This window comes from Glycine soja, chromosome 14 (assembly GCF_004193775.1).
Source record: "Glycine soja cultivar W05 chromosome 14, ASM419377v2, whole genome shotgun sequence".
Taxonomy (NCBI): Eukaryota; Viridiplantae; Streptophyta; class Magnoliopsida; order Fabales; family Fabaceae; genus Glycine; species Glycine soja.
This window is the reverse complement of record NC_041015.1, coordinates 50,349,783-50,461,021: the sequence shown is the minus strand read 5'-3', so window position 1 is coordinate 50,461,021 and position 111,239 is coordinate 50,349,783. Positions and strand designations below refer to the sequence as shown.

Sequence of the window (111,239 nt, the reverse complement as noted above, 5' to 3'; positions counted from 1 at the left end):
GTTGGTTTGTTGTTCTATTCGGTAGATGCTTTTTCTTTTTTCTTTTTTTTTTTTTTTGTATGATTGAGGTGGTTCTAATACAAGTTTCAGAGTGCTTATCTTTAAAAAAAGTTCCTAGCTTCATATAACTAAAAGTCATCTTTATTTTATTTTAAGGTTTTGTTAAGCAGCCTCCTTGGAACACTGATTTAGAAATGATAATAGAATTTTTTTATTAAAAAAATCATGTTAAGAATACATTAATATATAAATAGTACTGTATATCAAGAAGCATAAAAAGTAATGTATATAAATATTTTTACCAATAAAACTTTTTAGTTTTTTGGTGGAATAAGGAATACAAAAACAACTAAAATCCACACGGAAAATCAACAAAGGAATAGTCAACTAACAAGAAAACAAAGATAGAATTTAGGACAACATCAAAATCTATTTCTGTAATATGTATGGATAGAATGAACTTGGCGAAGGCATCTGCCACCTATTATTGCAATACTGCATAATTTGAGTGATGAAGTTATGGCAAGACATTCGAAGCTGACATCCATTTTGGAGGAGATTTAGAGTTACAATTGTGAATTATATTTGACAAGAATATTTCTAAAATCACAATTCTAAGTCAGGTTAATCCTTCAAAATCTAAATGGGTTAAATCCCTGAAGGTAGAGGAATAAACAATGATAAATTCATTCTTACTAGTTACTATTTAAAAAAAAAATCAAAAAAAGAAATTCGTAGTTAATTAGAAAAGGAACAGGACAGACAAATCAGTAATAGACAAAATCGTTCAAAGAAAATGATATGCAGATGTGTGAACCTAATTAAAAGACTTTGAATTTAAAATATTTTTATGAAGAAGTTCTTGTATAGAAACAATCTACGAAAGATATTTAGACTAAAATAATAAATGACATAATTATTATTATTATTAGAGAGTTTCTATTGTGATATTTCAATAATTTGAGGATTTTGATATTCTTAATTTTTTTTTCTAATCAAATTATATGTCATATTTTTTATTAATTATTTTTTTGTTTTTCCAATTACTTCATGACTATTATTTTTAATTTTTTTAGAAATTACAAACCTTTTTTAAATTAGAAAATATGATTAAAAATAATTTTAGAAGTGTGAATTCTAAAATCGTTTTAGATACTTTCAACACTTTTTATAAAACTTATGCTTAAGAAATGATAAGAAGAAATTTTTAAACCCTAAATCCCAAAAGTTTTTTTTATTATAAAAATGTTGAAAATAATTAGAATTCAGACTTCTAAATTATCTTTAATCATATTTTTTAATTTAAAAAATTTATAATTTTAAAATTTTTAAAAAATAATGATAGAAGACTAATTTGGAAAAACAAAAAAAAAATAATTAATGAGAAGATAAAATGTAATTTGATTGATTAAAAAACTAACGGTATCAAAATCCCTTAAATTATTGAAAGCACCCTAGAAACTTTCTTAATGATGCTATTAAGTAACTTTTATCAACATATTTATGCAACAATATAATTAACAGAAAATGGAAATAAATGTCATATATTTATTGACATATTAAGTACAAGTTTCATCACAGAAATCTTTAGCCAGTGTCTGAAAATGCAAACTGGGGTTTGTCTTCTTTTATTGACCTCTACTTTTTTAATGTGTTGCAAGTCTTTCAACTTTCAGCACGCTCTTGCATTCACACGCGCATTTTGTCGCCTTTTGCCTTTGGTCCAGTATGCAACATGGATAAATCATTTTATTTATTTATTTTGAGGAAATCGATTAATCAATTCAATTAAATATAATCTGGCAAATTGAAATCGAATAATTTAAAATTTATTAAATCAAAAAATTGATTTTTTTTAATTTTTTATCAGATTAAATTTGATTTTGGATTTAAATTTTAAATTTGTTTCAACCCAAACTGAACTCTTTTTTTTTTTTTCAAAATAAACTGAACTTCTACACACATAGTTTTATTTAAAAATCATCATATAACTCATGGTAAAAGTAGAAATTTATAAACCCATTATACCAACTTATCTTACTCATTATCTCATTTAGCTGTTAATCTGTTCTTATGATGTTTAAAATTGAGATTATTTTTTTATTAGATTTGATAATTGATGCTTTGAGTTAATCTTCAATAATAACTGGCCTCTCTAGTGTTTACGGAGTATCAAATTTTTTTTTTATAAAGAATATCATATAATCAATTAATGTACGGCATTATAAAAAAAATAATGTACAGACATAAAATCAAATATGATGTTTTAATTTCCATAATAGTTTAAGCTCTTGAAAGAATTGATGCACGTAAAGAGTAACTATAATAGAAAAAAAGTTACACACTGAAATTATAAAATAGTTTTATACTTCTTTTGGATTCATATATAAATAAAAATAATTTTTTTTACATTGATTAAGAAAGTTAATTAAACTTATTTAATTTTATTAATCTTGAGTAAAAAATAAGATTATTCTTAAAATGTTTTTTTTATTGAAACTTGATATCATAAATAAAATAAAATTCTTAAGAAAAAAGTTACGACTAAATGAATGATGTTTTAGAAATAATATTATAAAATAGGAATAAAATTAGTTAAATTTATTTATATTTAAATCCAAAATATAAGTAATTTTTCGATTATATATAAATTCAGAGGAAATATAATGTAAAATTACATTATCATCCGTACATACCCATTAAACTTTAACTATTTTTTAGTGCACACTTTGAAATAATTGAACAAATTAAAGTAAAACAAGTTTGAATGCTTGGTATTTTGTTTTTAAACAAAATGTTGTGGATATGTTTTAGACATTCTGATTGCTAATTACAAAATAATCTTGAATTGGTGTGATATAACCTTAATAAATGGTTTTTATATTTTGTTTTAAAATTCTAAGGAGATCTTATTAGACCTAAGGAATGAGAAAAGGAGATATAGCTAGGGAATCAAAATCCCATTATATAACCACATATATAATCAGAATATAAAAAACACAAATATAAAGAATTGGGGGATATTAATGGAGCTAGGTTTTATGTGGTGAATAATGATAAATGATTAATTATAGGAGACGGACTAATTAGTAGTATTGGTTGGTCAAAATTAATACGTTTATTTGTTGATTTTCTAATATAAAACTATGATAAAAGTAATTAACTTTTGTAAATTTTGGTGAATAAACTAATAAAGAAGATTTTCAAATTAATAAAATATTTTATAAATTTTGGTGAATAATTTTAAACATTCTAAATTTGCTTTAATTGACCGAAAACCAATAACAACTAACATAAATCTGCAACCTCTTTTTTTTTTTTTATAAAAAGAAAACATGATAATATTTTTGGAGGCTTCAACTGGCTATGTATTGGCATTTTCCCTTACCCAGTGCTACCAAAAATGGGGGTCAATATCATTACAAGGAACAGAGACATTTATTTAGTCATACAATTAGTGTGAGAAAAATAAGAAGAAAGAAAGAGTTTTAAAAATGTAAGAATAAGTCTGCTGAATTATACCTAATGTCGTGCGCATCATTCTCAATCCATATACCATGTACGCGTTCTTTGCTCATTGAATCTACATGCAGAAAAAATCAACATGCATAAGTACAAGCAGAATGATACTTCCTCAAAATAACTAATCATTTATGTCTTTTATACATAGTCACAATCGAAAACAAGATATAATATTATAATAATCAGTTAGATTCTTTTTTTTTTTTCAATTTTGAAAAATTCTTACTAGCTAGTCTCTCTCTCTCCCCCTCAAAATAACTAATATATATATATATATATATAATTTATACAGTGTCAGTTTACAAACAAAAATTATTTAATTTTTTTTTGTGCCACACATGCAACTATTTTATGTTTAAAATTATAAATTAATCTCACGATTTATGTAGCATACAATAACCCCTTTTCATGAGATTTCATGTAGCTATACCTCAACACTTGGAATCCAATTAGAAAAATTTATCTACAAATACTTTTTTTAAAGGAAAAATCAGATTATTATTAATAAAAACTTAATCAATAACACAAGAAGTGTCTATTACCAGGGAGAAATAACAACCAAGCAATCCAATTCTTTTCGGATGAAATATACAATTGAACACAGGCGGCACAAAAGTCCCTTGGTTACAGTTGTATAAACTTCTTCGTAAATACTTTTAAAAGAATTTTTTTTTTAAAAAAAAAACCATGAATTCCTAGTAGTGTAATTTGTATAATTAATTTTTAAAAAATGCATTACTTTAAAAGATTAATGTGAGATAGAAGAAGAAAATTCTTCTAATGATTAGGTATGCATAGGGATATTGCCCGCGCAAGTTCATTGGTTCTTAGTTCTTACCGTGTAAAATTTTGATTCTAATAGAAAATTGTTTTATATTTTGTGATTGGTGTGTGAAGCGTTTCTAACGGGGTCATAAATTATTAAGCAGTTGTTAGAAGGTCAATTCACAGATCCCTAGCATTTCCATTCATATTCATTGTAACCATGCATAAATTATTAATTCCTTGTTACAATTCATAATATCTCTTGGTAGATCCTAATCAATTTCATTCATACATTTAAAAAGCCAATTGGACATCGTCATTTTAATTTTTAAGTCCATCATATCTGTTAAGAAGCAGTCAAATTATTGACTAAATAAATATTGAATATATAATTTTGCCGATAATAATTATTAAAAAAAGTCTAGGCTTCATAATAAAACAAACACGGAACTCATTTTGTACGAGTATGGAGGGAATTATAATATTGTATAGTATATATATTTTCTCTTAATTAAATTGTGACTCATATGTAAAAAAAAATTAATTTATCTAAAAACAAATTTAATAATTATAAAATATTATTGCAAAAGAGTAGTTGACAAATGTTTATGTAATAGATTTTTTTAATAAAAAAATATTAATTAATTTAGTTTTTGGTATTTTCCTTTATTTTATTTTTTTTTTGTAAAAATGTAACATACTTTGTTTGCAGAAATAAATTAAATATAAATGTAACTAAAATTGATTATGAAAAAATTGCAAAAAGAATTTACACACTAACAAAAAAATATAGTCATTAGATTTAATCTACTCAATTAATATAGTTTTTTAATGATAAAAAGGAATATGTTAGTATATAAATGCTATAGTTCTATGTTAAGATATAATACAGTACTAATGATACTTATTAATATTAATTGATAACATATATCCATAACATTTTTTATGCAACATACATCCATAAGAATTATACTATAATATAAACGAATAACATTTTTTTTTATTAGTACATGTTCTTTTTAGGGAAATTAACTAATATAAGATGAAATGATGAACGCGCGGCAAAGCCTCGAACAGCTAAGCTACGAATATTCAGCACTTTTCCTTCTTTTGTTCTGATTGACTATCACTTTCACTTGATGGAATACATTTGAGCTTATTTGTCTTGTCGAATATTCTTTCAGGCTGGTCAATATTAAATCAAGTAAAAAATTTATTTTTAATCTTTACTTATGGCCAAACGTGCTTAAGGTCTTTAGATGAATTTGTTCCTCAAGTGAATTTAAAATTTTCTCTCTAAAAAATTATCATGTTTTTTTTTTTAGTTATAAGGTATTAAATTCATGTGTTTTGAAAAGTTTATTAAAGACCAAATTTATCAACATGAAAGTAGAAATATCTTGACAATGTTTAACCGAAAGTATAAACATAAGATAATAAGATTAATTCAGTTCTTGAAATTAAATTTATAAAAACTACTGCACTATATATTCTTAAATGATAAAATAAAAATTAAATAATTATGTTATATAATAGTAATTTTAAGTTTTACATTATATACTTATTTGATAATACTTTTAAATTAGTTTTCTAACTTTTTTTTTAAGAAAGTTAGTTTCTAACTTATTTTGCATAGTTTAAAAACTTATTTGATAAAACTAGATCATAGGATTGCAATTATTACAATTTAAAAATTAACGTTGAAATTGAGATAAAACATAAGTACACACATTTTTTTTTACAAAAATATAGGTACATGCATAGTTAATTGCAAAGTTGTTAAATTTCCAAATGTTAATTTTCTATTCAAAATCGCCCCCTCGAAAATTTAGTTTAACAAATTTTTATACTCTTTTAGATTTTTCAGATGTTAAGGTCATTTTTCTTATATTATTATTGAAATGTTATAATTACTTATTCTAATTTTGAAGATTGAAACATATATCTATCTTTTGCCAGAAAATAATTATGTGTATGATTGTTTGTAAATAAAATAGTCCTAAAAATTTAGACATAAATTCATAAAAGTTTGTCAACTTCTGATGGTATTCTTCATCCTTCATTCCTAATTTCATCTTTTCTATAATTTATTGATGTTTGAGTATTTATATGTTCGACAATGAAAAACAAGTAATAATATGCAAAATCTCAGACTGGATATAGTGCAAGAAAAAATTTAGGTGTGACTGTATCACATGATATATATGGATTCAATCACATCATTATAATTGTCTATAAAAATTTCTTGCCTTTAACTGTGCATTCTCTTTCAGTGTAATTGCAACGGAACCACTACTAATTTTGTTAACCATTTGATAAAGTCCCCCCATCCCTATTTTTTTTCCTACATCCCTGTGTGTGTTTTTTCTTTGATAGGATTTGTACTTTTTATTTTTTTGCACTTACCATATTCAAATTTCTTGAGGTTGAAATGTAAATGCATTTGCAATGTGATACTTCCAGACGAATCAAAAAAAATATTCAATGTGATTCATTTATTCCTTTCACCAACTTTTCTCTCCATAAAGCATGAGTTCTCGTCCCGTAAAAAAAAATGATTTCTCGTTTTCTTCTCAAAATTTTCACAATATATATAAACCATTCAAACCATCTTCCTCTTAAAAGTTTAACGATTAAAATATCATACTTTAGCTAAAATCAAACAATTTCATAATTTGTCTTTCTTGAAAAGCATAATTTTATATAAAATCTTTAAAGTTTCGTTGAATTTTCCAACATGTAATCCTTCCAAATAATTTATCATTCCAAAACCACAGTTAAAGAATTAAATTCGAGTAATTAAAAAGTTATTTGAAGACTGAATTTACACAATGATCATAACAGCGGGCATGCCTTCAGCTCAATATATATATAACAACACAATGATCATAATAGAAAGATAAAATCCATCAAGTCTACGTTGAAATTTATTGCTACAAGGTAGACAGAAAACGATACCAAATCTATAAAATGTATGGAATAAAAAACACATAAAATGAAGGTAAAAGAAAAGAAAATAAAAACGATGGCTGTTTTTTTGCTAAAGGGAATTTTTGTATAGTGAATACAAGCAAACAAACAAGGGGCTAGAAGAAACATCTTTTGTTATCATGCAATTTGCGAAATAATTAACTTCCCCATTGAACAATATGATGTTTAAGGGGTTAGCCAACCAACTCAAAGTGAAAATAAAGTTAGCAATTTCATGTAAAATACATCAGTATAAAAATCTATTTAAATTTGGATTCGCTTGTTTACTTTACTTTAATAATTTACATATTGAAAATCATTATTAAAGTTCAGTACAGATTATCATAATAAAGTAATCAAACAAATTTAAATTTAAATATTGATATTTATAACCCCATTTTCAATATGTATAACAAATGCGATGCATAAAGGCCACGAGCGAGAGTAATAGATGAAAAAGTACTAACAAATGCACAGGTGTAGTATAAAGTGTTGTATAAAACAATATACATGTGAAAAGGACGCACCGTAGGGTTCATGTCATCCACAGAAACACGAGCAGAGATTAGAACAAATAGAAAAATAAAGAGGCATGGGAATAAAAGCTCTTGATGACCTATGGATTGGGCAAAGAGGGAAGTAGATATGATTTTTTAAGAAGAAAAAGCGATTCAGAAGAAGTGAAGTTGGTAGGAAATGTTTTTATTTTAAAACTCCCAACAGAGAGGAGATAAGGAAATCAAAGATATATGATTGATGCTAGTATTTGGTGATTTGGTAGGTAACTCCTTTTTTGAACTTATTTTTTTTATGATATATAGGATGGTGGGATGTGAGATTAGAGAAATTATCATATAGTCAAAGAATTATTATAATTTCTCCTGATTTATATATGACACATATTTAATAATTATTAGTATGATTTTTAAATTAATTATTATAAAATTTATTATACAATAGATTATGATTGAATAATAATATAAAATTAATTTACATTATTAATATATAATCTAACATCTCAAAAGCTTAAATATGTATTATTTAAGTATATTAAAACTTATTTTTTATATAAAAAAATCATATATATCTAGTGAGATGGGACACATTGACACAAAAAGTGCATAACCAAATGAGAATAAGATGGGGCGGTGCAGTTTGGTCTCCAAAATAGGACGGTAGACCCAATCACGCATGGATTCCATTGGTGGAATTTTGGGGCCCATATGTGACTCTCCAAAACCCTAATGCTTCCAAAAGGTCTGATAAGACAAACTTTACAGCAAGATTTTCACCCCATATTTTGGTATATATATCTTCTTGAACATCTCCCACTACAAAGAAATGGAAAATTTTCCACAAAAACCGTAAAGATCTGAAGAATAATATTAAAAAAAAAATCATTTTTCTTAGATTAATAGATTTTGGAGGAGAAGGGTGATGCGGTGAAGTGCGGAGAAGAGGACAAGCATTTGGCATGCATCAATTTTTGTTGGGGTGATGAGAAGAAAAAGATAAAGTGAGAAAATGGAAAAGTCACAAGAAGAAAAAGGGACAAGTAAAGAACCATAATATAATTTCTCAAAGTGAAGAGCCTCATATTTTCTTTCCTATGATTGTACTCTCTGGAGCATGATAGTAAATTAAAAACAATTTTTATATTTCTTAATATTTATAAACTTTTTCCACGCATGTTTTATTAATTATATTTAATTACTTAATTAAATATATTTTATCCAATAAATATTTAAAAGAAAGATTCACATGAAACCTACTTAAAGTTATCCAAAATTTTAAAATGAAATCTACCAATAAAAATAAGAAAAATTTTAAAAAATCTCCATTCCTACGTAACAGTGTAATTCACTAAAAGATGATCTAAAATCTCAATTTAAGATCTCTCACTAAAGATGTTTTTAATATACAGTATCATCTTTCTCTCCCAACATGCTCTTCATCATTTTTCAAATGAATCAATCTTCCAATGAGTGCATCTTCACGAGTCGAATTTTTTGTCTTCAAGGTATTAAAATAAGATTTATATTCTTTCATTTCGTCCAAATATTTATGCCATTAACCTTGATTCAACTATTCCTTTCGCCTTTGGGATCTCCTTACATCTAATCAGCTATAATTATGGGATAATATGCCAAAACAAAGTCAGAATTAAGTAAAACTTTCCTTAGGGTGACAATTTCAATATCTAAACTCTTCATATTCCGAGTAAAAGTTTCATGGTATTATAAATGTATTTCTACCACGATATGGATCAATGTTTATTACATATTGTTGAGATAATTCTTTAATGAGATCAACTCAGCAACATGCATGACAGCATGAGTTCAATAGTTTCATAATAGTTCTCTTCTTTTTATCAGCAAACAAAAGGAACTCTATATTATTTCACCACAATAGTCTCTTATTCTAAAAAACACCACAATAATAAAAAGGACAAACAGTTACACGCGTGATCGTGTTAAAGCATCTCACAGTACTATAATTTACTTCACCCTACCTGTAAGGATAAAAATAACTAGGTACAACCTTGTAACTAACATTCCGATGTTTTCATCTATCATACATATTCTTATGTTGTGACTCACTAATTTGAGAGTTGAAGTACTTTTTATAATACTCACCCCTTCAGGCCGACACTCAAAGGAGTCTTGAAACTTGAGGAAAGAAGAGGATTATCAACCCTATTGGACTCTCTGTAAATTAATCACAGAATTTAGTTTATATATATTTGTATAAATTCATCTCATAAGTATCAATGTTAAGTTAACTAGTGAAATTAAATTATGGGTATAAAGTTTTGAATTCAACTTTTGTTAATATTTTCTATTAGACTGTCATCTGTTAGTTACTCATTATAAGCTCTAGTTATTGTTCGAGGCAATGCCCTAATTTTAGAATTCAATAACTTCTCGCCTTTACACTTAATTTAATTTATAGTAATTGAAAGATCAAGTTTAACAGAATAATATATATGATTTTCAATAAAACATACCAGACGTATCATGCTCTAAATTATTTTAGTCGAGCATTTTCGTCATTTATTATATTTTATTGACAAACAAGTATTTTTTTTTATAAAATATAAAAGCTCAAATTAGTACTAATGAAATTATATTCCTTAAATTAGTGTTTATAGAAATTTTTTAACTAGCAAATAATAATGCTTTACTCAAAAGGAAAATGAAATTCGCTAAAAATACAGGTATATATGTATGTGGTGCATTTCTTTTCTTCACTTTCATGCATGACACTTTTTTTTCTTCTATCAATCTCTATCTCTAGATTTGGTTAGTGGATGTTAATTAATTTGCACATGGCATGTGAATTCCCTAATTCTTTGGTCATTCACACACATGCTAGCTTGAAAACCTATTTGTTAGAATGACTTCTACAACCTAATAGTAATGACTTCAACAATGCACTAGCGTGACGCAATAATATACTAGCCCTATAATTAATTTAGAATTGACATCCTGGTACCTTCCTTTTTCTAACTAATCGTACGTGGAACATTATGATTAAGTGGTTTACTCACAATTGGCATGTTCTGAATGGTGAGATAACTGTGTTTCGAATGGAATTATTTTTTGAAAAAGGACATGTGAAAAAAGAAAGAAAGAAAGAATTTGTGTCACATTGCACTGAAATCCCTCGGTCCAGACCCCTCACCAAAAGGAGGAATAATTTCTGGTTCGGTCTTCGGATATGACTGCTTGCCAACGCAACAGAAACTAATTAAAGATACAACAATATAATTTTATGAAACCGACAAGAAGAAATGAAATTAAAAGAGAGAATATCATTATATTTCAACACTAACTTTTCATTTTATGTACTTAATTATATGTATGATACCATCCTATTTATCTATATTTATATATCTCTAACTTTATCCGATGATAATAATAGTAATTGTAATGATGGGTATTCAAACTATTAGGTATATTCTATTTTTTTATGGATGTGCCGCGTATCCTTTCTTAATTTTCATACAAAATAAATCTTATTTTTCATATGCACTATGCAGCTGTACTTGCTCTACATTGTTCTGAGATCTGCCAAGTTTTTTTTTTCTTTTCTAATAGGTATTTTTTCTTCAAAAGCAACATTATTCAAAAACGGTCAAACACTAAAATTAAATGTGAATATATCTTTCAACAAGAATTCAAATACTAATTTATCACACTGCGAACAATAATTTCTTGCATAGGATTCAACTCCCGTTAATAAGGTGTGTCATTTTGAGACAAGTGTAACAGTAGAATATGAGAACCCCGTATATTATGTTTAGGAGAATACCCATTCTTGACCTTCCCAAATTTATATAATAAAAAAAATCATGTGATGTAGATAGACACAAAAACACTTTGTCCCAGACATTTTTATTTGGCTTTGCTTTTTTGTCTTTGATATGATCGATTATTCGTGCTATTTAAGCTTGCTTTTAATAAATTTTCAAATATTCTAGCATTCTGAATTAGTTGGCAGAAGCAGTGTCTTTCCGAACCTATTGGTTGTTTTCTTGTCAAATAGGTACCAAAGGATATATTAAATGCTGATTTAAGCTACTTTATTTTACTACTAGTTTATGTTATGTTCCATTTCAAATCAAATTCTACCGGCGTCGTTGGAATAGTATTGAATACAAAAGTAGTCAAAGTGTAATTAAAATTACCAAACCCCAAACACTCTCCTGATCGTTCATATGATGGAAGAACTTGATCAAAGTTACCTCAGATATGTCACCTATAACGTCATCCAACTAGAGCTTTTTTCAGGGTTAATATATATATATATATATATAGGAGTATGAATTTTGTTTTGGTAAGAAAGTGATAGTGGATTCCAAGAATTCAACATTAAATTTGAGAAACCTCCACGCTTTGATGTATCGCCATTCAGTGGATCGACTAGTAATGATTGGTAGAAGGTTTGAAAACTATTATTACTATGTAATGAGTGGAAGACTGGAAAGTACTACACATATAGAAGGAAAATGACAGCATCAACATCAAGTTTATTCAACACCAAACGCTTGTTTTTAATTAAAAGGGTTATTAAATATTTTAGAATAAGTGATAGTAACATACTTTCTTCTTATTAATTAAAACTTATTAGAAATTATAAAGTTATGAATAAAACTTATTAAATAAGACATGAAACTTGTAAATTTTTGTGATATTAAATAAATTACAATTAAATGTAAAGAGTATTTTGAAAAGAGTATGTTACTAACATATTTTTCGTGTTTTAAACTATTATGAGATATTGATTAACACAATGTCCTTTTTTTTTCTATCACAATAAGGACTAACACAATGTCTTTTTTTTCTAATACTATTAGGAGATATTAGATAAATTCATCTTAAAAATAAGACCTTTTTTCTATCACAATAAGTACTTGTTTTCCTATCACGTACAATAAGGACTAACACTATTAGGAGATATTAGATAAATTCATCTGAATCAAAATTTCTATCACAATAAGGACTAACACGATGTCCTTTTTTTTTTTTTTTTTTGCCTCTTATAATTATTTAAATCAAGAGCTCAATGAAAATGTAAGGTTGACTCTAGGAGATAGTGAAGGGAGAAGGAAGAGGGAGATGTAGGGGTTTAAATCTCCAAACTAATTAACATTTGCTGTTAAAAAAATAATAATCATTGGATATGATTATGTAAAATTTAAAAGGTATTAAAATAAAAGAAAAAATGTTATACATAGATGATGTAAAAAATTTATAAAATTTTTACGCAGTCATCTAGTTATAATATATTATAATATATCATGTATAATAAATTTATTAACTTTTAAAATAATTATCTTAAAATAATTTAAATAATAATTTATAATTAAATAATAATATAAAATTAGTGTATAAATATTAAACTCTTCAAATAATTTACATATTCATCATAGTCAATAAAAACACTAATTGATGGTATAAAATTTAGGTGGGTTATCCTTTAAAGTCCATCTTTTCAATAGCTTGGTAAAATGAAGCAACTGAAAGTACCAACCTAAGTGGACCCAATAGTAATGATAAAAAGAGTACCAAACTAATGAAATAATGTAACGAACCTAGTACAAAGTTCCAGTTTCTTTTTTCATTTTTGTTCCCACAGAAATGCCTTTTTGTTGGATTTTGGGTCATAACTCAAAAGGGTAGGGACCTGAAAACCCAAATGAAAAAAAAAATTATATTATTAATATAAACTTTTCTACACTATCAACTAGTTAGAAATTATCTTAAATGAAACCTTTGAAATAATTATTACAAAAATTAATAATATTTCCATATTTGTAACAATCTATTATTAGATAAGGGTGTAAAAAATATTATTAGTGTATTTCAATTAAATTAAAAATCAAACATCCTATAACTGAGCATGATTTTTTATAATATTAATCTGTGAAAATTATTCTTACCTCTTAAGTGAGATTTTTTTATTAATATTAGACTGTAAAGTTATTAAGTCTTCTTATGATAATTTACTATAAATATATTATTTTTTAGAAAGTTAAATAAAAATTAATTTTTAACTTTGTGAAATGGGCATTTAGGTAAGAATATAAGAATTACCTCTAACTTAAAATGCCCTTCAAAATGAATTTTATTGATTGAGCAGAGTGGATAAGTTATTGTAGACCTCAAAATTTTCAAGATCGGTATTTCTTTTCTAATGCAGGGGATCAGGTGGGTTGTGCAGCAGGGTGGAGCCTCATCAATGCGATCAGTAATCTTCTTCGAAGGAATTGGAGGACTAGAATCATTCTATTGTTAATGTTAATTATTCTTGGACCTAGGCCCTGTTTCATTCCAAAAAGAAAAATTAAGCAATTGAGTAGGAAAATTTACGTCGACATTAGTAATTAAATCAAAATCCCATTGAAATATCAATTTTAAGACTCAAACAATTAAAATTGTAGATAAAATTCTTACGATCCTTGTTAGATTTTCTAAAAATATTTTTCCAAAAAATTTAATGAAAAATAACACTTAAAATGATGTCTCAATTGGTAAAAAGTGATAAAATGGGAGAAAAATGAAACTAAATATTGTGTTGTTTTGGGCCATCTCGACCCAAAGCACTACTAAACATCAATTCAATTTGTAAAAGTGTTGCCCAAGGTCAGCTTCCCATTTGGGTGCAAGATTTTTTTAAACACATTTATGAACAATGAATTGAATTCTGCATCGGTTCAAAGTAAAGTTACTAAATCGCTACATGTCAAAGAGCACAACCACCATCAAGACACCTCTAGTTACTTGAAGTACACTTCATAAATTCAATCCAAATTTCAAACAAAGTCCAGCATCCTGCCTTGAATACATCATTTATCAAATGGAATAAAATTGATGTCTCAGTTTTCATAAATCACTACATCCATCAATTCTAGTTAAAATTAAGAAAATGTAATAGGCCAACTAAACCGATTAAATCTAGAACCAATCAGTGTCAGTTTAACTTAGTATCTCAAATTGACAGTTAAAAGGGACCCTAACAAAGTAAAATCAAACACAATAATCCCAAATGCAACTTTGGTATTCAGATAATGAAAATCGAATCTAGAGAAAATATTAAACCATACTTGACTTCTGAGAAAAAAGAGATTAACATAGAGAAATGAAAACACAAGTTAATCACTTCGCTAATGCTATAACATGGTTATGTATCTACTTTGAAGGCAGAATTTGTCGTTTGCCTGAATATTAAAATCCGAACTTCTTTACAGTGGTAAAGCTAAAGCACGGTTTGAAGTAACTATTTGATGCTCCACCATACATTCCTGTAAAGGATGTATTGTAGCTCGGAACAAATGTTGAAAGTTTTCATGTTGAACTACTCTATAATTGCTAGGTCATGGTCTAAAAGACAGTTACCAATAAATATACAAGGTATACATATGGAAACACTTTCTGCACAAGCTAACCTCTAATCAGACATGGGACTACTACAGCTTATGTCACTGTCAGGGCTTTGAGAACACATGTATTCTGCAACTTTTTTTGGGACAGTAGGCATCACTATGGTTCCACCATTATAACCATCCATCAGCAATTTCCCTATTTTAGATCGCCATTCTGAAGAATTGTCCTCACTTTTCCTGTCATGCACAACTCTGCCACAGTAGTTAAGCATAGTTCCCAGGCCAGTATTAGGTGTCCAACCATATTCCATTAGCACCTTGGCTTCACCTTCACTCAAATCTTCTCCAACCTATGCCAGAGACAAAAAGAATTGACCACAGCGAATTTCTGTTTGAGGTGTGGGAGAAAGCAGTAATAAAAGCAACTTATTGCCTTGATTCTAAGAATTCACATAGAGGGAAAAAGTGTGAAAAATTGACAGAAAAAATTAGTAGCAAAGAAATACAGGTGAATTAAAAATAACAAATAAGTAAAAGGAAAGACTGCAAAGAAGTAACTGAACCGACTTTGGAAATTTCATAACACATACCATTTTCTTTTGAGTGGATATTTGGATATTAATTTTAAACTCATGACTGAAAATGCTAATTTAAACAAATCTGCATAAACCACTTTTGCACTTCCGCCGCAGCATATCAGTGGTCAATAATAAAACCAAGAAAACAAGAATGAATATTCAACATACTATATTTTATTCTAATCACTTCGTGAATATGAAAAAACTACAAAACTAAGCCAATACATAAAAAGAGAGAAGATAATGGAAGTTCAAACAAGTGTCTCATGAGTAGTAAAACCATAAACACCAAACAAATTAGTAAAACCATTACCACCAATTCTTTATTCTCAATAATGGAAATCCTGCTACAGGTAGTCAGTTTCATAGCAATCACCAACCGCTTGAGCTGCCATTCAACAGGTAAGGATTCTACCAGTTCAAAGAAGTAGGTTGCATAACCATATTCAGGGCGCTCCAGCACTATCCTGCATTGAAGCTCAGCTCAAAGCAAACATCATGTAATATAATGAGAAGAAAAGAAGGGACCAAAAAGATGAAATTTAAGGCAAATCAAGCACCTGTTATGTCTCTCAAAAACAAAAATAAATGATTGAAGGTCTCGGCACCAACCCCACTCAACAGGCCACTTTCGAAATTTTAAATATCGTGTCTGTAGCAGAAAAAGTACACACATAAAATAAGAATTCACTGCAGTATAAAAGCAACAATATATACACTGTAAGTTTGTAAGAAACCAATTACCTGCTCAACAAGTGAGATTAGACAAGCTAACCAATAACTCGCTCTTGAAGCCTTTGAGGCACGAGTATTAGGTAATTTTAAAAAAGAGTACCGTTGAGGGAAAATCTGTCTCCAAATAAAGGGGAAAAATAAATAAATCTAAAGCAATTGATTAAAACCATCAAATGACTTATCAGAAAAATACTTCAATAATTCGAAAGTAATAATATAAATACTGAGGCTTCAGCTTTAGCCAATTTTTATCAACAAATAGTTTTTGGAACTAGTATTAGCAAATATGATCTCATTTTATCCTTATATCCTGTCAAACAGAAGACCTGAAACCTGATCATATATCATCATAAAATCCAGGCAATTGGAAAAGAAAACACCAGGGTGCAAGTGTACTTGTTTCTTTTGAAGTGATTGACTTTGGATTATCTAAAATACCGATTTAGTTTCATTCCTTTTCTTTCTAATAGCAAAAGAAAACCAAAATAAGCCAGTTTTCCCCATTTTCCCCAATAAACAAATCAGCAGGAAGTAATGGTCATCTTTTCATTTAATTCCTGTTCTTCCAAACAAACCTATTTTTTTCACATCTAACTTGCAAACATATTGTAAAAGCTTAAGCTGATAGGTTCAACCAGGGGAAGCATGTGAAAAATGAGAAGAGTGATTCTTGACCATTCAGGGTATGTTTGAATTTCCGGTGGGATGTTCCAAAAGTATGTTTGAGACTAAAATCAATTTGGGGTCATGTTTGGTTACCTCCCAAAAGTATGTTTGTGAAAAAAAAAATTGTCTAAAAAGTGAAAACTCAGTTTTGCAGAATCAAGACTTACAATACTTTTGCAAACTTTAATCCAAACATGCACTGAATCATTCATAGATAACTAAAAAATCAATATTCAATAACATTTCTCTTATAAAATTAGCTTTTGCAGTAGATTTAACCCTTAAAAAGATTCCATCATAATACCTGATTAGTTGGGCAATAATTTCTGTATTATCTGTTGTTTGATACAGCAATTAGTGTGGGGGAAAAATTAATGAGAAGGACAATGACTCCCTTTTCTTGAAAAGGAAATACATTTAATACACCAAAAAAATTAATATAAAATGTTCCATTTTTTACAAGAGAATGATTTAACTGAAAATATCTTCCACAATCATGTCAGTTTTTTTACAAGAGCATACAACAACAACAACAACAACAACGCCTTATCCCACTAGGTGGGGTCGGCTACATGGATCAACTTCCGCCATAATGTTCTATCAAGTACCATACTTCTATCCAAACCATTAATTTCGAGATCCTTTTTTATAACCTCTCTTATAGTCTTTTTTTACAAGAGCATAATTGTCAATTATTGTCTACTTATGACATCTTAATCATACTTCGCATTGACAAAACAAAGGAACAAAGAGTTCAAAATAATAGCCATGTCTGGCATGTATCCATACAGAACACTTTCAAATACTCCTAACAGCATTTTACAATTTTTCATCTATTTCTTCAACGTTTATAACATTACAGAAGGGAATATCACAATAATTAGATAAATTTTAACATTTTATTATAGTTATAAATTACAAGAACTCTTGCTCGTTTTTAAAACCTTGATTCTCTCTTTAGATTTAAGATTTCTGTCTTTCATTAGTATACAAGTTATTTACTGTATTGTGTGTCTAAGTAGACCACATCTTATTTATAATAGAGAAATCGGAATCTGTATTGATTACAGATCAATCAATTACTGATTACTAGGAAATTAGAATCATAAGTTTCTATCTAATAATAAATGCAACATACACGTAATGTAACAATTAGTTTTATACTAATTTAATAAGTTGTATTATAGTCTTGTCATCCATGTCCATGTATGACAAAACAATCTATTTGTCAGTAATTAAGAAAAGAGATGAGAAGGAAAACAGTTAAGATATTATAAATAACTAATATTGTGAGTTAGTTTGTTCCTGAAATAAAATGAAAGGACAAACCATTAAAGGAAGACAACATAATTAGAGCATGTTCTTCACCTTGGTTATCAAAGCCTCAAGCTTCGAAAAGCTATCTTCACAAAATGATTCATCCAGAGCTTCATCATCTTCTTTCTCTCCATAAAGTTTAATTTCATCAACTAATACACCTTTGTCTAGCAATACCTGCCAAATGGCATTTCCAAGAAGCTTGATATAAATTCCAATTTCACAATGACAGTACACAAATTAAAATACAGTACCTGCAGGAGCCCAGGAGCATCCTCCTCAAGTGCTTCTTGAACTGAATCACTACAAAATAATTTAACATTTGGGATCATTGTTATAATTTATAGTGGGATTTATCGAAATAAAGTTGGCATAATTATTATAAAGGATAATTTAACACAACAGAATTAGATAGTACGTGGCTGTTTTTTTTCTTTTGCGCCTAGATTTGATGCTTGAAGGTTCAGCAGATTTTGAAAAAATAGGGCTTGACATAGAGGAAGAAGGCTGAGTCTTCAAAGAGTAACTTGTAGAAATATTTAAACTAGAATCCGCTCCAGCCATGAGAAAATTTAGTCGATCAATTAAGTTCATATGTTCTGCTTGGTCATCATGATATTCATTATGGACTTCCCTTTCACTTTTTACATTTGAGAGTTTGAAAGAAATGCTACCCATAGCATCCTTGGTAACATTGTAGTTTTCACCAATATCCCAAGGTTCATCCTTGACTTTGATAAAGGTTGGAGAAGTTGAACTAATTGGGCCATCATTATTTATAACATTATGTTCTTCATGTGAATCAAATTGCTCGACTATTCCTCTGGATTTTAATAAATGGTCGTCTTCTAGAAGGCCAGATGAAATTACTGATCCTGTTGATTTAGATGTGGCATAATCAGTTAATAAAGATGATCCACATGTAGCCCCGAGTGATAGTGAAATATTACTTCCTTCTGGGTTGTCATAAACCTGGTCTCTGGCCTCTGCTGCTTTCCCATCAGCAAAATTAATCTCTTCATTTACTTTTTTAACAGTTTGCTCCGTGATGGTTTCCAACAAGCCTGCATTACCACCCTGTAACAGAAATAATTTGCAATTTTAATAAAGAGGTCCAAGCATGATAAAATAGATTGACCTCACTTCTGAGAAATCAAAGAGAGACTATTCTAAAGAGTATTTTAACAAAATATTTAAATAGCATCTTACTGGTGGTAACATGGAAAGAAAAGTGCAGGCATGTCAATTTAAATTAGAAAAGAAAATGAGTATATGATTATGAACACAAGACATGATATTTTATTTAACATCTCGAGTTTTTTCTAAATCACAGACTAGTTTGAAACTAATACAAACCTAAGAAAAAAGTCACCATTACTACTAATAGCCCCCCAAAACTCTGATTTGAATAATTTGATCTCAGATTATTTCTGGTACTCCCCAAACCAACTCTAATTTCAACAAAATAAAAATGCGGAATTCCTTTAACATCCACCCTAATCATCTGTATCACAGAGCAGTGGTTCATCTTTCCTACAGAATCAATTGAATCAAGGCAGACCCATAAAAAATTAAAGCAAAAATTACAAGAAATGAGGTGCTGGTTAGTGAGTAATAAATTGTGCAAAAAAGTGACTACTCATTAATCAGAAACCATTCCTCGAGTATTGTAAATGTGGATAGTTTATCCTATATGAAAAATATTAATTTTTATACCAAGAATTCAGGCTTTGCAGCCAAAGAGAAGAGAGAAAAGATATGCATTATGAAAAATCAAGGACGGAAAGGAAATATCGAAAAGTTTCATTTCAGGAAGTCAAGAGGCATTGCAATCCTTATCAGCATCTTAGCAGTTGACGTATACACTAAAATGTTTATAATTATCAACAATTAATGCTCACCAGAAATGAGTTATAAGCTAACTCTTTTTCAATAAATATATTATTCTACTAATAGAAAACAAAGGCTAACAAAAAACCAAAAGTGAGTCATGACTAACTCTTTCAACCTTTAATATAAATACATTATTCAACTAATAGAAAAAATAATATTAAATTACCTCTAAAGATGCATTTGACAATCCTGGAAGCTTCCTGCAATAACAAATAGATGATTTTAACTATGTTAAAGAAGTTCTATCCTGGAAGCTTCAAACAAAATGTTTTCAATATGGTTCTTCACAATGGCAAAAATATTATATTCCAAATTTCCATTAATAAACTTGGTCGTTTAGTTATAAAATGTTTGAACCAAACAGGAAATTTTATTTGTTAAGAGGAACTGAAATGAAAATGCAAAAAACTGAATGGAGATAGAGGGGTCAGGCTCTTAAACTTTTCAAACATAAACTGCTATTCAAAATTATTGCATCTGCAGATTTTAAGCAAAAAAAAAAAAACTATATCATGTAAAAAGAGCAAAGCTAATTTGCATAAATTCATTTAAAAAAAAATCATTTTTTCATTTATTTTTTCTGAAGAGATTTCAAGTGCCATGTGGTTACAAGCTTATTAGTTATTACAAGTCCCTTCCATCCGTTGTGCATGATAATTTTTTGGGTTTGTTACCCACTACAAACAAAATATTGCAAAAGCACTCAGTTGAGACTTTTTATAGAATGAAAGATTAGTAGTTATTGTAGATTAGTGTTTCTATTTGTATAGATACACCTATGAATAAAACACAAGTTTTGCATCACAGAGCAATGCTCATGTCAGTAAAAAATATTTAGTATTCATCAATTTCAATCTCTAGTTGGTATCAGAGCTCTGATGCTCTAATCCAGTCCAGCACAAGTTTGATATCCTTTCAGATTTGGCTTAGCCACTGTTAAGGCTGATCTGTCTTGTGCACAGTCCTTGACTGTGAGTTTGATTGTTGGGTCTGATTAGAAGGCTGCTGCCACATGTTGCATCTTCTTCTATTGTTATCAGGCACATTAATTCACATGCCACCTTCAGGGTCAACTCACTCTTTGCCACTGGTAGTGGTACTATCATGGTTTCCAAAGTCTCCTCAACCTCTTCTTCCCCTGTATGATCAGTTTTGCTCAATTTGCTCTTGGGTATTTCTAGCCTAATTCACTTTTAAGCTGATGCTACTGTTTGGCTCTGTTTTTCTGGCCTACTGTTGTTGTGTGGTTCTCAGATCTGTGTGCTTTCTGTTTGGATTTAAGGCTGATTCCAAAAGTTAAGGAAATTATTTCCTTCTCCTACACCTTTTCAGGGTCACCCAGGACCCACCAGATCGCTGCCACCACCACTATAAAATTGAATGGCAAAAATTATTTGGCTGGTACACCACTATTGAGAGACAGATTCTCAATCAAAACCTCTCTAAGCATAAATGTAAAGAATATTGCCACCACTAAGGGAAGAATGGAAACGGGAAAATTATTAACTCTTTTCCTTATTATGTCAATCCATTAACACCTTTTTTTATCGGAAAATGTTAGTTGTTAACATGTTAGATTTTGTTAGTGGAGGGATTCAAACCCATGACCTCTCCCCCTTCCCCCTTCAACCACCAAGTCAACCTTATAACTCCCCTTATTCATACAAGACTTGTGACGTTTAGAAGAAAGTTTGGAATATCTATGCCAAATTGCCAATGATATACAACAGCTACATGAATCTGTTTAAAGAATGGCTATGCTCCAAATAATAGATCATGATATGTCTAACTTTCTAAACAACGTACAATCTATTATTGATGAGCTCAAGCTTACATTGATCAATGATGATCATGAAAAGATGTAGCAAAAGCTTGATAGTTTTTATGGTTTTTATCCTCATGCTCTCCACTAGGACTATGAATCTATTTGAATCAAATTCTATTAAGCAGGCCACAATGTTTTCCTTCTACAATACCTTGTTGTGGGGAACGAGGACAATTAGATTGATGAATCATACCATTTGATGAAAGAAGTGAACGGGATAGAACAATACTATTTTGCATTGTCACTGCACAAAATACAAATGTACCAAAAAAGTCTACCACATTTGATAACTTATTAGGTCCCTTAAGCATGCTAACCAGTTCAAGTCCTAGCCATGTATGGAATAGGCAGGCAAAGCCCACTTCAACAATCTTTAAACCTCAGAAAGAATCTGTCACCAATGACCAATTATTGGTCAATAAATACCCTTGGTGCATGAAAAAAATACAAATAATGCACTTAAATTGAGTATGAATTTCAAAACAATTTTTTTGTAAAATATCAAACAGTAAATAAAAATCTTCCATGTAAATGTCCAACCGCATCTTCATAAATCATCAATGAAAGTCACAAGATACTTGTCACCTTGAATAGATCTAACACAACTAGAACATCTAAATGAATAAATATCAAAGGGAGATTTTGAATAACTATTGTCCTTTCTTTGGAAAGTCGCCTGCACACATTTGCCAAGATGACAAAACTGACATTCAAAAGATTGTATAAGGTAGAAATGGGGACCACTTTTTAAATTTATTTACACTTGAATGGCCTAAACAATCAACAATAGAAATGATCAGGGAACTCAAAAATAGCAAATATGGGATGTTATGGAGATTGAAGATATTAGAGTCCATGAGATTCAAAGAATATGCCAACTGTTTGTCCCATACTCTGGCCCTGTATATGAAGAAACTCAAAAGGTAATGGGACAGGTAAAGAGTACAAATAAATTGACTAATGAACATCAAGTTAAAAGGAAATTGAGGAATAAAAGAACAGACGTAATTGTTAAAGATGGAAGGGTGAAAAAATGAGGAGATTTGGTGGGTGACAAATTTATGAAAAGAGAAGAATTACCAATAATGTGATTGAAAGCACCTGAATCCAAGATCCAATCAACATGGAATGAGAGAGACAAGCTATGGAATTACAAGTAGTACTTCCACAATAGAGTTGTTTGGTGAGACCATTTGTTGATACAACTAGTAATATTATTCTTATTGACAAAGGATTTCCAAGATTTTGTTGGATTAAAGAGCTGAACCTAGAGACCCAGAAAAAGCAAAATCACTCTGATAACTTGAAGAGATTGAAGAACTTAGAGATTTCATAAAAAAATTGATTGAGTGAACTACACAAGCATAGTTAGGATTATATACATCAAATAATTAATTACAATGTGTTATTTGCAAGAATAAATAAATAGAAGAAAGGATTACCCAGAATAGTAAGACTCCAATACTCCTTCATACTAGTTTACTGATTAATAATACTATGTAAATTCCAACAGATATCAGAAGGTCAATTTGCTGAGTTATTTTAGCAACTTGAAAAACAAAGTTAAAGAGGGTAAAAAGACAAAAAGTATATTTATTAGTCCAACCAAAGAGAAAACATTAACAATTAACATAAAGTACCTAGCTAGCAGCATCCTTAGCCGTTCTTTCAATACAATATGATCTAGATCATCAACAATGCCTTCAGGAATCTCCTTTTTCACCTTTGGGATAGGAAAATCTAATTGAATAGATGCTTCTTTACCCTTGTCAACAGAACTCGAAGGAATCTCATAATCTTCGACCTTTATAGTGGCACGACCATCAAAAGCAGAAAGTGTGGGACATCGAGCTAAAATGACATTAGCACTGGTTTTCTCTACTCCACAAGCATCAGTTTCAAATGTGGGACACACTAACTGTTGCAAATCAGGTCATAATCACACTTGAGTTTCCCACCAGTTGCAACCAATGCAAATGACACAAAACTGGCACTTCTAATTTCTAAACAGTGGTCACCACTCCATAACTTTTATAGAAAATTATTTTGATTGAACCGATCATTAACCATTAATTACAATGATTATTATGTAGACCTTTCAAGTCAAATTTAGAAAAATTAAACAATAAGTATATGCTCAAGTGATTTGTCTTAGTTTTGTTAGAAAACTAAATTATACTATACTTTTAGGGCACTTTATTTGACTTCAAAATGATGAATTAATATAACAATCCATGTGCTTGACACCAGTGATTGTATAATAAGACAGTACCCTCTTATATTTGCTATTAAGTATTCAGAAAATGCATATAGGAAATTCATTTATAAAATTATTCAAAATAATTCAGAACAATTATCAAGAAGAACCCTGTTATTAAACATTAACTAAGCACACAAAAAGAACCCACCACAGGATTCCCTTTTGTTGGATAAAAGGATAAAATTGTCAGAAACATAGAGGAAGAAAAAATCATCCTCCATATATTTTTCGTAACAGGCTAGTGAGACACACAAGAGAAACAACAAACTTACATCAATGCAATAAGGCTAATCTCTCAGAATACCTGACAATGGTAGCTGGAAAAAACTATGAGCCACAGATACACATATGTACAAGAAACAAGAAACTTTAAATCTATCCTTAAACAAGTACAAAGACAAAAACCAAAAGTCCGAAACAAAGCACAAACTCCCCAAAAATGCCCTGAAACCTAAATGGCTAAAAGACTATATTGGATCAGTTTAGAATATCAAGGTGCTATTTTGTTTATCTTTTAATGTTATTTTATTTTAATTTCGGTAAGCTAGGATGATGACACTTGTAGGGTCATCGACAGTAGCGATTAGGTTATAAAATTGTATTCCTCGTAGGTTATCTTCGCCAATGAAAAATATGAATGTTTATTTTGTTCTTCTACTTAACACTCTAATGGTAATACAGGTTATTTACAGTAAATAGCAATTCACTCTCTAACAATCGGTGTTTTCATTCTGCTCAGTCCACCTCCCATGGAAGACCTCCTCTATACCGTCACTGAAAAGCTGACAACCCTCCAACCACAGTTTGACCACCAGCAGCACCTTGTAAATTACCACCATGCCATCCTCCTCAAGTCCATCGACTCCCATTTACACTCTTGTTTCTGCCATGGCTGGACTCTCAGAACGACTTGCGGCTTTTCATTTTCCTTACCCACCTTTCCGTTCTCTTTATACATCCCAAACCCCCTCAAACAATATTATTTCCTTTCTACTTTTCCTTTCCAAGGAACACGTAACACACCCCTGCAATAATATCTCAAACCTCCTTCTCCACCATTGGATAAATTGACAACCGCACAGCTGTCATCACATCAGCTCCCTCTTGCCAATAATCCAACCACTCATGTGTCCCAATGCCTGCCTGCCTGCAGCTGGCACTGTTTCTCTTCCCAAAGGTCCACCTTTCCACCAAGGCCCGCAACCATCAGATCCTACCCAAAAACCACACACTCCAATCCCTACCGCTCAAAGGCAACACAATCCATGTGCCTTCTCTTTTTTTACTTGTGATAAATTCAGCTCCCATTTCAGCTACCCTCACAAATTACCACGTGCCCCTGCAGCTTCAACCCTTGGATGATTTATCTCGTGTCACCAAATCAAGCTTTGTTACCTCCCACTATTTGGATGAACCTGATGCAGGACCGGGTCTCAATTCCTAGCTGCCACCCTCACTTTTTCTGAAGCCCCAACAAACATCAAATTATTTATCAATCATATGCTCACATATCCATCTTCCACTGTTTGGTTTTGCCTCAGAACCTTGAGGACAAGGTTCTATGTGAACTTGGCGGCAATGTTAGGATGGGCCTAGGGAGGCCTAAAAATACCATCAAACCCATCTATTGATGTTATTTTATTTTAATTTCCATATGTTAGGATGATGACACTTGCAGGGTCATCATTAGCAACAATTAGGTTATAAAATCATACTCCTCATAGGCTATCTTCATCAATGAAAAAATATCATTTTATTTTATTCTTCTTCGTAGCTCTCTAACGGTAGCAAAGTTTATTTACAGTATATAGCTTTTAGCTCTCTAACACAAACCCCCAACCATAATCCGACCCTAGTGGTTCTAAAACACAGGTTTTTCTTCAACTAAGTACACCATTTAAGTATATAAAGAGGGCATTTTCACAAAATTTGTGCATCTTCGCTTGTTTGTTTCCATGACTCAAAAAACGATCAACAGAAATCGCTCCAAATCATAATGAACCCAACGCACTGAATCATTCTACTACACATGCATATTGCGGGTGAAAAAAATATAGAAAACAAAGAAAGGCTTCTCACTATTGCCGATGCAAAATCTCTGCAACGGAATAACAAAAACAACTCAAAACATGGTCGGCAAACCTAACACCACCACATATCTAATTTTTAGACCAAAGTAGGTCTTTCATAGAGATCTCAGATAATTAATTGTTCATGTTCACATAAGTGAAATTATACTAAGAGCAAAAGGAACACATAACATGAATAATTAACCTGAGAATCGCAACCCTCGTGTTCCTTTTTCACAACAGCATCGAATTGGAGAGTGAGCGGTATGCGAGTGTCGTTTTGGAGAATTGGAGGATGCAGCAATTTTAGGCGTTGTGACAAGGGAACGTGGTCAAGGGAGTGGTGAGAAGAGTCTATCGATTTTGAATTCGAAAAGCAAGAACAAGTCATGTCGTTAACGTTCAATTTCAAATTCGCATGAGGAATTGGAGGGAGGGTTTGTTGTGTTTGAAGTCTACCGTTGCAGTGGCAAAGGCCAGAGTGGTGAAATCAAAAAGATGAATAGAAGAATTTATATAGCGATGGGTACGGGTATGATCATTGGTCAGTGGATCTCATGTGATTCTCATCTTATGTTCATGCTATGCTCCTATTTTAATAAATAAAAATTTATTCTACTACCAAAGACTAAAGAGAATATTGCCTACCTAACTAGCTCATGCAAAGTTTAGAAGATTGGATTCTTTAAGTTTGTTGTTAGGGTTTGATATTCTAACATTGGTATAAAAAAAAGACTTAGGAGAGAAAAAAACACATTTTATTAATTTCTACTTATTAGGAGAGAAAAAAGTCAAACTTTTTATGTTTAAACAATTACATCATATGTTAGTTCTTCATTCACACGGTTACTAATAATCATTTTTTTTATTTTGAAATCTATGCATTGTTATATTTCATCTATCACTTGAAGGATAACTATTAGCATATGAAATTTGTTCTAAGGTTGTTTTAGCTTAACAACTAGTATTAATTTCAGGCATTGGTATGTAACTATTAAATATTTTGAAGGAAAACTCTACTCCTCACAATAGTCTTATTCAAGCACGATTATTTATCGTGTAAATAATTGTGCTCTAAAACAAATCATTTGAAGATCAAATCAAATATTATTGTATATTGTCAATTAATGTTTTAATATGCAACCTATATTTTTAAAGGATCGATCAAGTGAAATAAGTTATAATGTTATATCTGTAAGTTATATGTCCAAACAATATAATCTTCAAAGTGAGATAAATATAAGTACACTTGTAAGTTTTTTTTAGTCTAGAGACTTCCCCTACCTTAAATTGGTCACCATACCTCTCTTAAATGTTTTCAAAGCAATAATATATAAAATTCATTTTAACTACAATGATTTCCTTATTAATTATTATAGATTTACTAGACTATATAATCGATTGATTTGTTTTTAGATATAGGTTTTCTTTTTAATTTTAATGTAATGAAATGTTGATACCATTTTAGACTTGTGTCAATATGGGTAATAACTTTAATACTTTTTTTTTGCTGAAATATATTTATATAATTTTATTCATAACAAATTGTTCATTACAAGAAATTACATGATAGTTAGTATAGAAACTAGGTGGAGATGATGTCACCTACCTAATTCATGACAACACCATTAACTTATCTCTTAACAAATCCAATATCAAGCTAACAAACTCTTGCAGTGGTAAATTAAGTGTCCTAGTTGGGTTTTATACATAGTTGAGCCCTTGATTTTGTGCACTACACCCTTTACAATCAACTTCAAATATAACATTGATGAGTCCTAAGGAAATCATGAACTTTGAGAGCAAACAAAAGAGTCCATCCTTCTCCTTCTTGGACTCTTAAACACGAATGCCTATAATTAATTCCTAACATTACAATTTTGTTGCGGTTTGGATTGAAAATTAGTCGAGTTAAACCAAACTTGATTTAGCAGGACTCGCCTTATTAATATTTACCTTAACTCAAGTATGACATATACATTTTTTTCAACTCAAATTAATCTTGGTTCAAGCTCATAAACAACTCCATTCAACTTATTAGCTTGAATCACATGAATCAAAAGTTATCCGGACTCTATATTGCATTTCAAACAGTCTAGTGGAGGAGGAAGCCACCTTTCAACATTACTGTTGTTTTACAAGCTAGCTGTCTGCACCCAAGGTCATCATCATCTTTGCTTGATTCCAATCTTGAAAAAGTTCATCACCTCATGGATTACGTAGGTATCTGATGTCTGTATATTATTCCAAAGTTTATCATTTCGCCTTTGGCACCAACTCCAAACCATCATCTCCACCCTTTGTCTTTGTTGGATATTCAACCCTTGAAATGGTTTCAACATGAGACTCTAACATTAGTCTACTTGAAATACAAGGTCATCAACAACATCTTAACGCATTTATTCTTACTCAAATACCTATATAATTATACCTAGTGCTATTACTATGATTTTAGTTCATTTAAGAGCAAATTACATTTGCTTTCAAATTAAAGATAACATAATTTTTTTCTATTCCTACACTAATTTTCTTTGTTTAAAAATATTACATTGATATTTTTTATATATTTAAAATATTTATCCTCCTTTGTTTAAAAATATTTGACTGACACCATCTTATGTATTACACTAACACCCCTACAAGGAAGAGAATTGTAATAGTTAAAAAGTTAAAAATATGTGTAATTTCATGAAACTTAAAAAATGATTACTGTATTTTACTCTTAATTTAAACAAGGTCTTTTATTTTTATATTCTAATACTTGGATTTTATATTAATGTCTGGTGCTATTGCTAGGATTTTAATTTTGTATTATATTCAATAAACAAAATAGTAAACATGAATGGTATTCTAATACTAACATTACAAGGAAAAATTAAAAAAAGAAAAAATATTATTGATTAAAAATATACAAGTTAATTTAAATATATTCAAAATTAATATAATTCTTAATTGAAAAACACTATCAATAAAAATATGCAATAACTTAATCAAAAATATTATTTTTAAAAACTAATTCTAACACATAATAAATATATTATGTGAATATAGTTAGAATTAGGTATTAATTGCATATCCACAAAAATTTCTGAACAGTTATTTATACTTAGACCTAAACTTATTTAATAAACAATAATAGATTTTAGTTTACATACACTTTTAATTTTTTTTAAATGCTATTAATTATATAAATGGTTAATAATTTTATCATATATAATTACTTGTATTTTTTTTTGGTGGGCTAATAACTTGTGATTATATCATAATGTAAAAATATTATTTATTATTTATCACAAGTAATTTTCATAAGTAGCTACCCAACAAATTTTGGCACAACGATTAAATGGTTAGATTGACAAAAGTCTTACTCCCAACCGTGTGTTTCTTGTAGTTCTTCACCCACAATTCAATTATTACTCCCTCTCTAGTATTGTTTATTCATTTATAATAAAATAAAATAAATATATGATTAAATAATGTTCTTTGTTTCAGTTGGGTCCCCACTAGCCTATTAAACCGGGCTAAGTAATATTGGGTCTGACCCAACAAAACGTACGAATGGATCTGTATAAATAATTGTTGACTCAGCCATTCAAATTATTCAACTATTTACCATTATTAGTTTCGCTTACAAATTAGAGTAACTTTTTTTTTTATATCTTAATGAGGTAAACTCGTAAATTTAAAGCATAGGACTATTTTTTCCCCAAAATATTAAGTGCGTGTTTGAATTAATTATAACTATGTATTTTAACTTAAATAATGTATAAGTAATTAATGATAAAAAATATAATGTATAAATATTTTTTTTATATTTTATTGATATTTAAAAAATTTCAAGTATAAAATATGTTAAACTTTAAAGTTTAAATAAAAGTATTTAAAAAATAAGGACAATTTTCAATTATTAAATAATTTTTATTATAACTTAAACTAAAATAAAAGAGAGTCATGTAAATAGTATTATATAAGAAGAAATTTAAAATTTTGTAATGCTAAGAAAAATTTTTATTTAATAAATTTAGAATAAATAAAAATGAAAAATTAATACTATTTGGAAAATTAAATCACTCACAAGCTCAAGTAACATAAACAATAATCTATTTTTTTGTTGAGAAAACATTTATATTGGTGGGACAGAAATTGGGATATGAAGTGTGACGGATGATTTAAATATACTAAATATTTTACTTAACCAAATTTTAAATATTTTCATATTTATAGAATCAATGACAAAAAAATATATTTTATCGATAAAATATTTAAGAAAAGCCATAGATAAAAATGGCATGGATAAAAAAAAAAAGAGACTTACACAAAATTTAAAACCTAGTAGTGTATCCAATAAATAATGGCGTGTTATGGCGTATCTAATAATAACAGCATGGACAATAGCATTTACAAGGAGACCCAATTGTTGGTTGGTACGAAATCCCGTAAGAAGGGTTGCATGGATTGGACCGTTGATGGATGATGATGCTATTGCATTGCTTACTCCATTGTTATTATTGTTACTGTTACATGCTAGTGCCTAGTGAGAGAGAGAGAGAGAAGAGGGTCCTTTCGGTGTCTTCATAGATCAGAAATGCATGCAATGCAACCATTCCTTGTTTGTTTCCTTCTTTTTAAATTCACAAAAGATGTGTATACAGATTCCAGGGTTAGTGAGTGCAAACAAACAGAGCGTCAGACACATGCAGACACAGACAGCTATTACTACAACACAACAAAACACTCCAACTGATGAGAAAAGAATTCACCGTACGTTAACGGCTAGGAGAACAGGTGCATGTCTTCCTCCTCCACATGCACATTAAACACATTAACGTAAATAATAACAACATCATTATAAAATATATATAATATTTACTATATACCAGCCTACACTCATAATCCATTCTTTATTTACTATTCCAACTCTTTGTTTAGCACATGTATATACAGAGAGAATGTACAATTGAGTTTTTCTTTATTATAACTTGAGATGAGAGTACACTAAAAAAACAGGGATGAGAATATTTAATTATGATTGTGATTAATAAAAAGCTAGACATCCCAAACGTGCATGTCTGTTTATATATTTATTTTTAATAAGATGTTAAATTTGATATATTTGTCAGTTTTTTATTAATTATATATTAATGTGAATGTTAATTTTGGTGAGTTAATTTAACTTTTAAATTATTAAAACCGAATACGGAAAAGATAAAAAGAGTGAGGTGGGTGATTTCTTAATTAAAGAAACAAATTAAAGGATAAAATTATTTAATAAAATATGTACGCACAAAAAATACATTTATTATTGATATAGATCATTAGATTAAAATTGGTATTTTAAATTAATTATTTAACGACAAATAATTTATAATTAAATATGTAATTTAAACTCTTAATTTTAATTAAATGATCATGATTAAGTATTTTCATTTTTAACAACCATTAAGAATATATGTTCTCTTTTTCTCCCTTTTTTAGTGTACATTTTTTCTTTTTTTACTTTACCTCTCTCTCTCTATATATATCCTAGTTTGAGTTAAACACATTAAACATTCGGTGACATTAACTCTTTCATTTAAAAGTTTTTATATGTAAGGTTTAAATTTGAAACCTTATTAAATATTAGTATTGCTAATGAACTCATTAATAGTATCGTTTAAACTATACAAGTATTTTAGCATTGCTTGGTCCAACTGTTAAAGCAAGCTCGATTCTTTTAAAAAATATTCGAGTCTTACATAAGCCGAAATTCATTTTAAGAACTTCAGGTAATTTTTACAACTATATTTTCACATTATAAAATGAAGAGAATTGAAGAAAGGAGAAAAAGGTGGTCTTAATCTCAAGTCTATAAGCTTGGCCACTTGCCTATGGTTGTTTAATGTTTACACAGTGTAACTGATTCCTTAGCCGTTTGATTTGTCTGACAAGCTTTCCACGTATGATTTCTGTCTTGATCTTGTAGCCCCCTCTCTTAACATAACACAGTCATATATTCTCCTACAGCTTTACCCCACTTTCTCTGCTTTTCAATTTACTCCTTCTGGTTTTCATTTTCATTTTCTTCAAGTCCCATTTCACACTCCTCCTTTCTCTCTCTTTCATTATTGAGACTTCTTTCCAGATTTCTCAATCTATGGCTCTGCATTTTCTTCTCCTGCTGCTTTTTGCAGTGTCTGTTGTTGCAGCTGATGAAGGTTAGTGACTGGACACTTTTAACCCTCCCCCCTCTTTGTTTTCTTTGCTTACTTTCCTGTTTTGAGATCCTGTGTTTTTCCATTTTTTGAAGTTATGCTTGCATTCTGAATCTTTCATTGCCCTTTAGTTCATTTTCTCTACTTAGTTTTGCATTGTTTTGAAATTACTGCAAAGCTCACTTTTGTTTAACCTGCATGGTTCTTCTTGAGCCTTTCTTGTTCAGTTCTCAGTTCTCCTATGATTCCTTGCTGTTTTCTTGAGGTTTTTTGAAGTCTGCTTTGTGGGAGTAGAACTTAACTATGCCTTGTCATATGAAGGCCCAAATACACACTTCCATTTTCATACCTTTCCCAGCAGTAGCACACTCTTGCCGTGGATTAGAAACTTGAGAGTGTTATTTGAGATTTAGTTAGTGTTACAATGTTCAGAAGCAAGGTTTGGTGGGGCATGCAGTGGCTGAGATATAATTAGTGATCGGTTAGTCTATTTCCTAGTAGAGTTTGTGTGTTTTTCTTCACATTTTTATTCTGTCTGGGATTGAACTTCTGGCTAATAATTAATAACATGTGCCTTTTAAAAATAGTCAGGGTTATGTTGGTTGTTGATCTTCTTGGAAGTGTCCAGCTGTAGGATTCAGATTTTTTTATATTGAATAGGACAGTTCTCTTGTCCTTCTATTCAGCCATGTATTGTGATTTTCCCCAACATTTGGATGTGTGCAAGACTTTGTAGTAGAGGTTGGGGAAGTTATTTTTGGAAAAGCATTCTATTTTTGTGGAGCTATTCTATTGTTAAATTTTTTTGCTGGTAATCTTCAAAGATAGCACATAATCATAAAATTAAAATTATATTTCTCCTCAAAACTTGGTTTGTTTGGAACAAACAAAATGTGCATTAGAATCTGCTTACATATGCTTCCAAGTTCCAACTTGACTTGGTTAGTTCAGTGAGGACTTAAATCTAATTTTTGATGGATCTTAATGTTTAAACCTTGCAGAACCATTTATAGGAGTGAATATTGGAACGGATCTCTCAGATATGCCACACCCTACTCAAGTAGTAGCTCTACTAAAAGCCCAGCAAATTCGGCATGTTCGATTATATGATGCAGACCAAGCTATGCTCCTTGCACTTGCAAAGACAGGCATTCAGGTTGCTGTGACTGTCCCAAATGAAGAGATCCTAGCAATTGGTCAATCGAATTCCACGGCTGCCAATTGGGTTTCCCGCAATGTGGTAGCGCATTATCCAGCCACCAATATCACTGCCATTTGTGTTGGTTCTGAGGTTTTAACTACCCTCCCAAATGCAGCAAAAGTACTTGTCAGTGCGATTAAATACATCCATTCGGCCCTTGTGGCATCCAATCTTGATCGCCAAGTTAAAGTTTCAACACCCCTTTCCTCTTCCATCATCCTTGATTCATTTCCACCTTCACAGGCTTTCTTTAATCGCTCACTCAATCCAGTTTTAGTCCCACTACTTGATTTCTTGCAATCCACTGGCTCTTATCTAATGCTAAACATATACCCTTACTATGACTACATGCAATCAAATGGAGTGATTCCGTTAGATTATGCACTCTTCAAGTCTCTCCCTCCTAACAAAGAAGCTGTTGATTCCAATACCCTTCTCCACTACACCAATGTCTTTGATGCCATGGTTGATGCAGCATACTTTGCCATGGCCTTTCTAAATTACACCAACATTCCTGTAGTGGTGACCGAGTCAGGGTGGCCCTCAAAAGGTGGCTCCAACGAACCAGATGCAACGGTCGACAATGCGAATACTTACAACAGCAATTTGATCAAGCATGTGTTTAACAAAACCGGAACTCCCAAGCATCCAGGAATAGATGTTAGTACATACATCTATGAGCTCTACAACGAGGATATGAAGTCTGGGCCATTGTCAGAGAAGAACTGGGGACTGTTTGATGCCAATGGGACACCTATTTACATTCTACACTTGACAGAGTCAGGGGCAGTCTTAGCAAATGATACTAGCAATAATACTTTCTGCATTGCAAAGGACGGTGCTGACCCGAAGATGCTGCAGGCTGCACTAGATTGGGCATGTGGACCGGGGAAGGTCGAATGCTCTCCATTGCTGCAGGGTCAACCATGCTATGAACCAGACAATGTGATTGCGCATGCAAATTATGCATTTGACACTTACTATCATAAGATGGGAAAGACTCCTGATGCATGTGACTTCAATGGAGTGGCTACAATCTCCACCTCAGATCCAAGTAAATTTTTGTTCCCTAATGTTATGTTGGACTAGCTTTAGCTTTTTTATATTCCTATCAATTTCTATCAACAATCACTTTTGGATGATTAACACATTTATTTTGAATGATTGTAGGTCATGGTTCTTGTTTATTTCCCGGAAGGTAAGATAAAATATTTGCTTGTTTGATTAATTTTCATTTTCATTATCATTATTATCCTATGTTTGTTATGTTGTTAACTTGTTATTGCTCACAAGTGATGATGTCTTTGTGAATATGTGCAGTGTTGGCAAAAATGGAACCTTAGGTAACTTCACAGCTCCTTCCATGAATTCTACAAATTCAGATTCCTCAGCCTACAAATTCAGCTGTGACTTGAGAATTAGAAGCCTTTTAATGGTAACAGGATTTCTATTATGGGGAGTGGTTTTGCTATAAAGTGGTATATGTCAGAACGTGTTACTTTGAAATTTTTTGTGGTGGATGATAATGCTACATATTCGTCTTGGTACGATTCTATTGTTCATAGTGGTCCATTCAATTTTGTACAAAAACCAGCTAAGGGTTTGGACCGAATGAGGCCGCAACTGAATTATCATCATCATCATTATTATTCTTTTCAACTAGAATTGATTCAATCTTTATCAACCATTGACTATTTTTTATTGGGCTAGTTATAATCTTATGCTATATAAATATGTATTGCACCCCCCCTCCCTCCCCAAAGAATGGAAAAAAGACTATATTCATTATACAAATCCACAGGGTTATTTACAAATTTGCCTATGTAACTTAGTTTTATTCAGCTTGAAAGATAATAAACTAATATGCCCTTCATTAACCGAAAAGGTCTGAATGTCACGGGTTCTTGATCTTCATTTGTTAACACGGGCCTTGTTTTTTTGTTACTGAATTAGTCCAAGTGTCCAATATAGTCAAATTGCCGTTTCTGGTATGTATCTATTGCTTAATTAATTATGTCAGCCATAATCTGGAATCTGGCATCTTTCTAATGTATAAATTGCTAGGCCTATAGGAATTAGGAATACTCAGTGTAAAATTATAATTTTGACCTTATATTCAATTTTTAGAATGCATGTGCCTTTTAATTTTCGTGTCTTTTTCGAGTTTTTCTTGTTGATGATTTTTTTAAAAAAAATACTAACATTATATATATATATACTGTATCAAGTGTCAATAGCTATTAAAGGAAATAAGAGCATTTAATTATAATCATTGAACTAATTGTTCAGATTGCATTTTTATTATAAATTTTTTAAAATACAAAAATAAAAATTACAATTTTTTTTAAAATACGAGGACCAAATGTTTGGATTTTGAATCACGAAAATCAAAATTGTAGATTTTTAAATATAATTAAACCAAATATGTTTTAATTTTAAAATAAAAGAATCAAAATTATAAATTGAGTAAAATAAAGGAATTGAAAAATGAGTTAATAGTTGAAAGTTGTCAAATGAGTTAATAGTTGATCATGCTTTGATTATAGTTGTCGTGTGGAAAAACAATCAATTAAGTATATAAAGCAAAAAAAATTTGTTGGCTCAACTTTTATTGTTATCTCTCTCCGCACGACAATTCTATGTATAAAAATTCTTCAGTCTTCTTCATACATTTTTAATTTTTAATTTTTAATTATATACTTTTCTGATCAGGGTAATTTTCAATCATATATACATTTTAACATTTTTTATGTAAAAAAACAATTATTTTTTAAGAAAAACCCCGACTTAAATTTCTAATTTTCTATCTCTCCACTCCGTTTTTGGCATCGTGTATACGTGTGCTCACGGTTTTCGGCTTACACGGCTGTACCACTGAACAGTTACAGTGGCAAATTGGTAATTTCCTAAATCCCAAAACCCTAGCTCGATTGGGGATATATAAATCAACTACGAGTCGTTCTCTTCACAAGTTTCTCTGTTTTTTTCAGATCTAATAATTTTTCTTAACCCTAGAGATTCTTTTTTTTTTTTCTGTTTTCAATTATAGATTCTTTTCGTTTAAAGTGATGTGCATCTACTATGATTCTCTATTTCTCTAACAGTGGAATAGAGAATACGAAAAGATGCAAAATCAACCGGTTCCTCTATGGACTGGCATGGTCCCAATTCTCAATGGATTTTTGCTATTTCTCGTAGGTTCCACAATTTCTAACCTTTTAACCAATATCGCTTTTCCCCCTTTCTGGGTTTTGGTTTTCATTCCCTAAAATTAAGTAATCCATTGCAAGTATCTTACTTTTACTCTTGTTTTTGATTTTTTTAGACTTCTGGGTTCTGGTTTTCCCCCCTTAAAATTAACAAATTCATTACAAAGATTGCATTTTTTTTTGGTTGAATTTAGTTGGAACCGTTTTATGTTTTATGGTTTTTCTGATTTCTCTTCTGGGTTCTGATTATTTTTCCTTAAAGTCAACTAATTTATTACAAAGTTTGCTTTTTTTTTTGTTGGTTGAATTGAATGATCCGTTTTATGTTTTCTATTGTTTTTCTGATCTCTCTTACTCTATGTATATGAATGCTCGATGATGATTGTTTTGCTTTAACCACACCGAATAGAGACTGGATGAGGTTATGGGGTCCCTTTTTCTTTAAGTGATCTTTTTGTGCTTGGTTTTGCCTCGTGACTTCATTTTCTAATTGAAGAGGTATTTAGTTACCTCTCCTTTTAGAAATTGGGAGAGGGCCTTTTCAAGCACTTGAAGTGATTCGGCTTAAATTGGAAGGGGTCTTTACTCGTCTCAAGTTTTCTCATGTGGAAAAAACTGGCCTTTTAACTGAGAGCAGTTCATCACTGTAATGTTGGATGTTTTTGAAAATTTGTTTGGGTTGCTTTTAATCCTTGATTTTGATTGGTCTCATGGTGACTGTTGTGGATCTATGGAAAAGATCCCAGAAGATACATTAGGGGGTTGTAACCAGTTAAAAATGAAATTTTGATCTAACAAAATAAAATTCTAAAATTTTGAACATAACCAATAGATACAAGAATGTTATTTTAAGACAGCAAAGTTGATTCCAAATCCAAACAAATACGAAAATGGGATTTAAATGTAGGAAAATGAATTCTAAAAGTAGCCAAACAAATACAAACTCTTGAATGATAGTAATTTAGAATGATGGATGGCTCTAGTAATGTGGTGCTGCAGTTATTTTATAGCCTAACAAATGGTTTTTTGTTCATATTATTTAAAAACAATTGTTTTTTTTTTTTTTATAAAAGATCTTCATGAATTTATTTCAGTTTTTCATAATAATCATAAGTTAAAAAATACTTTAATTAAAATCCAAATTATTTTATATAGTCTATCATAAAAAACTTTTTTTTTAAAAAAAATAATCACTAAATTATTTAACTTTGTGATTATTGTTTTTAGTTTGCAACAATAATGACAATACTATAGGCATAACTTGGTAGCGTCAGTTACAATCAGAACCCAGAAGCGTACAGATAAAGACAATTCTTGTGTTATATTTGAATTAGTAATGGCATTATTATCTCATACATAGACACGAGTATTAGGGAGAAGGTGCTGGTGTAGGAGAAGGAGCTGATGAGAAAAGAAGAGAGAAAAACTTTTCTGCAAGAACAGCATTGGCTGCATCTGATGGATGGAAGGCATCCCAAAATACAAACTCATGACGGTTTCTGCACACCTTTGAGTTTGGCAAGCATAAACCTCCAATACTCGTGTCTACATTGCAGCAAGACGTATTTGAAACCTTAAAACCTGTGGAATCATTAAATACAAATGTTACAAATAACCAACAAAAATTGGTACATTGTTGCAATTTAAAGAAAGACTAATTTGGGGGAAATAGTTAATTTAATCCTTAAATTAAAGTTTAGTTGTTAACTACCATCAGCATATAAATTAAGATATAAGGTAGAGATGCCAAATTACCGTAAGTAGATGGATTGTTGATCAAGTCAAGAACTAACGGGTAAGTGTCTGCAAATATGAATTTTGCATTTGGAAGACGATGGTTTAGTATGATGATTAGCTTCTGTACATTGGAGTTGAATTGTAGTATCCATTCATTGACTCGCGTTAGACATTGTCTTCGTTTGGATTTGACCCTCTGCGATGGAATGCAACCGAGTGGACCAAGTCCATGGAAGACTATTTTTCGTGCTCCCAGCTGATAAAGACTCTGCCATAATCAGATTGTTTTAGTAGTTTATTATTGAACTATAAATAGATCATATAGAGGATGGTAATTTGTTGAGTTCTTAATTTTAACAAGACAAATGCTAATTAATACCTTAAAGAAAGATTTTTATTCGAATATATAAAATCATGTTATTCATGGTTTTTTTATGCGCTCATATCATCTTCACAATAAATATTATTTTTTTTAGTTTCTTAATCAATATCTCAAGATACCGGTTATCAATACCCTTTTAACAAATACACCACATTGATTTTTACCTGAAGTTGTTGATCTAAGGTTGAGATTAAGAGCTCTATGAATTCATCATGAGTGTATTGCTGGCCATCTGCCAAGAAGGGTTGCAAGAAATTGTTGACATAGTCATTGCTGCCTGCAAGAATGCAATTTGACCCGTGTGAACACTGAAGGTTATAGTATATGGGGAATTGAAGTTTTTAACATTCAAAACAATGCAAACTAGGGGAAATTATTAGTTAAGAATTAAGATCACATTTTCGTAGACTATATAATAATTTCTCACAAAACATAGTACTTTTGTGAGTGAAGTATTACCAATCCCAATGAAATACGTGGCTTCATTGCAATGCTTGTTGGCAGCTGCCTCTCCTATGTTTGCCGTGATTACTTCTTTGGTTTTCTTGAAATTGTTTATTTGATCATCAAAAGATAACCTCTGAATCTAAAATATTCATCAAGACAGAATATAAGTTAGATGAGAGGCCACTCAAATTCTAACCTGTAAATAGAATCCTGAGGGTTTGAAGATGTTCTGCTTACAAAGTAGAGTCCAGTATCATTGAGAATTCCTGCCCCACCAGATGCATAGTTTACCCCTTTGAGTAAGGTATCAACGTTCTGAGACACTGACAGATAAGCTGGTGGTGATGAGATTCCAAGCTTTGCAGCTGCAACAAGCCATAAAATAAGACCCATCAAAGTATTGCTTGCTAATGGTTTTATTCAATGAGTAAATAGTATATGCCATCACAATTATACTATCATTTGATCACAAATCAATATGTATGGTAAATTAGTTGACTTTTACAATTAATATTTTAAGAATCATACTTACCATGGTTTTTTATTGGTTGATAGTATAAAATTTTCTACATTGACACTAACAGAAGTTAAACTCTTATTCAATTTCACTATAAAGAGGAAACATAAACAAGAAAAGTTTAGAGATGCAGGATATACATATGAAATCACCAATAGTCCTCCCATTGGTGAATCTTCCTGTAGCCTGGCCACCACTGTAGTCAATACCATACCAGGGATAGTTAGATTTGGCTAAAGAATATTGTAGAAAATTATTGTTTCCAACATCTGTCAAGGAGTCACCAAAGATATATGTCACAGGCAGAGTTGCTAAAGCAATTGCTGCAAGTGAGAAGATGCATGCAGCAAAAACTAGCCTCGGCATTGACATCTTTGTTCTTTCCACCTTCTATTGCTGAAAATATAGAATTGAGTCAGTGTTTTATAGCAGTATCACATTCAGGTTCTGCACTGTTGTGTCAATCCTTCAAGTATGCATGTTAGGTGCTTAATTTCCAAACCACATTGACACTTGAAAGTAAAGGGTTTATCTCATCTTGCTGAAGTAGTAAAACCATAAAACTTGGTGGTTGAATTCTGTAATCAGGAGTTGGCCAACTCAGAAACATTGAGTCAGCAATGTTAGTTTTTACTGGTTCATTCACTTAAATGGCGCACGTGCTCATATTTGTGTTGCATTTGTAGTGATTTGCCTAACTCAACTTTTTTACTTGCTGCAAGTTAATTGTTGGAGGACAAGCAAACCGACTTGGTCAAGGAAAATAAGCGATGAAGCTACTAAGAATTATATTCAATGTTGTTTACCAACTATATATATTTTCTGTTTATGGTAATGAGAGATTGCTTAAAATTAGGCTTGACCTCTAGTGCCACTTGTGTTAACTAAGGTGGTGTTAAGCTTGGTTAATTGAGTTTAATGATGTTAATTTTCTATCACATGTCTTTAGGGATAATAATAGGTCAGACTTTAAATAAGAGCATATGACCCAATTTGTTTATAGTGTGACATGACTTGTTTAATAAATAGACTAGGCTTGAACTTAAAAAAAAAAACTATTTATTAAAATAGATTAGGCTTATGTTTTAAAAAAATCTATTAGACCAATCTACTTATTTATGTAATAATATAATAAAAACAAATATTTGTATTACATTAGTAATAATATTATTAATTAAATAGATTTATAAGACCAAAATGGGATTATATATAAAAATGAAGCTAACTTTGAACTATCCTTCTAGTTTTAGGATCTGGCTATATAATATGATTTTATGTTAGTTTTTCGCTTTCTACATTAACCTTTCTTTTTATTGTATGTCTATTATAATAGTGTTTTACGTCAGTCAAATGCTCATATCATATTTGTTAGCGTTTTTTTTTTTATTATCTCTTACGCCATTTTTTTAGTTTTTTATTCTTTCAAAAACTAAATTTAAATAGCCATGTAATTTTTTTTTCAAAAAAAAATTCCTATTTAACCAGGCTTATTTAAAAATAACAATTTTAATAAATAGTGAGCTTTTAAATAGGTTAATAAGGCACATTATGTTTTTAAAAAGGTTAGATCAGGCCTTAAAAAAGATCTATAATAAATAATTAATTAGGCTTTGACCTTAGTTTTATAAAACAAGTTTCACTTATTTACTCAAAGTTATTCCAATCTTGACCTATTCTCATCTTTACTTATCTGGACCAAGAAACTTTGAAGAATGTAAAACAAGCATATATTATGTGAGAAAAGAGCACAACAGAACAATCTTAATTTCTAGCTACAATGTCATGCCTGCTTCATTGACAAGTTTCTATTCTATTTTTGGGTTAGTTTATAGCCCTTCTTCCGAGAGTAGTTAAGAAATTAAATGATTAATTTATAGTTTATCATACAAGATTATTTGTAAACAGTATTTTTAGTATAGTACGTGTATTTTTCTTATAATTGCTTGTAATAAATAAAATTAATGATCAAATGCATTGAATAATTATCATATAAAAATATTAAATAGTTTATAATTATATTTTAGTATAGTAGTATCAATATACATTTAAATTAGTACCTTACCATTCTGGTTTTTATTATAAAATGTTAATTTGACATATTAAATGCCCTTATTGTTCCTAAGTTGAGTTACAAGACAAACTAGTGACAAGTAGGGGTGGAAATGAGTCAAGTCAAGCCAAGCTTTACTAGGCTTGAGCTCGGCCTGAGTTGAACACGTAAGACTTGAGCTTGACTCATTACCTGTCATAGGCTTTTTTTTAAGGCTTGGCTCGGCTTATATAAAAGCCTGACTTGACCCACGAACCTATTTAAAAGTCTGCTTAAAAACGTCTTTGATTAATTAATTATTTTAAAACCTAGTGAAATACTAACTAAAAAAAGAAACTTATAAAATTTCCTATAAGTAATGTACAAATCCAAAAATAATTGATAAACAAAATCATATTGAATTCAAATCGTTAAAGCACAAAGTATATCAAAAGAAAATAAAAAGAGCATAATATTAATAAATGTATGGATTAGAGATGATTTGCAGAAAATGAATTTTATTCTACGTGAACAGTGTGCATGAACAGTAATAAAAACTGGAATTCTAAGATCCTAGAATTATTCTCCTCTCCGAAAAAAAACTCCCTAAACTAAAAACCTTGGTGCTGTTATATAGGTCCTCAGTCCCAAAGCTTACAAATCTATTTTAAGTTCAAGCCCATAAATGAAATCAAATAAAATTTGGACAAGATAAGATAAGATGGGATGAAATAAAACCTGGACGAAATAAAATCAAGATAGAATAAAATTTGGATAAAATAAAATCTAGATAGAATAAAATATGGATAAGATAAGATTTGATAAAATAAATTTATTATTATTATTATTATTAGTTAAACAAGTCGACTTGTCAAGCTTAACAAGCTTTTTTTATAGTTTGAGCTTGACCTTTTTTATCTAAAAAGGCTTTTTAAAAAGTTTAAGCTTGGCCTTTATAGTAAACAAGCCAAGCCGAGCCGAGCCTTACATAGGCCGAGCCGAAGGCCCTCGACAAGCTGCTCGGCTCATTTCCACCCCTAGTCACAAGAATCATTCTGACGACGTTTAATTTATTTTATCAGGTGAGAAGATGAACAAACAATAGACATAAAAATTTCATTGTTCTGCAAAGGGGTGGCGCATCTGGTGGTGCCACAGTTAGGTGGTGGCTGCTATGGAAGATGTTGGTTGGGAGGAGGGAAGGGAAGGACATATTTGTCCATTCATGTTTTATATGGGGTGCAGGGAGCAAAAGTGGGAACGCAGGAAGTAATTCCCACGGGTCTATTAGGTTGAAACTTGAAGCAACAAATCCAAGCTTTTGCATAAATTGGCAATTGAACGTGAATTTAGTTCTACACTGGGGAAGAATCAAACACACACTTAGTCCCAATTTGGAATTAAAATTATGGGTCACGGATGGGCAAATCCAAGTGGGATTCAATTTATGGTCTTAGGATTTTTATCGTTACAATTATATATATACTGATGATTGTGATGAACATTTGTAGGATTGCTTTGTGCCTAGTATTTTGGATGTGGCTTATGTTTAGACCTGAGGTTGATTGAGTGGCAGCTAGATTCACTTCCTGATCCAATTTTGTTCACCACTTTTTCTTTAGTTACTTTTAATTTTACAATGTTCGAAAAGCAACAGTATGTATCTTAACAAGCTAAATTCTGGAACACATAAATCTCCTTATTCGTTATTAAAGTCTCAAACTAAGTTTTAAGATGGATAAATCTCCCTATTTAGTTATAGCTTAGTTTCAGCAGAATTCAGCTCAGGAAGATGTTTGGTGGGTACCAAGGCACTTGCATTTGTATTTATTTCTATAAAGTTTTATGAAGAATTACTGTTTCCATTAGACGGGCAATTATTCCAATTATGGATAATTTTTGTGGACATTCATATGGATAATATTCCTCATCCAAGTATAATCTTTCATTTCTTGAAGAAGGAAATATTCTCATATCTTATCCCAATGCATATTATTCAGTCATCATAGGCTGGCTGCAACTGCTAACTAATGTGAAGACATTGACACTACTTTCTTTGGGTGCCCTTAAAAAAAATACAAATAATTCATTTCATGTGTTTAATTGGTTAACTAATAAATTAAAAAAATGATAAATAAAAAATAGATCAGAGAAAATGATGGAAAACTGTATAATTGAAGTTTTCGCGTGTTCGTGCATAATATATTTTTTTTACCATCAAGCAATTTTCTTTAAAAAAAATATCAATAACTAAAAATAACTTTATAATCACACTTTAAATGGTTAATTAGTAATTACAAATTTAAAACATTTTGGAAAACCATATTTTCACCTCATGGAAGCCTTTTTCGTTTTCAGGGGCTTTTCCGTCCTTTTCATTTTGCGTTGGTTCCCAAAAGACTCTAAACAGTTTTGGGCGCGACGCCCTTCATTTCCGTTCTCCGAAGAAGAAGAAGAAGAATGCCACGCAGAGGAGGCGGTTCTCAGCGGAAGAAGCAACCCTTAGCTTCAACCTCAGGTACTTTCCGTTACTATTCATCAATTTTTTCTTTTCTCTTCCTTATTAGTTATGACAATCACGCATTCTAATTGCATCTGTTGGAACTTGTAATCAACGTTTCAAATGGGGAAGCTTTGTTTGCTTTACTTCGTTTTTGAGTTTTCTCTTTTTAATAATTTTTCGAGAGGACCCATAATGTGTAGAACTTGTGGGTTTAGTTTGAGTTTCTATGCTCTAAGTGGGAACTAGGATTTAAAAGATTAGAATTACTTGGCTTGGTGTTAATTTGCAGCAGAGTAAACCAATGTTTTAGTTCTTGAAAGTGTATTCTCACATTATTAGTCCTCGAAGCTAAGGAAATTCTAAATAAGTCCCTGGAAGTGCAATCCGTCTATCATGTTAGTCCAAAATTTAGAAAACATGTGACTTATAGCTATATATTAACATACGTTTAATGGATCAAAATGAGAGTAAATGATTAAGTTTAGGGACTTAGATGAAACAACTCTAAATTTTGGAGACTTATTTGGAATTTCCTTAGTTTAAGGGACTAATGGCATGGTGCGTTAGGGACCAAATGGTAGTTTACTCTAATTTGCACTCGATTATGGATTCATTTTCTTGGTGGAATTGAAACCAATAATTAAAAGCAGAGGTATCATTTTCTTAGCTTTTCCCCTAACCAAGCAAATTAATGCTCTACTCTTAATGTGGTCAAATTTTAGTTTTGTGTCAGTTGATGGTAACAGGATATGTTTTCAAGTATTTCCTGTCAATTTTGCAGAAAATCAAACTGGGGCCCAGCAAAACTCAGAAGGTGGAAACAGATTTCAATCACCTAGTGATAATGGTTTGATAAAATCATGTCCAACAACAATTACTGAGCAAAATCATTTTACTCATCACCAGTTATCAATGTTTATGCTGGATTTCAGGAACACTGACCGAAATATCTCGAGAGGCTGTTGGAAATCTTATACGCCGTGCTAATAAAGTTGGCATTTCCAGGAAAAAGAAGACGGTTGGTCCCTCTAACTTGTTCTTGTTACTTTTTCATAATTTGTGCAGTGCAATTCTTTTGGTGACTTAGTTACATGATTTGACCTTATTCTTAGTGTTTTAAGTTGAAAGCATATTATGAATGTCTAGATTCCTAAAGCAGCATGTTGTTCTTCTGATATTCTTACAGCCTGAGTTTGAGCCAGAACAAAATGGAACCCAAGTCTTGGCTCCAATGCTCAAACAAAAGACTTCAGAGATTGGACATTGTGGTAGAAATTCCATGGAAAACGCTTCTGCAGAGGAGAAATGTGGTAATTCAGGCCTGCACTGCTTCGATAACAAGGAAGAACTGGATGACTCAGATTGGGAAGATGGTACAGTTGCCAGGGATGATCATCCTGTGACAATTGAATTGAATATGACCGCTCATTCAACTGTACAGAAACAAATTCGTCGAGCTTCTGCTGAAGATAAGGTCAATTGCTATAGAACTGAAGTTGGGTTTAATACGAAAATAACTTTTGGTCACGTGCTAAAAGTAATTTTGTAAAATTCTTCAGGACTTGGCTGAACTTGTACACAAGATTCATTTGCTTTGTTTACTTGCTCGAGGAAGATTAATAGACAATGCTTGTGATGATCCTCTTATTCAGGTTAACTCTTGTCAATTTTTATTATTTTTAATAGATAAAAATTTTATATTAGCTTTTCTATTATATGCTACATTTGTGTTACCAAGATTTTGCCTCCTTAAGATCCCTCTTTTGTGGTAATCAATAGCTCAATTCTTGTATCTGAGATTTTCTTTTGTTTTTGATTTTTTTTTTTTAAAACAGTTTTTAATTTGGGGATTTCCTTACAATGTGTTTGCATTTATGTGTATACTTTAACTTCTTTATCTATTTTGATTGAGTTTTCATATTCCTGATTCTATTTTCTTGACCTAATATTTGGTAGCAATTTATAAGCTCTCTTTGTGCATTTCTCGAAAATGGCAGGCTTCTTTGCTTTCTCTACTTCCAGCACAGTTGCTCCAGCTATCAAATGTCACAAAACTCACCTCAAATGCTCTATATCCTTTAATATCATGGGTATGGTTTGATTTAATAAGTATACACACTGTTTTGTTGCATTTAATGTACAGATTTATATAAATTCACACTATATCGCTTGTTATATCTGTTTGATTCCTTATGTGTAACATTTTGCAGTTCCACGATAATTTCCATGTTAAAAACTGTACAAATAGAGAAACTTCTCCGCACTTTGGTCTGGCATCAGCTTTGGAATCACATGAAGGTAGTTCTGAAGAGGTAAATCTATTTTTAACATGGCCTTTGTTAAGAATTAAGATGTCTTACATTGGGTAGGAATATGGCTAGAATACTGCTTATCAGACTTTGGCATTCCTCCTTCCCTGAACTAGTTTTTGGGAGTGAGTTTGGCTCATTCCTTTTGTAATATGGTATCAAAGCTTACTCAATCTCAATGTTGGGCTACTTGTAGATGTTCAATCTTGAGTGTGAGGGTTGTGTGTTAAGATATCCCAGATTGATTAGGAATATGGTCAAAATACTCGTTGATTTATGAGGGTCATGAGTTAGACCCAATCCATTTTTAATAGCCTTTTTGTTTATATGCTTTACTAGGTTTTGAGTTTCTCTTTTAATAAGGTTTCCATTCACCGATGCTCTACTTCTATGGTCAGAACTTGAAACTGAAGTGCAAAATCTGTTACTAATTTTATTTTTTAACTTGAAAGAAAGGATTTGATGGTCTTTTAATGACTCTCTTCTTCTGCTTATAATTAACTAACCTAAACCAGTAGTACAATAAAGTTTCTTGAGACTGGGTTGGTTCTGTTATCACTTTATATAATTGCTCAGAGCTTGGCATATAATTTACAAGAGCAAGTTTTTGTTTTTAAAAATTTGCAGATTGCAGCTTTATCAGTGGCTCTATTAAGAGCTTTAAATCTTACAGCCAGGTATTGCATTTTAGTACACAACAAAATATCTTTCTATCATTCCTCAATTACTTTTATTATATTGTTAGTTTGCAAAATTTTCACATTCAATACTTTAAGTGCAAAAGCTATTATTTTTCTATTTGAAAGCTACTAATTTGCACATTCAATTACTTTAAATCTTATTTCAGGTTTGTGTCCATTTTGGATGTTGCCCCTCTTAAACCAGTTCAAGTTGCAAGTGGGTCTAGTAATGGCATATTTAAAACTTCTACACCAATGATATCTAAGCGAAAATTGGATTTTAAGTCACCTCAAGAATCAATATCTTGTAATGAGATAGAAAATGTCTGTGAAAGTTCTCTTGTGCATTCACGGAAAAGTAAGAAATGTCATGCGACAAACCACACGGATCAGTCTAGTGATCCTCCTGTTGTTGATGTAAGAAATGATAGTGTTGCTAACTCAAAAGCTTCAGAGACACGAGATAGTAACTCGGAATTGTGTCTCACTGACAAATCTCATAAATCAAAGAGGAAAGGGGATATTGAATTTGAGATGCAGTTGGAAATGGCTCTTTCTGCTACAACAGTTGAATGTAAGGACAGTAAAACTGAGGCAAGTGCAAATCCTGATTCATCGAGTTTTTCTTGTCCATCAAAAAGAGTGAAAAGGGTTATCGGTGAAGACTCTTCAACCTCCCCCCAAGTAATTTCTACAGCAATTGGATCAATGAAAGTAGGATCTCCTCTGTATTGGGCAGAAGTATATTGCAGTGAAGAAAATTTGACTGGAAAGTGGGTGCATGTTGATGCTTTGAATTTGATTATTGATGGAGAGGACAAGGTTGAATCCATGGTAGCAGCATGCAAAACATCTTTGAGATATGTTGTTGCTTTTGCTGGGCAAGGGGCCAAAGATGTGACCCGCAGGTTTGATATTTTCTCCATATATGTTTATATGAACACAGTGAAGGTTTTGCAACTTCTATTAATGCTAATTGAATTCTTGGTAGTTCTGCATAAACCTTAACCTCTTTGTTGCTTAACTTTATTAGTTGGTTTTTTAAATTTCAAATATCCTTAGGAAGTTAGAATAAATTATCTGTTTCTTGGAGGCTAAATATAAATTCTCATTGAATAAGCTGGCGGTGATGAGAAAGGCAATGCACGACAAGTTTTGAAATGAACAAGCACTATGGATCAGTTATAGTAATTGATATTATAATATACTAAATGTTTTCATTAATTCTCACCTTCACTTATAGTAATTGATATTATAATACACTATGGAAATCCTGTTACGACAAAATATTCATGTACATTGGGTCACATACACAACAATATGAAAAACCAAAATTCTCCCTTAGATGTTAGAAGGATTAAATTAAAGTTTAATTACTTGAGCATTTGAATTGCTTTTTAAAAGAAGGAAAGAAAAACATGGTGTCAAGACACAATCGGATGGATTTGAATGATCTCAAGCATGAGTAATAGATTTTCCAGTAAATATTACTTCATTAGCAGTCAAATTTAGCTCAAATAATAAATAAGAGTTATGAAATTAGCACTATCGTAGCAAATGTTTGGGTACATAGATTGTTGGTTTTTTGATTAAACTACCAAGGAGTGCAGAGTCCTTATCTATGTTTGAAGCAACACTTATAATAGTTATGGATCTCATAAAGGGTGCACTACAAGATAATTTTATCTTTCAAGAAATCCTTAACAGTAATAATCATTTTAAAAAACAAGTCATTCTATTCATGTCTTTTGATGATAATTGTAAAAGGTTGTTGAAATTACCAGAGAATATTTTGTGGGGAACTCTAAAATAGTGTTTGGTTGGAGGGGAATAGTTTATAATTTTACCTTGCTTGAATAAAAAAAGAGGAGGGGAAATGAGGGGACCAAAATCCCTCCCTCCCCTCCAATATTGGGACCTGAAGGGGAAGAAAAGTGTTTAATAATTTTTTAATCATGCTGATTAAATTCTCCTTTAGATTTTATTTACCCTCCCCTCTCCGCTAATATTTATAAGGGTATAATAGTACATTATGTTTCCCCTTGGCTCCACTTCCTCCTTTGAACCAGTTCATGAGTGCTAATTAGTAGCTTTAGTAAGGCTCGTGACACCTCTACATAAGATACATCTCATGGCCTGAAAATGCTAGTACATACTGATGTGTTAGGTACTGTATGAAGTGGTACAAGATAGCATCACATCGAGTTAATTCAACATGGTGGGATTCGGTGTTGAAACCATTGAGAGACTTAGAGTCTGGGGCAACTGGAGGTGTGGCTCATTTAGGAACAAACCAAATCATTTCTACAGAATCCAACATGAATGATTCTGTTGTCCCTACAAGGAGCTCTATTGAGGATATTGAGTTGGAAACCAGGGCATTAACTGAACCTCTTCCAACCAATCAGCAGGTAGTTTCAAAAGAAATAGAAAAAATGTTGCTTAATATTGTAGATGGTGATATTTATCTTGATTTTTTGTCCCTTTGCAGGCCTACAAAAGTCATCCACTTTATGCCATAGAAAAATGGCTTACAAAGTATCAAGTACTTCATCCAAAGGGTCCAGTTCTGGGCTTTTGTTCAGGTCACCCAGTTTACCCTAGGACTTGTGTGCAAACAGTTAAGACAAAAGAGAGATGGCTGCGGGAAGGGCTGCAGGTTAAACCCAATGAACATCCTGTGAAGGTATCAACTGGCTGGCAATGTTAGCGTTGTTTTCCTGATTCCATTGTATTCTCTCCCTTTAATATATTTGTCTAATTTATTCTTTACCCAAAAAAAATCCATTCAGGATCTTCAACGTTCCATGAAGCCTCAAAAAGTACAAGATTCTGAAGCTGATGACTATGGCTGCACTGATTCTATTGAACAAATTAAACTTTATGGGAAGTGGCAACTGGAACCATTAAATCTACCTCATGCTGTGAATGGGATAGTTCCCAAGGTAATGTCTCTGATAGGACACCGGTGAATAATACTGATATTCATATTGGTGAGGAGTCACATAGGCCCACTATATGGAAAGTTTATTCTAGGAGAAAGAAAATAGGATTAGGGAGTGTGAGTTAGTTACATGACATGGCATAGGAGATTCTAACAAATTCTGTTAGTGGGTGGAGTATGTAAGGAGGTGAAGAGAGAGAAAAAGGGAGAGGGGGAATGATGGTTGTTTAGGGGAATATTTCTCTGGAAAAGGATTCACAGACAATGGTTGTCATTCTCAATTCCTGTACTAGCTTTCTGCTATCTTTCATATTAAATAACACTGTTATATTGAATTTCTGCTTTTCATGCCACTGTGACTGTGAGTTCTAACAGTCTCTTACTTTCTAGGTGTACTTTAAATATTGGAAAAAGCATGGATATGTAAGATAATGTGTATGAAATTCTCTTTGCAATGTATTCAACTATTTACCATGTGATTTGCACACTGGATCAATACAAAATAATTGTTGGTTTGACATTTTTCGATTTGGATCTTGTCAATGAGATTATGTCACCCGAACTATACATTCCTACTGCTCCACTGTATGACTGTTCTGATGAGGAGGTTTTGTTCTTAATTACCATATTCTGTAGACAATGAGTTGGCAATGGAAAACACAGCAATAATTTCTCAACCAAGGGGATAGTTTGGAAGTTAGATTCCTCAAGCTGAAAATTCCCTGCATATTAGAGCTTCAAATAGTTAATTTTTTTATTTTACTTTAAATGAATGGAAGCTGTAGAGAGAAAGACCTTTTAGGTTTGAGTTTAAGGGAATGAAGTTGATAGAGCTTAAACACAACTTGCCTGTGTTAGTTGCTGCACCGTGTTAATAGACATGCATATGAACTAACTAGAAAGTGCATGTTCACAATTGCTTGTTTTATGAAATTATATAAATTTTTATATTAATGACAGTTATGTTTCCTATTTTACTTCTAGAACGAGCGAGGTCAAGTAGACGTTTGGTCTGAGAAATGTCTTCCGCCAGGGACTGTACACTTAAGGTTTCCAAAGGCATTTTCTGTTGCCAAGAGACTTGAAATTGATTATGCACCTGCTATGGTTGGTTTTGAATTTAAAAATGGCCGTTCATATCCTGTCTTTGATGGTATTGTGGTGTGTGCTGAGTTCAAGGATGTACTGCTAGAGGTATATATTTCTTTCTCTTGCTGAGTAAATAAATATTAAATAAACTAAAATTTGACTGGTGAAGTTAGTATATCATCTACTTTATTGCTCTCAATATATCTGTTGAATTTAATTTGATAAACATTGCTACATTGCAACGTGATAGCTTTGGTAATTGGGTTAGTTTACTGGGGCTACCAGTTTATTAATAAGGTATTTCGCCTCTTTTTCTTTAGATTTATTTCTAAGGACTAAACTTCCTTCTTGAAGTTTGGTGATTTTTTCCCTTGACTCTGTATGTTTTTATAATTTTTTTTAACATTTATGATTTATGCTATTACTTAATTTTTTTACTCCTTTCCCTATAGGCATATGCAGAGGAAGAAGAAAGGCGACAAGCTGAAGAAAAGAAACGGGATGAAACACAGGCCCTTAGTCGGTGGTACCAGCTTCTTTCTTCTATCGTAACTCGTCAAAGGTTAAATAATCGTTATATTAATAACAGTTTGTCTTCAGACAAACTAACTGGTGTCCTATGTATAAATAATGATGAGTCAAGTGCGACAGTATGCGATAATAATGACAAGAGTCCGAACCAAAGAGACCAACAGGTGGACAAATGTGATACTAATGTTGATGTTTCATTAAGCACTTCAGTAAAAGATCATGAGCATGTGTTTTTGAAAGAGTACGAAAGCTTTGATGAGGGAACTTCTCTATTGACAAAGCGATGTCAATGTGGATTTTCAGTCCAAGTAGAAGAACTATAGTATTCATTAATAACTTTCTGCTTAGATGTATAACTCTCTGTCTATATGATGCTTTAATCAATGCAAGACATTAGTATTTTCCTTTTATCCCTAGTTTTGTAGTTTCTGAAACTCATGTCATTGCTTTAGTGTCTTGGAATTGGATAACTTTGGCACAATAAATTAGTTCCTGTGAAATTTATTTGCATTAAGAACCAGTATCTGACTTGTTTAAATACTAGACATGGCAAAAAAAACTCGTACCCGTGGGTACCCGTCAGAATCCGTTCCGACTTTGACGGATAATACCTAAGTTGACCGGGTATGGGTTCGGGTCCGGGTTTTCCTCAACAACCAAAAGTCGGGTACGGGTATGGGATGACTAGATCCGTCCCGACCTCTAACTTGAACTCGTCCTACCACTTAAAATCTTTAAAAATTTTGCATAATTTATTCAAAAGGCCCAAAATTTTTATTACTAGTTAATTTTATTTTAGAATTTTTACATAATTTAATATTTTATTCTTAACGATTTTTGTAGACAAATGTGCTATAATAAATTTATTGATAAGTAGTTAAAAATAAATGTTTAACAATCAATTTATTTTTTCTAAAATTAAATTTTTAATATTTTTTTATAAAAAAATTATTTTTTTAACTTGAATCGGTTATGGAACGGGGTCGGGATACCCCCTTTTTCTATGGGTAAGAAGATGGGATAATAAACTTTAACCCGTCGGGTATCAGGTACGGGTATGAGGATATGTTAGGAATAGGAAGTAGGGGTAAAGAATTGAGAAGACATTGAAGTAGGGGTAAAGAATTGGGAAGACATTGAAGTAGGGGTAAAGAATTGGGAAGACATTAGTTGTACTCACCCCGTCCGCCTTATTATTATGTCTATTAAATACAATATTTCTCTTTTATATAATCATTATATGTGTAAATGCTTAAATGACTCATTAACCGTGATAGAAAATGACTTATTCGACATTGGTCCATAAGGACAAGAATCTTCATTATTATAAACAATTTTAGAAGTTCTAATAAGAATCAAAAGTAAATGCTAATAAGTGTCTTAAGGATATTAATCAGTGACACCATAACTAAAGAAAACAAGTTAGAGTTAAATAGAAAACAATTAGATGTGAGATTAATATTTTTTTCAGTTAAATTTTTAAAGAGAGTATGTAGTTTTATTTATTTTTATTCTTCACATTAAATTTATGCATTGTTCTTAGTTTCTAAAATTATATTATAATAAACTTTACAAATTCCAAAAATTATATTTTAATAGGAATAAATTCTTCTATTTTAAATTACATAAACTCTAAATTTCTGAAAATAATGAAAAAATGGGCATTAGTTTTATGAATGTTAAAAAAAATAAATGAATATTTTTATTTTATTTTACTTTTTATTGTCTCAATTATTTTTTTTCAATTAAAAAATCTCCCTTTTTTACAAATTAATATTATTAGGTGTGAACGATACTAACAACACAAATTAGAAAGAAAGAAAAAAAAAACAATGACTTTTCACTGTTGTGCACCCTTACACAATCAAAAGATATGGATAAGGGGAGAAGAAGAAGGAAATCACTGCATTTCCAAAAGCAGGAATATGATATATTTGAAAAAACAGAAAAGGCTGAACCATGATTTAATTACTAACATAAAGTGTAATTGCTGACAAGGATTGAGAACAAATAAATAATCTTTGAATTCAAAAATGGATAATTGACCCTCTATTATATCACAAAACTGGACTTGTATGCTACTTGTAGAAACTAGGAGCTGCATCTTCAACCTTCCTCAAATTCCTACTCAGAAATGTCGACCCCTCTAAGAATCACCATTTTCTTTTTCATTTTAAATGCCTTAAATCCGTTTGTCCTTTTCGTGGATCCCTTCTACTGTTCGTCGTTCCACTTTTCCACGTCCGTCCGTCCTATCCGTGTTCTTCGAGCTGCATCTTGGAAGTTTCTTCCACGGTTCGTTCGTTCTTTACCTTCCGATCACCATGCCGCAGCTCACTACGTCCCCACCGCCACAGCCGCCCGCCTCCGCCCACCTCCACACGCTGGACCCTATTAATCCCGACTACAACCACCATCGCCCCAACTGAATGACTCTGGTAATAGTAACATCGGTGCTGCTCACCTTGATGATCATGTCGGTGGCAGTTTATGTTATTTGCAAAATCATCCTGAAGAATCTTGTCACACCCGTACCACCACCAGCAGCAGCAGCAGCAGATGCGGCAGCAGAAGCCCCAGAAGTACAATTGCCAGGAGGAGCTCGTCCATGAGGAACTTCCTTCACCTTCCGACGATGAGGACTGAAAGATGGTATGTTTTTTTTCTTCTGCAATTTCATTCTTGTGTTTGTGTAGTTAGTTAGAGAGAGTGAAACTGTCTGTTACTGTGAAGCCTAGGGATTTTGATAGAGAAAGAGTAGAAAACAAGCCTGATTAGCAGCATTGAAAATACGTACGGGTCAACGGGCTAACAAGAAGGCCCGTGGCCTAGTAGGAGATCCTAGGTGATAATTTTTTGGCAGTGGGAGCCTGTGTTCGTGCAGCTCCCTACGATACCACCAAGTAATGATTTTTTGTGAATATTGATAGAATTTTGAGTGAATTGGTGAATTTTTCATGGCTAGTGACAGGTATTGCCCTTAATTTGCTCTTATGATTAGAGGACTGTAGTTTTATGCAGTGTGCATCTTGCTTGTATTGTCAGCAATACTATGCAGCCCAAGAATTTATGAACTGCTTGTCAAGCTTTCTTGTGAAGTGTTGTTAATGCTTACATTAATTTAGTTTCCACTAAGCAGGGGGAGGGCATTAGGGTGGGGTCAAGGGGACAGTTCTCTAGACTCTTATCAATTGGCATAAGCAAGAGGTAGAAAATGGGTTATGAAAGTAGAAATTCATGCCAGCATTCTCCCTGTTAGTGTATTTTATCTTATTGTTTGGTTTTGTATGCTTTCAATTTGTTTTGAACTTTTAAGTTAGTAGTGGCATGAATTTGCGCGCACAAAACCAGGGTGTATTGCAAATTTCTTAGGAATATCTCTAAAGTGGGCTAAGAACCTAATTAAGGACTAAAGTCTGTTAAGCCAATTTCCAAAAAGTAAATCAGTCGTTGGGGATTAGTGGCCCCTGTGGATGATCAATCAAAGTTTCCTCATCAACATGTATTTAATCACAATCTCAATGCTTACTGCACTTTCCTCTGCGGTGCATATCCTCACTTTAGAGGAGACAATATGCTTAGATAAATTCTGCACCCTCATGTTCAGGTTGGGTCCTGCTTTGATGAACAATTCCAAGGAGCTTTTGGAGGAAGCCACCCTTTTCATTAGCCTCTTTTTCTTTCTATGTCCTCTTTTCCCTCTCACTCAGCTTCTTCATCTTGTGTGTTCTACGGTGCTTTTCATTTCTTTTCTTTTTTAGTATTTTTTTATGGAGCTGTTTTGTAGTGTGTAATTGCGGATTTCTAGTTAGTTGGTTGAAGTCTTATTCAACAATGCCATGCCATGCCACTTATTAAGTTGTTATATTACTCTTGATTTTTGTGTATCAGGTTGTCTCCTACCATATATATGCAGCTATGCATCAATAGGCATCATAATATAAAAAATAAATAAGTTTTAAGCATTGGAACAGTAATGTGGATGCTCTAAATCATGCCGACCTTTAATAAGCAACATTAATAAGCAATGTGTTGTTGACTACAAGTCGAAAAACAGTCTAATTTATGTGCTGGAAAAAATGAAAAATTACATACATGGGCAAACAGTAATCCAAATTCCCTAGTTGGATTTTCTATACGGAGAGAATTTCCTTTTCACCTGTATTTGCCAAACCAGAGATATTTTAGTGTAGTCCTTATAGACTCATGACTTACTGCATAACAATATTGTGGAAATTATAGAGTTTAGGTAAAGGAAAAAAAAATGAGAGAATAGAAACTAAAAATTATAGGATATTAATTTGCTTATAGTTCATTATCATAGGTGTCATCTTCACCGTAACACCTCTGCTTATAAGTCACCAACATAAAATTTACTCGATGAAGCCAACAGTTTAAAAAGTAACAAGGTTATTGTAGCATTGCCAAAACTAGTTACATCTCTTAACTTGTTAAGTGAGACAACTTTCATACCATATCCTAATAGATGAGAATAGGTTAAAGTTATGTTTTAACACATCTTACAAAATGAAATTTGGTGAGTAATCTTTTGTTTACATTTTCAATTTCAACTTTCAAATTAGAATATTGTCTATTTTTTATGCCTACACTGTAGAGGAACCCTACCTTCTCTGATCCATTCAACAGGTGCAATTTCTTTTCTGTCCATGCCTCCTGCAATTTGTACTTAACTCCTTTTGTACCCGCCTGGTTAATTCAATAGCTTTTAGTTTTCGATTCACACAATTCCATTTTTTTTTTTACATATTTGTTTGTAATTCTTCGATTTTACCCGCGGTGACTTATATTATTTTATTTCTTCTATGTCAGGTTACTAACAACGGGAGACGGGAAAGAGTAGCTGCGTTCTTATACAACAAAAAAAAAATTGATTCTTATGGAATTGTTAGATTATATTGTTTGTTTTGGACTCTCTAGTTTGCAAAATAGTATGTGAATAATTGAGTAATACCAATAAAGTGACATCAATCTAGATATATGATTTTAGGTCTTCATATGGATTGAAGCATTTTCTTTTCTTTCAACAATGAAATTAATATCAATATTTGAATTGAATTTTGTATGAAATGATTATCTTTAAATTACGTAATTGTTTACCTTCAATACATTTTTTACATTACTGTGAAACTACATAATTGATTTTTTTTTAACAAGGAATTACATATCATTCATCTTTAATTTTGCAGTATTGTTTATTTTACATTTTTTGTGTTAATATAAGAATATTGTGTAAGATTTAAAATTGTTTAGTATTAAATTATTTTGATTATTTAATTATTAAATATAAAAAAATTAATTATTAAATATTGGCTAACATTAAATTTATTTTAAATATTTAACTGTGTAAAAAATGACTAATATTTAAGTATAACAATGTTAGAGGAAGAGAAAAGAAAGTATCTTGACTCAAATGAGCTCTGACAATCATATGAACCTCAATACAAAAAATACCACTAAAATATTTTCATAATTCAAAATAAATATAATAGTTTCATAGAATTCAATGACCAAATTTAATTCTTTACAAAATTTATTACAAGTATAAAAAAGTAATTTAAGTGACACATAAAATGGTTAAAATGCTTTTTTTTATTGATTCAACGAGTTTTATAATTTTAAAATATTTAAAATATAAAATAAATGTTTTTGTTTTTTAAGTTTATTTCTACGACAAGTAAATATTTTCATCAATTAAAATAGTTTTAAAAAAATATTTAAGTTGATTTTTAAAATTTTATAAGTTATCCATGCTGTAAAAATTATTATTATTTTATTTAAAATAAGTGACAAAGTAAAAATATAAATGAAGATGTTTATCTAATTAATGGTGAAAATTTTATATTTCATTAATTTTAAAATGAGTTCTAATTTAATATTATATATTTCATTAAAATATCATATAAGACATAAGATCTTTCTTATCTTAACTTTAATCATAGATGTCGAATTTGAATTCTTCTAAACATGTAGTTTGTTAAATATTTGAAGATAATTTTTTATTATTTATAGTGATCATATCCAATTCAAAGAGGACTATTTCTACGTGGCTGATATATGCAGGTTGGACAAACAAAAATTAAAATTCACAATGGAAAATAATGAATATAATTAAATTAAAATTTATAAACTAAAAATGTTCAAATGAATATTTTTATATCATAACTTTATTTTCTTTATATTTAAGTTGATTGTTCAAAATTTATTTTTTAATATTTATATTTCACAAATTACTTATACAATGGTGAATATAGTTGTAGGTCTAATATTTTAAATATTATGTTTATAAACTTAAAATCTTTTAAAATATGAATTAACAATGTAATTTCCTAAAACTAAATTGAAATGAATATATTATTATTTTATTTATCATCACCGTTTATCAGTGTTTATAAAACTGATTGACAGTATTTAGACTTCTTAAAACTAAAGAAATACTACAAAAAAACTTTAATAAAAAGCCTACTTGAGAAAATCAAAGAAAAAAAATGTACTATTTGTAAAAAAAAATAAAAAAAAATAGTCACGTGTTTGCAGCTGAGAGTTGCTTATTTCTCGCATTCTTCCTCACCGTTCTTCAGTTCTTCTCCTTACCCATAGGAGTTAGCAAGTTTCTTTTTTCGTTTTTATTTGTGTGATACATCAATGGGATGGGATTGAATCATTGACCCCTTTTCTCTTCTTGGTGCAGGGAAAGGGTTGAATTTGGTTATATATATGTAACATGGTGATTGCACAATTTAGTGTTTGCTTTATTAACATTCATGTATATCATAAATTCTTTCACCAATTGAGCCCCATGGCCACTTCCGAAAGTAAATTTGCAAAATTAAGGAAATGACACCAATTGAGCTCCTCACGATTTTCGGCCATTCTTTTTGGGTGTATATAAAATCTTGTATTTTTAATTAAATAAGTTTTAATTTAATTTATTGAATAAAATAAAATATGGTGGCAAGGTTCCGTGGTGTAACACATGATAGAGCAAGAAGGTACGTAGCAAAGCATGAGAGCCTGGAATCCAACGTTGGAATTAAGAATATGAAAGGCTGCATAATAGGCGCAAGAAGCACTTAACAGGAGCAAGAAGATTATGGAGGATTTGTTTGATAAGGATAATCTTGAATCACATGCAGTTTCTGATGCTTCTAACACTAAGAAAATAGACTGTTCACTGTTCCCGTGTCCCTAATTGATCAATACATCATGGTTGCTCAAAGGGACAGAAAAGCCGTGGCATTGTGGAATGAGAAATTACATACCCAAATCAGTGTTGATTCAACTGTAATGCAACAAGATGCTATGCCATATATTCTAGTTTGAAACCCACATTCAAGACACCTAGTGTCAACTTCATGTATGATTTATGATGATAAATAATTTTTCCTTGTGCCTTGAAGGTTCTGAGTTTTGAAACTGGCAAGAAATGCAAGCTTACGCATCAGCTTCTCATGTGATTGACAATATTTTCCCTCATAAACAGGGATAAATTTAAGCATTTTTTAAAAACTAAAAATAAATAATTAAAACCTACTGTCAACATAAGTTTAATTATCTTCATTGTGTCTGAAAGGAGGGAGAAAATGAGATGTACAAGAGTAGTCAAGGATAAGTAGGATTGTAGGGAATTTTTATAATAAAACTTTCAGAATATCCAGAAAAATCCACAGTGGAACTGATTTACAATTATAATAATGGACCTGAACTGCAAGTGCTACAGTGTTTCCACATTTATAAGATGCATCAAGTTCTTGGAAATAGTCACTCACTCACCGTATAAGATAAATATACATAAAAAATGGGAATTCATCTTTAGATATACCGACTCAACACAGTACTCGCACATAGAAAACAGCCTAGCTAGCTTTAGGACAAGTGCACATATTCTATGTACCTAACACAGTGTCAGTGAAAACATCTTCCACCTTCGTGATTCAACTGTGACATTTCTGATTAAATGTGAATGTATATCCTGAAAAAGTGAGAAAATGCAATTTAGCATATTAGTATAGTAGCAAAAGAAGAAGAAAAGAATCTGTGAGTGTGTTTACCTAAATAACACATCATTGGAACATGTTGTCCAACTTCTCCTTGTAAAGATCTAAAACGCTGGGAACAAGTATAGTTGTCTGTGCCTTGCCAAATTAGTTACAAGAAGATTTAAAGAACCTTAATTTCAACATCATAACAGAGCATCAATCCAAGTAGCAAATTACTAATCACATAATCATACAAGAAAAATTTTAATACAATAAACATCCCAAAATAAACCCCAATTTAATTCTTTAAGAACCCTTAAACATGTTCATTTTAACACAAATTGCGATAAACTCATTTCTTACCTCTAAAGCAGGTTCAATGTGTATAGTGACAACAATAGCGACATCTCTAGAGATTTCTTGAAATTCCTCAAATTTTTCCTCTAACAGAGTTTCCAAACATTAGAGAGAAAGAAAAAAGATTGAAACCTTTATTTCACATTTTAGGTGTGATGAATATTTTTCCCTCCACAACATTATTTTGCAAATCCCAATGTTTATTTTGCAATAGAAAATCACGTATAGAAATTTCATGACAATACAGTTAAAAAATTTAGGATTGTAGTTTTACTAAGACAATTTTGGATTTTTGCAGGGAAAGAAAAAGTTACAATGTAAATGGTATTTCTCGTAACTTCGACATGTTATCCTAATTCCCAACGATCAAAATGTTAGAAAATGAGTTCCAAATCTGATTTTCAAATTTCATCACGATCCAACGGAAAATAACTCTAGGATCATTATTTTTCTGGGACAGATTTGGTGGCATGTGAGAAAAGGGAGAGTTTTGGGAGGAAGAGAAGAGTAAACAAGATTGAGAGAGAGGAGGGGTATAAGCTATCGTAGTCCTAACATATCTCAATTTATAGTTAGGGTACTCACAATCTATTATTTATTTTATTTATTTATTTTTATTATTTTAGAAAAAGAAATTTTATTTTATTCCTTGTCAAATGAGTAAATAAAATATATTTTTTATTTTCTCTCAAATTATCATTTTTTATTTATTTTAGTTAGTAAAGGATTGCAAATGATTCTTTCTCTATATGTCTTTTCATTTATTTCCTCTTACTCTCTAATATAACTAAAAAATAGGAAAAAAATCTACTGCATTTAATTTTCTTCCTTATTCTATATCAACTTGAACAATTTCTTTTCACTTAAAACGCATCCTAATTAATTATTACATTTTTGCATTTCTTTCTCATTTATTTTTTTATTTAATTTATTATGCGAATTATAAATGTTTTACCTAATTTAGTTTTATTACTCTTTTAATCTTCTTGTAGTAATGGTATAACAATAGGCACTACAGGAAGGAGATTGGACATCTAGTCATTTCATTTGACAGTAAAATCCTAAAGAAAAAAATGATGAATATATTTCTCTTTGTCTTGTGTTTAGTGATCAACGGTGGCATTCATAAAGTTCATGGTATTCAAAATACATTGAAAGAAGATTTAGAGTTGGAAAGACAACAACAACTCATTAACAAGCCTCATATCAAGAGTATTCGGGTATTCCCTAACCTTGTTATATTTCATCGAATGTTTTTTTTTTTCTTTCTTTCTTGATAAGCCTCATATATTGTATTTTGGATTCTATAGACCAAGAGTGGTCTCTGGGCATCACCTCAATTTGGTAGCATAGAACTCACTGATGAGTGATGAGCTATGAAGCCTAGATATAGGATATGACATGCTTACCATCAAGGTTATCAAATTTGATATTTTACGAAGACTTCCGAAAGTTTTATAGACTCGACTCGTAGACTTGTAAAAGTTTGTTTCATATAAAAATAATAATAAAATATATATAAATAAAATATCAATTAAACATTTCAACAATATAATAAAGTAAAATAGTAAATAATAAATTTCACAATACTTAAATAACCAAGTCTAGTAATGTTTCACTACTAATTAATAACTTGTAGATGTTATAATAATAATAGATCATTATCATCGCAGATTTGATGTTATTAGAGAATAATGATTTGATATTATTAAAGGTGACAATTTTTGTATTTGAGAATAACACAATAAATGAAGGTATCTTAAACACTAAATAGACAAAAAAACAATCCAAAATGACTTGGGTGTGTTTAGTTTGCATTTTCATTTCCTGTTTTTATTTTCTAAAAATTGTTTTCATTTTCAAAAGATTAGAATTCTAAAACATGTTAGGTTTGACTTCTTGTTTTCTGTTTTCAGGAAATAAAAACACTAAAAATTTATTATATATTGATTTTTTATCTTCTTGTATTTTTAGATTTGCTTAAAATTACATTCTTTGCCACCGCGTTTTTATTTTATCCAAAATGAGGTTCCTGTTTTCAACTGAAAATGAGATTTTATTTTTTCCATTTTTTGGTTCGTTTGAGAAAATATTTTCAAAAATTCAACCAAACATATTTTCATCACCATTTTCTGTTTTCAGTGAAAATAAAAACAGGAAACAACTAAACCAAACACTCCCTTACTTCTTCGCCTAATTTTTTTAACTTGTTGACTCGTTGTCTCAGTGATAAACTCGAGAGTTTATTTGAAGTTTATAGAATTTACCCAGAATCTACTAGAAAAGAATTTAATCAAGAGTTAATTCAGAGAGCATAAGTAGACTCGTAAACTTATAAGAGTTTGCAAGTTAAGTCATAAATTTATAAGTTGACTTTCCAACAACATTAAATGTTTTATTAATTAGTAAGCACAATATAGTTTGTCTAATTATTAAAAATATAAACCAAGATAAAATATTTAAATTTTCCCATTTGAAGATATTTTACTAAAAATATTTTATAACACTACTAGTCACACACACACACACATATATATATATATAGAGAGAGAGAGAGGGAGGGGCTGAGTAATTGATCATAAGTCTTTTTGTTTGGTAATAGAATTGTGAAAAAATGATGAATATACGAAAGAAAATTTGGAGTATGAGAGATAACTAAAGTTCATTAACAAACATCATGTTAAGAGTATTGGTGTATAACTTAGCCTTATATATCAATATATTCTTCCTTTAATTGATCTTGGATATCACTAGATTGTTTACTAATGCTTTTTAATATATATGTTGTATTTTGGATTTTATAGACAAAGTTTGGGGAGATTATTGATTGCATTGATATTAACAAGCAACCAGCATTTGACCATCCTTTACTAAAAAATCATAAGTTGCAGGTATACACTCCTTTGAAACAGTCTCATATTAATGTGGTTAACTTTTGATCTTTATTTGATTTTATTTCTTCTTAATTTCAATGTTTTTGATTTGTTAATTATAGAGAAAGCCCAACTTTAAAATATCAAGTGTAAAAGATTCAACGACTAGATTTATATTTGGGCTGAAAAAAGATCAATACTGTCCAAGTGGAACCGTTCCTATTCAAAGAATAACAAAAGGGGATTTGATTGGAGACAAATTATTAAATAGTCACACCCTAACTCAAAGCACTCCTGGTGATCATGTAAGTTTTTCCTTGTATAACTAAATTTCTAATGCTCTTAATTGGTTTACTTCTACAAGTTGCATCGCATCTAATGTTTGAGTAGTTATTTAAATCTATTGAATTTTGTAGTTTGCAGAAGTATCTCTTGTACCAGGTTTAGGTCCTTATTATGGAGTTAGTGGTTCATTAAGCGTTTATAATCCAAAAGTTGAGAAGGATCAAATCAGCGCTTCTACTTTATGGGTTCAAAATGGAGATGCGAATAGAATCGAGTTTGGATGGCATGTGAGTTTTAATGAGTGATACATAAAACTTACTATTAATTAATTGATAACAAAATCTTATTTACTAGCATGCCTTTGCATGTAGTTATCATTTTTTCCAAAGTTATATGTATTTTATTGAATTTGTATCAATTTTATGATATAGAAAATAATATCTAATTTATTTGAAAAATTGGTATTAGGTGAATCCAAGTTTATATGGCGATGATACAACTTATATTTACTCACGTTGGACGGTAAGAAAATATTTATTTATGTTTTTTTTATCTTTAATTATCCTATTGAATGAAACACATAATATGTCTTTATATAAATATCTAATTGTTTTTAATTTTAATTTGAATCTTATTCTTTATCTTAGGCTCTTTTTTTAAGAAAATAATTCATTTCTTCAAAATTTAATGTTATGTTAAAAAATGACACAGAGAGATAACTACAAGCAAACAGGATGTTTCAACATGCAATGTCCAGGTTTTGTTCAAACTCACAAAGGAATCTATCTTGGTACACGAGTGGACAATACATCCATCTATGGTGGAACGATTGTTGAGGCTAATGTTTCTATTGCCCAGGTTATGTTCATGCCATAAAAAATTTACTATAAGAAATCTATAATTATACACAACTCTTATGAGGTTAATATTATTTTAATTTCCCAATCATACATTCTTGATTAAATATAATGAAACTTTTTATAATAATGTATGTGACATGTAAGGTTAAGTATGATATATTATTCACAAAGAATTATACACCTTTTCAGGACCCAATTACCAAGAGTTGGTGGTTAAGTTTGGAAAGTACAACTATTGGATATTTTCCTATAGCATTGTTCTCCAACTTGACTTCGGCCGAGCAAGGGGGGTGGGGTGGGAGAACACATGCTCCTCCTGGTGCTCCTAGTCCTCCAATGGGATCTGGTTATTTTCCTGATGATAACTTAGTTCATGCATGCTATTTTAGGCAGGTCTCATTCAAGAATGGATCAATACAAGACTATGGACCTGAGGAATATCATGTACACACAAACACCGATAACCCTAGTTGTTTTGGTGTTGAATATTATGGAGATCAAGGAAGACAAGCCGGGTATTCTCTCCAATTTGGAGGACCTGGGGGCAATTGTGATAATTAATTTTTTCTTCTTCAATTAAATTATGTATGAAGTTAATATTAAATAATATCACAATCATTATTGAGAATGATATCTTTTTCTATCCTTATTTATTTTAGATTTGCAACTTTCCTAAAGCAATAAATTTTCATCTGGAGTTTATTTCAAAAATTTTATAAATTGAGTTTTTTTTATCAAAAAATATTAATGATTACTTATTTTTTATCAATAAATAATATAAACATTATGCACGAAACCCGGCACAATTGCCCAAAATCAGATCCACAAAGACAACAGACAGATAAAGGGTTAAAGGGGGCACCTGTTTAGGTGAACCAGAAAATGTGAAAATGAGGAAAATTGAGAGGAGGAGGAATGGTGGGTGAATCATGAATGAGAAACGCGATCGCTCGAAGCATTGCTTCACTAACCTCTTTGTGCAGTTATACCCAATCAATGAAAAATCGAAACTTTCTCATCCTCCATGGCAGATGGTTCAGTTGATAAATTAATTTAATTTAAAAATTCGGAATAATGAGGTCTCATTATTGGAAAAGCCTCACAGACAGTGAGAATTTTATTCCCAAAATATATAAGATGTTCAAATACATTTAACTATTTTCATAACAAAATACCATATAATTAAGACATCAGTTTAATAGATTCAAAGTTTAATCTATTTATATTAAGAAATTGTGACCAGTATTTAGTTCAAAACTCTTCTAATTCCTAACGAGACAATTACTTCGACTATGACAAAATATAGTTTATTTTTTTTATAAAAAATATCCATTTAATAAAAACAATTTTTAAAATGTTAATTTAAAAATGGTCAGGAATTTATCTAAATTGTACGTGAGATTTCTTAGTATAATATAATGTTTTGAAGGTTTTTTTTTATTTAAATTATAATTTTTTTTATTGGAAACAATGATTTAATATCAAATTCAACTTCAAAAATTGTATATAGATAACAAACTATTAAGCACGCGGCAAAAATATAAAAAAGGGTCACTTTTACATTTTATTTATCAAATAAGGGTTGTTTAGTAATTATTTACCTGGGGTCTGTTTTTTTATTACAAAGCGTCCCCCAGACAGACGCTTCCATGGAGTACGCAACACGTCCGGCGTGGCGCACGAGGGAGCAGCAAGGTAGCGCCCCTGACGCGGGCGCGTCTGGCAGCGCCCTGCCGCTGGGCGCGACTGGTGGCGCCCCTGCACCAGGCGCCTGCGCCGCCGCCGCCCCCCCCCCCAACACCCCAGCCTCTTCCCACCACCCCCCGGTCTCTTCTTGTCACACTCCCCCCGTCTCTTCCCACACCTCCTAGTATCTTCTTCTCACACCCCAGCCTCTTCCCACACCCTCCACCCCAAAATTGTATATTTTTTTAATTTGTTTATCAAAAATTTAAATTTTGTTTCATTTTTGTTATTAATATTATTTGTTATTTTTTTATATTCCCACATTCTCACCCCAAAATTTCAATAAGATTATTTTTTATACACTCTAAATTGTATATTTTTTAATTTGTTTAGCAAAAATTAATTTTTTTTTCATTTTTAATACTGAGTATTGCAGCTTCTGTTTGCTTTTTAATAAGTTAATATGATAATAGCATGTCCTCTACTTCACATAAGATAAATTACTGGATCTAGCACCTAAAATCCAACTTGTACTTGTGCATTCATTAAAACCGGTTGTTAAAGAGGCAATGCTATCATCTTTACTCTTTGCCATTATCGTTTGTCTTTGAGATTTTTCTTGGATGGTAGATAACTCATTCAATCAAATAAAAAATGACAAGAGAAATATGAATAATATGCTACATGCATGTTTTGGGTAAAAGATAAGAAAGGCTTAATTGACAATTTCATTATTTCATTTTGTTCAAATTAAATTAATTTTAATTTTTTAGTGATAAATTTCATTTACTGAAACAATTGTATTTGAATTAAGTAGGTATTAGACAAAAATCTTTTTCTGAGTATATATTAAATATAATTAGTTAATTTCAAAACAATATTTTGATTCAATGATTAATAAAATCATATATGAAAATTTCAAATTAATTTATTAAATATATTTTAGTTACAAAATAATTTTAAATTATTTCTAGGAATATTATCTTTCATTTATAATTAAAAAATTCTATTTATGCATAATTAATGCAATTATCTTATATAAACACACATTTATTGTCATATAAAACTTCTGATATTACTCTATATTTAATTTTGAAATAATATATAAGAATAATTTCAAACTATGCATAAAAATTAAAACAATCCATACAAATACGTGAGTAACTGACTAGAAGTGAGATTAAAATAGAATAATAATTATTAATAAATTTTATAATAAATTTATGAAATGATCTATTGTGAGACAAAAAAGTTAATTATTTTTTGTATCTGTAGAAATAAAACATAGGAACAAAAAATTACATGTGCACCATGTTTAGTTAACTAATAAAATAATTGTAATGATATTTTTGGACTGTGATATTTGATAAAAAAAAATTACTTATATATATACACTATTTTTAAATGTAACTTCGTGTTGAATTTTTTTAAAAAAAATTAAAAATATAAATATACTTTTCTTATTGTTTAAGTATGTTCAAAATATTTTATTTTGTCACATATATTTTATAATTTATTTTGAAATAAATAAAAAATTATTTTTAAATGCATAAATATGAATGCCATCAGTGCATGTGCACAGGTAATTAATCTAAGTAGTATATATTATGATTTAAACCTGCAACATATATTATAGTTTTATAATATACAAGCACATGTTATGCCAATAGGTGTTTTATGCAGAGTCGATGAGGGTGTTGGTTGGTGCTTTAATCATTTAAAAGTAATTTGTTTTGGGATATTTCAATGAAGATATTATGCTTGATTCTTGCAGTTGATTGTTGGTCAGTGTATATTGGCTTCCGTACCAGGGAAATCAGAAATTATTTCAGTAACTGTTTCATGTTTTGTTATTATTCAACTCACAGAAAAATTTATACTCTGAAAACTGTGCATAATAATTCTTTTTCTCTTAGTAAAACTGCTTAATGAATTATATTATTTTCTGTTTACATTGTAACTCTGTAATGTGTGCCAAATATCCTTATAATAAAAATGTTTCTTTTAAAAAATAAAACATGCTAGTACATACGTACGAGATGTATCAAGCAATAACTAGAAATTTGATTCATACAATAATACGTATGAATGCTCAAGATTAAAAATAAATTGGGAGAATTTTAATTATTAAGAACAGTGCGAATCTTCCTTGTTGAGTAATGATAGTTGGAGCATTGTGTAAATCTTTCTTGTTTTTTTCAACATTGTGACACATATCTTTGATATTGAGTCATCTAAATTTCATTCAAATCTCGGAAATCAAACTGTCATTCAAAGCATCTGCCATAAGTTACACAAATCAGGATTTTTTTAAAACAAAAAGACACAAATCAGGGGCTTTGAATAGTAGTTAGTCAAGGATTGTCCATTATTCTTTTTCTATATGTGTTTTCATTTATTTCCTCTTACTCTCTAATATAATTACAAAAATAGAAAAAAATTCATTTCATGACATTTTCTTCCTTATTCTATATCAATTTGAATAATTTTTTTCCACTTAAAACTCATCCTAATTAATTATTATATTTTTGTATTTCTTTCTCCTTTATTTTTTATTTAATTTATTATTCAAAGTATAAATGTTTTACCTAATTTAGTTTTATTACTCTTTTAATCTTCTTATAGTAATGGTATAATAATAGGCAATGCGACAACGGGATTGGACATCTAGTCATTTCATTTGACAATAAAATCCTACAGAAAAAAAATGATGAATATATTTCTCTTTGTATTGTGTTTAGTGATCAACAATGATATCCATATAGTTCATGGTATTCAAAATACATTGCAAGAAGATTTGGAGTTGGAAAGACAACTCCAACTCATTAACAAGCCTCATATCAAGAGTATTCGGGTATTCCCTAACCTTCTTATATTTCATCAAATGTTTTTTTTTTCTTAATAAGCCTCATATATTGTATTTTGGATTCTATAGACCAAGAGTGGTCTCTAATCATCACCTCAATTTGATATCATAGAACTCATGATGAGTGATGAGCTATGGAGCCTAGATATAGGATATGACATGTGTACCATCAAGGTTATGAAACTTGAGATTTTATGTAGACTCCCAAAAGTTTCATCATCAAGTCATTTTGTTTGATAATAGAATTATGAAAAAATGATGAATATACTGCTCTTTGTCTTGTGTTTGGTGACTAGTAATGTCAATCATGGAGTTGATGGTATTCAAAATTTTAAAGAAAATTTGGAGCATGAGAGACAACTAAAGTTCATTAATAAACATCTTGTTAAGAGTATTCATGTATTACTCTTAGCCTTATATATCAATATATTCTTCTTTTAATTGAGCTTGGATCCCATTGGGTGGTTTAATAATGTTTTTAATATATATGTTGTATTTTGGATTTTATAGACAAAGTTTGGAGATATTATTGACTGCATTGATATTAACAAGCAACCAGCATTTGACCACCCTTTACTAAAAAATCATAAGTTGCAGGTATAGTCTCGTGTGAATAGTCTCAAATTAATGTGGTTAATTTTGGATCTTTATTTGATTTTATTTCTTCTTAATTTTAATGTTTGTTTTTGCTTTGTTAATTATAGAGAAAGCCCAACTTTAAAACATCAAGTGTAAAAAATTCATGGGCTAGACTTATATTTGGACTTGAGAAACATCAATACTGTCCAACCGGAACCGTTCCTATTCAGACAATAACAAAAGATGATCTCATTCGAGATAAATTATTAAATAGTCACACCTCAACTCAAAGCACTCCTGGTGATCATGTAAGTTTTGTCTTGTATAACTAAATTTCAAATGCTCTTGATTAGTTTACTTCTACAAGTTGCATCGCATCTAATGTTTCAATTTGAGTAGTTATTTAAATCTATTGAATTTTGTAGTTTGCAGAAGTATCTCTTGTACCAGGTTTAGGTCCTTATTATGGAGTTAGTGGTTCATTAAGCATTTATAATCCAAAAGTTGAGAAGGATCAAAGCAGCGCTTCTGTTTTATGGGTTCGGAATGAAGATGCGAATAGAATCGTGCTTGGATGGCATGTGAGTTTTAATTAGTGATACAGAAAATTTACTATTAATTGATTAATTGATAACAAAATCTTATTTACTAGCATTCATTTGCATGTAATTATATTTTTCTTCCAAAGTTATATGCATTTTATTTAATTTGAATCAATTTTATGATATAGAAAATAATATCTAATTCATTTAACAAATTGGTATTAGGTGAATCCAAGTTTATACGGTGATGATGCAACTCATATTTACTCACGTTGGACGGTAAGAAAATATTTATTTAATTATGTTCTTTTATGTTTAATTATCCTATTGGGAAGAAACACATAATATTTATATATATATATATATATATATATATATATATATATATATATATATATATATATATATATAATTATTTTTAATTTTGATTTGAATCTTATTTTTTATTTTAGTTTAATTTTTTTAAGAAAATAATTCATTTCTTCAAAACTTAATGTTATATTAAAAAATGACAGAGAGATAACTACGAGAAAACAGGATGTTTCAACATGCAATGTCCAGGTTTTGTTCAAACTAACAAAAGAATTTACCTTGGTACACGAGTGGACATTACATCCATCTATGGTGGAAGGACCATTGAGACTAATGTTTCTATTACCCAGGTAATGTTCATGCCATAAAAAAATTACTATAAGAAATCTAGAATTATACACAACTCATATGGGGTTAATATTATTGTAATTTCCCAATCATTCATTGTTAAGTTAATATAATGAAACTTTTTATGATAATGTATGTGACATGTAAGGTTAGGTATGATATTATTCACAAAAAATTATACATTTTTTCAGGATCCAATTACCAAAAATTGGTGGTTAAATATAGAAAATACAAATATTGGATATTTTCCTATAGCATTGTTCTCCAACATGGCTTCAGCCCAACAAGGGGGGTGGGGTGGGAAAACACATGCTCCTCCTGGTGCTCCTAGTCCTCCAATGGGATCTGGTTATTTTCCGGATAAGAGTTTTATTCACGCATGCTATTTTAGGGATGTCTCATTCAAGAATGGATCAACACAAAATTATGGATCTGAGGAATATCATGTAAACACAGAGACTGATAAGCCTAGTTGTTTTGGTGTTAAATACTATGGAAATCAAGGAAGACAATTAGGGTATTCTCTCCAATTTGGAGGACCCGGTGGCAATTGTGGCAATTAATTTTTTTTTCAATTAAACTATGTAAGAAGTTTTTTCTATCCTTCTTTATTTCATGTAAGCAACTTTCCTAAAGCAATAAATTATCATATGAAGGTTATATAAATTTTTTATAAATTAAGTTGTTTTTTTATCAATAAATATTAATCGTTAATTATTAATTTTTTTAGTAATGAAAATCGAACTCATTAGTTTGTTTCCACTCTTTTTAGTTAATCATTTAATTTATTAGTTGATATAAGTGTTAAATTTGTTATTGGAAATGAATTGAAGCCAATTAAGTATGTAGTGCAGACTCCACCGGAGAGATAGATACTAAATGTAAACAGTTTGAAATTCATAAAATAAAAAAGTTAATGTGGTAACTCTGCGGAAGTTTGTTTTCTACCTCATATAAAACTTAAGTGAAAATACAAAAATAAGTAGGATAAATTTTGAATTAATATAAACAATATATTATGTGTTGTAGGATAAAAATTATTGTAATAAGTTAATTATAAGAAACTAAGTAATTACAATTTATTCATAAAATTTTATATGCAGACTAATGTACAAACTATTGAGTTTGTATTGGTTTAATTTTTCTAGTTAAATTTAAAATAAAATATTTTTTCCGCCGAAGCATCATTTGCAGTGGTATTTTGTGTTATTTATGCTTTATTTTATTACATCGTCTAATTTTTGTTTTCTTATTGATTATGACTAAAAATTTAACTGAAAAATAAAAATAAAAATTAATCTGACACCTAATTATTTTCTATTTAACTCTAACTTTTACCTTTTTAGTCATTGGTGTGATTAATTAGTATCCTTTAATATTTATTTTTTATCATTAATAAAACTTCTAAAATCATTTATAATAATTTCCTTATCCTTATGAACTAATATCAAATAAGTCATCTTTCTATCAAGGTTAAGGAGTTATTCTTCACTTTGTGATTTTTTCCGCGTTTAAGACGCTTGTGAGTTACCTAGGGTCAAGGAACATAATTTGAGATTTATCCAAATATAAAATTTTAAAAATAAAGAAATTTATTTTTTTATCCAATTTTTTTTAAAAAAATAATTTTAATTAAAATATTTAAAATTCTTAAAATTTTAAATTATTTAAAATTGCATCATCCAGACATACTAGGTTATTTTAAGAAGAAAAAAAAACAAAAAATGTGTTCATTAATAAGAATTATGCAGATCAATAATCACAATTACTCCAAAATTAAAAATTACACCATTCTCATACTACTTTATTTTTAGATAATAAAAAAATAGTATTCATATATTCACAATATAAATTATCATCTAATCATAAATCATAGTTAATATAACTTTTAACAATCACAAGTATACTTTAAAGTGATTGGGGCAATTTTTCTTACAATTTTTTTTTTCTTAAAATATGTTAAATAATTATTTTTGCCACAAAAAAATGGATGCTGTACAAAATACCTTTTTAAAATAAATGTAGAAAGTTAAAAGTGATAAATGATATAATAAATTGATTTTTTATAAAGATTATTCATTTATTTTAAAAAATTTATGATATTTTTTCTATGAAAGTATTATAGATTAATATTTTCTTGTCCCCTCTAAAAATTCTGCTACTAATTTTTACATGGTTATCATAAAGTCAATACATTTATCATATAAGAAAATTTATAATTAGGTGACAATAAAATTATTTTATATTATAAATAAGTAGCTTGTTTTCTAAAAAAAATACATATTGCAATGCATTTTCCTTCATTTCCTCTCTAAAAATCAAGTAGTGTAACTTTTTTATATGTAAATAAGGTTAAATTTTGTATGCAATGGAACACTTTCAGTTGTGCTAAATTTTTATGAAAAATATTAATAAACAGGAACATGTTTTTGTTGTATATCTAATTCTAGATATAAGTTTTTTTAATAAAAGTGATCAAAATAATAGTAATAAAATTAACTTTTTAAAAAATACAAAATTTCAAAATTAAGAAAAAACAAAAATTATGATTACCACAAAATATATTTGATCGGTGAAATAAAATATATTTTATATTAAAATATGATATAAATATATTCATATTTTTCACTTTACATTTATAACTACTTTAATAAATGATTTTACTATCTTATTATTTAATAAATCAATTTAACAGTTTTCACCTATCGAGTTACTCATTTTCAATTACTACTAGTAAACACTTTTGTTATACGAACTATCAATCAATTTTTTTAGTTTCTAAGTAGTTCTTAATTAATTTTACCAAGCATAATCTTAACGTTTAAAATTTTAGATTAAGATTTTGCATATGAGTCATTTCCATGATATTAAAATTGTGTGCACAGGTTTAAAATTGGACAGATTGTAGAGTTGGTGCACACCGCCACTCAAAGGTCAAATGGGTTATAACTTGACCTATAATGGGTTATTGTTTAGAAAACTCATCATAGGATTTTTTGTACAAGTTTCTTTTAATATTATCTCATTGATCGATCCTATAATGGGTTATTGTTTAGAAAACTGATCATAGGATTTTTTGTACAAGTTTCTTTTAATATTATCTTATTGATCGATCCTATAATGGGTTATTGTTTAGAAAACTGATCATAGGATTTTTTGTCCAAGTTTCTTTTAATATTATCTCATTGATCGATCCTTAAGTGGGTGTTGTTAGGTGCACTCAGTAATATTATTGGTGTATCCAGTAATTTCCCATTTTTTCGAAATTGCCTTTTTATAAAATTTTATGGAAGAGTTAAGAGTTTTTTTTTACAGATAATGTAAGGTCCAAGCAAGACTTAAACCTATGAATTTTAAATTATTAGCACAACACTCTAACTAATTGAGTTAATGAGTCAATTATATTATAAATTAAATGTTGTTATACATAACACTAAAATTTCTAACGCATGTTTAATACGCATGTAAATTTAAACAATAAATTTTGTGATAATTAATTTTGATATAAATCAGATGAATTATTTAATCTATATATTTTTTTAAAATAAAAAATATTTATTTAAATTAAATTTTGTAATAAAAAAAATTAATGACCCATCAATAATGTTTTTAAAAATAAAAAATATTTACTATTATAAAATATATATATATATATTATTGATATGTCATTAATTTTTTTTATTATTACAAAATTTAATATATATATTAAATAAATATTTTTTATTTTTTAAAAAAATATACGGATTAAATAATTCGTATGATTTATATCAAAATTATTTTTCACAAAATTTATTATTTAAATTTACACGTGCATTAAATATGTATTAGAAATTTTAGTGTTATATATAGTAATATTATTTAATTTATAACATAATTGACTCATTAGTTCAGTTGGTTAGAACGTTATGCTACTAGCTTGAAAGTCACAGGTTACCAACTTCTTCCGTAAAAAAAAATTCTTATAGAAAAACTAAAAATAAGGGCAATTTCAAATTAATGAGAAATTGATGAGTGCACCTAGCAACAACCTCCTTAACCTGATCTGAAATGTTTCTTGAGAGAGAGTATAGGGATCTCAGCGGATCTAATCAGTCTCACCGTCGGACCCAAAAAACTAACCAGTATTTCACCATAAAATTAATAAGCAACATTAGTAAACAATGTGTTGTTGACTACAAGTCAAAAAACAGTCTAATTTATATGCTGGAAAAAAATGAAAAATTACATACATGGGCAAACAGTAATCCAAATTCCTTAGTTGGATTTTCTATACGGAGAGAATTTCCTTTTCACCTGCATTTGCCAAACCAGAGATATTTTAGTGTAGTCCTTTTAGACTCATGACTTATTGCATAACAATATTGTGGAAATTATAGAGTTTAGGTAAAGGAAGAAAAAAAATGAGAGAATAAAAACTAAAAATTATAGGGTATTAATTTGCTTATAGTCCATTATCATAGGTGTTATCTTCACCGTAACACCTCTGCTTATAAGCCACCAACATAAAATTTACTTGATGAAGCCAATATTATAAAAAGTAACAAGGTTATTGTAGCATTGCCAAAACTAATTACATCTCTTAACTTGTTAAGTGAGGCAACTTTCATACCATATCCTAATAGATGATAATAGACTAAAGTTATATTTTAACACATCTTACAAAATGAAATTTGGTGAGTAATCTTTTTACATTTTCAATTTCAACTTTTAAATTAGAATATTATATTTTTTTTATGCCTATACTATATTCGCTCAAATGATTTGTAGAGGAATCCTACCTTCTCTGATCCATTCGTGCAATTTCTTTTCTGTCGATGCGTCCTGCAATTTGTACTTGAACTCCTTTTGTACCCGCCTGTTCAGTTAATTCAATAGCTTTTTTCATTGCTTTACGAAACGAAACTCTATTACGAAACTCTATTATTTAATTGTCCGGCTATAAATTCTGCAATAATATTAGGGTGTTTATAAGCATTTGCAACTTTTATCGATTCACACAATTCAGTTTTTTTTCTTTGCATATTCGTTTGTAATTCTTCGATTTTTCCCACTTATTTTGTTTCTTTTATGTCAGGTTATTGACAACTGAGAAGAGTAGCTGCGTTCTTCCACGGCAAAAAAAAATGATTCTTATGGAATTGTTAGATTATGTTGTTTATTTTGGACTCTCTAATTTGCAAAATAGTATGTGAATGATTGAGTAATACCAATAAAGTGACATCAATCTAGATATAAGATTTTAGGTCTTAATATGGATTGAAGAATTTTTTTTTTTTCTTTCAACAATGAAATTAATATTAATATTTGAATTAAATTTTGTATGAAATGATTGTCTTTAAATTAAGTAATTGTTTACCTTCAATACATTTTTTACATTATTGTGAGATTATATAATTGATTTTTTTAACAAGGAATTACATATCATTCATTTTTAATTTTGTAGTATTGTTTATTCTATATTTTTTTGTGTGTTAATACAAGAATATTGTATAAGATTTAAAATTGTTTAGTATTAAATTATTTTTATTATTTAATTATTAAATATTAAAAAAATTAATTATTAAATATTGGCTAACATTAAATTTATTTTGAATATTTAATTGTGTAAAAAATGACTAATATTTAATTATAACAATGTTAGAAAATGAGAAAAGAAAGTATCTTGAGTCAAATGAGCGCTGCCAATCATATGAACCTCAATACAAAAAATACCAATAAAATATTTTCATAATTCAAAATAAATATAATAGTTTCATAGAATTCAATGACCAAATTTAATTCTTTACAAAATTTATTATAAGTATAAAAAAGTAATTTAAGTGACACATAAAATGGTTAAAATGCTTTTTTTTTTTATTGATTCAACGAGTTTTATAATTTTAAAATATTTAAAATATAAAATAAATGTTTTTGTTTTTTAAATTTATTTCTACGACAAGTAAATATTTTCATCAATTAAAATAGTTTTTAAAAAATATTTAAGTTGATTTTTAAAATTTTATAAGTTATCCATGCTGTAAAAATTATTATTATTTTATTTAAAATAAGTGACAAAGTAAAAATATAAATGAATATGTTTATCTAATTAATGGTGAAAATTTTATATTTTCATTAATTTTAAAATTAGTTCTAATTTAATATTATGTATTTCATTAAAATATCATATAAGGCATAAGATCTTTGTTATCTTAACTTTAATCATAGATGTCGAGTTTGAATTTTAAACATGTAGTTTGTTAAATATTTAAAGATAATTTTTTATTATTTATAGTGTGATCATATCCAATTCAAGGAGGACTATCTCTACGTGGCTGATATATGCAGGTTGGACAAACAAATATTAAAATTCACAATGGAAAATAATGAATATAATTAAATTAAATTTTATAAACTAAAAATGTTCAAATGAATATTTTTATATTATAACTTTATTTTCTTTATATTTAAGTTGATTGTTCAAAATTTATTTTTTAATATTTATATTTCACAAATTACTTATACAATGGTGAATATAGTTGTAGGTCTAATATTTTAAATATTATGTTTATAAAATTAAAATCTTTTTTAAATATGAATTAACAATGTAATTTCCTAAAACTAAATTGAAATCAATATATTATTATTTTATTTATCATCACCGTTTATCAGTGTTTATAAAACTGATTGACAGTATTTAGACTTCTTAAAACTAAAGAAATACTACAAAAAAACTTTAATAAAAAGCCTACTTGAGAAAATCAAATAGAAAAAAAAATGTACTATTTGTAAAAAAAAATAAAAAAAAATAGTCACGTGTTTGCAGCTGAGAGTTGCTTATTTCTCGCATTCTTCCTCACCGTTCTTCAGTTCTTCTACTTACCTATAGGAGTTAGCAAGTTTCTTTTTTCGTTTTTATTTGTGTGATACATCAATGGGATGGGATTGAATCATTGACGTACCCCTTTTCTCTTCTTGGTGCAGGGAAAGGGTTGAATTTGGTTATATATATGTAACATGGTGATTGCACAATTTAGTGTTTGCTTTATTAACATTCATGTATATCATAAATTCTTTCACCAATTGAGCCCCATGGCCACTTCCGAAAGTAAATTTGCAAAATTAAGGAAATGACACCAATTGAGCTCCTCACGATTTTCGGCCATTCTTTTTGGGTGTATATAAAATCTTGTATTTTTAATTAAATAAGTTTTAATATAATTTCTTGAATAAAATAAAATATGGTGGTAAGGTTCCCGTGGTGTAACACATGATAGAGCAAGAAGGTACGTAACAAAGCATGAGAGCCTGGAATCCAATGTTGGAATTAAGAATATGAAAGGCAGCATAATAGGCGCAAGAAGCACTTAACAGGAGCAAGAAGATTACGGAGGATTTGTTTGATAAGGATAATCTTGAATCGGCAAATTTACACAAGCGGGTTGCTTTTGAAAACTATTTATGGAGGAGGGTTTCTTTTAAAACAAATTACGGAGGGGATCACTTCTGGAAATAGGAGGTGCCGCTATTGACATTTGCGGGACAGGCTGAGGAGAGAGGGGTACCTCCAACAACAATGGGATGGGTTGACTAGGAGAGAGGAGGACAGTCCCGCCACTGCCTTCTGCGGGACACCTTCCGTAAATTTGCAGATTTCTGAACTCAGCCTCTGATTCCCAGATTTTATACGTCGCCCTCTCTTTCACATATATACATGAGCACTAGCATTATATATACTATATCTCTTCCCTCTCATCTTTCATTTATATACAGTGCAGTCTTGATTCAGAAAGCTATCATTTTCATTTAAAATGCACGTATTGGTCTTTAATAGGTATATATAACTATTGACATGATGTTAGAATTGAAATGATAAAAATTAAATTATTCCATTTGGGTTAGTCTATAAATATATAACTTTCATAATTAAGAACAACAATAATAATTAATTTTCAATAAAATATTATTATATATATTCAAAATATAATTTAATTAAATAAATTTGCAAAATTAAATTTTAATTATATAAGTGAAAAGGATATGCACATTATTACTCCAAATAATTCACGGTTTGAATTAATACTCCACTAATCGAAATCGAAATTTTACTTAAAAACCTGGAGCTTGGAGGCCACAAATTGATATGGAATGGAGGTTTTTTTTTATCTCTAAAAAATGTTAGCTAATATTTGTTAGGGATCATGAATATGAATACACACTGAACAAATATTTTTTTAGCATGATTTATTTTATATCTAAAAGTTAATTAAGATTTGAATTTTGAATCTGATTGTGGAAAGGAGGTTGTCAATATGAATACGATAATATGCTAGCAGCTAAATATTTTTTTTTTTATTCTGATTCATAGCAGCCAAAAAGTCAGAGTATTTATGAAACCTCCTCTTATAATAATACAATTATAGTAGAGGGTTAGTTAAATGTGTCCTGCAGAAGGCAGTGGCGGGACTGCCCACCTCTCTCCTAGTCAGTCCATCCCGTCATTACTGTTGGCGGTACTGATTCTATTGACTATGCATAATGTAAAAATGCATAAAGACCTTATTACTCAACACTAATTTCAATCTCACCAATTCTAGTATGGGATCTTCTCTTTGTAAAAAACAATCAATAATACGTGTAAAAATGAAGTTTATGAAATGAATCTGACTCTGTTCACATGATGATAATGGAAAAATACATAGAGACCTTATTGTCCAACACTAATTTCAATCTCACCAATCATCGTGTGGGGTCCTCTCTTTATAAAAAAACAATCAATAATACGTGTAAAAATGAAGTTTTATGAAATGAATATGACTCTGTTCATATGATAATAACGGAAAAATAAATAAAGATCTTATTGTCCAACACTAATTTCAATCTCATCCATCACCATCACCGTATGGCACCTATATATGCATGTGAAACTATTATTTGCTTGAAATGAATGAAGGTTTTGAACTATGGAACGAGATCCAGCACATTGAGTTGCTCGAGATGATTAACTTTTTGTTGTTTTTCAATTTCGATAAAATTTTACACATCCAATTTTAATAACACGTCAAATCATCCATCCAATGTTTTAATGTGCCATTACTCTTGAACAAATTTTAGGTAAACGTCCAAAAAGTTAGTGGGCCCATATAACTTAATAGTATGATTTAAATTCAGCCCCATTAAAAGGGGATCTATGAAATTAATGTATGGCATTGTTAAAAAATAGTATAAGGTTGATAACACAAATAAAAAATATGATACAACTTTAAAGAAACAAAAGAATAATATATTCATTTTTTCTTTACAAGAATGAGACATTTGACAACACAAGCTTAGTGAAGTGGGGTGGAAAGTAACTAGAATCTCTTAGCTCACTCCCCCTCTATCTTTCTTGTCTTCAAAATTTCAAATACAAATGTTCATTGTGCATTTTTTTTTTCCATATGGTATCCTCCTCAAGGTTCAAAGTTCTCTTTCGAATTGAATTTTAAATTTGAAACAGAAAAGGAAAATAAAAAAAGAAAAAGAAAAGCAAAAGAGGTACAAAAGCAAACCAATAAAGGTGATAGTAGGGCAACAAGTGAAAACTGATCGACAAGTGCTGGTGCCACTTTGAGTCACAAACTTAATTTAATTTATTTACCTGCATGGGAAAGATACAATCAAAAAGAAAGAATCATGTTAAAATATTGCTGAATCATTTTCTTTTCTTTTCCCAATACAATAAATCAAATTAAAATAAGTGGAAATTAAACAAAAGGTGAATGTATATACTTACCCTGTCGCCCACAAATCTTGCTCAAGAAAGCAAGGAAAATAATAATTATAGCTACTCCCGCTAATGATCCAATAACTATAGAAAATATCTTTACACCTCCATGACTCGATTTGTCTGCAACACACGAACCACAATTACAGTAAATTAAAACAAGTTATTGTACACGTCTTTCTATTTTGTAACAAAAAATATTTTTGATTGCAAGTTTTTTCTAGTGACCCACACTCAAAGCAAAAGCAACGAACCATAGTCTTGGTTTATACCTGAAGTCGATTTTAAGTAAATAAACAAAACTCACGATTTACATGTACAAAAGAAAACACTTTTTTATTTTAGTTTAGCCACTCGTTTATTTCCTATACTTTCACAAATTTCATATTTTAACACTTGTACCTAAAAATATAAGTTTTAATCTTTCTATATACACTATTTAATCCATTTTAGTTTCCATCATCTGAAATTATAATGACTAAAATAAATCAAAATATTATATACAACAACTAAAAATAGTTTAAAAAATGTATATGTGAGAATTAAAGCAAATAATTTATACTTTTTAGATATAGAAACTAAAACATAAAGATTGCAGATTTTCATGGGACGAAATAAAATAAGTAATTTAACAAGAAAAATTAATATATTCTTTTATTCATTTTGAATATTCTTTTGATTTTGAACAATATTCTTTCTCATTTCATCGGCTAAAATTTAGGAAAAATAATAAATTTAATAGACTTTACATCTTATCTGATAATTTCTCTCGATTTTATATTCTCGATGCATTTTAACTAATAAGAGTATATATATATATATATATATATATATATATATATATATATATGAAGGAATGCATTAAATAATTCCTTGCTAGCAGTCCTCTTAAACCTTTGATTCTTACAACTTCACAAAGAAAATTACAATTTTCATTTTTTTTACATCAATTTCAATCTACAAGCGAATTTAAAACTTGAAACCAATGAGAGGTAGTAAGAGAAGAGGAAGCATGCGACGATGCTGGGCCTTACCGTGGGCCTTGGACTCATCGTGGGCCCCACCCACTGAGTACCTCGCGTAGCACTTCCCGAGAAACATGTCCCCGTAATCCGCCGTGCCGCAATCGCTCTTCAGCCGCGAGATCGCCTCCGCCACGCAGTCCTGGCACTCGCCGTAGCTGAGATCGCCGGTGCACTGCGCCACGCCGTGAACCCCGCCAGACCCGCCGACGCGAAAGTTCCCCCCGGCGGCGGCGAGTCCGGCCAGCACGGCGTCGCGACTCCCCATGGCATCGGGGTTGTACCCTACCGACGGCCCGCACTTCTTCAGCACCACCGCCTTGTCCTGCGCGCCGAGGAACGTCGCGTTGTCGTACTTCACGAAGCAGCCGTCGAGCTGCACCGAGCCACCGCACGTGCCGCGGCAGATGTCGCCGGCGCGGGTGACGGCGCGCGCCACGCACGCGGCGCAGTCCGGCATGGCGAGGTCGCCGCGACACTGGTAGAGCCCGTACACCGCGTCCTGCTGAGTGGACCCCACCACAGTGAAGTTGTTATAAGCCGAGTACGTCGCTGAGTTCACCAGCGAGGTGAGTAGCGAGTTGATATTCCACTCGTAGGGCGAGTTGGGAGTGTACCGTTGCTGCGTGCACCCGCTGTAGAGGAACGTGCTCGTGCTCGAACACTCCGAAAACCCAACCATGAACAAAGTCACGCACAAAAAAACACACATGCTCCTTTTCGCCATTTTTATTTTTCGGAGATGTTGACGTACGTAGGGTTTTGAATGTTTAGGGCACGTACATATGCATGTGAAACTATTATTTGCTTGAAATGAATGAAGGTTTTGAACAATGGAACGAGATCCAGCACATTGAGTTGCTTTAAATAAGCAAAATCTACTAAGGAAAAAAAAGGCTCTCTTCTATTATTTTAGGGTCGGTGTGAACTCTTTTTTTTTTTTCTTTAGCTTAGTTGATTATCATGCTCGGTTGCTTTTCTTTTTGGCTGATATAATTCAAACAAAGTAGCAACTTTAGTTTCTGTCTTTTTTTAAAAAAATGAATTTAAAATTCTGGAAATGTTAAAAGTGATCTGAATTTATAAACCACTGAGAAATCTATTACTATATTGTAATTTTAAATGGTGGAGAAGAAGATAACTTAATCGAAGGAAGATTGTTAGATCTTTCCAAAGCGGCAAAAAAAATGCACGGTAAGGAATAATAATCTGATTAAAGTTGGAGAGAGCGACAGTCGACTAAGCAACTCGTTAATCTGTAATATACATTTGACATAGTGCAAAGTATAAGAATTTAGTTAGGGAGCAGAGCACTTATAGATTTCTCCTTAATTGAATTCAGTTGTTTGAAACCTCTTCGAATTTGAAATCACACGTTAACATCAATTCATATAGGTTCAAATGAATTTAGCATTGATTTGAATCAATTAATGATTTTCCTATAAATTTTGCAGATATATATATATATATATATATATATATATATATATATATATATATATATTACTTTTTTGTGGCAGCTCCTGTGCAATCATTTTATGAACAGATCAGTTCTTTGCATTTTATTTCGGGAATGGACTGGTTACTTTAAAGTGATCACTTTCCACGTAATAAAACAAGCCCATTTGTTTTTGAGATGGCATGACTCGTTCGAAGTTAAAACTATATATCTTCATCTTCAAAGGATGTTTGAATTTATTTTTGTGGTTTCTGTAGCGCTAGCTGTAATATATACTTGCTTCTAGTTATCATCTTCGTAAAAAACACACACACACACACACACATATATATATATATATATATATATATATATATATATATATATATATATATATATATATATATAGTCTTGCATGATGCATGTGTGGAAAGGTACATTGGCAAAAGCCCACGGATTTAATTGTGTAATATTTGCGTTATATATGTAATATGTTAATTATCTAACTTGGTGAAAAGTATACCAATGATTTTTGAATATATTATTATTCTATGCCTCTATGGATTAATTGCTAAGTAAAGCTCACGCTGATAAAAGGAAAGGAGACACACACAACACCATCTCACCTTTTTCGATTGAAGACACTAAAGGACAGCTGTGACATCGCACTACCGCCCTCAATCTCTCATCCTAACTACTTTAACAAAGCCTAGAATTAATATATAGTTTATCATTTACATGTATTATATATGTTGCATCGATCGGTTAATAATATATCGTCTTTGATTAATAGGCGTACAAGGATTTTTAGTAGCTAGCAGAGGGGTCACCCCCAAAGAGAATTGAATTCAATATCATCAAAGCTGATATTGAGGCATGTAAGTAGTTATACAAGTTTCCTCTGACACCATAGGATAGTGGCGAAAAATTCACAGTTTCTGATTAAATCACAAGAGAATTCTACGGATTTTCTAAATTTTTCATCATGTGTAATTTGCACCGTTTAAATTACACATTACAAGTGGTTTCCCCATGATATCAACTATTTATTCTTGCTATCTAGGAGCTAGCAGAAATATAAACTAATTGGTGCCCTACTTTAATTATACCATATCAAAGACAAATATATTATATAACGATGATGATCAGCTATTAATTAATCTGGTGTGATTTCAATGACAAACAAATTAATAAAAACCAGAATAATTTGAAGTTAATGCATGCAAGCTGTGGCTCATGCTTTAACGAAAGAACAAAACCTATATTGATATTAACTTTATTTTCTTAATTTTATTTTTTTATTGTCTAAACGTAGTATATATATATATATATATATATATATATATATATATATATATATATATATATATATATATATATATATATGACTTTTTAGCCACCAGCAGGAGTGAGGAGCAAGGCGGGTGCATGCTACCCCCAATTCTAGCACACCGAAAGAGATGGGTTTCTAAATTAATGCATGTTAGTTTTATGGCTGTTGTTTCTTGCACCCTTTTCGGTGTGTTTTATTACCTTGATGCAGAAAGCAAACTTGGGTATGCCGGAATGTTTTTTTACCTTGGTGTAGTAAGCAACTTGCATTACCACACACATTTCATCTTTAGTAATATTTTTTTTCTTTAAACATTTAGTATCAATATTATTAAATTTGTTTTTATAACATTTAAAAAAATTGTTTAATATAAATAAATATTACTACATATTAACGGCATAAGTTATAAACAATATCACAAAAATATATTAATAACATTTCTTTATATTTAAAAACATTTTTTTGAATGTCATCAAAAATTTTTAACAACATTTTTTATTAAATGTTAGAAAAAATGTTTTTAACAGCCTAATTTTATCTTGGTTTCTAATTCTAATATCTACGGGTTATATGTATAGTCATGTCCAGCATATGTTTAAAATTTCAATTCGCCAACTTTATCACTTGTTTGCCCAGCCCACAGTTATTGGTCTCATAAACTATATTCCAAAACCATATCGTTTTTGTTCAAGCAAAACCTTATTGGTTTATTGTGTATGTTCAAAGGAAGTTACTTATGTTGAAAAAAGAGAAAAAAATACTTTATAGTTGAAACCCCAAAAAAAACAAGCAATACATTAAAATGACTTCCTTTTTATTGTACGTATTTTTCCCATGCAGGTAAATAAATTAAGTGGCGCATTAGCACTTATCAATTCTCACCTGTTGCCCTCCTGATCTTCTGTATTGGTTTACTTTTGTGCCTCTTTTGCTTCCTTTCTTCTTTTCCTTTATTTTATTTTTTCCCTTGTTTCAAATTTAAAATTCAATTCGAAAGAAAGTTTTGAAGAACCTTGAGGAGGATACCAAAAAATAGTGTGCATTGATTGACACTGGGGTTTTTAAGTACCTTATTTTCACATTTTTTTGCTATCATGAACAAATTACACAATTATATATGTGGGAACATCCTTCCTTAAAGGTTACTGAATTATGAGGGAGGGAAATAGGAGGTTCGGGTGGAACGGATCTGGAAGGGTGTCAAGCTTTTACTTCTCTAGGTTCGCAGAAGATGCATATGAACCAGAACTATGGAAAATCTTCAAGCGATGGGGGAAAGTGTGCAATCTATATATAGATAGAAAAAGAGACAAGAACGGTTATAGATATGGCTTTGCTAGGTTTGTGGGGATTCAAAACGATTTGGACTTTGCTAGGAAGCTGGATGCTATTAATGTTGGAAGCATGAAACTTCATGTTAACATTCCACGATTTGCAATAGTTGGAGGGCTTGGAGCTGAGAAAAAAGAGAGAGAATATGCAGAAAAGGAGGAAGGAAACAAATTGAGAAAGAAAAATCTAAAGGAGGAGAGAGGTGGATCCTAGGAGATCATATGCAAAGGTGGTGAAGGAAAAACAACCAGCTAGTAACCACATGAACAATCTGACAAGGGGGTATGGAACGGAGGCAACTATACACATTGAAAAGAAGGAGTGGTTACATAATAGCTTGGTGGGGAACCTTGAAAGACCTAACTATGTTTGAAAAACTAAAGGATGCAAGACTATCAAAGGAAGGAGGAAAAATTCGTTTGAACTATCTGGGTGACAACATGCTGCTTATTAAGGGACTAAAACATGAAAAGGCACAACAAATGATTGATACGGAGGAATAAGGTATAAGGTTTTCTATTGTTGTTCCATTCCATTCAGCCATGGCAACCAAAGCTAACATCCAACAACAAGTTGGCCTGGGTAACTTGCTTAAGAGTTCCACTGGAGTTTTCGGGGGAGCAATGTTTTTCATCCATAGTCAGGTTGTTCGGGTCCCTGGTCTCTCTTGATGCAGAAACGGTAGGGATGAACAGATTAGACAGAGCTAGGATGTTGGTTAGGACACCAAAATCAAAGATATTAGCATACAAATATAATGCTAAGATTAATGATGAAATGTTTAAGGTTCGTTTTGATTAAGATATCTCGCATCCTACGTCTCAATGTATGTGTTGGGCCTGGAAACATAATGGATACGCTTCTGAAAGGGAAAGTGTGTTTGGAGTTGACAATGCATGCTTCCTCTGATTATAGAAGGAAGAGGTTGGAGGTAGCTCAAATGGTTGCGTAGAGTCCTTTGTGTAAGACACAATAGGTAAAGGAGATGCCATTGGGCCACGTGCTAGGGTATATGTGATACGTACGGACATGGGACATGAGTATTTGAATGTTGTGAGCGGGAATGGGGCTGAAACACAATATAATGAATCTGACAATAAGGGTGGCAACGTGGAAAATGTGGCAAGGGAAAAATATGAAAGAAACGTAACTAATGGGCTCATCATAAAGGCACAACACATGGAGGAGAGTCTAAGGGGACAACTGAAGATGGGCTCTATTGCTAGTGAGGGCCAACATGATGGTGCATAAATGTTAGAAGGTTCAGTAAATGACCAAGGAGCAAGTGATGGTATGACGTAACTCCAGCAGCTCACTAATTCGCATGAGACAGATGTGCCAATGGAGTAACTCGAAGCAAGGTTGGAGACTTCACATGTGAAGCTAGCTCAAGCAAAATGATGGGACCAACAAAGTATAAGCAATCCTCTATGGGGGAAATTCTGAAAAGACAAAGGGGGAAAAATAAGGTGTGTCATCAAACTATTAGCAACTCTATTTCTGATTCAAATGTGAAGCATTGTAATTAATAAGAATTTTTGGGTTAAAAATGAAAAAGTGGAGGCAAAAAAAATATGGGTACAAGGGGCGGATATGGGGGAGACTTTTGATAGGAATGAGAGTGTGATGGTAGAAGAAGTGGAAAATATGGAGTAAAGGGATACAAAGGAGATTGAAAAAATAGAGAAGATTCCCCACGACGGGGAGCAAGAAGGTGGATTATGAAGATCTTAACTTACAATATTAGGGGGGTGGGGAGTAGTATCAAGTGGAAGGCTATCCGAAAGTTGGTGGTTAAGGAGGAAGTACAACTATTATGCATACAAGAAACAAAAAAGCAAGATGTGCCTAAAGAACTATGCTATTCTTTGTGGGGGAGTCATGATGTCCAATGGTCTTTTATTCCATCAGAAGGAGCATCAGGAGGTATTCTATGCTTATAGAATATTCATTGCTTTGAGTTGAAATCTTGCTTTAAAGGGGTTGGGCTTGAGGGTGTTTGGAGAGAGAAGAGATGTGAAGCCGTAGTGGTAAATGTATATGCTCCTTGTGATAGAGGTAGACGAATTAAGGGGTGAGAGGAGCTAAACGAGAAGAGAGAAAATATTGCAATAAGAGGTGGTGTTTGGTGGGAGATTTCAACTGTGTAAGAAGGTCAAGAGAAAGGGTGGGCGTAGGTGATATAGATTATGGAAGAAGTGAGAAGGATGAGCTTAATGCATTTATTGAGCATATGGAGTTGGAGGATGTACCACTAAGGGCGAAAAGTAGAATAGATAGTGTTGGTTCCAAAAGAATGGCTAGATGTCTCACAAGGTAGCTCTCAATACATCCTTCAAAGGAGTGTATGCAATCATTGCCCAATTTTTCTTAAGGATATCAACATTGATTGGGGACCCAAGCATTTTAGGGTCTTTCTTGGCAAATAGATATCTAACATATAGTTTCTTGCTGGCAAATAAGGTTATTGATGAAGTAAGGAGAGACAAGAAAAAAAGGTCTATTCTTTAAAGTAGATTATAAGAAGACATTTGACCCAGTTAATCAGGAGTTCTTATTTTACATGCTAAGAAGATTAGGCTTTTATGAAAAATGGGTTGGATGGATCAAGGCATGCTTGCATTCAAGCTCCATTTTAGTTTTATGAATGAAAGCTCTACTACGGAGTTCAAACACCAAAAAGGGTTGAGACAATGGGATCCCTTAGCCCTTTTCTCATTAATATTGTAGCAGAGAGTTTAGGTGAGATGATGAGGCAAACAATTGAAAAAAGACTCTTTACCTCTTTCTTGGTGGGCAAGAAGAAGGTTGAGGTCAACTTACTATACTATGCGGATGATATTGTCTTTTTTGGGGATGCCACTTTGGCTAATGTGATAACCATTAAAAGCGTGTTGAGGTGTTTTGAATTAATTTTGGGCCTCAAGGTTAATTTTCATAAAAGTTTCTTTAGATCAGCTTTGGGGGTGGAGAGGAGGACTTTCGAGAGCTATGCCAACAAGTTGAATTGTAGACTTATTAAATTACCTTTTACTTATCTTGGGATCCCTATTGGTGTCAATCCCAGGAAGTCGGAGACTTGAAAGCCATCGTGGATAAAATCTCAAAAAGATTGCATTCTTGGAAGCACAAAACTTTGTCCTTGGCCTCAAGGGCATGTTTGATTAACTCGGTGATCTCTTCACTTAATCTTTTCTTTATGTCTTTTTTTTTAAATGCCTAGATGAGTGATAGAAATTATAGAGAGTTTGCAAATAAATGTTCTTTGTGGCAAAGGGGATAACAAAAGGAGAATATCTTGAATTAATAGGAGGAAAGTGTGTAGTAAGAAAAATAAAGAAGGTCTTGGCAATAAAAATTTATCTTATTTCAATGAGGCACTCCTAGGAAAATAGAGATGGAATTTGTTTATCCAACAAGACACCTTGTAGGCTAAGGTGCTTGAGTCAACGGGGGGGGGGGGGGGGGGGGGGGGTCTTTTAGATGTCGATGCATCGAAAAAGGCCTCTATATGGTGGAGGGATCTTTGTATAGTTTGTGGAGGGCAAGAGGATCAAGGTGGTTCGACTCTATGGTGAGGTGGAAGCTTGGCAATGGTGGGAGAGCACGATTTTGGCTAGGGGAACAAAAACTTGCTTTTATGTACCCTAGACTCTATATGCTCACTACACAATAAAGAGAGATTATAAGAGATATGGGGACTTGGAGTGGACAGATTTGGAATTGGAATTTGGGTTAGCGATGAGAGTGTTTTATGTGGGAGGAAGAACTGAGGATGGAATTAATGAGTCTTCTAAACCAAGTGTCATTCAAAAGAAACGATGAAGATTCATGGAGTTGGCTAGCTAAGTGGTATGTATTCTATTAACTCTGCTTACTTGGCTATCTATGAGAGGGAAAGATATCTGTGAACCGTGTCCTATTTTCTCAAGCATTTGGGACTCGCAAGTTCCCCAAAAAAATTCATCTCTTTATTTGGAGGGCCATGCATGACCGTTTACTATCAAGGAAAAATCTTGCATTCGTGGGGTGGCTCTAAAAACCACTCTTTTTGTCCTTTATGTGAAAATCATGAGGAGAAAACAAATGTCCTTTTGTGTTGTTTTTCGAGCTATGAAGTGTGGAGTTGCTGCTTAAGTTGGTTCAATGAATGTTTTGTTCTTCTAGACTCTTTCTCTATGCATTATTTACAACAGAGGGGTGCTTGTTCAGGAAAGACTGAAACTGATGTGATGATGGTAGTTATATATGGAGACATCGTAACAATTTTGTCTTCAGACAAGAAGAGTTTGATTGCCAACAAGTGGTGCAGGAGGTAAAATTTTACACTTGGCTAGGGGGATACACAGCTTCCTGCCTGAAAGCAGTTCTGAAAGGATAATGTTTTGATCCTCAACACTGCATGGAAGCTTCTAATATGCTTGTTGTTGTTTGGGGTAGGGGTGTTGGCTTTGGTTATTCAATATTTTGCTCTCATGTAGGCATAACAATGCATAACCAGGGGTTCTATTTGTAATATTCTAACTTTGGTACCATTGGTACCTTTAATATATGAGTTTGCTTCGCCCCACCCCAAAAAAGCCTTATTTTTATGCTTTTTTGAATTTAGTCCTTATTCAATTGTTTTTAAGTTTTGAGTCCCTTATTATTTTTCCCTTAACAACTTTAGTCCTCCGCGTTTATATACTGTTGTTAAGTGATTATGTGTGAAAAGAATATATAAAAAAAAACACTTTTTAATTACTCATGAAATTATTTATCTTCTTAATTCTTACACATTTTTTATGTTTAATGATGGAACTAAGATTCACACATGAATTTATAACCTGATACAAATTATCACCATTTTTTAGTCCCTACATTTAAGAAATATTTGTTTTAGTCTTTGTATACACACTTTATAATCTGTTTTAGTTTCGACAATCTAAATTTATAAGACCTAAAACAAATAAAAAAATATGCATAGAAACTAATAAGTGTTAAAAAATACGTACATAGAAATTAATATAAAACACAATTTCAAAAAATATGAATGTAAAGATTGTACATTTAAGTAATTAAATTTTTCTTAAAACTTTGATTCTTACGATTTAGTAAAGAATTTTTTTTTTTTTTTTTACATTCAATCCAATATGTGAACATCCCTTCTCTTGCGAGTTAAAAACTTGAAACCCATGAATGGTAGTAAAACTATAATCCAAAACCATACTTTTTTTTTTTTTGTTTAAACGAAATCTTTTGGTGGAGATATATAAGAGTGCAAATAAGACATTGTTAGACTTTATCTTATATAAGACTAATTGATTTTATTCCAAGGAAATCAACTAATAATGTTTTTTTCGACCACCAGCACAATTGATTTTTTTATTTTCTATTTATTTGAATATAGTTTATGTGTTTTATTTAATATAACATAACGTATATACTCTAAATTAATAATGTTTTATATCCTTAAATATTGATTAATGCTTACCTAAAATAATTTACTGTCTATTGAAAATATAATTTAACCTTAAAATTATTTTAGTCTATAAAATTTTAAATACTATTTGTTAGTTTTTTTAATAAAAATTTATTCATTTTAGTTTTTTTTATTATTTTATATTAAAAATATCTAAAATAAATTTATTTTATATAAAAGAGACTAACTAGATTTTTTATAAAAAATATAAGAAATAAAATGGTCAATTTCAACCTTGAGCCCCAATAAAATTACTCTTGACTCCTATCCGTAAAGGGCAATTATCCAACTATCCTTTCCCACCTCTCCTATCTTCATTTTTGTCTCCCTCTTTTCTTTTCTTCATTCACTCCCCCTTTTTTCTCTTTCCTCCTCTTCCATCTCTACACTCATACGTTGCCAAATATTTTTGTTTTGTTTTTGTAGTTAAAACAGAATCCCGATTTTGTTGTGTAATTTTGCACAACGGAATCACGATTCTATTTTTTAAGATTTTGTTGCTCAATGAAATTTTGATTCTGTTGTGTAAAATATCTTGTTACACAGTGGAATCTTGAGTTTGTTGTGTAACGAAACCTGTTGCACAATAAAATTACAATTTTGTTGTGTAATATTTTGGACAAACATTGAATGTTATCCCATTATCTATATGGATGTGAACCTGAATATGTAGTTGACATTCCTATAAAATTGTATGCTTTGTAGACATTTTAAAATTTAACAAAAAAATGTACAATGAGATTATGATTTTGTTATATACAATGTATAACAGAATTATACTTTTGTTGTATATTTTTTAAGAAAAATCACTAAATGAAAGTATGATTCTGTTACACATTACACAACGAAATCACACTTTAATTGTACTATCATTTTTTAACCCTCTTGTACAATGGAATCATGATTCTATTATGCATTTTTTCCTCACACCAAGATGCACTTTGAAATCGTGATACCGCTGCATAACACAGGATGCAAAAATTGAGAACAATTGAATCACAATTCTATTGTGCAAACGAAATCATAATGCTTTTTGGGAATAGATAATTTTAAAATTTTGAGAGATTATAGTAGCCAATAACAAAATCCATTGGAGCCAATAACAACTCCAATATTACCTCCTTAGCTCTACTTTGGGCAGTGTGTCTCTTGCGTTCAAAGCCCAATATAGTGCGTGGACCAGTTTTCAGATTTGAGAGGCTGCTCTCGACTGTTGCTTTCTGCATCTAAAATTGTTTTCTGCACCATTTTCAGAAAGTTTTTTTTTATCATTAGGATTGATCCTTCCAAAAGCCAAAATCTGTAATCTTTTTGGAATGTACTTTTATATTTCAGAAGCCAAAAAACAGGTGCACAAAACAATAGCCATTTTCAGGTTTGGGAACTTTCTGTGAAGCCCACACTATATTGGGTCCATCTTTAATAAAATTTCTCTCGTCGAAGACCAAAATAAATAAATAAAGTTTCTTTTGTTGACCAAAATTTTGAAATAAAATTCCTCTTCAACTTTTCAATTCTCGAATTCGCCCAAGGAATTCAAGTGTTGATGAAAAGGACTCAGTCAGCCAATTCCACACGTATTCCTCTATTCATCAGAGTATTTTGTTCATACCTCAAAGTGCTTGAAGTACCAAAAAATACTACTTTCAATCTTAGTTTCAAGTTGATTGTACAAAAGAATATGCATAAAAAATCCAAGCAAAAAAATATAAAAAAGGAAGAAGTTTATCTTCACTTTGCTCTTGATTAAAAGGTGTAATTGATAATTAATTAGAACAAAAAAAGTCACATTTATAGGAGGCATCAATGCAGAACAAACTATTTTTCAAATGGTAAACGTTAGAACCCATTGGATCAGCGTGTAGATTTCTAGGATTCAAGTGCTTCAGTTTTATTCATGCTAGACAAAATGTCCTTTTTCCGTGAAAGGGCATTGAACATCAATTTTTTAGACAGGTTAACCATATTTTTTTGGTGGGCAGAGGCAGACACGTCAAGCATATGATACAGTAACTAGTTGCAACATTTCACAGTCTCTACTTAAAAAAAAAACCTTATATCTACTTGACATATATAGGCACATACAGCCATTGATAGTGCAATAATTTAGTATGGATTCATATTATTCATACTTCTATTTTCTACAATATTTTTAATGTTTTATTGAACTGTTGCATAAAAACAAATCCAAATGTTTTATTGAACAATGGATTTTCAGAAGCCTCACTCTATACAGATATGAAGTACTATATCTTAATGGGGGCAATTGACAACTTCTATGTAATTTACCATCACTAATAATATTCTAATTCCATCACTTGTTTGGATTGTACTATTCCTGAGTTCATTCGGACCAAGAAAAGCTAATTAAAAGGGGGTAGAGCCCCTGTTTACAAGTCAGAATTGCCATCTCCTATGCAATGTATAGAACCTACTATTTCTATTTGTGTCACACGACCAAGTTTCCGATTTACTAGTCTCTCTAGAGCTTCCTTCATCCACCAGTGTTGGCAAACTTCCCTTGCTTCAGAAACGCTCATCTACACCCACAAAAAATGAAAATTTCAAACACTATCTTATTGATCATTTGGAAGAAGGAACAAAAAGAAATATTCAAACACTATGCTCAATTATTCCATGGTTTTTAGTTACCTACCCATATTCTTTGACGAACATTCTGTTCTGGCCAGAACTCCAATTGCTCTTGAACAAGTAGAGGGAACATGTAGCCTTCATAAAATGTATCACGGGTCTTGCTCTTGAAACTCCACTTACCCAATTTACCCTGCATACACCAAATTTGATAGATAGAATCAGCATTTCATTTCAACTTAAACATGTTTTAGTGGCCAATGGTTTATAATTTGAATAAACAATATAAAAACTACTAATCATAATTTCTAATTGCTTGTTGAATTTCATACAAATTATTATGTCTGGTTCGATTTTTATAAGAAACAAGTTTTACTAAAACTAATTTCTTATAAAATGGACAAGAGGATATCTTTAAAATCATAGGTTAAATTCCTCATTTATTTTCTATAGTTTTAGAATTCTTATCTAATTTCTAGTTTACATTTTAATTCTCTTCATTTAGTTTTAAAATGTTCTTTTTAATTCTTATATTAATTCTCTTTTAGTCTCTATAATTAGAAAGAGATATTTTTAGTCATATAATTTATATTTTAATTACCTTTTAGTAGTTACTACAAAAAATATATAAAAATAATTAACTACAAATTAGTTATAAATTATCAATTATTTTTTATTATAAATTATCTTACGATAAATTAGTTATGAATTATTTATTAATATTGGTAAGAACTAAAAGAAAATTAAAATATAAAATATAGGGACTAAAAAGATCACTTTTAAACCATAAAGACTAAAAAAGAATTAAAATACAAGGATTAAAAAAACCACTTTCAAAACTATAGGGACTAAAAGAAAATTAAAAGGTAAATTATATGAACTAAAAAAATCACTTTCAAATTATAAGGACAAAAAAGATAAGAATAAACTATAGAAACCGAGTGATTTAACCAAAATCATATTAAAAATAATTTTTATTTAAAGAAAATTTCTTATTAGTTAATAATATAAAAAAAATCACATAAAAAGTTCTTATTATTAACGAAGTAGGCTCACCTCAACAGTGCCTCGTACCCCTGCTTCCTCCATGGTTTCTCGCAAAGCTGCCTCCTTTTTGGATTCGTCCAATTCCCACCCTCCCTATTGTTTGGTCAAAACGATAACACAAAAATGGGGTGAATAAAAATGTAAATAAACCAAAATAATATAACATTTGGGTGTTGAATTTCATTGACTAATGTTTTGGTGTGCGGCTACCTTAGGAAATAGCATCCCTTTTCCTTTCTGAGAACTAATAACCAAAACTTCTAATTCTTCTTGTGCCTCCAAGGAAGTTTGATCACCAATTTTATATCTGTATGGTATGCATCTACACATGTGTCCACCAAATTGAAAGAAATAAAATGTTCAGTCACAATTGAAATCAAACTCAATAGAGAAACAAATTTTAAGGAACCAAACATGGTTTTAAAAATTGAGAAAAATAAAAGAAAATGATAGGAATAGGATTAGGAGTAAGAGACAAACCCCACAACTTGGCGACGACCCTTTCTATAGCGTTGCAACTCCCTGCCTGTACGAGAAACCAATGCAACAACGTTATCTTGAGAAACCAAAGCCACCATGTTTTGTGAAATTCGAAAGAGGGAGAGAGAAGAAGAAAACGTTAGAAATTGAGAGAGGAAGACAACATGCCGTCAAAGCAAGTTGTGTTGTGTTTTTATTAGTGGATAGGATAACAAAGAGAGGGTCCTATTTATAATGGAATGGTAACTTTAGAGGCTAGAGAATGCCAAAGACAATACCATTGGCTTTTTCGACAAAGTGGAAATTACTTTTATTTTATTTGAAATAATAAAGGATGTGCCAAATTGAAAAAATAAACGTACGTTTATCTTTAAATTAAATTAAAGAATTGTACCGAAAGTTATATTAAAGTTATTCACACTTTTTTTTAAAATTCAAATAAATTTATTTTATTTTTAACTTTATACATTTAAGTTAAATTTAAATTCCTAGTAACTTATTATTATCTATAACAACAATAGAGGAGAGATCCTTATGTGGTGTACACATTTTTTAAGGATTTTTTAATCATTTAACTGCAATTGAAAATTATTCTACTATTTTATTTCATTCTCTCACATTAATTACATTAATAAAAAAAATTAAGCCAATTATGTATACAATAAAATCTCACAAAAAAATATACAATAAATTTATTTCAAAAATAAAAAATGTAGACGCGTAGTCACAATTTCCGTTATTCATATATTAAGACAAAATGAATATACCTTTTTTGATTTATTATTTTAACCTTAATGTTTTTAAATCTTTTGGTTAAATAATTATTTTCGTCCCTGAATGTATAAAGTCCTACAAATTTATTCTTGAAAGATGAAAATTTTAATTTTAATTTTTGAAAGTAAAGAAAATACAATAAATTTATTGTTAACTTTCGTTCATTACCAATAAATTTTTGAAAGTAAAGAAAATACAATAAATTTTAATTTATCGTTAACTTTCTTAAATTTCATTTCATTTAAGATAAAATTTAATTTAATCTTTATTTAAAAACAAAAAATAGTCTAATATTTTCTCAAAAAAAAATTATATAAATTTTATTAAAAATGATAATAAAAAATTAAAAATAGTAAAACTTAAAAGTATAAAATGGATAAAATTAGTATTAATTATTCTCTCTTTTATCTTTTATAACTATTTACCTTCATCTTAATAAAAAAAGTATCTTATCGGTTCAGATTTATTTTTTTATATGGAGACAAAAAAAATAATTTATTCAAGTAAAATAATTACTTTGTGGGAACAATTACCCCTATTACACTATACGTAGATCCACCACTGATTATGGTACCCCTTGCACCAATATATTGTCTTGGCTGATTTGAAAGAAAAAAAAACTGTCATAGTCAGCCTATTCTTATTTGCTTAATCATATATGTCGGTGTTTTGCAGATGGAGAGAATGCCATTGTCCAAATATTTCATGATTCATTTATAAATTATATTATCATAACTAAGTTGAAGTCACTGGTCTACTTTGCTCGTGAAATTGAACATTATAGTAATTAGCAAGATAGCAACAACAGTCCCTTTTTCTAGCTATAATACCAATACAGAAATAAATCAACGGCAGTGCTATATTGTACGAAGACCATTTGCACAAACATGATACGAAGTGTATGTATCAAAATATTATTGGCTAAATATGAAATTAAAAAATAAAAATAAAATATCTGAACAGGAATCAAGGGCGTTTACATTGTTAAAAGAGATTTCGTACTCATACGAATTCGTAAACAATAGCATTTTCCATAAATCAAATAATTCTGACATTTATGTCAAGGTACAAAATTTCGTTCATGCCATTATTTGAAGGTAACACAAATTTCTAACTTCCACGCAAAGGATACTTTCATAAGTAGTCATCATATTGCATCCCTTCTTCATCCCTATATAATCGCTTAGTGGTTGGTTTCTTGTCTGCAACCTTTAGTTACGGTTTTTGGTTAAGTGCTGATGTGATTGTCTCAGTGAACTCAACTTAGTATCATCTATTTTGTTTTAGTGATTTTTGAAACGAGAAAACGAATTGAAAGGGCATGGCAGGGGACATGACAATGACTTCAAGGCTAATTGCATTTAAAAAGACTATGGTAGGTCAGTGCCATCTCCACAATCAAACAATTTCACGACATAATGTTTATTAAAAGACTAGACTTAAAAGAAATGAGTCCGTGAGGACCATAAATTGTTTGAAAATGGAATTTGGGCCCTATAATTTGCATGATGTGTCCTCCAAGAAATTGGTGAGGCCTAAGCTAATTTCCTCATTTTGGCGTTTGAATATTTGTTGTGCTCTCAATGACATCCACTACTAATGAACTTTAGAGACAAAGTCTTTCGAGGATTAGTTGGCCAACTTCTACAACCTTGGACTATATGAGGTTGTTCTCCTATTCCCTTTTTTGAATGCTCAGGGACTGTTTTTCTGTGCTTGTGTTTAGGACTTGTAGGAGGGGTTGCACTAGCTATCTGGATTTAGTAACCAAAAGAAATTATTAAGTGGGATCAAGGCTATCATGGTTCTCACTAATTTTTACATGATTAATGATACATAATTAATAGTTATTTCTCATGAATTTAAAACTTGAATACATGTAAAATAGATATTGGTCGAGACCATATATATGTATTGATGCAAAACTATCAATTTCTTAGTCCTGCGCAGATATTCTTGCCTCTCATGCTTCTTGTCTTTCTAATTTCTGCTGGTGGAATCACTCACCCTTTTTGTTGCAGCGGAAATGAATAGGAATAAAATATGTTTACCTAACTATAGATTCACATAGCTTCCTTGATCAGCTTGAGTTTTGATTCTTTAAAAAATCAATTTCTTAGTCATTAGCCCATTATTCTATTATAACAATTGACAAATAGAAATTACTCGTCATTATTTTTTCTGTCTCTCAATAAAAATATGACATGTGGTTGAAAAAACTTCTGTTTTCAAAAGTAACATTCTCTATCTTAATTATATTTTTTTACTGACGTATTATTTTCCTATTACGTGACAAGAATGGAAACACATAAAAAAGATAGGTGATTAATGTGCAACATTGAGATGATGACATTATTTTATGGGACCGCAGAAGTAGATATATCATAGAGCATGGGTGCTTCAATTCGGTCCTTTCACCAACGAGCTTGCATAAAATTAGAATTTTAGGTGCTAGGAGTAAAATGTTTCAAACATGGGGTCTATAAGCTGAACTAGTTCCATACTCTAGTTGGTTTTGGAAGCATATACATGTCATCAGCAAAATATTGTTACAATGACCTATATCTGTAAACTTAGACTCCATCCTATTGATACATACACATAAAGGTAGCAACACACTTTCTATATATGTTCATCCATAACAAGAAAGGGCGTTAGAATTCAACCTAATGTAGAAGCTAAGCAGTTATCATAGCTAATCAAACCTTTTTATTCTGCTCCACTTTATAGCAATTCATATGTAAGCTTAAACTTTCCTTTTTTCGTTCGTTTGACTCTTGGAAAGATTATCCACATAAAACCATAACAGTCATTTATTATTGTTAGAACTAGAATAGTAGAATCTATCTGCAGATTATGCCCAAAAGTATAGAGGATTGAGTCAGTGGACTTTCTGTTTGAGTGACACTAATTCTCTAATACACTCACTCAAGTCCAACTGGCTTAACTTAGTTGGTTTTTTTTTTTTTTGGCACAAATTTAATGCCATTCAAGCTAGCTTTGCCCTCTTACCACATACCAAGAAACCTTCATGTTGCCAGAACTGACTCTTACAGTCCTTTGGTATGGTCCTCATAACACCTTGTCCAAATGTGATGAGAGAACACACATTCAAACAATAAGTGTTGTGCAGTTTCCACCAACTCATTGCAAAGAAGACAAATGAGATTGGCTTCCTCGGGAACAATCTTCCTTTTGAGCAAATTATCCATGGATTGAATTCTATTGTGAGCAACCTTCCAAATGAAGCCTTTAACTCTTGAAGGTATGGGAAGTTTCCTGTTTAAAGAAGCTAGCATCATCCGAATTCCCCTCCACATTTAAGTCCTCATATACTTCTCTCACCACATACAGCCCTCCCTTATTCAAAGACCACCACACCCACCCATCCATCCTTACCTTCTTTTTTATTTTGGAATGAAATTTGGTTTCGGAAATCCATTACACTTAGGAAAGGTATTAGTACCTTCTGACTTTAAAATTATTTACTTTACCCCTCAAAATGAAATCAAGATAATACATCATAATTATTTTATCAAGATATTTTTGTTTTCTTATCTATGATTATTATCAAAAGAAAGGATGATAAATAGAATTAGAGAGTTCAGAAAGTACTTCCCCTCCAGTAAATTACTCACTATCTTTCTTCACCTAAAATCTAAACCAAGCATCCTACTTATTTAAATACCAAGCTTATTCATTATACCACCAAAACTTGATAAAATAAAATAAAAAGGAAAACAAATGTTTCTTTTTTTTTTTTACTTGACCTCATCCTAGTCTAGAGCCAACAGATCCTTGTGAAAGCTGGACTGTAACATGTTGTTTTAGCTTCAGTTCTTCTGTTAACCGATCTAGGAAAGCTGGACTGTAACATATTTTTACTTCCGTTGTGTACTTTAGGGGTGAAAAAAAATTACATAACAAAATTATAATTCTGTTGTGTAATTCTTTCCCCTCTCCCCAAATAACAAAATGGAATTAAGATTTCCTTATATAATTTTTTTCACTCCCAAGACATACACAAGGAAATTATTTTGTTGAGCAATTTTTTTCACTCCCAAAAATACATAACTGAACTTATGATTCTATTGTATTTTCATCAAAAGGACATTTTTGAAATAATGCTAAAAGACATCTACATGAATAGTGCCATTAGCAGTTTTGGTAATGCCAATAGCGACTCCCAACAATAAGCTGAAATGTCTTGTAAAATTTGTTAGTCTAAATATTATGGGGATTCTATTTGTACTCTCCCTTTTGCATGCCCACTATTTTTTTTGTGTACAAAAATACCTTTTTTTAGCTCGATCACAATGAGTAAATGAAAAAAGATTTACCTCTTCTCCAAGGCTCTGACAATTAGGTACATTTTTTTTAAACTAACTCATAAGATAATGACTATTCGATGCTTGATAGTATGAATCAAGCATATTCATTTGGTGATAAAAGAATGTGTGATCGTGAAGAAGCACGGTATGCTCGTGAATAGTTGAGGAACTACTTTAGGGTATATGGAAGTATGTGTTTTGGGGGTAAGGAGTTGAATACGAGACCTTCTTATGGGTAATGCAGAGAGTTGTATTTTCAAGCACTCATGAGGTATTTGTATAGGAGTGGTGACGTGAGAGTTTTGAGTTATTTCAATCCCTGCTTGATTCGAGAATGGCTATTGAGAGAAATAACGTTAGAACATCACGTGGAACGCATCGAGAATCACACAAATAGGCACTAAATTGAGTTATACATACAAACTATTTTTCATTGTATTCTATTTTAGCTGTATTATTTTATATTTGACATATTATGTACTATATCTAACTATGTTGACTTATTTTAATTTTTCTAATATTTATTCGTTAATTTTTATTTATCAAGTTATTCAACTTATTAAGTTATTTAAAATAAATAAATATGGATGAAATTAACTAACTTAAAAGTATTTTATTTATTAAATTATTCAACTCATAAAATTTTTTAAATTTAATAAAAAAAACACGTAATAGCCAAATTTTTATTTTTATTTATTCTTAAAACATTTTACTCTTTTCTGTTCTTTCTTTTCCTTGCATTTTTTTCTTCTTTTGCTAAAAATCCGTGATCTGCCCCTAGTAGAAACTAATTTCTGTAATGACGTTATTAGTTGTGGGTCAGACTTTTTAAAATTTATATGTTTTGGAAATTACTTTTGAAAAGAGTAATTTTTTTTTCTTTTTGTCATAAAAACGAAAAAGAAAGAGCAGGAAGTTGGAAAAGCAAAACGAAAGTGTGAATAGCAACTCTCTTGGGACACACAAAGCATTCATATTGGTGGCCCTAAAACATCACGGATCATGGCAGCTGACAGGCCTTGTAACATAGTGATATATATCTCGTTATATATTCCCTTTATCAAAGGTAAAAAGATATTTGCCCTGCATTGCATGCCCCCATAAATTAAAAGGAAAGTATCATATCAGGTGGAAAAAGTTGACCGTACACATTTCTCCGTAAATATCAATCTAGGAGAATTTATAATGAGAGGTTAAGATGAACTTAACTCCAAAACAAGAAAAAAAAAATTAAAATCAATCCAGGATCTGGACATGGACAGTAGGAACATTTTGAACAAGAATAAGTTCCATATTTTTACAACACTAGTACATTAGGAATGTGTTTGGATAGGTGAATTTAAAATTATGAGAAATTTTAAATTTTAAGAATTTCAAATATTTTAATTGAAATTCTTTTATTTTCAAAATTTTGTGTTTGGATAAAAAAATTAAAATTATGAGGGTGAAAAAAAATGAATAAAAAAAAAGAAAAGATATGATTGGTGTGCTAGTTATACGTGTTCCTCTACATTCATACCCGATCGATGTTTTACGAGCGTGTTTCTTGAAGAAGATTGTAAGAAAAGAATTTCAATTTCTCACCTTTTAGAAGGAAATTGAAATTCCAAATTTTTAGTTGTTTAAAATTCTGTTTTAAAATTTCAAAATTTTAAATTCTTCTCAAAAAAACATTCAAATAATGAATTTTAAATTATAAAAATTCAAATTCTCAGATAAATTATTTTTCTCAGTTAAAATTCTCTGTACAAACGCAATTTAGGGGAAAATAGATAGTGCTTGTAAACCGTTCAATGAAGAAGAAAGATTCTGTGAATTATGAAATAGTAACCATCAAGTTTCATCCATTGTAATAACTGTAGATAAAGACTAGGAACTAAAGCCTGCCATTATTGGCATGCACTAGCTCGATGCCACACACTATGGGCCTCTAATGGAAGAGCTAGAGATGCTACTAGGAAACATGTGTTATGTGTTCAATTTTTGCTCTCTTCATTGCCTCTAATTTTGGCATCGGCAAGGCTGAAAAGTGCAAAGTTGTTTGTTGCTTTCAATAAATTCTTCGAGATAAGTGCAAGAGATATATATGTTGAACATTGCTATTCGACTCATCCTAGCACCATGTATGTACCTAAATCATGAAATCAAGCTTGGTTTCTTTTTCGTCCACCAAAAAAGTTGGTTTGGATGTTTATTATAAGTAGTTAAAAAAATTAATGAGTAGACAAGTGAAATTGAACAATGCCCATGCTCTAGTTCCATGCTGCTTCTATGTACATGTTCTTGGATTTATACTGTGTGTGTTGACTTAAAAACCAAGAGCTAGCTGATGGAAACAAACACTTAAAAAATTATACATTTACAAGTATGAGAATCAACCAAATCCCACAATTGGCTACGCTTTTCTTCTGTACAAAATGAGAAACTAATTAGTATGAAGGGTCATTTTGGAGAGAAAAATGTAAGAAGCCATATATATATATATAGACATTTGCTTACTATTTGGATACTCCGGAACTATTTTCATTTTAGATTAAATTACATTTTTTAGTGCATGTACTTTTGATTAAAATCGGTATTAATCTCTGTATCTTAATATTGTTAAAATGGTTTTTGAACTTTTGAAAAAATGATTTTCATTCCTCATGGAAAATAAAATTATTATTTTTTGTAATGTTTAAGGACTAAAATATTAAAATTAAAGTTTGAGAAGTAAAACCAAGGTTCATAAAAAATATAAAAACTAAAAATATATTTTATCCGTGATTTTATAATGAAAATGGTCAAGATATATTTTATCCATGCAAATTTTTTACCAATAATTACAAAAATGCTACCATCCCAGCTTTTACATCAGGTCTATAATAATCGATTTAGATCAACAGTCGTAAAAAGTACTTTTTTTAGCAGTGAAAGTGGTCAAAAAGAAAGGAAAAAGAATGAAAATGAGATGATTTTGTTGTTTGGAAGAAAAGAATTTTATTTTTTTTTACAAAATAACAAAATCATCTCATTTTGAAGGCAGAAAATGACATCATTGAATCCGAGTCTGACTGTCAAAGGGTGTTCTATTTGTTGCAAAACAAGGAGGAGGACCTGACTGAATTTCCACAGTACTATTCTTCAACAGTGTAATAATTTACTTGGTGTTTTACCAAGCTTTCATCTGAGTTTTATTAGGAGACAACGAATTTAGTTGTTATGTGTTTTTTTAGGACATCTAGATTTTGTGCTGGTCGTGATTTTTTCATCTTGCTCTCTTTTGTATTGCTCAACAAATTCTGATGGAAATAAAATAAGTCTACTGATATAAAAAAAAAAAAACATTTATTCTTTTTATCCATATATAGGTTCGAGATAGATAAAACTATTGAAGATGACAAATTAGCTTACTCAATTTATATTTACAAATAATAATAAAATTATTTACATATTTAAGATTTCTCACTTCTCCTTCACTTCCTTTTAATTTATTTAGGGGACAAATAAGTTGGCAATAAATATGAGCTTAATAATTTATTCTTCATATGATATAACTTTTCAATTTATCCTTTACAAAAAAAAATGTTACGTTTTATTTCTTACATGAAAAAGTTTTTTTTTACAGCATATAAAAAAAGTTTATAAAATCAGTTCCTACCGTTTGTTAAAGTTAGTATAATGTTGGATTTTAACGAATTGCTCTTTAGGTAAGGATCAAAATGTGGAGTTCTTTTTTTATATAAAGACCAAAATAAAGTATACAGATTATAATGTTAGATTTTAATGAATTGTTTTTTATGTAAGGATCAAATTATAGAGTTATTATTTTTATATAAAGACCAAAATGAAGTATACAATATTTTTTTTATGCATAGGAACTAAGACCAACAACAATATCAAATATACGAATCATATTTTCAATTTAACTCAATCAACTCAGTAAACACTAATATTGTGATCTTGAACTGAAAGTTGGCTAACACGATTGGCCAAAAATCCACAATTCTGTAAGCCTCCAACATCTTTTTGAAAGATTGAGTCTGATAGGAATAAGAAAGCCTTACCTAGCTACAGATTTAGATGCTTCTAACCTCCTTTTGGGGAGTTTTGGTTCCTTCTTCTACACTGTACAATGGTTTTATCTTTTTGATTAAATAATATTTGAGTTTAGTTGGGTGTTTAGTTTGAAAGGTGTGAACTTAGTTGGGATTTTTCATCTTTGTTCCTTTGCTTTCCTTTTTCAAAAAAAAAAAAAGCACTTTGTTGTGATTTTGTCAAAGGATAGGGATTGCTTCATAAACATTTTTTTTATATAAGAAATAATCTGTAGAGGTTTTTAAGTAGAAATTAAAGTAAAAAAAAGTAAGGACTAAAACATTAATTTAACTAAATAAAAAACATGGAAAGAATATATTGAAAAATGAATACGATCCTTTATTATGATAGGATGTAAATGAGGTATAAGATTATAGGATTGCTTATTGGATGGAGCAAAATATCTGAAATTTAGAGGGCAGAATCGGGTAGCCACATAAAATAAGTTTTTTTCAAGCTAGTTTTCTTTCAAAATGACCTTTGGGAACATGAGGTTGATAAAAAGTACTAAATCATATATGGAAATTGCGTCTATGTAAGATTGAAAATGGAATATGTTTGTTAGTCACTTATGTACATATCCTTTTTATATATTTAAATAAATAGTGCAGGATAAGTGATACTGCATTTATTTCTTCTGCTGGAGCTTCGTCATCAATTGTTTTGGGGCCCCAGGGGATTTGTTATTAAGTAGCTCTTTTACATTAGTTGCTCATGACACTTGAATTTTTCTTCTTCTCCCCATCTAAGTATATGCTCTGTTAGCAGTATGACGTGTCTCAAAATAAGCTATGCACATCATAAATTTATGCAGTTTAGTGAATTTTGAGCAAAGTTAACAAAAGATTATTTTCCACACGCATTTTATTATTAATTGAAATTTATATGAAACTTACTTGGTTAGGTTACATAATTTTTGTGAATCTGACATTTTTTTAGTCAATAACAAAAAATGTAATATTTGAGAAAGCGTTGATGATACTTGTTTTTCTTTCAAAATCTTAAATAGAATAAAGCGAATAATCAATTTATTCTTTTAAAAAATGGGAATCAAATGTTTTAGTTCCACAATAAAAGAATTGTCCTTAATTGATACTTTACTCCTTCGTTCTCTCTCTCTCTCTCTTATTTTTTTTATAGATCATCGTTCACTTTAGTTCTTATGTTAATTAGTATTAGTTAATCGTGACAGAAGTGTTATAAATAACAGATGGAATGTGCATTTGGCACAATAATTTAATTCTTCAAAGTAAAGGTGCTGGTGGTTTGGTTTGGGTCTGATTTGAGGTAAAAATAATCATTTGATCTGATCATTAAGTAAATGTATAGTTTAGTTTGGATCAATTTAAAAATAATATCAAATTCAAATTAAATCAATTCAATCTTGTGCTATTTAAATCGGATTAGTTAACTAAATACATTTTCAAGTTTTCCTTCTCCATATCATTTTTAATTTCCATTTACCACCATGAAAAATTACACATTGGATAAACAAATTAAAACACGTAATTAAAAATGAGGTATCAGAGAAGGGGCATGCAATGCCAGTATGCTATATGTTCTTCTACAGAGAGGGCACGACTAAATTAGAAACCATATAAATGAGAATTTCAGAAGTATCAATGGATAATAAAGCATAGCATAGTAAACCCTAAATGAAAGGAAACATTACACACCATATAGAAAGAATATAGGAACCACAAGCATCATGTTCAGACTTCAGAATAATATACCAAACTAATCAAAATATTATGAACTCTTTAGAGAAAAAAAGTCAAACCTTTCCAAAACCTGACTCATATAAGAATGACTTAAGATATGGATATAAGGCCAACAAGGACTTCAATTTGGAGGGTCCAACCTTCTCCTTTGAGTTGATTGCATGTAGTATGTATGTATATGTCTGATTTTGTTCGAGATGAAGTGAAGTGACAAAGGGATAATAGAAATCCAGATGGAAAATAAATAACAAAAATTGGTTCTGTTAAACACGATCCTTAAAAATCTCATCATTTCTCATATCTTAATCATCTAAGGATTCAAATCGTTTGTGTGAAATGTGCGTCATCTTCATATTACAATCATTCAAGGAGTCGATTATTATGCCAAATATGCATCCTTTGTGGCACTCAATATGCCACTTCAAACTTTATATTGAGAGAGCAATTTAAATTTTAAATTTTTATGATATTATTTAGATAAAGATAAGGATATATTGTTATCATTTAGATTTAGAGTGCTATTACTTGTTTGATTTTAAGATTAGGATTCAAAGTGTATAAAAGGAAATGAAATCCTGATTCCATATCTTTATTAATAAATATTCAAACAATAGAGTGTCATTTTTTATGATTTAAGGTTTATGCATATAAGAAACTAGCGTAATAAGAAAATAATATAAATGAATAAAAAAATTGGAAAAGAATATAAAGTCATAGAAAGTTTATCTCCCAACACATCAAATATGATTCCCCCAACCTCTCACTATATATAGACACATTGTTTAGTAATATTTAATTATTCGTTAGGGTTACGAAAGAATAGTCTATTATTAATTAGAGTGTTTATTGGAGGGAGAAAAATAGAAAGATTTCGTAATTACTGAATTTGAAAAGCCAAAATCGTATGTATAACCATAATTTTTTTAAAATATATGAAATGACCTTTGGTGTTTAAATAACATGTTAATTACAAGTCCATGGAAAACATGCTTGCAAGAGCTAGCTTAAATAATACGCAATAAATAAATAATCACTATTTTGAATTATAAAACAGATTATTGTTATCCCAATCCAAAAAAAATAAAATATTGCTATCCCGAAATCAGCTATAAAAATTCTCTCAAATTATCGTTAAAATAAACTGAAGAGCATTATCTGTTTAACATCCTATAAAGGATTAAATGTACCACTTTCTCTCAAGGGAAAATCTTTTATCTTTTAAAAAGTTATCTTAAATATCTTAATTTTATTTTCGTAATTCAGAGATAACACTATAAAACCTACGCAACAACCTTACATCGAAGCAGAGGAACAAAGAAAGGAAAAGAGAAAAAAATTTCTCAGAAGAGTCTCCGCTGAAAGTTTTGGTTTCTTGAAGATGTCGTTGCTCTCCGATCTTATCAACCTTAACCTCTCCGACATCACCGATAAAGTGATCGCCGAGTACATATGGTTAGTGTCTCTATCTCCCTTCGTTTTTCCTCTGTTTTCTCTGCACGCGAAAACAAGCATTGCAATGTTGCATGCTTCTATCAGTTCCAATGTGCATGGGTATATGTAATATGTGTGATGGAACGATTCTTTTAATGGGTGTGTTTTATTTTTGTTCATCTTCCGTTTGATCGATCACAGCGCTCTCTTATCTTATAGTCTCTGTACTACTCTGTTTCCCCTGTTTTTCTGTTTTATGGTTTTTAGCTTGCGTGTGGTTGTTTGTTTTTCATTCAGTGCAGAGTCCAATGTGCATTTTGATTTTTGATTCCACGCTGGCTTTAACTACTTGCTCTGCTTCATGTCTAATTCAACTATATGCTTACTTATTTGCTAACTTAGTTTTCAATTGTTTTCTCCACACTTAATCAACACTTACTACTTTTTATTTTCATTTTATGATAGGGTAGGTGGATCTGGCATGGATATGAGGAGCAAAGCAAGGGTAATTTACTTCACCTTTTTGTAACCAAAAGTAAAAGATGAAATTTGCATTTATTTTGGAATTTTTAAACAGTTTTATTGTTTAAAAATTATTGAAAAAATCTGTTTAGTTTCAAGAAACTTTTCAATGGAGTAATCGAGCCAACTTCATTAGATAAGGTCTCCATAGAACTCTCTTTTTTTAAAAAAAAAGAAAAAGAAAAGAAAAGAAAAAGATATCTTTCTATGAAATGATTCTCGCGTAAAACACGCAAATAACTTATTTTCCTCAAATTTCGTTTTATATTTTCCCAAACTTTTTAATTAATATTAGTGCTTTGTGCGTTTTACATTAAGTTCTATACAACAGGAAAATTTTCAAGTTATTTTAAACTGTAGAACTTAAACTATTTGCAAATTCTAGAAGAGTACGAGAAAAGTACGTATTTATTTCAGCTTTATTTATTTGGCTGGTAACTAATGCAAATTATAACATGATTTTGGATATATTATAGACACTCTCAGGACCGGTTAAAGACCCTTCGAAGCTTCCCAAGTGGAACTATGATGGTTCCAGCACTGGTCAAGCTCCTGGGCAAGATAGTGAAGTGATCTTATAGTAAGTCACTTTTCTCTAATCCCATGTCATCATTTCTAAGTATACTATTTCAAATCTAGTTTCATTTTCTGGTAATTTTGTACTGTTACATATCTAGGATTGGCTATTTTCCAAAGTTTTCTTATTAATGTTGTGTATCTTAATCAAATACAACAGTCCACAAGCAATTTTCAAGGATCCATTCAGGAGGGGTAGCAATATCCTGGTATGTTTCTTCTTGTCTCCTATTTTATTTGTAATTGGTACATCTTTCTTCAGTTAAACTTGTTTCCATGGTGTAAATTACATTTCATATGTTTCAATTGCAATTGATTTCAGGTTATGTGTGATGCTTACACTCCTGCTGGGGAACCCATTCCTACAAACAAGAGAAATAATGCTGCAAAGATATTCGGCCATCCTGATGTTGCTGCTGAAGAACCCTGGTATAGTTTCTATAGTTGCTTGCTTGCAATTTCTAATGACCTTTTTCTTATACTATGATTTTCTTCCTTTTTCCTCAACTAAAAGTTACTGCATGATTTTCAAACAGGTATGGCCTAGAGCAAGAATACACCTTGTTGCAAAAAGATGTCCAATGGCCTCTAGGATGGCCTCTTGGTGGTTTTCCTGGGCCACAAGTGATTTTTTTTCCTTCAATCATTTCATATTTCTTCAATTTTTAAATTATTAAGCTTTAATTAATAAATTATAGCTGTATACATTTTATTGAATAATATATATATATATATATATATATATATATATATATATATATAATGAAAGGTTATTAACTTTTCCAACGAATTTAATCATATTAAACTTTTTTATGGCTGACTTGTCAATGTTGTGACTTATTATGCAATTCATTTTTTTGTTTATTTTTTTCCCATGATCAACAGGGACCATATTATTGTGGTACTGGTGCTAACAAGGCTTTCGGGCGTGATATTGTTGACTCACATTACAAAGCATGTATTTATGCGGGCATTAACATCAGTGGAATCAATGGAGAAGTGATGCCTGGTCAGGTAACTTGAAAAGTCAAAATCTTCATATTTATCATTCTTCACCCTTATATTTCATATCCATCTTTTCAATTTTATATATATATATATATATAAATCAACAACAATTGACGCATGTGATAAAAGATTTATATCTTTTAATTAAATGGTTTAAGTTTGAATCATAACTAAATCTTACATATAAAATCAACGATGTACTTATCTTGTTTATCTTGTAATTTGTTTACCGTCCCAACGAAAATTAGTTATGGTTATTGACGGAAATGATTTTATAACAATATCATGAGTAAAAAATAAAAATTTCTTATTATTTTTAACTCTTGTGATTCAAGTCATTCTTCATTATGTGTAGTGGGAATTCCAAGTTGGTCCATCAATTGGCATCTCTGCTGCTGACGAATTGTGGGTTGCTCGTTATATTTTGGAGGTACTTAGCACATGATTAGCTCCTTTCACGTTCTTCCTCACCGTTTGTTTTTCTTTTGAGAGAAAGACTAGTTTTTTTTTTTTTTTGGTAACATTTCAGTTAATATCTCTGTTTGTGTCAATAGAGGATCACCGAGATTGCAGGAGTGGTGCTTTCCTTTGACCCTAAACCAATTCAGGTGAATAATCTCATACTCATCCAGTTCCAATTTTTCTCTCTTAACTTTTGTTCTGTGTGGCATGCAAAAATTGAGGCCACGTTGATGAAATTGACTAGTGTCATTTTGGTTATGTTCTTACAAAACAGGGTGATTGGAATGGTGCTGGTGCTCACACAAATTACAGGTAATTGTGGTTACTTAAACAATGGGTTAGTTAGAAATTAACATAATATCGCTTTGTTTTGATGCTTGACAAGTGGATAATACATAATGTTGCAGTACCAAGTCCATGAGAAACGATGGTGGCTATGAAGTCATCAAAAAAGCAATTGCTAAGTTGGAAAAGAGACACAAGGAGCACATTGCAGCTTACGGAGAAGGCAACGAACGTCGTTTGACTGGACGACACGAGACAGCTGACATGAACACCTTTGTATGGGTAAGCAACAAAACAATATTAAGGAACCAAACTTTTAATTTATGTTATTAAGCTAATGAAATAAAGTTTTATTTTATAGTAATTTGTTGAATAGATGTTAGGAAGTCTCACATCGTCTACCTTAGTCCTCGGGGTGCAGTTTATATATCTGTTGGACAATTTCACTTAATGTCAATTGATTTTAAGTTGAAAGCTAACATGGTATCAGAGCCTATAGTTCTCTCCACCATGTCGGGATAATATAAAAATTTTTATTGTAAAAATACATATCTATTAAACTATTAGATTATTATTTTTGAGACAATTTGGTTAGTTTATATATTGATTGTGGAGTGGGATGTGCATGCAGGGTGTTGCAAAC

General features: G+C 30.5%; 8 protein-coding genes, 1 long non-coding RNA gene and 1 pseudogene across 10 annotated transcripts in view; 6 read left to right on the top strand and 4 right to left on the bottom strand.

Annotated features, from left to right (window-relative positions):
• Positions 1-14,874: 14,874 nt before the first annotated feature.
• Positions 14,875-27,076, bottom strand: LOC114384901. Its single transcript, XM_028344730.1, has 10 exons — positions 26,694-27,076; positions 23,800-24,077; positions 20,501-20,534; positions 18,860-19,518; positions 18,696-18,744; positions 18,493-18,618; positions 16,468-16,572; positions 16,284-16,375; positions 16,037-16,190; positions 14,875-15,495 (listed from the first exon to the last, which is right to left on the bottom strand). The coding sequence occupies exons 1-10, from the start codon at positions 26,877-26,879 to the stop codon at positions 15,211-15,213; spliced, it is 1,968 nt and encodes a 655-aa protein (XP_028200531.1). The 5' UTR covers positions 26,880-27,076; the 3' UTR covers positions 14,875-15,210.
• Positions 27,077-32,487: 5,411 nt separating this feature from the next.
• On the top strand, positions 32,488-35,574 carry LOC114382978 (glucan endo-1,3-beta-glucosidase 2-like). The gene is made up of 4 exons (XM_028342535.1): positions 32,488-32,682; positions 33,681-34,934; positions 35,051-35,078; positions 35,201-35,574. The coding sequence occupies exons 1-4, from the start codon at positions 32,622-32,624 to the stop codon at positions 35,352-35,354; spliced, it is 1,497 nt and encodes a 498-aa protein (XP_028198336.1). The 5' UTR covers positions 32,488-32,621; the 3' UTR covers positions 35,355-35,574.
• A 2,807-nt stretch (positions 35,575-38,381) lies between these two features.
• LOC114384338 (GDSL esterase/lipase At5g37690-like) lies at positions 38,382-40,554 on the bottom strand. The gene is made up of 6 exons (XM_028343998.1): positions 40,313-40,554; positions 39,893-40,020; positions 39,668-39,794; positions 39,373-39,485; positions 38,845-39,094; positions 38,382-38,670 (listed from the first exon to the last, which is right to left on the bottom strand). The coding sequence occupies exons 1-6, from the start codon at positions 40,542-40,544 to the stop codon at positions 38,459-38,461; spliced, it is 1,062 nt and encodes a 353-aa protein (XP_028199799.1). The 5' UTR covers positions 40,545-40,554; the 3' UTR covers positions 38,382-38,458.
• A 4,009-nt stretch (positions 40,555-44,563) lies between these two features.
• LOC114385494 (DNA repair protein RAD4) lies at positions 44,564-52,742 on the top strand. 2 transcript variants are annotated; one of them, XM_028345602.1, is made up of 14 exons: positions 44,564-44,719; positions 45,486-45,518; positions 45,637-45,722; positions 45,891-46,178; positions 46,264-46,356; positions 46,702-46,794; positions 46,915-47,016; positions 47,641-47,690; positions 47,861-48,601; positions 49,861-50,104; positions 50,185-50,379; positions 50,486-50,638; positions 51,622-51,831; positions 52,179-52,742. In XM_028345602.1, the coding sequence occupies exons 1-14, from the start codon at positions 44,662-44,664 to the stop codon at positions 52,578-52,580; spliced, it is 2,748 nt and encodes a 915-aa protein (XP_028201403.1). In that variant the 5' UTR covers positions 44,564-44,661; the 3' UTR covers positions 52,581-52,742. The 2 variants fall into 2 exon arrangements, with proteins under 2 accessions (XP_028201403.1, XP_028201402.1); XM_028345601.1 differs by having other exon boundaries at positions 45,486-45,551.
• A 1,560-nt stretch (positions 52,743-54,302) lies between these two features.
• Positions 54,303-57,340, top strand: LOC114384225. The gene is made up of 2 exons (XR_003660612.1): positions 54,303-54,909; positions 57,088-57,340. It is a non-coding gene; the product is annotated as an uncharacterized LOC114384225 (long non-coding RNA).
• On the top strand, positions 55,047-55,147 carry LOC114385519 (annotated as a pseudogene).
• Positions 57,341-61,645: 4,305 nt separating the features above from the next.
• Positions 61,646-71,628, top strand: LOC114384190. Its single transcript, XM_028343845.1, has 15 exons — positions 61,646-61,831; positions 63,416-63,502; positions 63,607-63,789; positions 63,901-64,056; positions 64,238-64,291; positions 64,481-64,627; positions 64,819-65,179; positions 66,267-66,324; positions 69,016-69,169; positions 69,692-69,778; positions 69,886-70,068; positions 70,186-70,341; positions 70,528-70,581; positions 70,818-70,964; positions 71,154-71,628. Exons 1-15 carry the CDS (start codon positions 61,685-61,687, stop codon positions 71,523-71,525), a joined length of 2,346 nt encoding a protein of 781 aa, XP_028199646.1. The 5' UTR covers positions 61,646-61,684; the 3' UTR covers positions 71,526-71,628.
• Positions 71,629-80,200: 8,572 nt separating this feature from the next.
• Positions 80,201-82,583, bottom strand: LOC114383593 (plasmodesmata-located protein 7-like). The gene is made up of 3 exons (XM_028343288.1): positions 81,739-82,583; positions 80,714-80,827; positions 80,201-80,578 (listed from the first exon to the last, which is right to left on the bottom strand). Exons 1-3 carry the CDS (start codon positions 82,451-82,453, stop codon positions 80,571-80,573), a joined length of 837 nt encoding a protein of 278 aa, XP_028199089.1. The 5' UTR covers positions 82,454-82,583; the 3' UTR covers positions 80,201-80,570.
• Positions 82,584-93,425: 10,842 nt separating this feature from the next.
• LOC114384358 (nudix hydrolase 18, mitochondrial-like) lies at positions 93,426-95,605 on the bottom strand. Its single transcript, XM_028344024.1, has 5 exons — positions 95,410-95,605; positions 95,140-95,251; positions 94,939-95,022; positions 93,947-94,075; positions 93,426-93,830 (listed from the first exon to the last, which is right to left on the bottom strand). Exons 1-5 carry the CDS (start codon positions 95,505-95,507, stop codon positions 93,681-93,683), a joined length of 573 nt encoding a protein of 190 aa, XP_028199825.1. The 5' UTR covers positions 95,508-95,605; the 3' UTR covers positions 93,426-93,680.
• An 11,844-nt stretch (positions 95,606-107,449) lies between these two features.
• The window catches only part of LOC114383483 (glutamine synthetase cytosolic isozyme 2), a 4,128-nt gene continuing 338 nt past the window's right edge, over positions 107,450-111,239 (top strand). Inside the window, exons 1-12 of the mRNA XM_028343165.1 lie at positions 107,450-107,764; positions 108,209-108,248; positions 108,742-108,845; positions 109,002-109,050; positions 109,164-109,270; positions 109,378-109,465; positions 109,727-109,855; positions 110,205-110,279; positions 110,404-110,457; positions 110,586-110,623; positions 110,719-110,878; positions 111,228-111,239. The exon at positions 111,228-111,239 is cut by the window's right edge and continues 338 nt beyond it. Of these exons, the coding sequence (XP_028198966.1) occupies positions 107,691-107,764; positions 108,209-108,248; positions 108,742-108,845; positions 109,002-109,050; positions 109,164-109,270; positions 109,378-109,465; positions 109,727-109,855; positions 110,205-110,279; positions 110,404-110,457; positions 110,586-110,623; positions 110,719-110,878; positions 111,228-111,239 (930 nt within the window). The 5' untranslated portion in view covers positions 107,450-107,690. The remainder of the gene's footprint in view (positions 107,765-108,208; positions 108,249-108,741; positions 108,846-109,001; positions 109,051-109,163; positions 109,271-109,377; positions 109,466-109,726; positions 109,856-110,204; positions 110,280-110,403; positions 110,458-110,585; positions 110,624-110,718; positions 110,879-111,227) is intronic.

Excerpts from the sequence above, each read along its gene's own strand:
- LOC114384901 (XM_028344730.1), bottom strand. The coding sequence starts at position 26,879 with ATGACTTGTTCTTGCTTTTCGAATTCAAAATCGATAGACTCTTCTCAC. Across the intron at positions 16,191-16,283 it reads GTTTTTGAGAGACATAACAG|GATAGTGCTGGAGCGCCCTG; the intron begins GTGCTTGATTTG and ends GCTTCAATGCAG. Across the intron at positions 15,496-16,036 it reads TTGAGAATAAAGAATTGGTG|GTTGGAGAAGATTTGAGTGA; the intron begins GTAATGGTTTTA and ends TCTCTGGCATAG.
- LOC114382978 (XM_028342535.1), top strand. The coding sequence starts at position 32,622 with ATGGCTCTGCATTTTCTTCTCCTGCTGCTTTTTGCAGTGTCTGTTGTT. Across the intron at positions 32,683-33,680 it reads TGTTGTTGCAGCTGATGAAG|AACCATTTATAGGAGTGAAT; the intron begins GTTAGTGACTGG and ends TAAACCTTGCAG. Across the intron at positions 34,935-35,050 it reads AATCTCCACCTCAGATCCAA|GTCATGGTTCTTGTTTATTT; the intron begins GTAAATTTTTGT and ends GAATGATTGTAG.
- LOC114384338 (XM_028343998.1), bottom strand. The coding sequence starts at position 40,544 with ATGTCAATGCCGAGGCTAGTTTTTGCTGCATGCATCTTCTCACTTGCA. Across the intron at positions 40,021-40,312 it reads GACTATTGGTGATTTCATAT|CTGCAAAGCTTGGAATCTCA; the intron begins GTATATCCTGCA and ends GGCTTGTTGCAG. Across the intron at positions 39,095-39,372 it reads CCTTAGATCAACAACTTCAG|AGTCTTTATCAGCTGGGAGC; the intron begins GTAAAAATCAAT and ends TGATTATGGCAG.
- LOC114385494 (XM_028345601.1), top strand. The coding sequence starts at position 44,662 with ATGCCACGCAGAGGAGGCGGTTCTCAGCGGAAGAAGCAACCCTTAGCT. Across the intron at positions 45,723-45,890 it reads TTTCCAGGAAAAAGAAGACG|CCTGAGTTTGAGCCAGAACA; the intron begins GTTGGTCCCTCT and ends ATATTCTTACAG. Across the intron at positions 47,017-47,640 it reads ATGAAGGTAGTTCTGAAGAG|ATTGCAGCTTTATCAGTGGC; the intron begins GTAAATCTATTT and ends AAAAATTTGCAG.
- LOC114384190 (XM_028343845.1), top strand. The coding sequence starts at position 61,685 with ATGATGAATATATTTCTCTTTGTCTTGTGTTTAGTGATCAACGGTGGC. Across the intron at positions 69,170-69,691 it reads CTCATATCAAGAGTATTCGG|ACAAAGTTTGGAGATATTAT; the intron begins GTATTCCCTAAC and ends TGGATTTTATAG. Across the intron at positions 70,582-70,817 it reads ATATTTACTCACGTTGGACG|AGAGATAACTACGAGAAAAC; the intron begins GTAAGAAAATAT and ends AAAAAATGACAG.
- LOC114383593 (XM_028343288.1), bottom strand. The coding sequence starts at position 82,453 with ATGGCGAAAAGGAGCATGTGTGTTTTTTTGTGCGTGACTTTGTTCATG. Across the intron at positions 80,828-81,738 it reads CGATGAGTCCAAGGCCCACG|ACAAATCGAGTCATGGAGGT; the intron begins GTAAGGCCCAGC and ends CGTGTGTTGCAG.
- LOC114384358 (XM_028344024.1), bottom strand. The coding sequence starts at position 95,507 with ATGGTGGCTTTGGTTTCTCAAGATAACGTTGTTGCATTGGTTTCTCGT. Across the intron at positions 95,252-95,409 it reads GGTCGTCGCCAAGTTGTGGG|ATGCATACCATACAGATATA; the intron begins GTTTGTCTCTTA and ends ACACATGTGTAG. Across the intron at positions 94,076-94,938 it reads GGGTACGAGGCACTGTTGAG|GGTAAATTGGGTAAGTGGAG; the intron begins GTGAGCCTACTT and ends TGGTGTATGCAG.